Source organism: Argiope bruennichi, chromosome 10 (genome assembly GCF_947563725.1).
Source record: "Argiope bruennichi chromosome 10, qqArgBrue1.1, whole genome shotgun sequence".
Classification (NCBI taxonomy): Eukaryota; Metazoa; Arthropoda; class Arachnida; order Araneae; family Araneidae; genus Argiope; species Argiope bruennichi.
In genome coordinates, this window is record NC_079160.1 from 29,938,801 (window position 1) to 30,082,979 (window position 144,179).

At 30.7% G+C, this 144,179-nt stretch overlaps 1 protein-coding gene and 4 non-coding genes across 6 annotated transcripts; 1 reads left to right on the forward strand and 4 right to left on the reverse strand.

The window, feature by feature from the left end:
• Window positions 1-17,009: 17,009 nt before the first annotated feature.
• Trnaa-agc (transfer RNA alanine (anticodon AGC)) lies at window positions 17,010-17,082 on the reverse strand. The gene has a single exon. It is a non-coding gene; the product is annotated as a tRNA-Ala (tRNA).
• A 1,281-nt stretch (window positions 17,083-18,363) lies between these two features.
• On the reverse strand, window positions 18,364-18,436 carry Trnaa-agc (transfer RNA alanine (anticodon AGC)). Its single transcript has one exon. It is a non-coding gene; the product is annotated as a tRNA-Ala (tRNA).
• A 5,158-nt stretch (window positions 18,437-23,594) lies between these two features.
• Window positions 23,595-23,667, reverse strand: Trnaa-agc (transfer RNA alanine (anticodon AGC)). Its single transcript has one exon. It is a non-coding gene; the product is annotated as a tRNA-Ala (tRNA).
• Window positions 23,668-23,921: 254 nt separating this feature from the next.
• On the reverse strand, window positions 23,922-23,994 carry Trnaa-agc (transfer RNA alanine (anticodon AGC)). Its single transcript has one exon. It is a non-coding gene; the product is annotated as a tRNA-Ala (tRNA).
• Window positions 23,995-59,984: 35,990 nt separating this feature from the next.
• Window positions 59,985-90,636, forward strand: LOC129987914 (transmembrane protein 163-like). 2 transcript variants are annotated; one of them, XM_056095913.1, is made up of 8 exons: window positions 59,985-60,247; window positions 74,081-74,212; window positions 78,067-78,110; window positions 78,816-78,907; window positions 79,831-79,927; window positions 82,167-82,278; window positions 82,399-82,540; window positions 90,153-90,636. In XM_056095913.1, exons 1-8 carry the CDS (start codon window positions 60,139-60,141, stop codon window positions 90,214-90,216), a joined length of 792 nt encoding a protein of 263 aa, XP_055951888.1. In that variant the 5' UTR covers window positions 59,985-60,138; the 3' UTR covers window positions 90,217-90,636. The 2 variants fall into 2 exon arrangements, with proteins under 2 accessions (XP_055951888.1, XP_055951889.1); XM_056095914.1 differs by lacking the exon at window positions 59,985-60,247 and adding an exon at window positions 60,276-60,419.
• Window positions 90,637-144,179: the final 53,543 nt, after the last annotated feature.

A 144,179-nucleotide genomic window follows, 5' to 3' on the forward strand; every position in this document is an offset into this window, starting at 1 on the left:
TTAAAAAGTATTGAATTCCTACTTTTCATGTATTTATATTAATCAGGGATATATATTTATTTTCTAATTGCCTTTTATATCAGTATTAAATTTTCACTAAGGTATTACTTGTTAAAAAATCTTATTAATTGGAAACTTTTGTCATATTTATTTTATTGGAATTTCTGGGAAATAAGTTTTCTGCTGTCTGACTTCATGAAGTCACAGTGGTATGTGATATCTGTATGTGAATTGCAAATTGTTAAAGAGGACTTTATGCTTTGAACTGTAGTTATCCTTATAAAACTGTGTTGACTTAAATTTTGTAATTTCTGACAAATTTGTACATTAAAGTTGTTTGTACCTCTAATAAAATTGTTTTTCTGTATCGTATTTTTTGTGACTCATGGTTTTTGATTAAATTTTTTATTATTTAAAAATATTTTTAAAGTTTTTCTTCAATTTTTTTGGCTTAAACCTATACTTTAAAAAAGAGATGTGTGTGTGTGTGTATGCATTTGCCTGCTGTATCTGCTTTTTAGTCTGAGGACAGTAAGAGATGTGTATGTGTGTGCATTTGCTTGCTGTATCTGTTTCAACCTGAGAACAAAAAGATGTCCAAAATACATACTCGGTTTTCTTTACTATACCACGAGGCACAAATTTCTTTTGTGCAGGTATCTAAAAATAAAAATCCTGCTTCTCTGGAGGTTTGCAATTTTTTTCTAAAATTCACAGTCTTAGAAAAGGAGGAGGAGGGGGGGAGTAAACTTTTATTCGAGAGTATGTGAGAAAGTTCAAGTAGATCACTTCGGCTTTTTTTTTTAAATATTTAAATGAAAATGAATGTAACTTTAGTTGTTTTTTTATTGACTCTCACTTTAACACATTCCTATAGTTGTACTGTATTCAAAATGATTTTCCTTAATTAGAAATTTTCAGCATTCATATTTCTTGAATGTGGACCAAAATAAATTTTATTTTGGCTTGAAAAGAATTGAATAACATTAAATTAAAAATTGTTTGAGGAATTAAGATTTGAAATTACTTGATCATCAATATGGAAGCAATATTTATTTCTATATGATGAACAATATAAAATTAAATTTGTTGCTTACATTCCTAAGAAAGATATTGTGCTTATCAATTTGCTTTATATCTATTGCTACATTTTAACCTTGGAGACAATGGATTACATCGAAGTGCAAGCATATATCACGTCATATGCGTTTTGATAAACTATCTTCCCTATTTGTTTTTTGTTTTACTAACGTTTCGCTTTAAAGAAAAATTAAAGCTATCTTGGGAATTTTGTAATTTTAAACCGCGTTTAGATGACGAGGACGATACTTGGGCTGATAACCTTTTCTAAACCTCTATATCGTGGAAGAGAAAGTACATTTGACCCTGTGGAATTTAAATGCACCGAAGTGTTTACACAGTGGTTTTTCGGTGGAACCAGGTCTCGCATCTGGAACCTTCTGGCAGTAAAGCCAAGACCTTACCACCTGGTCGCTGTGGCCCCTCTCCCACTCATATGTAAAGAGAAAAAGGTGAGTCTGTTGTCCTCTCCATCTGATCATGGCCAAAATAATTAGGTTCCTCTCAAAATTGTCACAGTAAAGCCGAATCTCCATTTAATCGCTTTAAATGGGATTCCAGTTGAATCAGTAACTCTCCTACTTTGCAGTAATAGATTTACTGATCATCATTTACAACAGATGTTTCAATGAATTTACATAAGAAAATTTTTTAAATTATATTTTTCTAAGTGTAGAACTAAATTACGGATTTTTTTTCTCCCTGAATAGTTTTCTATATTTACTCTCGAAGTGCTCTTATTCTTAGTCTAACACGATATATTCTTACTTTTTTTTTCTCACACTGACTACAAAGTGATGCTATAGGAATCAAAATTTAATTTAACTAATGACTATGTTATGTTCAGGATGGATTTTTACTTTCTTGTATACTTTGAATAGAGAAAGGATAGTAACCCCCAAAAAAATTTGAATTCGAGATTTTGATGAAATCTCCACTGTGTAATTTCTGTAGGCGTTTCAAGGACACTCGTTTTTCCTACTCTTCACTCTTTCTCCTTCTCCGTTGCCATGGTTTCGACAAAGCTTGTTTTTTTCCCACGCCAGTACGTTTCGAGAATACCTTACCTTCGGAATACCTTAACAACTGTACAAAAAAAAAAAAAAAAAAAAAGTTACACTGTTATTTGCCTCAGCGTTGCGAGGCAGACAGCCAGTAACGAGGTAGAAAATGTGACCTTGAACCGCCTATAGAAAATGCACAGACTATAATTAGAGTTCGAAAAACCCATTTTTAGAAAATGTCCGTGCTTCTGTCTGTGACAAAGAAAACTCAAAAATGATTGGAGCTTGACTGTATTGTATTTGGTGTACGGTCTTTACATTAAATTTACATTATTTCTATCAAATTTTGAGTAAAATCTGTTCAGAGGAAATCGGTTGTTCGAATATAAGCTAAAACAATATTTATAAAACAAAGATAACTAGGTATATAAAATACGATAGCAGATTTAATTAATATCCATAGTGCAGACAACTATAAAACTTAGAGCCAAATCTAACTACGAGTTGATTGTTTGTCAGTTTGTACTTTCAGAAACATGTAATTGCGACAATTCAAAAACAAAATGACTTAAATATATCAATCTTGGTATGGAATTTCGTCACTACAAATGCAGTTTTGCGCCAAATTTTTATTTCAATTTTGGGAAAAATGCATCGAAAACACACATTTGATTTTCAGATACTATTAACTGCATGCATGCCAGGGATTAATCGCCAAATAATTCGCCAAGGATGACACGTTAGATTTAGTAAAATGCTAAATTCACGATAAAAGTTAATATTTCTTTAGTACTGTATGTCAATGTCACGTAAGGCGTTCTCTGGCATGTCACCTTTATTAGAGAACATGTGAGAAAGTTTGGGGAGATATATTTTTTTCATAATATAGATTGAAAAAAAAATCAATTATAAACAAAAATGTATTAGTTAAATATCATATTTCATTCGATGAATGAAAAATATGTTATTTGTCTTCACTAAAATGTGATACAAAGAAAAACTTCTAATTAAGAAGTTTATCAAATGATTTGTACAGAATTTGGCTGATTGCTTAGGATATACATTATCTTATTCCGGAATTAAGAAATAAACCGTGTTTTTATCCATTAAATATGGAGGTTCTACTTATAAAAAAAATAAAATGTTCATTTTTTTCCAACATTGGCAACGGTAAAAATCTTTTTTAAGTGGAGATTGATCATTCTGTAATTCATGTCCCGTAAAAATAATTGAGTAATTATTTTACCAATTTTTAATTAAAAAAATATGCATTAGTTTTTGATTTATGATATTTTTTTTGAGATGATTTTACCAAAATTTAGAATTTGAGAATAGCTGCTAAAGTAAAGTAGCATTGAAACAGAAATTATTTAAACATAAAAATAAATGTAAATTTTTTCAAGAATGAATGTAGGGAGGAATTTCATTTAGTTGTTCAAAAAAAATTCTTGATTTAAAAATATTGATATTTTTATTAAGAAAAATCTTTTCAATGCTTTCAGCTACCTGAACTTATTATTACCTTCTGAAAAATATTAAATTAGAGAATATTGTCATCGAGAATACACAAGTTCACACAGTTTCATCTCTCGCATATCAGAAGGTAAGCGAAGATTAGTTAAAAAATTCTGCCTTTACAGAAAAGGAAGCAAATTAAATTCTTGCAAATCTGGTTTTTAAAAGTGTTTAAAAACAAGAATTGCAATTTATCGAATGTTTTATAAGGAAATACAGAAATGGTGAAGATATGAAATACCACTGTCTTCCATCAAACTATTTTAACAATTTTATATGATTTTATTAATGATACACTGTGCCGAAAACTGACTGACAATTTATTTTCCAAGATTTTTATTTTTCAAGATAAATGATACACTGTATCATTAATTTTGGAAAATCAGCAAAACAACATTATGAGACGCACCTTACTAATGATTCTGTTTTTTCATTCTTTCGCAAACCAGTTTTCAAATCATTCTAAACAGTCACTACAAGATTTTAAAAGCACTTAAAAAAATGAGCAAAAAAAAAAAATTGTTTATATTTGGTACCAAGGATTTTGAAAATACTTTTTCTTACTTTTCTGCGTACGAAATGTGCCGAGCCGTATTGTTTTAGTATGACTTTTTAATTTTAATTATTTCAATGTTATTATAAGTATTTTATAATTCTGATTTTAATTTTAATTTCGGAGTTCGTTTCTTATTTACTTTTTGTTTCGTTTCTTGTTTATTCGAAACTTACATACTTGTTTACTTTTTTTTTTTTTTTGCATGCGAAATAGAGAAGTATTATAACCGTCATAAAATTTGAACTCGACATTTTGACGCATTTGCAAGTTTCAAACCTTTTTGAGACTGAAAAACATGCTTATGGAACAATGTCCGTTTGTTTGTAAACACGATGACGGGAAAACACTTCGAATTAAACGGATAAAATTTGGTATCTGATCTTTATACCAAATTTGCAGATTTCCATCTAATTTTGAACGAAATTCATTCACAGGAAGTCTGTCTGTTCTAATGATTCTGTTTTTCATTTGATCAGAGTAAAAATGAATGCGGCAGCTAAAAATTTTAAAAGCTAGATAAGTAAATACAGAAATTTAGTATCTAAGCTATAGATTCGTTTCCAATTCGACATCAAATCCATCAAAGAGTTGACCGTCTTTGGTTCTATGATTTAGAATGCAAAATTTGATAACACAAAAACGCAATGATTTAGATAAATGAAATTTGCTATGTAATTTTGTAATTAAAACTGTAGTTCTATGTCAAATTTTGCTTTCAACTGGTTGGGAAAACAAACAAACAACAAAAAAAAAAAAAAAAAAAAAAAACCAGCGGAATTAGTTTCCTCAGAACTTTCTCGCACACTTTCTGATGAAGTTGTTATCTCAGCAGAGAACGCCTTGTTGACATTGGCGTATGATAGTTCCGAAATATTAACCATTGGCCTGAATTTAGAATTCTAACTGAATCCATCATTCTAACCTTGCCTAGTTTTTGGACGATTATTCTATGGCATGGCGATAAAACTATCCGAAAGTCGAATTTGTGTTTTGGACCTGTTTTTTCCCAACCGATTGAAACTAAAATATGGCGCGGAGCTACATTTGTAATTCCAAAATTCCACACCAAATTTTATATAATTAAATCAATATCTTTTCGAGTTATCGCGTTTATATGTTTATGAAAATAAAGAGCGACAGACAGTCCACCCGTAGTTGATTTTGACCCAAAATTTGACAGGTGTCTATACTAGAGACATATGTTTATGGAATTTCCTCTGTCTAGATTTCTTCGTTTTGTAGTTATTGTGCTAATTTATATTCAAACAGATAGACTTCCACAAAGCGGATTTTGCTCAAAATTTGATAGAAATCTCCAAATTTGATGTAAAGACCGTATACCAAATTTCATTCGTCTCGTTCAAAGCGCTTCAGGGTTATCTTTGTCACAGACGGATAGTCATTTTCTAGAAATGTGTTTTTAGAACACAAGTTAAAACGTGGAGATTCGTCAAAATCTCGAATTCGAATTTTTTGACGACTACTATACTTTCTCTATAATAATATGACGTTCGAAATGCATTTTCTGTTTTCTTTGCTATATTACGAAGCGTAAAATTAGGTAAGAAACTAGGAAAAGAAATATTAGAGCACTTGTAGTGTCCAGGGCCTTGCCCAGAGCACACAGTTTTATGCCGAGGGGGAGGGGTAGGTGGGGAGGGATAATATCTTTGTTGGAGATGATAGATTAGTTATGAATTGGATGCAGAAAATAATTCCCGCTGATTAATTCTTACTTTTTTCCTTTCTTAATTTCAATGATTTTTTATTAATTATTTCATTTTTAATTTTATTCTGCATTTAATTTTATATTTCTATAATTTTGGAGAGCTCTCTTACGTTATAATTTTCCTTTTATTTTGTAATATAGATTTTTTACCCCCCTTTTTTTTGCTTTTACAAAACTTTATTATTATTTTTCATCATATATTTTAATTGATTTTTTTTTTGTAGCTCCTTATTTTCTTTCACTTTTTTTTATTATAATTAATTATTCTACATTCATTTTTCTCATGAGTTTGATTATGATGAAAAATCCTAAGTGTCATTTTCTATGAAGATGTGCAGTTTTTATTTTTTATTTATTTATTTAGTATATCTAAATGGCTAATGTTTATTTGAATTAAAGTAATTTTTGCATGTTCTCTAAGTACATAATTTGTGAGTACTTGACAAAATAAAACTACATTTTGCATTTAACTTTGTTCTATATTAAAGACAATCGAGAATGCATTTTAGAACTCTTTCCAAAGTATGAATGGGTCTATAATTTGTGACAGACTAACAATGGGATATCGGGCCACATCCCGAATATTTTGTTTATTGTGATTTTTGAATTATTGATTAGTACATACAAGGCTTCCACTCTTATCGTGGGCCTAGTGTCTAATTTCTTAAATCATTAGAGATAGACATATAGTTGCAGCTGAAATAATGTTTCATATGCCGGGAAGAATAATATTTTATATTGTCCACGCCAGTAAATATATTTCTTAAAAAATATAATATCTAACTTTTTGTATCTAATTTTTCAAAAGCCACATACCAAATTACATCTGTCTAATTTAAAATGCTTTAGAATTAGTATAGACAAACAGACAGACATAATTCCAAACGTGTCTCTTTTTGTCCACTGAGAAAGGCTGAAACGTGGAGATTCGTTGAAATTGTTCGAATTTTTTAATGATTACAATATTTTTTCTTCGTATATTTCTTATATGAGAAAGTTTAAAAGACTATGCATTAATAATTTTTTAGTTATTTTTAGAGAATATTAGATTGGTGATTAGTAGTGTAGAAAATGCTATTTATTATCCACGTTAGAAAAAATATATCTTTTTTTTTTTCAAAATAATTTTATGAAATCGTTTATTGAATCAACTAATATACCATATATTAGTTCATTTTAAAATTACTGGATATTTATGAATAACAGATATACTTATCATCAAAACCAGTTCTTCTAAAAAGTAAATGGTATAGTTTGTAAGTATAGAATATTTTAACATTAACAGTAAATCTGATAGCAACCTTGAAATTTGGCTAGAAAATTGTCCAACCCATATACCCCGAATAGCGACGAAGGGCGTTGAACAATTCTTTCAAATTTATGCAATTTCCTTTTCGACTTTCAGGCAACAACCTCCCACTGAGGAAGTATTTCATCAAATTTAAATGACATACAGTTTTAACAAAAAGTTTAAAAATGTTCTACCTGTCGGTCTGTCTACAGATATAATAATTCAAACACACAATGAAAAGAAATTTAAATTAGGTATTATATTTTGAAAACTAAAACTATAAATCTATATTAAATTTAGACCAATCGGTCAATGGAAAGAGGCTAAATATGTATACTGTGTTTTCTTCAATATACTTCGAAGTTGGCCCTTTTTCGCCAAACTTTATCTTCTTTGGCGAAGTATGTGAGAAGGTCGAGAAGGACTCTAATTGGCTTATTTCTGTAGCTTCCAAACTTTCATTTTTTGTGTACATATAATAGTTTTAATAGACTATACTTGTTTTTACATTATAAGCACTATTTTACACATTTATTATAATAATTGTGAATAAAATTGCATTTATATATAAACTGTTTTGCATTTTACCATAAGATTACACTTTTCTGTAGTAACATCATTTATCTTTTTATCTTTAGCAAGTTTTTTGTAAAACAGAAAATGATAAAAATGATGTTATTTTTCGGCAATTTTATTTAACTTGACTACAAAGAAAGATTTTGACTTTTTGCTGACCTAGGCATTGCACATTATGAGGTCTTCTTTCTACTAATAATAGTATGCGAGTCTCTGTGTTTAAGTTGTCACACTGCAGGACAATCATTTGACCTATAACTACCAAATTTGGCCCATATAATTTGGAGGGGGAAAATGCGCAAGCTCATATTAAAAAAAACTTTATGAGCCTTTTAATTAAGAAAAAAATTAAATTTTAATATTTTTCTATGAATTTCTCTCTCTCAAAAAATACTGCTATTCAAAACTTATTTTTTCACCCTTTTTAAATGAAATTTTTTTTTAATGATACCACTTTAATTATCATGCAAATTTTCCTAAAATTTTAGGAATTTTTTAAAATTATTTTTTGTTTAATTTTTAACAATACATTACTTTGCTACTTTGAAATTCGAACCGTTCTCATTATTTTATCAGATATTTAATAGCTTGATTTTCTTCTATTGTTGAAAGCTAAGGAAGACAGATTCTGTCTAATATTTGTACAGTTTATAACAAATAGGAAAATGAAGTTAACCGTATATCAAAAATTAGTAGATAGACAAACTGTTTATTATTGTTATTACATATTTATTTTATTATAATTATGTTAATATTATATTAGTATTATATGTTACATATTTTTATTATGTTTATTATAATTCTATTGGACAATTATGTTTTTAATAATGATATGATGACACAGAACTGGCCTCCATTAGGAATGTTCATAATAAAGAATAAATTAAGCGTAGGGCTTTAAGACTGGCATGGTTTTAAAATCTATCACAATCTGATTCATAACAATACTTTCTAGAGAGATTAATAAATATTAAGTTTTGTATAAGAAATTTAATTGAAATGAAACATAATCAATTTTACCTAGAAGCAGTTTCCACAAAAGGTGATAAGTCTTTTAATAAAATGATAAATTTAATTATGCATTTTAACCCAGCAATCATTTAATCAAATCAATTAATGGTATGTTTATATTTTTATAACTTTGGGAAACGTATGCACACACACACACACACACCCACACGCACACACACACACACATATATATATATGTGTGTGTGTGCATATAATGATATTTCTTATTCTAATTTAAATCCTAGTTAATTTCCTAATTTTTATCTTAAGTTAGCCCATGTTAACTTTATTCTAAAATATTCTCTTGTTTTTCTTGATCCTATTCCCACTTTTTTTTTCGTTTAATTAATTCTAAAACGTGCGCTTAATAAATCTGATGATCTCGTGGCTCCCACACCAGGAATAAAGGGATAAAATCCATAGCATTCACACGTATTTTTCAAAGATATCTAAGATTCCCTTGCCTAAATCGAAACGTGGCAAAAAAAAAAAAAAAAAATCCTATTAGAATTTTATAGTAAAATCACTGAAGGGAAAAATTAAGGTCACTTTTGCTCTTGTATAGCGATGTAAGCAGTCTACATTTTATCCTCTCTTCTCTTTTGTATAAGTTATGACTTCCGCGGTAATATATATATATATGTGTGTGTAAGCATTATTTTGTTTGAAGCAGAATGCTGTTTCGAAGACAGTGAAGAGACTTTCGATTTCTTGACGTCGTTTTATTTCATCTGGAAGAAACACGCATTATGTACAAGCAGGAGCGACGAGCACACACACACACACACACACACACACACACAAGAAATGAGGGACACAGAAGTAAATGAGGGAAAAGTTGATAAACCTTTTATCCCTGGTCTTATATACTGTGAAGTTTTAATTGTGATTTCCATCGCATGTCAATCAAAAAGCAAGGGAAACACAGAGATTTTTTAGAAAAATTTGTCAAGTGAGCGGTACTTTGTCATTTCACTTGGATTCTGGGAACGTTTAGGCTTTTAGACAATTCGGCAATTTTACAAAGCTTCTGTTGAATTAATTAAGTAGAGAAAGTGGAATTGGATCAGGAAATAAGAGAGTGAAATTACTATGGGCTAAATTAAGACAAAGTTTTGGAAATTAATTTGGATTAAATTAAGATTTTAAAATATTATTACATATATATATATATATATTACTTTTAATCATGTCTGTTTGGCCTTCTTGTTTGAAAATAATTTTTAAGAAGACGTTCAGCGACATTCAGCCCAAGTTTAGAAAGAGATGACTAATTATACTTGACAAAGTGCTTATACTTTTTAATATTTTACAACTCGTAGAAATGTATTTTTTAAAAAAAATGTTTGGCAATCAAGCTAATAACATTTTTTAATCAACCTCTCTACTGCCATTTGGTAATAACCTAGAATGCCCAAACTTGCTTCACACTCGTCAAAATAGAATTTTATGATTGGGTTTTCACAAATTTTCAGATATTCGAGAATTTTTTATAGTCTGTACACTAGTATCTTCTTAGAGACACCATTTTTTAAGAATTAAATTATCGATCAATAATTTAATTTAGTTAAATTTGGATTTTGTGTTAGTGGAGATATTTGATGGTGAATAAGAGAAACAAAATTGATTAGTAGATTGCATATTATTTGATTTAAGTAATAATAAATTAAAGATTTAAAATTTGAAAACAATGAAAAGAAAAATTTTCTATTACTTAATAAAGTAATAAAAGTACATTTTAAAGATTGTTTTCTTCGTGATATTTTTTTTATTTGTAAATCTCCTGTACATATTCTTTTCGTTAAATGGTTCCGGATCTTTTAATGACAGCAATTAGGAAAAATTAAAGTAATGATAAAATTTAAAAATATGTCTAACAAATATGAAATTAAGAAAAAATGGCATATTGCTTGCGAGAACAATATCTTGCAGAATCTATAATTTCTGAAAATAGATAGAATTTATCGGTACTTATTTGATGAAGCACAATTCTTATTGGCATCGAAATTGATCTGATCATAGCTCTTTATTGAATTGTTTGAATATGTTTGATCATAGCTCTTTATTGAATTGTTTGAAAATAATTTTATTTAAGAAGACGTTCAGCGACATTCAGCCCAAGTTTACAAATACTGAAAATCTATTATTTTCTGTGTTCTATTCTATTCGATTTTCTAATTTTTTTATGTGTGTGAATTTTCAAAACGATTAACTGCATTAAACTCCTTTTTTAGATTGTTTTTCTACTTTATTAATAAAAAAAAATATAAATTAATATGCCAAAACTATTGGTAAAAATATTGGTATTCTGTAAATATTTTTATGAATTATTTTATAAAAATATGCTCAAAATAAGCCTCTCGAATTGGCAACAAAGTCTATTTGAGACTGATATTATATTAAATAAATAAAAAGGATTTTAAAACCGAATAATGAATTTAGTTTATGTTTTTAAGCATATAAATTAGTACAGAGAAGTTTAACATTATTGGCAATAGTTTAATATCGATCAATCTTTTGAACAAAGCATTAGAAGACAGAGTTTTCCAGAAATTTCTTTAAAAATAAAAAGTCGTATGCTGTTTATGTTTTTCTCATCTATGCATAAATGCATAAACATTTCAAAAGATACCAATCATATTTGCATTCAGGGACGGAAGCTTTAGGGCATAACGATTCCTGCGTTTGTTTTCAATAATCCCTTTATTGACAACATACTGACTGGCGTCAGCTGTTTTCAACTTCCGACGTTTATTCCAAAAGTTGTGGAGAATTTTAGACAGCCGACGCCACCTGTTGACTTTTTCGTTCCACCCAAGAAAAGAAGAATAAGAGATGTTAATGAAGTGGTTGAATGACTGTGTAATTAAGGCGGAATAGTGACGTTGTTTATCTGATGACGTCGATTTTCCCCGCTATTTGAGCCTTGAACTTGTTCCCTATTTCTGCGCTTTCGGTTTGTGAACCTGTTCTGAGTTTCGTAGCAAAATGTAATTTTAGGGGTTGACTATTAAATGAAAAAAAGGATAGTTGTGGAAATATTAAAAGTTAAAACAACATCCAATTTGTCGATTTCATCACGATCAAGCACGGTATTTCCTTAGGATAGCGAACTACAATTACTGTTGATCTGTCTATTTGCTGATTTATTATATTAATTTCAAAATAATCGTATTTGTTTCATAGTAAAATTTTTTTTAACACCCCTTACAATGAAAGTAACTGAAATTTATGTTTGAATGGCAAAGTAAGCCAAGACAAATTATTCTACTACTACTTTGCCGGGAATTTTGGCTGCGTTTACTTTCAATTAAATCTCTTATGCTTACCTTGCTTACAATTAAATCTCTTATGCTTACAGGCCTCGGTGGCCTGGTGGTAAGGTCTTGGCTTCGAAACCCGATTTCACCGAAGAACCGTCGTGTAAGCTTGTCTGGTGTATGTTAAACCATCCTTGTCAAGCGTCCACTCGCTGGTATGCTGTGGTGTGGATGAGGGGAGGGGTACCAGGTCAGGTGTCGTCCTCGTCATCTGACCGAGGTTCAAATTTTCGAGGTCCATCCCAAAATAGCCCTAGTGTTGCTTTAAAAAACGGGACGTTAATATAAATAAACTAAACTAAACTTATGCATGACTTCATATTCATGAGTTCCCCAAGAAAATATTTTTAAACATTCAATTGTGACAACCATATTAATTTAATAGTTGTACTCATTGTGCTTTCCTTAATAGCTTCAAGTATCAAAGACATCATAGAGCTATTAAAAATGTAATTTTCCAATTCATTTTTCTAACTTACGCTATACTGTGATTTCACTTTTTTTCATTTGTCATGTAAATTACACGAATATTAAACGGAAGGCTGTTTTTTTAGCTTTTAACAATGAAAAAAAAATCACACAATTAAATATTAGATGAAAAATTGAATGCGGTTTAAATTTCATTGCAATCAATGATGAAAGTTTTGTTGAAAATTATATTAAAAAATTCTTTATTAAGAATTGTTGAAATTTAGGGAAACACAATTAATTGCACACAAACAGCACAACTAACACGTATCACTAAAAAGACAATTTTTTATCAATTTAAAAGTGCTGTATATCACATTAAAAATTATTATTTTCAAGGCTATTAAAATTTTTAATTTTTTTTTATTACTGATTAATTTAATAAAATCATTTATGACTTATTTATTAATAACATATAACTCCTTGAAACGGTTACATTTTAAAAACAAATCCTTATTGACATTTTTAACTTAAAATTTGTCGTTTTCGTTTGATGCACTCGTTTTAATACTCAGGCACGTTCTACTGTATAACTATTCAGAAACACCTTTCGAATACAAAAAAAAAAAAAAAAAAAAAAAAAAAAATTACTATCAAGCATTAATTTATCAGAATCTTCAAGTATCATGAATATTTACTTAACTATCTCAAATAACCGAGAGGCCGCGGTGGCCTGGTAGTAAGGTCTCGGCTCCGGAACTGGATGGTTTCAGATTCGAGACCCGATTCCACCGAAGAACCGCCGTGTAAGGGGGTCTGTTGCACGTTAAACCCGTCCTGACCAAACGTCCTCCCGTTGGTGTGGTGTGGAGAGGGGGGTGCCAGTTCAGGTGTCGTTCTCGTCATCTGACCGCGGTTCAAAATTACCAGGTCCGTTTCATAATAGCCCTGGTGGTGCTTTAAAACGGGACTTTAATATAACTAAACCAAACCAAACTCAAATAACCGAGTTGTTTTATCAGTATTAAACAGTGTTTTTACAGAGATCAATGACTTTTCAATTAATCTGCTTCTGGATAATTTTAATGAAATTAAAGTTCCTAATTTTCTTCGTAATAAAAGTATTATAATCAGTATTTAGAATATATTCATGTTTTAAAGGTCATGAGATGATTATACAAGGATCCTAATCAGAACTATTTGATTGAATGCGATGGTGTAATCCATAATTTTCGGCATTCCTTCAGATGGAATTGCTGTTGACTACTTTTATTAAAAGTATCAATTTTCTCGCATTTCCTAAGATGTAAATATATTAGCTATTGTTGGACTTATAAATTACATTTAATTATTGAATCCAAAATGAATAGCATTTTTGTCTTAAAAAACAAAGAAAAAATATTTACCAGAAAAATTGAAATCTATAGTTAATATAGATCTTTGGAAATCTATCTTATCTTTCCTTCTTAACAAAATATTGTGAGCAAAACATTACGGATCAACAGTGACTTATCTATTTCGCGGTATTTTTATTCTTTTATCTCCTATATCGAGTTCAATAATTCGGCTATCAAAGAAAGACACTGCAATTTAATATATTATCCGATAACACAGATTTAGACATGTGTGTTGGCGTATGATATTTATAGGAAGTATTTGCACTGAACATTGTAGAGATATTCCACGCCAAACGGAATTTGGCGTGGAATATCTCTACAATGTTCTAAGTGAAATTGAGTCAAATTCACTTAAAAAAATTTGACTTCTAAAAATAAAGTAAATTCTTTTTTGTAAGTCATTTTTATGAAAGCTTTCTGTTTGAACTAATGAGAGAAGGGTAGGTTTTATTTTTAGGTGCCCCTATTGATTGTCTAGGTACATGTGAACTCGTTCAGTCAATTAAAATTATTAACTCTCTTTCATTTTAGACTAGCCGCCTTTGGCGACCAGCCGGTTCGCCAGTATTACCGCTCGCTATAATTTTTAATTAAATATTTTAAGTAACTTGTCTCTTAATAGCTTCTCAAACAAAACATTCTTAATCTTCAAATTTTGATAGTCATACCAAGCTTATACTGTTGTTTAGATCGTTTCGTTCAATTTACTATATATATTTTGCTAATGTGTTGTCATTTCCGGTAAAACTTCAACTTTAATTTAAAGTAGAAATGATGAAATTGCAATTAATATAAAGATATTTTTTAATAAAACCAAGCGCTTTATTTTATTTATCATCTTTATTGTTATCTATTGATTATTATTATTATTGAATATGAGTATTGCAAACAGAATCGCTCGGTATTTAAGTCTTATGTGAACTACAAAATATTTTTCATAATTTATGTAATATCTCAAACAATAATTCAACAAAAATTTCTCAGATTCAGCATAAAATTCAGAATTAAATGCAGTTGCATTCAAAATTTATTGAATGTAGTTATATTAGAATTTAATTTTATAATAGCAAGATTGATGGGGAAACATTTTTACAAATATTTGAATTTTCTTCACATTATTCTTTCAGGTTCAGCTGTATTTTCTACAGCTAGTGTGCTCTAAATGTAATGTTAAAATTAGTTCGACCTCAAATCATATCATAAAAATTAAGTATTATTGATCAGCTGGTTCGTCGAGAAAAGTGATTGCGTTTAATTTAATCAAATCTGCTAGGAATAACCTGAAGCTCATTATACCGCAATATAATATTTTTAAGTATCAAATTGTGAAATGATTTCATAGTTCTACACCTGTTTTGTTTATCGCGTACATGAAGCTTTCTAAAGCAATCGAATCCAGAGACATTATAGTGTCATTAAAAACTTAGCGTCCTGGCTTTTCAATACGCACGTAGTCTTTTCGTTGATAAGATTTCACTTTCAGATTATTTATGTAAGCTAAGAAAATAATAGTCTCAGTCTATCTCCCTTAGTGTTAAACAATGGAACAAAAACACATGATAAAATACATGATGAAGCAATGAAAGTGTTTGAATTTCCTTTCTACAAATCTATTGTCGAAAATTAGGTAAAAAGAAAAATGCATGCTTGGATAAAATCTCCAAAATTTAGAGGAAATTTCATTTTAATTAAATAAATGCCAGGGAAAAGACATTTTTTTAAATGTTATAAAAACTAGTCTTGTACAAAAAAATTTTAGGAAATTGTCGAAAAAAAAAAGCCAAATTTCTTTCTTAATTTTTAATGAATTAAAACCACAATTAAAATTTCAAAAAAAAATCATTTCGAGGTGCACATTTCCACATTTTCAAGAATGCACATTTCTTTAAAGCTAATTTCAATAGTCTTTAAGTCTGTAATTAGTCAATAGTCTGTAAGCATTGGAAAAAATTAAAAATATTCACATTTTTACTTTCTTACATTCTAAATATAATAACAGAAAATATTGTAAGCATAAAAAAAATCAATTTTAATTTTTCCCATTGTAATTGACCGGTATAGGCTGGTTGGTAGGGCGTTGGATTTGCATCCATTGGGGTGTGAGTTTGAACCTCGAAAGTCGAAGACTCTCCCTGTACGTTGTGGCTTGTGCACGTATAAATCTGTCGTAACCACAAAATCCTTCAATGCGAGACAGTACCACTGGGAATAATGTATCAGAGGTAATTGTTCTCTGATTCAGGTCTTAATTACTATCTGGGGATGAGTGAATGAAATGCGTGAATGAAGTCCGCCATGTGAAAAAGGCGGGGTCGCATGAGTAGCTAACACGTATGCTTGGTCCTAGATGATTATACTAAAAAAGAGACACTAAAACTCGGTTTAAAATCACTGACTTCGTCAATGGGCTTGTCTATGACGAATGTCATAAGCAACAGCAACCGATTGTAATCCTTAAAAAAAAAAAAAAAATCGATTTTAGTTTTTGCTGAATCTCCACGTTTCAGATCTCCTTGAATAAATAAATAAATAAACATTTTTCGGATTATCTCTGTTTGGTATCTGTAAGTATGATAGTTCAAAAGCACTGTAAGCTGAAAGGATAAACTTGTAAAAATGGTCTTTACAATAAAGTTGTAGATTTCTAGCTAACTTAGAAGAAAAAGGCACAAATTCAGAGGTTTGAATATCTGTCTGACTGAATTAAAATGAAACATAAAACTACAAAAAGCTTTGGAATTACTTTTGTACATTAGAATTATTTAAATAACAAATGCATTTTTTAATTCTAAAAATCCATAGGATTCAGGAATTGATCCTGATACCTACCGAATGCAGGAGAAGCTCCACATACTACTAGTTACATTCGAAGACAAATACGCTCTCGTTTATATCACCAGCAAAACCTTCCAAAAGTGGTGCTACATATAAGATCAACTCAAAGACTCGAATCCGAAGGGGCTGGGAATTGATCCCGGGCCTTACCGCATACTAAACGAGCTCTCCACCATCTGCGCTACGGCCCTTTCGGCGTCTGAATTCAACTTCACCTTAACTATCAAAATTTCACTATTCTAGTTTTACAAATAACACTAAAAAAAAGCAATTAACAATTTGGAACCTGGAGGCGCCGGGTATCGATCCCGGTACCTCTCGCATGCTAAGCGAGCGCTCTACCATCTGAGCTACGCCCCCGCCGGTATTATTGTTCGCCTTTACCTTTACTATCAAAATTTCAGCATTGTAGTTTTACAAATAAAATTAAAAAAATGCAACTAATTATTTGGAACCTGGAAGCGCCGGGTATCGACCCCGGTATTTCTCGTAAGCTAAGCGAGCGCTGTACCATCTGAGCTACGGACCCGTCGGCATTATTATTCGCATTTACCTTAACTATCAAAAATTCAGCATTGTAGTTTTAAAAATAAGATTTAAAAAAATGCAATTAAGAATTCGGAACCTTGAAGAGCCGGGTATCGATCCCGGTAATTCTCGCGTGCTAAGCGAGTGCTCTACCATCTGAGCTACGCCCCCTTCGGCATTATTGTTCGCCTTTATCTTAACTATCAAAATTTTAGCATTGTAGGTTTACAAGTAAGACTAAAAGAATGCAACTAAGAATTTGGAACCTATAAGAGCCGGGTATTGATCAATCTACATCTCGCCTGCTAAGCGAGCGCTCTATTATCTGAGCTACGCCCCTTTCGGCATTGTTGTTCCCCTTTATCTTAAGTATGAAAAATTCAGCATTGTAGTTTTACAAATAAGATTAAAAAAGTGCAACTAATTATTTGGAACCTGGAAGCGCCGGGTATCGACACCGGCACCTCTCGCATGCTAAGCGAGCGCTCTAGCATCTGAGCTACGCCCCGTTCGGCATTATTGATTGCCTTTATCCTAACTATCAAAATTTCACTATTGTAATTTTATAAATAAGATTAAAAGAGATGCAAATAACCATTTGGAACCTGGAGGCTCCGGGTATCGATCCCGGTGCCTATCGCATGCTAAGCGAGCGCTCTACCATCTGAGCTACGCCCCCTTCGGCATTATTGTTCGGCTTTATCTTAACTATCAAAATTTCTGTATTGTAGTTTTACAAATAAGATTAAAAAAATGCAACTAAGAATTTGGAACCTGGAAGCGCCTGGTATCGATCCCGGTACCTCTCGCATGCTAAGCGAGCGCTCTACCATCTGAGCAACGCCCCCGTCGGTCTTTCTGTCCGCCTTTATCTTAACTATCAAAAATTCAGCATTGTAGTTTTACAAATAAGATTAAAAAAATGCAACTGATTATTTGGAACATGGAAATGCCGGGTATCGATCCCGGTACCTCTCGTATGATAAGCGAGCGCCCTACCATCTGAGCTACGCCCAAGTCGGCCATTTCATTCGCCTTTATCTTAACTATCAAAAATTCAGCATTGTAGTTTTACAAATAAGAATAAAAAAATGCAACTGATTATTTTGCACCTGGAAGCGCCGGGTATCGATCCCGGTACCTCTCGCATGCTAAGCGAGCGCTCTACCATCTGAGCTACGCCCCCGTCGGCCTTTATATTCGCCTTTATCTTAACTATCAAAAATTCAGCATTGTAGTTTTACAAATAAGATTAAAAAAATGCATCTAATTATTCGGAACCTGGAGGCGCCGGGTATCGATCCCGGTACCTCTCGCATACTAAGCGAGCGCTCTACCATCTGAGCTACGACCCCGTCGGCATTATTGTTCGCATTTGCCTTAACTATCAAAAATTCAGCATTGTAGTTTTACAAATAAGATTAAAAAAATGCAACTAAGAATTTGTAACCTGGAAGCGCCGGGTATCGATCCCGGTACCTCTCGCATGCTATGCGAACGCTCTGCCATCTGATCTACGCCCAAGTCGTAATTGCACTTCGCATTTATCTTAACTATCAAAATTTCTGTATTAAAGTTTTAGAAATAAGATTAAAAAAAATGCAACTAAGAATTCGGAACCTTGAAGAGCCGGGTATCGATCCCGATAATTCTCGCATGCTAAGCGAGCTCTCTACCATCTGAGCTACGCCCCCGTCGGCATTAATGTTCGCCTTTATCTTAACTATCAAAATTTTAGCATTGTAGTTCTACAAATAAGATTAAAAAAACGCAACTAAGAATTCAGAACCTGAAAGAGCCGTGTATCGATCCCAGTACCTCTCGCATGCTAAGCGAGCGCTCTACCATCTGAGCTACGACCAGTTAGGAACTCTAACTATCATCTGACCTGTAAGAGCCGGTAATGATACCGCTACCTCTCGCATGCTAAGCGAACGCTCTACCATCTGAGCTACGAACCTGTCGGTATTAATGTTCGCCTTTTCCTTAAATATCAAAAATTCAGCATTGTTGTTCTACAAATAAGATTAAAAAAATGCAACTAAGCATTTCGAACCTGGATGCGCCGGGTATCGACCCCGGTACCTCTCGCATGCTAAGCGAGCGCTCTACCATCTGAGCTACGACCCGTTTGGAACTCTAACTATCATCTGACCTGTAAGAGCCGGGTAATGATCCCGCTACCTCTCGCATGCTAAGCGAGCGCTCTACCATCTGAGCTACGAACCTGTCGGTATTATTGTTCGCCTTTTCCTTAAATATCAAAAATTCAGCATTGTAGTTCTACGAACAAGATTAAAAAAATGCAACTAAGAATTTGGAACCTGGAGGCGCCGGGTATCGATCCCGGTACCTCACGCATGCTAAGCCCTCTCTCTACCATCTGAGCTACGCCCCCTTCGGTATTATTGTTCGGCTTTATCGTAACTATCAAAAATTCAGCATCGTAGTTTTACAAATAAGATTAAAAAAATGCAACTAATTATTTGGAACCTGGAAGCGCCGGGTATCGATCTCGGTACCTCTCGCAAGCTAAGCCAGCTCTCTACCATCGCAGCTACGCCCCCGTCAGTCTTTTTGTCCGCCTTTATCTTAACTATCAAAAATTCAGCATTGTAGTTTTACAAATAAGATTGAAAAATGCAACTGATTATTTGGAACATAGAAGCGCTGGGTATCGATTCCGGTACCTCTCGCATGCTAAGCGAGCGCTCTACCATCTGAGCTACGCCCCCTTCGGCATCATTGCTCGCCTTTGCATTAACTATCAAAAATTCAGCATTGTAATTTTACAAATAAAATTAAGAAAAATGCAACAAACAATTTGGAACCTGGAGACGCCGGGTATCGATCCCGGTACCTCCCGCATGCTAAGCGAGCGCTCTACCATCTGAGCTACGCACCCGTCGGCCTTTTTCTTCGCGTTTATCTTAACTATCAAAAATTCAGCATTGCAGTTTTACAAATAAGATTAAAAAAATGCAACTGATTATTTGGAACCAGGAAGCGCCGGGTATCGATTCCGGTACCTCTCGAATGCTAAGCGAGCGCTCTACCATTTGAGCTACGCCCCTTTCGGCATTACTGTTCGCCTTTATCTTAACTATCAAAATTTCTGTATTGTAATTTTACAAATAAGATTAAAAAAATGCAACTAAGAATTTGGAACCTAAATGCGCCGGGTATCGATCCCGTTATTTCTCGCATGCTAAGCGAGCGGTCTACCATCTGAGCTACGCCCCCTTCGGCATTATTGTTCGCCTTTATCTTAACTATCAAAAATGCAGCATGGTATTTTTACAAATAAGATTAAAAAAATGCAACTAATTATTTGGAAAATGGAAGCGCCGGGTATCGATCCCGGTACCTCTCGCATGCTAAGCGAGCGCTCTACCATCTCAGCTACGCCCCCGTCGGTCTTTTTGTCCGCCTTTATCTTAACTATCAAAAATTCAGCATTGTAGTTTTACAAATGAGATTAAAAAAATGCAACTGATTATTTGGAGCATGGAAGCGCCGGGTATCGATTCCGGTACCTCTCGCATGCTAAGCGAGCGCTCTACCATCTGAGCTACGCCCCTTTCGGCATTATTGTTCGCCTTTATCTTAACTATCAAAATTTTAGCATTGTAGGTTTACAAGTAAGACTAATAGAATGAAACTAGGAATTTGGAACCTATAAGAGCCGGGTATTGATCCCGTTATTTCTCGCATGCTAAGCGAGAGCTCTACAATCTGAGCTACGCCCCGTTTGGAACCTTAACTATCATCTGACCTGTAAGACCAGGGTATTGATCCCGCTACCTCTCGCATGCTAAGCGAGCGCTCTACTTTCTGAGCTACGCCCCATTTGGCATTACTGTTGGCCTTTATCTTAACTATCAAAATTTCTGTATTGTAGTTTTACAAATAAGATTAATAAAACACAACTAAGAATTTGGAACCTGGATGCGTCGGGTATCGATCCCGTTATTTCTCGCATGCTAAGCGAGCGCTCTACCATCTGAGCTACGCCCCCTTCGGCATTATTGTTCGCCTTTGCATTAACTATCAAAAATTCAGCATTGTAATTTTACAAATAAGATTAAGAAAAATGTAACAAACAATTTGGAACCTAGTGGCGACGGGTATCGATCCCGGTACCTCTCGTATGCTAAGCGAGCGCTCTACCATCTGAGCTACGGCCCCTTCGGCTATATTGTTCGAATTTATCTTAACTATCAAAAATTCAGCATTGTAGTTTTATAAATAAGATTAAAGAAATGCAACTAATTATTTGGAACCTGGAAGCGCCGGGTATCGATCCCGGTACCTCTCGCATGCTAAGCGAGCGCTCTACCGTCTGAGCTACGACCCGTTTGGAACTCAAACTATCATCTGACCTGTAAGAGCCGGGTAATGATCCCGCTACCTCTCGCATGCTAAGCGAGCGCTCTACCATCTGAGCTACGAACCTGTCGGTATTATTGTTCGCCTTTTCCTTAAATATCAAAAATTCAGCATTGTAGTTCTACAAACAAGATTTAAAAAATGCAACTAAGAATTTGGAACCTGGAGGCGCCGGTTATCGATAGCGGTACCTAACGCATGCTAAGCGTGTGCTCTACCATCTGAGTTAAGCCCCGTTCGGCATTATTGATTGCCTTTATCTTAACTATCAAAATTTCACTGTTGTAGTTTTAGAAATATGATTAAAATAAATGCAACTATCCATTTGGAACCTGGAGGCGTCGGGTATCGATCCCGGTACCTATCGCATGCTAAGCTAGCGCTCTACCATCTGAGCTACGCCTCGTTTGGAACCTTAACTATCATCTGACCTGTAAGATCCGGGTATTGATCCCGCTACCTCTCGCATGCTAAGCGAGCGCTCTACCATCTGAGCTACGCCCCCTTCGGCATTATTGTTCGGCTTTATCGTAACTATCAAAAATTCAGCATCGTAGTTTTACAAATAAGATTAAAAAAATGCAACTAATTATTTGGAACCTGGAAGCGCCGGGTATCGATCCCGGTACCTCTCGCAAGCTAAGCCAGCTCTCTACCATCGCAGCTACGCCCCCGTCAGTCTTTTTGTCCGCCTTTATCTTAACTATCAAAAATTCAGCATTGTAGTTTTACAAATAAGATTGAAAAATGCAACTGATTATTTGGAACATAGAAGCGCCGGGTATCGATTCCGGTACCTCTCGCATGCTAAGCGAGCGCTCTACCATCTGAGCTACGCCCCCTTCGGCATCATTGCTCGCCTTTGCATTAACTATCAAAAATTCAGCATTGTAATTTTACAAATAAAATTAAGAAAAATGCAACAAACAATTTGGAACCTGGAGGCGCCGGGTATCGATCCCGGTACCTCCCGCATGCTAAGCGAGCGCTCTACCATCTGAGCTACGCACCCGTCGGCCTTTTTCTTCGCGTTTATCTTAACTATCAAAAATTCAGCATTGTAATTTTACAAACAAGACTAAGAAAAATGCAACAAACAATTTGGAACCTGGATGCGAAGGGTATCGATCCCGTTATTTCTCGCATGCTAAGCGAGCGCTCTACTTTCTGAGCTACGCCCCATTTGGCATTACTGTTCGCCTTTATCTTAACTATCAAAATTTCTGTATTGTAGTTTTACAAATAAGATTAATAAGACACAACTAAGAATTTGGAACCTGGATGCGTCGGGTATCGATCCCGTTATTTCTCGCATGCTAAGCGAGCTCTCTACCATCTGAGCTACGCCCCCTTCGGCATTATTGTTCGCCTTTTCATTAACTATCAAAAATTCAGCATTGTAATTTTACAAATAAGATTAAGAAAAATGCAAAAAACAATTTGGACCCTGAGGTGACGGGTATCGATCCCGGTACCTCTCGTATGCTAAGCGAGCGGTCTACCATCTGAGCTACGGCCCCTTCGGCTATATTGTTCGAATTTATCTTAACTATCATAAATTCACCATTGTAGTTTTACAAATAAGAATAAAAAAATGCAACTAAGAATTTGAAACCTGGAAGAGCCGGGTATCGACCCCGGTACCTCTCGCATGCTGAGCGAGCGCTCTACCATCTGAGCTACGCCTCCTTCGGCATTATTGTTCGCCTTTATCTTAACTATAAAAATTTTAGCATTGTAGTTTTACAAATAAGATTAAAAGAATGCAACTAAGAATTTGTTACCTGTAAGAGCAGGGTATCGTTCTCGGTACATCCTGCATGCAAAGCTAGCGTTTTAATATCTCAGCTACGCACCCGTAGGCATTTTTGTTCGCATTTGCCTTAACTATCAAAAACTCAGCATTATAGTTTTAGAAATAAGATTATGAAAAATACAACAAACAATTTGGAACCTGGAGGCGCCGGGTATCGATCCCGGTACCTCCCGCATGCTGAGCGAGCGCTCTACCATCTGAGCTACGCCCCCTTCGACATTATTGTTCGCCTTTGCATTAACTATAACAAATTCAGCATTGTAATTTTACAAATAAGATTAAGAAAATTGCACCAAACTAATTGGAACCTGGAGGCGCCGGTATCTCTCGCATGCTAAGCGAGCGCTCTACCATCCTAGCTACGCCCCCTTCGGCATTATTGTTCGCCTTTGCATTAAGTATCAAAAATTCCGCATTGTTATTTTACTAACAAGATTAAGCAAAATACAACAAACAATTTGTTACCTGGAAGCGCCGGGTATCGATCCCGGTACCTCTCGCATGCTAAGCGAGCGCTCTACCATCTGAGCTACGCTCCCGTCGGCCGTTTTGTTCGCCTTTATCTTAACTATCAAAATTTCTGTATTGCAGTACAAATGAGATTAAAAAATTACGACTAAGAATTCGGAACCTCGAATCGCCGGGTATTGGTAACGGTACCTCTCGCATGCTGAGCGAACGCTCTACCATCTGAGCTACGCCCTCTTCGGCATTATTGTCCGCCTTTGCCTTAAATATCAAAAATTCAGCATTGTAGTTTTACAAGTAAGGTTAAGAAAAATGCAACAAACAATTTGGAAGCTGGAGGCGCCGGGTATCGATCCCGGTACCTCTCGCATGCTAAGCGACCGTTCTACCATCTGAGCTACGCTTCTTTTCGAACCTTAACTATTATCTGACCTATAAGAGCCGGGTATTGATCCCGCTACCTCTCGCATGCTAAGCGAGCGCTCTACCATCTGAGCTACGCCCCCGTCGCCATGGCAGTTAATCTTTATCTTAACTATCAAAATTTCTGTATTGTAGTTTTACAAATAAGAGTAAAGAAATACAACTAAGAATGTGTAACCTGGAGGCGCCGGGCATCGATTCCGGTACCTCTCGCATGCTAAGCGAGCGCTCTTCCATGTGCGCCAACCAGTTTTCGGTAAAGCTTTCTGTCTTTGACTTTATTAAGAAAGCGTATTATTGAACTCGTTTTGAAACATTTTAAGAACTCTGAGTTTTTTTTTTCTTGGTTTAGTTTTTTCGTCTTTAAATATTATCCGCTTGCATGTAATTTCATCAGCGTCGTCTGTTGGTAAATAGCGAAATATCTATATTAACGAACATGCTTTTGGGTTTTGCCAATTTATTGTTATGATTTTGTATTATGGCGTTTTCCATTTAATACTATTGAGTTATTTAGTGTATAAAGATCCCAATCATGGAACACTCTAAATTGTCTTTTCGACATTCATTGTTTTTTATTTTTTGTTTTATTTGAAGAAATCTGCAGCCAAAGTCCATTAGATACTTTTAGAAGCTTATGGTGATGCTGCTCCTTCACATCCCAATTGTCGTGTTTTGTTTCAACGATTTAAGAGTGGCGATTTCAATGTCAATGACAAAGAAAGGTCTGGAGGACCGAAAAAATTCGTAGACAATCAATTGCAATAATCAATGGACGAAAATGGAAAAAGTTGTAGAAAATGTTGGAAAATAATGTGATTGTGATATATTGCATCAATTTTTCTCCCTAAATGCCTTTTTAATGCGAAAAAATGATCAAAATTTATGCAGGCACGTAATAAAAAGTCATTATCGGTCATCACTTCAATACAATGTTTGTGAAAAGGATTATGCCAAAGAGATTTCTTCGATTAATATTAATTTCATAATTTTTTTCCTTATTCATTTTTGAATTCTTTGATCAGATGTAGTTTTGATCATATAGCTTCTCGTATAGTTTTCCGCAAATTTCAATTTTCACCTTTAAAACTCATTCATATTCAATAATTTTGTTTTTATCTCTGCGAAACAATCTTTCGGTATCATTAGGAACTTGCTTTTATTGCATCTCAAACTAGCTCAAAACATGTCAAACATATAATTTTAATACCTATTTCCTTTCCTATTAACAACAGCCAATTCATATGAATGTGAATTAGAGTCCTATTTTTAATACCATATAAAGAATTGAATAGCCATGTCAGGAAGCTTCTTTCAAATTCCATCTATTCAAATACAAAGAAACGTCAGAACTGACATTTCCTGATAAGTCATTTCAACCTAATTTTGAGAGCGTTTCTCCTAATCGCATAATCCTTAACGAGTTCCTCTTAATCTAGAGAGTTTTGTCTAGAATAATCTAGAAAAATCAATGACGAAATGCCTTCATAAGGCTATTTTTTTTTATCCAAAAAATGTTCAGATCGATTTTTGAGGATTAACTTTTCTGTATTTAAAGATCTGGAACATAATTGAAAAGAAAGAAATAAAAGAAAAACATCTGCCGTATTATAAGAGAAATAATCATTATTTATATTGGACATTGATAACTTTGTTATTTTTTTAGGAAAATTGAAATTGAAATGGTTATATATTTGAGAAACTATTTACTTAGGATTTGGAAGATAGTTAATCGCAGAAAACAGGTTCAAAGGATAAAAATTGTTAAAAAATTTTTTAAGTATCTTAAAATCTTACTCAAGACAACCACTTTCAAATGATTTTTTTTGAAAAAAATTAAAAACATCAAAAATATATTTAGAAAACTCCTGTTTGGAAACATTTCTTGTCTTCCAATTTTAAAATGAAAAAGATCAAAGTTTTAGCAGATAACTTGCAATCTTTATTTTTTTTCAAAATAAATGTTTTAACTGTAACCAGCTTTCCTGACTGATTCTTTGAAGCTGAAATCACAATAACATAACAGTAAAATATAGTGGATGTTAATTCAGCTTTTAAGAGTCATATGAATAAAATTCAAATCAGAACTATTTTTAATCAGCAACCTATCAGAATCCACATTCTCTTTTATTTTCAGGGTTTTATTTTCAAACAAACATAGAAATTACAGAATTATACTCTGACCTTTTTTCTTGTCAATCAAAGAGAAAGTTAAGTAAATAAATTTAGTATTAATAATCTTAGTGTTCTTTTCATCAATTATGTAATTTGATAATGGAAGAATCTTCAATGTCAAGAATCTTCAACAAAGTGCTTTGTTACAATCAAATTTTACTTCGCAAAAAACTTTGTTGCAGTCAAACTTTACTTTGCAAAGTGCTTTGTTATATTTGAAAAAAAAAAATTGTTTATCTGAATATTATTTTTTTCTGCAATTTAAAGATACGTGGCAAGTTCAAATATGGCTATTTTATTTTATTTTGTCTTCTGTAATAGATACATATCTATATTGCGTATATTTAGATATCTGTCGATAAACTCAGAGAGTTGCGGAAAAGGGTAAAAGTGGCAAAGAAGGCATTGAAATGATGAAACATTGGTGAAAATCATGAAGAGATGTATGCGCATTTTAATAATACGAGGCGACAACAAAACGTACAATTAATACCGAAAAAATGTTAATAGTATATGTGCTACACAGGGTGTAGGATGTTGGGGAAAGATTATTATGAAGTTGGAAAAAGATTAATGTGAATTATGTGATTGAAATTATTTCAAAAACAGTTACACAAATTTTAATGACTAATTTTTTTAAAAATTTAAATTATATTAAAACTGTATTTTTGACATAAAAATTATCATATTAACTTTTTATAATAGACAGGAATATATTCGGACACTTGAGTTCTGTTTCTTGGCAACTCTCTAAAATGTTCTATGCAACATTCCCCTAACAAACACAGGGTATACAAGGTGAATTCAAATATTCTTGAAAGTCTATCACCTAAATTTTCTGATAGTAATCGAAGTAGAAATTGTCTATCAGAAAATGATAAGGGTGATTCGATTTCAGGAATATGTGGTTTGTTTTTCGGGATACTATTCTTAAATCTAACATTTGAGTTTATACTTGTTATCAATAATAGGCTGGCTGCCGTCTTGGCCTAGGGGTAGCGCGTTTTCCTCGTGACCTAGGCGTTCCGGGTTCGAGTCCTGGTGCGGGCATGGTTATTCTCTTCCTTGTGTTCTCTCTGTGAGGTGCATGAATGAGGCCCCCTGTAAAAAGGGGTCGTGCAAGCGAGTGTGCGTGTGTTATCTTCATTTGAGCTTGAAGTCAGACTTCTACTTCCGGGTGCTCAGGGGTCTTTACCCTCAGAAGCTACTGCGTTAAAATTTGGCTTAAAATAGTCACACGAAAAAAAATAATCGGCTGGCATTTTGAAAACTCTATTTATTTTCTATTTTGTTTCGATTTATATTCTTTTTATCAAGAAATGCTTCGTATAGCAAAGCATCTTGGTTGGGTGAAGTCAAAAAGGCTTAATTCCACCAAATTTTCTTTCCATGGACTTAATATAAAAATTTTTATCCGGTCTGACAGCTCACTAAATGCATCAAATATAGTTTTTCTCATTTTATGGCAGTGGGAAAGGTCTAATAATTTTAACTATATAAAAATCATTTAGTAAAGGTCACGTAAAAGGACCAAAGGGGAATGCAAGGCAAAAAGCATATTGCTGAAAGTCTATCACTTCAATTTTCTGATAGTAAACGAAGAAGAGATTGTCTATTAGAAAACGAAAAGGGTAACTTGATTTCAGGGATATGTTATGTGATTGTCAGGATAATATTTTTAAATATTGCATTTGAGAATTATCTATGCAATCCCTATATTAGCATCGAAAGAGATTTTCATACTAACTCTCTCTAAAAGAGACTTAATCACCTCGTTTTTTCCTGTTAAAAAAATACTTACTTTGCTATTAAAGTTTTAATGAAAATCACATTTAAATATCAAGAATTTTTCTTTTGTGTTAAATATTTTTAAATTTTTTATAGAATTTTTGCCCCCTTATGTAACAGCAGCTTTTTGACGCAATAACTAGTAGACTCAGCTAGACTGCACGCGCGCACTTCCATACAAAGTAAGGACTACGATACTTACGTAAATGGTTTCCATGTTCTCTTTTCATTAAAAGAAACCGCCAAGGATTTATTTACTTTTGTCTTGTTTCATCCGGATTATCTTTTGAATTTTAACCGAAAAAAGGGTTCCTTAATTCATACGACTGATAAGAACGTGAGTTTTGTTAGAGGTTATTTGTTTGTTAGATCGTTTTACTGATAGGAATGTGTAAAATGTGCTTGCTACACGAGGGAAGACATGTGTCATTTATTATCTAAAATATTTTGTATAATGAGACAGATAATGAAGAATTTCTTGCAATCTATGCTGTTTACATAAAAGTGATAAAACAGGAGGAGAGTTCTCTTGTCTTTTTCTAGACGAGAATGGTGACCATGGAAAACGTGACTGTGTCGACCTAGCTTTTTCGAGTTCTGAGGTTGAAAGAAGGGCCGGAGCTATGAAATTTGCTGTGATGCGATCGGAGAGAACATTCACACATGATTTCACCGGGTGACCCGTGAAAGCGGTCACATCTGTGTCACCTCTTCTGATGGTTGGTTTGTTCTTGAACACAACGTCTGTTTCTATACTTTAAAGGAAAACCAGCATAGTAAGCTCAACTAATAATAAAAATGAATGTGTGCATGTTGGTGCTCTATAGGCTAGACTATTCGACTTACAGCTACCAAATTTGGCTTATAAACCTTGTGGGTGTGAAAGATGGAAATATGTACATACGAGCAATTTTTTGAAATATTAATTAACTAAAAATTAGGCAATATTTTGAGAGTTTTCTGTAATAACTTCACAAACTTTTATCTCAAAAAATAAATTTCACACATTTTCAAAATTTAAAAAGATTGTCGTTCTAATGATGATGTCGTGTCCGCGTTACCACGGGAAGGGGGTGCAGTAGCTTCTGAGGGTAAAGACCCCTGAGCACCTGCGGGCAGAAGACTGACTCTTAGCTCATATGAAGACGAAACTCACACATTCGCTTGCGCAATCCTTTTTTACAGAGGGACACATTCACACACTTCACAGATAAAACACATATAAGAACAACCATGCTCAAACCGGGATTCGAAGCCGGGACGCCCAGATCATGGAGAAGATGCGCTAACCCTATGCCAGGACGCCGGCATTGTTTGTGTAATGATACCAATTTAATAGTGGCACAAATTTTTGCTGAATATTATGAAATCTTCTGAAAATAATTTTGTAGTCTAGTAATTTCCAACAGTAGATTACATTTTTTCTTTAAGGTTCGAACTGTTTATATTGTTTCAATAAATATTTAATTTCCTGATTTTCTTTACTTTTTTGGGAGTCAAGGAAGAAGGATTCTGTTTAATATCTGCTTAGTTTACAAGACAAGTAAAAAAGTAAGTTACTACATCGCAAAATTTAGAAGATAAATGAACAGGATATTTAGGTTTTTAATAGTGCTATGATGTTATGGAATTGTCTCCATTAAGAAAGTTCATGTACACGATAAACTAAACTTAAAACAACACGGCTTTAACATCAGACAAATTGTCGGAAGCATGGAAATGGAGTTACAAAAACACTAATTAAGGGAAATCAAATATAAAGAATACTCCTGGCTAACCTGTTATCGCCTGAGGCAAGTAGATTATAAAACGGTGAAGGGAATCAAACCAACTTTCGGACCATTTTCAGTTGACCAATCTGATCTAATTTCTCTTATCTTGTTTGTATGCTTTGTCGTTTTTATGTTCATAACCAAACACAAAGATAGCAGACTTTGACGGATTTCGTCTGAAATTGGATTCAACTTAAGTGTAAAAATTGTATATAAAAATGCAATCGTTTAGCAAATTGAGTTTTTGAAACATAGACGATAGAATTTTGCAACATAGAAGATTTCACAAAAAGATAGAATTGCTACATAGCAAATCCATATATTCATTTAATTCAAAATTTGATTTAGATAAACAATTTTAGGTGTGATGTTTGGCTGCTGTTGACTACTTCCTGCATCTTCTAACTGCAAAGTTGCATTTTCTAAAACAATGTTTAGGCAAGTGTCGACTTCCTGAGGAGGAGGTGATTTGACTGGCTTGCTTAATTCGCTTGTTACTTTGAAAGAGTTTCTATTGGGTAGATTCTTATAGAAAGAATATCTTTTGCAATGGTTCTTATGTCAGGACTTCGGGAAAGTTTCTTCAGTTCTTTACCGATCATGATCCTTAGAATCCAAAACCACACCCTTCGTCCAAAAGTTTATATATATATATATATATATATTCATGTTTTGGGAGCCCTGAATTTAATAGTTTTTACTTTAAGAACACATTAAAGGAACCATAACTAAAAATAAATGTTCTTTTTAAAGACTCAAATCTTCAAAAATTTGCTTTTTTTGTTGAAACTAATACAAAATGACATTATTTCTGATCTGAAAAATCAAATTTTAGTGCCAAAATCTGCAGTTATCAATTGAGCAATTATAAGTCGATGACCTATTTAATCTATACTGACGTCATATATCGTCAGGATTTCCTCCCTCCCAGCCCAAGATGATTTTCTTTTGAGATTCAAACGTATGCGCGTAATATTAAAACTGTACCTTCAAAGTTCAAAAATCAAGTATTATCATGATTCATCTTATCAATTTCAAATATATCCGATATCTATTTGGGAACCACCTGAAGCCGACATATTTATCCGTTAAGGAAAATTATCGCTTTGAAGGGAATATTTTTAGCTTGCATCACATTCCGGATATGAATCATTCGAAGGTCGAGATTAATTTAATTTAGCTTCTTATCTATTATAATTAGTATTATATCATTTTTTGTTTAATTTATGAATGAATGGATTTTTTTATCGCATTACTTGATTATTTACCGTAATCACACGTTGATAAAATGATCGGCCGATGAAAGTTGCTGTTGTTAAGAGAGTTGGAGTTAATGAATTAGATCCGATATAATACATCTTATAACTTATAACAATTCTTGTATATTTGCTACTATCAATGTAAATAATCGGTTATTATTAATACTAACCGATCATTATTAATAATAATCAAATAAGCCGGTAAAAGTGAATAATTTATGAGAATTTATCATATTATTCGGTTATTATTAATAATAACTAATGAACTTTGGTCAATGTCGGTTTTTCTTCTTTTCTCTTTTCTTTTCTTCTTCTTTCTTTTTTTCTTTTCTTCATATTTTCCCCCCTTTCAACAAATAGATATTGGAATTGTTCAATGATTTATCTTGTTGAGATTGTTCAATGATTATTAAAATATTCATATTTAATCAATACATGATTAATATCTAAATATTTTCTGGTAAAAAAAACACGATTTAAAAAATATCAACCTCCCCAAAATAAAATTGCCGAGCGAAGCTTGGTATCCCAGAATTTACGATTCAATGTAGGGAAACCAGGGACTAGTTGTAACAAGCTAAACATTAGGCAATGGTTTTAAAAACTTAAAATCAGAATTTGAATTAAACATGCTTTTTATAATGGGCCCATTACACCAGCACAATCAATGAGCAGCCGAAAGGAATAGTAGGAAGTTGTGAATAATTGCTCTGTTTTAGCTAGTAAATGGAGGAAACAAATATTGCATAAAAATTTATTTAAGATAAGTTAATAGATTTTTTTAAAAAAATTCTTCCACTTTTCTCTTATTTATCTATGTATTAATCTACTAAAAGGCTGCTCTATTTTTTTTTTTTTATCAAACGCAATATTTTTTTAAAGAATTAACAAAAGTGAGAAACTTTGCGACGGAATTAGTTGTAACAAAATCTCGGGGCGAGTTGTAATAGATTACAACTTCAAAGATTTCTCTTCATGTTTATGAAGCAATCTTATTGGGCAATGCAAAGATCAGATATTTTTATAAGGATTCACCTTTTGAAAGATATTTCTGAAAGCTCAGACCGACAGACGGTAAACCCATTGTTGGATATGTCACAAAATTTGACAAGTATCTACACTATAGAGGATAAATCTGTGTACATAATTTTATATACATAGCCCTCTTCTTTTTGTAACTATCGCGTTAACTTATATTCGAACAGCCAGACAGACGATATTCCTCTGAAGAGATTTTACTCAAAATTTTATAAAAATCTGCAAATTTGGTTTAAAGACCGCATACCAAATTTTAACTGTATAGCTCAAAGCATTTTTGAGTTATTTTTGTTGCAGACCCGAGGATAGATTTTCCCATAAATGTATTTTTCGAACTCAAGCAGTTCTAAAATGTGGAGATTTGTCAAAATCTCGAGTTAGAATTTTTTTTATGATTCCTTTATTTTCTCTTTACTACGTGTATTGGAAAGTAAAAATAAAACGCTTATTAAAATTTTTAAAGTAGGAATCAGAATTATAGCTATAAACAAAAGTATAAAACAGAAAAAAAATATTTCAGAACAGCAACAGAATTATTTGAAGTTAAAAGCTGCAAACACGATATTCCTAATAGATTCCAAATTTGAACTGGCATAGATCTTGCTTTAGGTTTTGCAAATTTGGCAGCCTGGGTCTCTCATCCGGGCAGAAGAGTTTTACTTTTCTCTCACCACTGGAAATGGATCATGAATTCACTCCTTTTTATTTTCGGTGTTCTTTTTGTGACTGCCTACTTTTTGTATTCCTTTCTTTCTTCCCTTTACTTTTAATAATACTTCAAAGGACATGAAACGCAAATTGATGAGTTCGAGTCTTTCCCATGTCTTTCGAGTCTATATTTGGTCTATGAGTACCTGAGTTTATGGTACGAGCCTATATTTGGTGATGGTCTTCCGAGTCGAGAATATATCCGATATCTATGGGCCAAACATTCGTGCTACATAAAAATAATTCTGCAAGAGTGGCAGTTTGGATAAATGTTCATTTTCAAAGAAAAAAAAAGAGGATTAAATAGGGAAGTGACTTAAATATTGAAATTTTTCGTGATCGTGATTGAATTCCATGTATTCTGCTTATTGTAGAAGTGATTATCCCAATCTCTATGACTAATAAAGAAAAATAGATGTGTTTGTATATGTCGCTGCACAAGATAGACCATTAGGTTTAGTGCTATCAAACTTTGAAGGTTAGGAATGTGAAGTTTGGAGTGATTTTTTTTTTTTTTTTTGAAATTTTCATTCTGAATTTTTATTATTTAAAATTAAGCAAGATTTTGACATTTTTTGTGATAATGACCAAAAAAAAATTATCAACTAAAAATTATTCTTACGACGCTTTAAATTTAAAATTATTAGCTTTTCAATATAGCCAATTTATTTGCTGTAAAATTCTTTATTGTAAATTTGATTAACTTTTAAATGCATTTTAAGTATATTTAACAACAGTGTTTTCATTGTTGTGAACGGAAACCAGATAAGTTTTTATTGTTTTGTCAAATATTTAATTTCTTGATATTTTTTTTCTGTTGTTCAAAGCAAACAAGGAAGGCTTCTGGTTAATACCTGTGTAATTTATGAGAAGAATCAGAAATGTAGTTACAACGTTGCAAAAATAAGATGATAAATGAAGTAGATAGTTAAATTTTTTTAATAGTATTTCGGTGTCAAGGACCTTGACTCTAATATGCTAATTCATATGCACAATGCATTGAACAGATGTATGGTTATCAAATTAATTTTGTTTTCTGTCAAATGTCATGTTTAAAACTATTTTTTTGAGGAAATTTTGAACATAAAGTTATGCATAAAAGATTTATTTGAAAGTAAATGCAATCAATATTGCTAACCAACTGTTGCCAAAAGTGGTTAGTGTCATTATAAAAAAAGAAAAACTTTTGAAATAAAAAGTGAGTTAGAATTTAATTGGTTAAAAATTAAGCGAAATACTGATGCTTCTCCAACAAACCTTTCAAAAACATTACAGTACAAAAGTATTTTTTAAAGAATCTCAAAATTCAAAGAATTATCTTTCAAATGATACCAATGATTTTGCTGTATAATTTTTTCGGTTTTTAACAAATTAAAAAAAAAATATTTTAAACATGTTTTATAATAAAATATTTCATTATTTAAGTTAAACTCAAATTGTTTTCATTGCTGCTACTAATTCGTCCTGTTTTTTTTTTTTTTTTTTTTTTTTTTTGGCTATTGTGATGATTAATACATGGATATCTGGTTTATTCTTTCATGTTTAAATTTCAGTTCAAGATAAGTTTTCGTTAAAATTTTTGAAATTTTGTTGTGTTTATAGTGAAAATTTCTCTTGAGAATGAAGCAATGCTGAAAATTTTTTTTAATATGAACCTATTTTTAATCACTGCTGCTTTTTTGTGTGATATACCATAAGAATATATAAAAATGAAATTATGGAAATATATAATACATTGAACAGAACGTGATTTCTAAAATAGTAAAATTCATATATCTATCAAATTTGGAATTAAAATGTTTTTTGTTGAAGGAGCCATTAAGACCAAATAGAGTGAAATAATATTTCATTCGAATACTTAGTAACTATTATTTCTAGGAAACCAACTAGTCGGCAAAGGCAGCTAGATATTCTTAGTGTCAAGGAACTCTGTATGAAATGATACTTTCTTTTGAATTTAAGCTGAAAAGGAATAGATTAACGCAATAAGTCTGAAAAAAGCTTTTTTTTTTTACATCGATAAACATTGCTTTAAATATCATAATTATATATTTAACATATAAATTAAGATCGATTAAATTATTAATGCCAATTATGATACCATTTTCTCTATTTATATTCCAAAACTAATTTTTCATTTTGAGATATATAAGATCAAAATGCATTTATTTCCTATAAGAAAATTTATTAATTTTTTCTATTTATTATTGTTTTTTGCAGGATTTATATTTTCTATTTTAATATTTTAGCTACACTATCTTGTTATTTATTTAATTCTTTTGTTACATAATCATATTTGCAACCGCTTCAAAAGATACATAGTTGAAATTCAAAATGCATATTTTTAGTTGCTCTGAGATTATAATGCACAATTTCTCAAAACAATTTATTTGCAGTTTGAGCATTCTGCTAAGCAACGAATTACAGCTGGTTCAATTTTGGGCAGCAGACGATTGAAAGATATGTAGAGTTTGCACTCGTAAACAAGAAATTCAATAAACAGTGGTTCATTCCTGATTGGTAAATAATGCATATTTATTGGTAAATCTACCATTATATTGCATAATTTCTCAAAACTGTCCAGTTGCAGTTTGAACATTCTATTGAACAACGAATCGCAGCTGGTTTAATTTTGGGCAGTAAGCAACACAAAGATAGGTAGAGTTTGTACTAGTAAACAGAAATTCGATAAACAGCGGTTTATTTTTGATTGGTAAATTGTGTCCAATTATGGTCAAGTCTAAAAACTTACATTTTAATCCTTGAATTCTTCATGTTCTTAAAAGTTGTATTTATCCATTTACCCCAAGGTTCGCACTAAGCCACAGTACGCTTGAACTGAAATATAGTGCACTTCTCTACTCAAGTTTTGTAAGAAATACCACTTAAGCAGAGATAAGTACTGATTAGATTACTTTAATTACAAAACTGATTTGTCTTGGCTTAAAGCGCGGAGTGATTTTCGCCACTTTTAGTTAAAACCCAAGAACAAGGCATTCAAAATATTCTTAAAGTTTCACGATTCATCTAGAAATGTTTGTTGAAGGAGAATAAAATGATTGCAATGATTTTTCAACTATTCATGTAATAGTGGTCATGTGTCATTTATGACTTTTATGCATGTAATCTCTTTCATAAGGTACACCCATTCTAAGATCTTAGAATTCATTTGAACTTTGGCGATAAAAACACGTTCTTGCATGACTGAAAACACGCACTATGTGTAAGTGACAAAAACAAAGTCATTGAAGTACGCATTTTTATGACATTTTTCCAAGTAAGACATGTGTTCTTGTGAAAAACAATGAAATTAGAAGCATCTAAGCATATTGTGCTTACTTTTTCAACAAATTTATAAACTTATGGGATTTTTTTTCTCGACAATAATATAATACTGTAAATAATATATAATGTAAGAGTAATGATTTTTTTTGTAATATGATTCTTATATGAATAAAAAAAAATATGATGCAATTTTTTCATGGATAAATCTAAATTTTAACACTTTTCTCTCTGTCTCTTTTGTTTAAATATTTTTTAAAAAATAACAGAAAAATTTGAAATGCAGATTAAATTAGAAAATACACGCGATAAAAAAAACACCGCTGGAAATTTTTCTACATATGCTGCAATGAAAAAAATCATTATAAATTTTGAATATTCGAATAGCAATAACTCCCACTAATGACAAATGATCCTAAACCATATTGTCCAATCAAATAAAGCCACAAAATGTTTTTCGATTATTATAAAACTTCTTTTAAAACATAAAGACACATCAATCAGATATTTTATTTAAGGAAAAAAATCAATTAATTTAAATTAAAATATACAAATGAAATCTCCCTTGCATCCACATAGAAGCACGTTAATTTAAAATAATATATACATTTTTATATTAAATGCATCTGTTTTTAAGCAAGTACAAATTTTATTATTTCGTTTTCAATATCCCGAAACATTATTTTTCAATATTTTGAATACTGTGAATGGCAATGACGCCTTCTAACTACAGATGATCCTACGCCATATTGCTCAGTCAAATATGGCAACAAAAAGTTTTACCTTTATAATAAGACAATTTTCAAAAGAATTAAAAGATGTAAATGAAAATATTACATTTTATTGATTAAATGAGTTATTTATACACCAGATAAATTCATAGAAAAAAACACCCTGATTATTTCTTTTTAATAAGTCATTTGTCTTTTAAAACATGAAGATATACCAATCAGAGGTATTATATAAGGTAAAAAAGCTAATTAATTGGAATTGAAATATATAAATACAATTTCCTTTACATCGATATTGAAGCACGTTATTTTAAAACAATACATAAAACAATACATGTTTCTAAGTAACTTTGAAATAACAAACAGCATTAACCTAATTTTTTTTCTCTATTCAGTATTATTTGTTTTTGCATTACAATGGTTATCTTAAAACATTCGCTAATCTAAAAATTTATGCCGAAAAATTTCTTGATAAGAGAAGTTACATCTGTAACTGATCTAGGCGAAGGGAAAATTCAAATCCATTAATTTCTTATCGTGCATTCTGTTTATATTATCTGATAAGAGGTTAAACTGCAGTTGAAATTGCAATGAAATACACATTGCAAAATGACTTCAAAGTATAAATTTCTTATATTATCTTTGAATTAGGTTGCTAATTACACAAAACATGCATAGCAACCAAAATAACAAACTCAACTATCAAGGTGTAACAGAGTTTAGAAAATCAGATTTTCAAAAATATTACAGGATTCTAAGAATTTTTTTTCTCAGATAATCTGAAAATAATTTTTTTTCGATAATTAGATAAGATATATCCCCTTAATATTATTTTTAATAAGTGACTCATAAATATTCTTTACAATTTATTTTATTTTTCTTTTATTTTTATAGTATGCATCTTAAGTTTTAAGATAAAATTTAAAAGAAAAGGAAGCAAATATTCATATCATGATTTCTATTGGACATTTATATAAACTTCGAAAATTTCAGTAACGCAATTTTGTTAATTTATTAAATGGTAGATATCAATTATTTTCAGTTTTTTATTTTTTAAATCAAAATTTAATTAATTAATCTATTAATGATAATTAAGTTTAAAAAATATTACAGTACTATAATATACATGAGAATACACAAATATACAAAATTTTGAAACTTTTGCAGATAGGAAAGTTAAAAGAAAATCGGTTACAAAGTATAAACATGAAATAAGTTAATTAAAATTATACATATAAAAAAAACAAATTTTCTCAATAGCTCATGGATTTCACAAAATCTTACCATCTTATGAATTTTGTTAAAAAAATTTATATGCTTCAAAAAATATGATCCTGAAAAATTTATGTTTCATTTTCTGAGAATATTCCTGAATGTTTAAAAAAATCAGTTTTCAGAAAAAAAAATTCCCTAGAATGAAATTGTAATAAATATTGATGATAAGAAGTCCATGGTGCAAAAGGAATATTTTCTTTGCATTCATTTTTGTTTAATTTTGATGTTTATAATATACAATTTCCTTTCCATAAAAATTGAAAAATTATCAGGAATAAAAATATCTACATGAATGAACAGAAACAAACAAAAAAAAAATTCATTATTTAAGTCAAGCAAGTTACTAATGTGAGTTGATATACCAATGTGAATTTTGATGTCTATAATATACAATTTCCTTTCCATAAAAATTGAAAATTTATCAAGAATAAAATTATCTATGTGACTGAATAGAAACAAAAAAAATATTCATTATTTAAATCAAGTAAGCTACTAATGTGAGTTGATATACCAATGTGAATTTTGATGTCTATTATACACAATTTCCTTTCCATAAAAATTGAAAATTTATCAGGAATAAAAATATCTACACAAATGAACAGAAACAAAAGATATTACATTATTAAGTCAAGTAAACTACTAATGTGAGTTGATATACCAATGTGAATTTTGATGTCTATTATACACAATTTCCTTTCCATAAAAATTGAAAATTTATCAGGAATAAAAATATCTACACGAATGAACAGAAACAAAAAATATTAGATTATTTAAATCAACTTAACTACTAATGTGAGTTGATATACCAATGAGAATTTTGGTGTTTATAATACACAATTTCCATTCCATAAAAATTGAAAAATTAGCAAGAATAAAAGTACCTACATGAATGAATAAAAATAATTATATTATTTAAGCCAAGAAAACTCTAATGTGAATTTTTGAATATTAATTTAATAAATCTTGGATTCATCTACTCCGAGAATCAATCATCAAACAATGGCTTCTATTTTCATAGTTGAAAGTAGTCTAGGTGCTCGGAAAGAACAGACAAAAGAAGATTATTTTTTACACTTGCTTTCTGAATAGATTGTGGAACAGTCAATTCTGACTGCAGCAATTTTATTTTATCATTATTATTTTAAACAATTTTATTTGATTATTAAATTTACATCGCTTGCTAAAAAAGTACTAGTATAAATAAGAGCTATGCAAAAGCTGAATTTTCAGATATGGAAATTGAATTAACAATCCAAGTATCTTGATTCAAACGTCAAAATTTTCGATAATTCTTATGAATTTTTCAACCGCACTAAAGCAATCATTCAAGTGTGTGAAGTATGCTTGCAGAAAATCTGTTATTTGAAATAAGACAAAAATCAAATAAAATTAATTAAAAAATGAAAATTATTTTCAGTATTTGAAGAATAAATTTAATACAATCTGAATTTTTCTTATAAATATTAACCATGAAAATAATCGTTATTATTTGATTTTCTTTTAAAGTAAGATTTGACAAAACTCTTCAGAATATTGGAATGATATTGTTCTACGACATTATTTTGAATATGTTTTATTAAATTGTTACGGTTTCAATTCATTTCATTCAATGAAATAAGATGGAAGAATATTTAAGTTTAATTTTCATAAAATTTGAAATTCCTATTTAACATCTTGTAATAATAATTCTAAATAAGAACTTTTTTTACTTATACAAGTATACAAATAAATCGGAAGTATACAAATAAATAATCTATTGGGAGTTTACTTTAACTTCTGATGATTTCTTGAACCAGTGGGAGTGGTCTCCAAAAAACTTTCTCGCATTTTCTTAAATAAAGATTTTATCCCATGCATGGCAATGGCTTTTAATATCATAAAAATATTAATTTTTAGCTTGAATTTAGGCATTTTTACTGAACTGTTGGCGCATATTTTGGCGATTAATCTCTGGCATGCTATCAAAAGTAACAAAAAAAAGTCGAATTTGTGTTTTAAACACGTTTTTCCAAGATGATTTTAAAAAATCAACACATAACTACACTTATAGCCATAAAAATCACATATCAATTTTAACATTTTTAAGTCATTTCGTTTTTGACTTCTCTGCTAAACTAAACTCCTTGGCGCAACAGCCCATGTGGGCCAAGGCCTACAGTGGCCATATCTACTTTCGTGACCGATGGCCCTGGGGTGAAGACATATGTCCCGATTAGGTGGTCAGCCCAACGTGGAACCCCCAGTGTTTAGGTACCAAGCATGCTTGGTCCTCAGTTTATCGACACACTGCAGGGATGAAAGGCTGAGTCGTCCTTGCCCAGCTAGAGGATCAAACCTCGGACTTGTGACTTATCGAGTTTACGTATTTCTGAAAATATAGATGGACAAACAGTCATACCTTCGTTGGATTTGGCTCAAAATTTGACAGGGCGGTTAATCCTGTCAAATTTTGAGACTATACACTACAGATGTTAAATCTGTATACCGATTTTTATTTATCTATCTCATTTCGTTTTGTAGTTATAGAGCTAACTTATATTCGAACAATAGGGCACACAGACTTCCGCTGAAAGGATTTTGCTCAAAATTTGATAAAAAATATATAGTTTTTTTAGTTTTAAACCTGTATATCAAATTTCATCTGTCTAGCTCAAGACATTTTCGAGTTATCTTTGTCACAGACAAACAGACGGGCATTTTCCAAAAGTTTGTTATTCGAACTCAGGCAGGTATAAACTTGCAGATTCGTCAAAATCTCGAGTTCGAATTTTTTGAGGATTACTATAGTTATACTTCACATACGAGAAAGTAAAAAGATATTGAAATAATTCGAAAACACGCATGACTATGAAAATTTCATTACAGTTGAATTTTTAGAAGTATAAGAAACAACAACTTTTTAGAGGATGAAGTTATACATAAGAGACCCAGCAAGGAGATTAGAGAACATTGTAATACTTTCATGCAAATTATCAATAAAAAATAATCTGTTATCTGGCATTTAATGGAGAGATAACAAGAACAAAGAGATTTGATAAATAGGGAGCATTAATACTTGAAGATCTATAGATATTCTAATGACAATATTGATGGATTTTAGCAAGAATTGATGTCAAGGAAAAGCGAAGATATGTATCGCATTAAAACAAGAAATTGGACGATTATCAATTCAGCTGCCATTTTAAGACATCATTCACGTGAAAGCTTAATCAATTACTTTGATGAAAATTATTCATAATTTTATTTTACAAGTTAAAGAGTTTGAATTCAAGATTATGATTTCAGTTTCTACCATGCTCGTACAAGATTTACAAATAAACGAAGGAAATGATTGGGAATTAAAATACCTTTTATGAGATTTTCAACTATTAATTTTAATATTTAATATCTTAGATAAAAAATGCTCTGTTAATTATAACACCTAAAACGAATAATTTCACCAGCGGGAGTGTTTTCCCCAGAACTTTCTAGAAAACTCTCTAACAGAGGGTGTTATCCCAGAAAATACCTTGCATGGCATTAGCCTATAATAGTTATGATACATTAGCCTTTTACAAAAGTTAATATATTGAATTAAGTACGTGGGAATTTAGAGTATTTACTGAATGTATTATAGAATCCTTGGCGAGTTATTTGGCGATTAATCCTTGGCATGCGGTTAATAGCATCCAAAACTAGAATTTGGATTTTATGCGCATTCTTCCCAACTGGTTGAAATAAAAATTTGACACAAAACTACACTTATAGTCAAAAAATCCTTCACAAAATTTCACATATTTGTTTATATGTTTTTGAAAGTACAGGCTGACAGCCGGTCAACCCCTTATTGATTTCGGCTCAAAATTTGACAGTGTTTATACTATAGATGTTAAATCTGCATAGCGAATTTTATCTATATAACTCTCTGGTTTGAAATTATCTCATTAATTTATATTCAATCAGTTGGACAGACGAATTCCGTTGAAAGGAATTTGCTAGAAATTTGATAAATATCTGCAAATTTGGTGTAAAGACTGTATACCAAATTTCATCCGTCTTACTCAAAGTGATTTTACCTTTGTCACAAACTAAGAGAAATTTTCAAAAATGCTTTTAAGAAAAAAAATCAGGCAAGTATAAAACGTGGAGATTCGTCAAAATCTCGAGTTCTAATTTTTTGACGATTACTATACTTTTTCTAAGCTTCGTATACAAGAAATTAAAAAGAAAGATGGTATTTGTCACAGTTTGACATCGAATCAGATAATATTCTTATTCAGATACTTTCATTAAAGACTCTGCTTTCGATTTCTTGGATGAAAGAGCATTTGTTTATGGCGTAAATATAAAACTCAAAGCCATTCTCAAAAGTAAACACAACCTCTTTTAATGAATTCCAAACTATATATACATCTTTTTTAACACCGTTGCCAATCGGAACAAAACAAAAGCTGAAACATAGACAATATTAATAGATATAGGGAATCAACGCGACAGTATTCAAGATAATAAAAGAATACAGTTAACTTCGACCAGACTTGCAAAACACATAAAATACAACCTAGATTCTTAATTACTTTAAAAATAGTATTTTAAAATTATAAATACTATATACTGTTTATGCAAATTATAAATACTGTTCTAAGTGAATGTTCGCTCTGAAAAAACATCTGCTCAATATCCGATGTCATATCAGATTCTCCAACATGTACTGTGTTATATTGGATGTCTATTATTATTATCATTTTGAGTACATCAGTCTAGTTGGAAATTATCTTTTCTACCTCTCGCAAAGAAAAATAAGTGAAATTATTCTAATGGAGAACAGCGTGCTAGCAAGATGCACAAATATATTCCATCTTTAAAGGAATTTTATTTAATGAATAATAGTGCGAATTCTCCTAGAGATGCTAACGGATGATACTAGTGCCTAGTAATATCACTTAACAAACTATTAACTTTTCGGAATTTCCTCTTAGTATCATTTAGTAAACGAACTTCTGAAATGTTTGTTGAGTACAATAGAAGGGGAGATGACTTTTTAAAAAAGTCACTATTAGTAGTGATTTACAATGGAATAATATTTAAATAATTGCCTTGTATATTTAACAGTAAATGCATGAGATTAAAAAGTATAAAACTAATGAAAAAATAATTTTTTCATTAGTGAAAAAAAGTGTTTTTCTTTTTATATTTAATTATAACAAAGAAATTTCTCCAATATATTTTTGAAGTCATAAAAAATTCTATCTTTAAATGCACAACAATCATAGTTAATTAAAAAATAATTCAATTTTTCTTTTAATTTTATTTTGATCAGATGAAAAAGAAAGCAAGGACATTTTGAAAACTATTAAAACACGTATAAAGATTTAAGCAACTATTAAAAAATATTTCAGTTATTAAAAATAAACAAAAGTTGTTCTGAATCGCTTTTTACGCATAAATTAGTTTTCTCATCTTAGTTTTATTGCTGACTTCCTTGTAATGATATTAATTTAATTTATATTATTACTTAATTTTTTAATAATAAATGTCACACAATAATGATACATAAGCATAATAATAATTGTTCTTAAAATTCAAAATTTGTATGATTAAAAGAATAGATTTATAAAATTCCAAAACTATTTCATTATTTTAAAATTCTGTATGCATTGGCAATCGGTGGTGAAGTCTTGGCTTTGGGGCAGAAGAGTTCTAGGTTTGAAACAAAATTCCATTCAAGAACATGGCAATGAGAATCGCGGGAATTTGTGAAAGAGTGCTTCAGTTCGTATGTCACAATTGCTATCTGATTAAAGTTTAAATTTAGAAGGTCCTTCTCAAATTAATTTTAGTGTTACTTCAGAAAGAGGCATAAGGAGTGACAGGTTTCTGATTAAGCAGCTGCTTAGGCTACAAGGCTGAAAGAGGGCCGCAAGCAGATTGAAACGCTTTATCTTTTTAGTTCCCAATACAAATTCTATGAATCATAAAACGTTTAGAAAGTTTCAGCACTTTGACAACTATAATTGACCAGGCTCCTATATGTCTCCTATATGTTCCTTTAAATATTCGGTTATTTAAAAATATATAATCTGTGCTTTAATAATATTGTGTACAAACGTGGATGCCAAGCAATCTAGAGTAATAATAGATAAATTAAAATATATATTCACAAAGTTAATAAAAAAATTAGCTTTCATTATAGATCATCGCCATGTTACAAAGATGCTGAAATGCAAAAATAATTGACTTTGTTTATTAAAAAGAAAGGTCTAATAATATGCAGTACCCAAGGTCACAAAGTATTTAAATCTGCCCCTGGATATAAATATAAATAAAATATACTTAAACAATTGCAAGTGGGATTTTTTCATCATTTTTGTTTAAAGTAAAATTTAAAAAAAATGAATATTACTTTTTGTTTTGAAAAGTTTATTGTTTTCTCAAGAATTGTCCACGACGAATTTATATCACTTAAGACAGATAAAATTTGCTTATTTAAATAATATTTTGTATTGTATAAGGATTTCAGATATAAGCAGATGCGTTTCTTCTTATCCAATTTCTAGTTTACTCAAACTATAAGGTGAGTTCTTATGCTCTTGTGAAGAAAATCCAATATGCAATTTCTACCTATTCCTTATTAGATACGAAATATGGTATGGATATAGATCTACATTTGAGGTGCTAAAACCAGATGCTACATATCATTTACCTTGATCAATTCGAGTCATAGCGCACACTCAAAGATTGATAAATAGACTGCAAACTTATTTACTGATGATTTGTATCAAAAATTAGATGCTGATATACAATTTTGGTATAAATTTCATTTATTATTATCTGATTATTAGGTTTTTAAATTATAGCATTAACAAAGAGGCAAAACAACATACAAGCAATCCTCAGTAGGATGTGATGCAAACTTGATGCAAATCTGCAATGCCATCAATAAAGCCATATGTCATATGCCTCATTTTCCGGCTTTTTTATGTGTTTCCTCTAAAGTGTTAGAAATCATTAATCTGCAGATTAGCTAGCTAGTCTGCATTTTAACTAGGGCGATCCGTTAAAGTGCGGAAAATTGTTTCCTTTCTCAAATTACCAATTATCTGCAGATTGCCTATTAGACACTCTTTAATCTGGACATTACCTATCAGGCACTCACTAAAGTGAAAATAAGATCTTTGCTGGGACAACTACAATGTTTCTGTTGGCTTAAATTAAATGTTTTTTTATTTATTTTTTTAATATATAAAGAATTAAGTTAATGCAATTGAACAATCAACACATTAGTTGATAGAATCAATCATCAATCAATTCAAAGAATCAAATGATTTGAAATATTATTGAAATGAAGGAAAATGCAATTGAACAATCAACACATTAGTTGATAGAATCAATCATCAATCAATTCAAAGAATCAAATGATTTGAAATATTATTGAAATGAAGGAAAATGCAATTGAACAATCAACACATTAGTTGATAGAATCAATCATCAATCAATTCAAAGAACCAAATGATTTGAAATATTATTGAAATGAAGGAAAATGCAATTAAAAATCATAATGCTAGTAGGCAGAAACGAATTTGAAGTTGAAGCAGCCGAGGCAAAAAATTAGAAATAAAAGCAACCGACAACTACCAGATGCTGGTGAAACCAAACTTAAAGTGCAGGAAGAGGGTAGGGGGAGGGAGTAGGGAAAGGAAATAAGAGAAACTAATATTTGAGCTTTAATAATACGATAGCCTCTAATGTACACATTATTCAATTAAAATACGGAATGACAGAAGACAAATTTTCTCTAAAACATGACAAAAATATACTATTTTGGTGTAAAGACCATGCATTAAATTCATTTGTCTTGTTAATATAAATTTCAAAGAACGTTTTCAGCGAGCAAATCTTATAGTATACTATAAATTTAAAAATAAAATTGAAAGCTAGTTTAATGATGGCGCCAGTTTATTTTCTGTTGATTACTTCTCAATGGAAATGAAAAAAAAAAGTTTCAGAAGACTTTACAATAGAAGAAAGAACAACTTCCGTCTTTTAATTAAAGTAAGAAAATATATATTAAAGTAACTCTTGCTGGAATACAAAAGTTTTGACCATGACAAAGATTAGGCCAAGTTAATAAAAAACGATGCATGAAAGTAAATAACCAAACTCTTTAAAAGCAAGATTGAAGTTGGCTGAGAACAGTAAAAGATTTCCTTTTTCTGCTTTTAAAAAAAAAGCTTTATAAAATAAATATTTTCTGGGGAAAGAAACCTTCAACTTTCTATAACAAGTATTTTTTTTTCTCTGGAGGGCAAGGCCATTTAAACTCGATGTCTCATTCATCATGCAGTGCAAGTTATTTAAGTGGTTCTTTTGTAAATATTTTATTCATTTAAACAAGAGATTTGGGAATACTCGTTGGCAACATCGAAAATCAAACAAATGCGTTCATTATGTCAAAACAAAACGAAAGATGTTACAAAGTTTGAAAGTTTTTGTTGATGAAAATGCATTTATTATTGAAAATTAATTGTTGATTTATTTAAATTTCTTTCTTTTAAAGAATAAGGATTTCTATTTTAAAGATTCTGTTAGTTATGAAAAATTGTTAGAGGAGGTTGAAGGCTAGATGATAGATTTCTGTAATCTTTCAATATTGCGGAAATCTTTCTAATTCTGGTTCGTTGGCGCCTGGAATACTTTTTATATATTTCTGAAATCAATACAATCGTGCATTGCTTTATGAACAAGTATGCCTATTATCCATTTGGAACACAAACAGAATACTTAATTACAAAATAATTGTTTTCGAATTTAAAAATACACTTAAAATTAAAGGAAATTAAATAAAATTTATATTTTACATTTAAATTATATTTTAATTTTACATTTGGCAATCAGGGAAGTTCAAAGCATGTCACAATTATTTATTTTATGTATTTTTTTAAGAATTTATGAATAAATTAAAATATAATTTAAAATTTTTTTTAAATAATTATACATTTTTAAAATAAATATGATAAATGAAACAAAATTTATAAATTATAATAAGAAACAAAATTTATAAATTATAATAAGAAACAAAATTTATAAATTATAATAAGAAACAAACTGTAAGATAATAAATATTCCAAAAATGTAGATACAAATATGATAGATAAATTCCTAAATGAATCGATTTTTTGTTAATTTAATTTAAACAACAAGAATACTAGAAATATTTAAAGTATGATCCACAAACTCAATAAAATTAATAATTTAAGCTATCGTTAAAACTTAGTACCGTGATGTATTTTTTGAAATTTACTACTTTTATTTATAATTGAAATTCATTCCTAAAAATTGATTTTTCTTTTTCTATCATTTATTTCCTATCAAATTTTTACTAGACAATTTAGATATAAACTCTCTGTGGCAAAATGTGAATATTAAGACTCAATTGATTTTTTCAGGATCGTTTATGTAATTTTTTTAGAGGCAGGACTTAGTAAATATAATACTTATTATTTAAAGGTTGGATTGACACAAAATACAAGAATAAATAAATAAAACAACGAATAAAGGCCACTTGATCTAAGAAAATGCGACTGAGCATGTGTGACCAATCATAGCATTATTTTGCAGAAAACAGTCTTTGATCATGATAGAAATTTTTAAATTTTGTGGAGTACTTTTTTTAAAGAATGAAATATACATTTCTAATAAATAAATTTCATAACAGCATGTTGATTTTGCCGTCTGTCCTGCATTGATGAAAGATCTTTCATGATTTATGTGTAACAGTTAACGGAGAAGTTGTGCGGATATGAATATAGACCTTATAATATCGACCAATACGTTGTTTAGATTTCTACCAGTTATCAGTGGCGATTCATCAATTAACCCATAACTAGAGACGGGAGTCAAAATAACTTCGCGATGTTCATTAACTCTTATTGTCACATGGTATTTTGTCCTTTGATACAATCATCTCCTCAGTACCTTCAAGTTGTTCTTTCAGTAGTGTATTGGCAAAAGTCTAAGTATGAACACATGCGTATAACAGAGTTATTCTTTTTCAAAATTGTGTTGTTATTTATGGAGTCATTGACTCCATGTCTCTGAAACTGCTTTTAATTTGAGTAATGCAAAAATAATAAAGAAATATTTATGAAATAATGTTTTAAAATATTATATTCTACATTTTTGTTTGTGAAATTCTAACAGTTATTAGCAATAGTGTAATTCCGTAATATCTAAATAAAGTAAAAACTGAATAAAAAATTGTTTAGGTTTTTCTTATGACATCTTTCTAACATTTAATATTATAACATTTAACATTTTTAATATTATTATTTTTAGCAACTACTTGATTTCCAGAATGTATTGTTTTTCCAAAATAAATTTAAATGCTCTTTACAAAAGACAAAAAAGAAAAATAACAATGGAGTCATTTTGACTCCATGTCGCTGGTCGCATGAGAAAGTTCATGTCCCCAGTTAATAGGTTAATAAACGAACAGTCCTGCAAAAACTATTATATAGAGAATGCAATTAAAATACCATTTTTTTTAAAAAATAGTCTTAACTCTAAATAGTCCTATATTATTAATTGCAATGATCTAAATTACATTGTAGAAAATTATTAACTTAAAATTATTAATTAATTGTCTTTTTTCGATGAATATCTTTTAATAAAAGAAAATTAATATGTATTAAAGCAGCCGTATATGAGTAAAAAATGGCATTATATATTTGGTACACATAAAAGCATTACATATCGTCATATCTGATTTAGCTCAAAGCAGCCCAGCTACCGCTAAACTCAATGAAAAAAATTTGAAGTCTCGATATTTAGCTATTGCGTATCCGTTGCGTAAACAGAGAATTTTGATTTATTCTGAAACTGGTTCCCATAAGTCTGCATACCTCCTATTTATTGACACATTTCTAATTTTCTTTCTTTGTTATTATTATTAATTTTTATTTATTTTTTCTGTGTTTTAATCATTTTCTATTGTACATAGAACTTTCCATGTGGGGAAATAACCGCAAGATATTAAATGCTAAGAATTTAAAAACGCTAACGCTTTTAAACAAAATTTAAAAAAAAAATTAGCGGGGTTCCCGCCTAATGGAACAAGACATAATTGCCTGTACCTGCTACTAAAGCTAAACATTTTAACTGTATACAAACAATACTGTAGCGGTTTTATTGTTATTATTTTAGAGAATTTTAAAGTAATCAACTTATTGATTGTTTACTACATGTATGTTGTTCAGTGCTCATGTATGTTAAATAATTGCAAACATTTTGTTCACCTTAAAATTCTGTATTTATCACTCCTCTTACACTTTTATAATTTTCATAACTAGTTTAACTTGCTTACTGAATGTCTTTTTTTATATAAAAAAAAAGACCATTTTCAGAATTAACAACTTTTATTTCGTATCGAATATGATAACAGCAACAAATCAAATCAATTTAGGAATTTGTTTAATACATAAAATAACCTAATTATGATAATTATGCAAAGAAATCGCATCATATATTCTTTAATAAATTTAAATAAGTCGTTAATATTAATTTTTAATAAAATAAAATGCTATAAGATTACCTTTATGTTTTTCGAAACACTTTCCCCCCTCATTTATACTTTCGTAATTGCCTTTGTAGGTTTCATTTGGATGCTGAATTTGAGTTTTTGATACATGCAAAACCAAGAAAACCAGCAGGAATGGTTTCCCAAAAATTTCAGCACTTCTCTAATAAAGGTGTCATCCCTCAGAACGCCTTGCATGGTATTGGGGTACAATAGATATGAAATATTAAATGCTGATGTGAATTTAGCATATTTACTGAATCTATTCTGTGATCATTTACGATTTTTTTTTGGCGATTTTTACTTGTTATACAGTTAATGATATCTGAAAATCGAATTTTTATTTTCACAAAGGATTTCTACACTTGTAGTCACAAAACTACACTTGTGACTACAAGTGTACAAAAACTACACTTGTAGTCACAAAACTACACTTGTGACTACAAGTGTACAAAAACTGCACTTGTAGTCACAAAACTACACTTTTAGTCACAAAACTACACTTGTGACTACAAGTGTGCAAAAACTATACTTGTGACTACAAGTGTACAAAAACTGCACTTGTAGTCACAAAACTACACTTATGACAACAAGTGTACAAAAACTGCACTTGTAATCACAAAACTACACTTGTGATTACAAGTGGACAAAAACTGCACTTGTAGTCACAAAACTACACTTATGACAACAAGTGTACAAAAACTGCACTTGTAATCACAAAACTACACTTGTGATTACAAGTGGACAAAAACTGCACTTGTAGTCACAAAACTACACTTATGACAACAAGTGTACAAAAACTGCACTTGTAATCACAAAACTATACTTGTGACTACAAGTGTACAAAAACTGCACTTGTAGTCACAAAACTACACTTATGACAACAAGTGTACAAAAACTGCACTTGTAATCACAAAACTACACTTGTGATTACAAGTGGACAAAAACTGCACTTGTAGTCACAAAACTACACTTATGACAACAAGTGTACAAAAACTGCACTTGTAATCACAAAACTACACTTGTGATTACAAGTGGACAAAAACTGCACTTGTAGTCACAAAACTACACTTATGACAACAAGTGTACAAAAACTGCACTTGTAATCACAAAACTACACTTGTGATTACAAGTGGACAAAAACTGCACTTGTAGTCACAAAATTTCTTACCAAATTTAATATATTAAGTCATTGCGGTTTTGAGTTATTGCGTTTCCAGGTTTCTGAAAATACAAATCAAGCAATCTTAACCTCTGATTGGATTTGATTCAAAATCTGATAGGTGTCAACACCACAGATGTTAAATATATATTCCGAATTTATCTATCTAGCTCTCTATGTTTTGTAGTTATCGTGTTAATTTACATTTGAGCACCCGGACAGACAGACTTCTTCTGAATGAATTTTGTTCAAAATTCATAGAAATCTACAAATTTGATGTTAAGACCGTATACCAATTTTGATTTATTTATCTCAAAGTGTTTTTGAGTTATTTTTGTCACAGACAGATGAACTTTTTTTTCTTCAAAAGTGTGCTTTTTGAACTCCGAGAGGTCTAAAACGTGGAGATTCTTCAAAATGTCGAGTTCGAATTTTTTTTAAAGATTAATATACTTTCTCTATATTACGTATACGAGAAAGTAAAAAACGCTTTTTTTGGCCATCAAATTCTAATATGGGGTTTTAAGTTAAAATATCCGAAGTAAATCAATGAAACATCAATTTATTTTTTACAATGATTTTTACAATACATCTTTAATTCAGTTGGTAATTTTTCAAACTCTATGTATTAAATATAATTATAGGAAAAGATTAAGAATCACAATTATCATCAGCAGAATTTTGCTGCTGGTAAGTTGGTTGAAATATTAAAGAAATAAAAAAAAAAGAATTTTCCTCGTGATAACAAATTTATGAATACATATTTTTTTTGTACTGGGGCTTGCAAATGATATTTCATAGGAAATTTTATGAAATAAATAAATGCATCAAATAGATATGAAATTATTCAATGAATTAAAATTGTTCTTGCTTAGTTTTTATATTTCTAAAATTTCCAAATGCTTCAATGTGGACTAATTTTAATGCAAAATGATTGTACTTGGATGCACAGTATTATAATTATAAAGAGTGAAACGAGCAGAATTTGCAAAGCAAACCTAATAGATTGCTATTTAATTCACCTTAGGGGTTTGACAAACATCAACAAGTAGGGAATAAAGACACTAATTAGTATTTTAATGTAGAGTGAACATCACCTAATAATATTTATCGATTATTATTTTTGTTCTTATGCTCTCTTACTATTATTTTTTTTAATGCCGGTATTCTAGTTAAACATTTATTAAAAGGTTTCATGATTGTTTGGTAGTAACATCATTTACGTGCTGACCAGAATAAGCGAAAATTTGAAGGACAAACATAAACTAGTAATTTCTGGTTAATTCTCATAATATCCAGACCCTCTGTTGATAAAGATATTGCAAATAGTTTACTGATATAAAACAAGAAATGGGCTAATCTACTGTGATAGAGATGTAACTAACAGAATAAATATTGACCAAAGCAAAACAAAACTGCAGGCTTAGATGAAATTGGAGAATTACTTAGAAATTGTTGCATTCAAAACATCTTAATCATTGACCACATTTTCCGAAGCTCAAAAATTCTACTTCCATGATAAATTAATCGAAAACAAATAAATGCTTTATATAGCAATAAATGCTATTCCTATAGTATAAAGAATTATTTAATTTCATAACAATAGCCATTGTAATTTTACTATTATTGTTCTCTATATTACGTATACGAGAAATTCTCAGAAAGAAATTCGAACTCAAGATTTTGACGATTCTCCAAGTTTTTTAGACCTCCGTGAGTTCGAAAAACACATTTTTGGAAAATGCTCGTCTATCTGTTTGTCTTTTCGTGACAAAGATAATTAAAAAAAAGCTTTGATTTAAACGGATGGAATTTGGTATACGGTCTTTATACCATATCTGTAAATTTGTACCAAATTTTGTGCAAAATCTATTTAAAGGAAGTCTGTTTGTTCGGCTTTTCGAATATAATCTGACATGAAAACTATAAAAAGAAGACAGCTAGAGATATAGAATTCGGTACACAAAATTAAAATCTATAGTCTATAAACCTATCAAATTTTGTGCCTAATCCATCAAGGGATTGACCGTCTGTCGGTCTGTACTTTCAGAAACATGTAAACGCGATAGCTTAAAGTTGCACTTACTTAAAAATATCAAATATGACGTGTCATTTTATAACTACAAGTGTAGTTCTGTGTTAAATTTTTATTTCAATCGTTTGGGAAAAACGCTTTTAAAAAAAAGGAAATTCGACTATCAGGTACTATTAAAGCATGCCAGGGATTAATCGCCAAATAACTTGCCAAGTATGACACGATATATTCAGTAAAAATGCTAAATTCAAGCCAAAGGCTAATATTTTATAACTATTGTACACCAATGCTACGCAAGGTGTTTTCTAATATAACACATTGATTGGGGAGTAGGCGAGAAAGTTTTAGAGAGACCACTTCCACTCTTTACTATAAAGGTTATAAATATATATAAATAGTCAGGTTACTGGTTATAAATAGTCAGTGAATACGTAAATAATAATAATTCACGAATTCTTGGAAAAATCAGAAAAAATAATCATCTTACTAACCACATGTATATTCAATCAATATTACTCCAAGCGTGATTTTATTCAAAGTTGAAATTCATTCTCGTTAAATAATAAACTAAGTATCAATATAATATAGATTATGATCCAAACATTTATATAATATAATGTAAAAGTATACAACACAAAAAGCAGTTTTTATTTTACTGCATTGACTTATGCCATAATGTAGCAAATATTTAAAATTTGAAATCCCCCCCCCCCTCCAAAATGTATCAAATAATAGATTTAAAAATTCCTCACAATTTAATAATAATATAAAGAAATTAGCTATAAAAATAAATAAATATAATAATGAAATAATTTATAATATTAATTTTGAGAATTTATTTCCTTAAAACTGTTCAAACGAAAAGAAACGGGTGATATTTTTTTTTTTGGCATAAATAAATTTTGGAAATATTTATTTGAATACAAATTTAATTTTTCTTTGATGTAATATTTTTGAAGATGCAATATTAGTACAACGATTGCAGCTAACAAAAAAAAAAGTATGTTAATAGATACATTTTATCAAATAAATCAAAAATTCTGTTCTTTTTTTTTACTTTCAACATTTTTTAAAACATTTTTAATGAAAGATAAATATCAATCATTCACAAAAAACAATCAGCGGGCACGCGATTAATACAGCAGAAGAATTTTAAATCCTAACAATCAAATCGCATCGAAAGATAAGAGAAACAAACGTGAACAACGGAAAAGCGCTTATCTCTAAGCAGCCATTACTTAAAACAATATCATTTGCGTTGGTGTTACTTAGCGATGATATTATTTCAAAGAAGGATAAATGATCCACTTCAGTGGGATAAAGAAACGCTCAATATCATCTTTTGTCTTACGTTAATCGCATTTTCGGGGAGCGTCGACATAGTTCATTTTTGAAAAATCTGATCTAACCGCATACTCGTAAACATTGCCAACATGTTACATTTAAAAATTTCCTTTCTATTTTACTGTATCTACAATAATCTTATTTCTTGTAATCGTTGAAGAAAATGCTCAGAATCATCTTTTGTTTTACTCTAATCGCATTTTAGGGGAACATAGACATAGTGTATTTTTGAAAAATCTGTTCTAACTACATATTTGAAAATTTTGCTTTTCACTGGTGTTATTATTAAAAATTTCCTTTATTCCAACTTCATGTAATCCATTAAAATTAGGATTAGATATATAAACATGATATAATTTAGAATCGATTGTTTCGCTGTAAATAATAGGTATGGAACACAATTTGCTTTATATAATTTGCAAAATAACGTAAACTTCCCGTAATCGTTATTACGTTTTATGCTTTGACTCATAAGAAATCTCGAAATCTTAATTTACTATTTATGAAATTAAGAAAAAGAAAACGTATTTGGTGTTCTTATCTTTAAAATTTCAATTTTATTTTTTTATCTTTAAAATTTTAATTTTATTTTCTTATCTTTAAAAGGTCTAATTCTATTTATATATGTTTTCACATTACTTGTTCTTGTTTAAAGTCTACATAAATTTATTTCAGATGATAGAGATACAAAATCTGAGAATTCAAAAGAACGCAATTCCTTTTTAAATTAAAAATAGTCTCAAAGAAAAGTAAAAAAATCCAAATTATTTGTTCTAAATGCCTTGATAATACAAGCACAAGAAATTTTCCTTTCATTTCCAGTGCTTTTGTGTAAACATTTATTTCAAAATAACTTACTGTATAGAAATCGACTATGAATATTTTTTATTAAATAAGATACGAATAAAAGGAATTAAATAAAATAAAGAATAAGAATAAAAGGATGAAAGAAATGGATTAAATTTAATGATATAAAAATATGACTTTTTATGAAATGTTTACATAATAAAAAAAGCTGTGGTTAGTAACTAATATCATAAATGATTTCATTATGAAACATTTTCTTTTCTTGATAGAAATGGGCTCTTTTAATAAATGAGTATTAAGAAATTAACACTGTTTATTTTTAAATAGCATGAGATTAGAATTATCATTTGGAGAATTTACTCATAAAGCTATAAAGTTTCGTATTTTTTTTAATAAAAATTGGTAGATTTTGAGATTTTTCCCTTAAGTAATTATACGATATTTTACGTATTTTTGATAAAGATTGCTAAAGTGGGTAAGGTGTTTCCGCAGTCAACAGCTTACAAGCATTAGAAACACGTTTCTTAATTTCCTCCCAAAATTAGAGCTTGCAGTAATATTTGTTCGCTATGAAATCTCTATCCACTGAAAAAACAAAAGATAACTTCAGATAACACAAAAAGACGAAAACACTCAAGGCGTCGATTTCCTGAAACTATGTCAAAAGTGGATGAGGTTGAAAAGGTGTTTTCTTAGCAAATAACTGAGTAAAATGTTCACACACAAAAAAAGGAATGATTGAAATAAATCTGTATATTTTTAGTTAGGAATATCCAGATGCGTATGATAATTGGTTATGAGTGTTTCTTAGATATGAATGCTACTGTATGTGATACCTAATTATATAAATGAATTTCTGGAAATATAAAAGAAACAAAAACTGGGGGAGGGGAAATGTATATCTTATACAATGTTTAGCTGGTGGTAGCTGCTACTTGGGTATTATATTATTATACAAGGTTGTCTAGATGAGGTAAAGGAATTTTAGAAAATATCAAAAGAAAGAAACATTGAAATGTGTCGCAGATAATGTATAAATTGAAATATGTATTACAAAAAAATGCTTTGTGGGTGGATAATAGAGAAAAAAAAACTTAAACTCTGAATTTATTTATTGACTGTCGATTGATCACTGACTGCGTCTGCGGATCCATTTCAAGTATTTAACATTACCAAATCAGTTGCTTGACTTACTTATTAGCTATATCTTAATCTGCACGACTTTTTTTTCTTCTTTATAGCCACCCATAGTCATCATTTATGAGACAGGCGGGATCATACTGGATAATCTTCCTGTGGTAATTGTCTTCGATTGCGCAGTTAGTTATCCAAGGATTTTTAAAAAGTTCCGGGAATTATTTTTGTGATCCTGTAAATTATAAAGATGGTTATTGCGGGCATTGTAGATTGAAAATTATGATTGGTCACCCTCAAATCATCTTTTCTAATAATTTCATTTACATCATTGCATTATGCATTATAAAATGTTATTAAATAAATCCTTTTTTTTTTTTTTGGTTGTTATTGAATATTTTGTCTTCCATAGAATATTTAAAAATCTTTGCTATTGCAAAATTGTTGCTATTTTCGCCACTGAAACACGATTTGCGGTACCCAAGGTCCAGATTAAGTAATCTAAGGGCCCTCTGCAAATTTCGGGGGGGGGGGAAGAGGGGGCATTTCTCATAACCGCACCAATTTGTTATTCATTTTAATTTTTTGTAAGCCATTTTTATGCAGCGTACTCTGACACATTAACAAAAAATTTGATTATTTGTTCTTTTCGGGGGATTTGGTATCAATATTTCGCATATAAAATAACTGATACTGAAATTTAAGAACAGCTATACAAATTGAAAAATATTTGAATATAGTCTAATTATTATTTAATTACAGAAGTGGACATTTTTTTTAAAATTATAAGTCAATATATTTTTTTAGAATTCCTAAACAACATTACATAAAACTTATAAAAAACTAGATGGTATCCGGCGCGTTGCTGCCGTAGAAGAAATAATTTTGGAAATATTGTTTGAAATTTAAAGCAGTTATCTTGTTTAATTAGGAATAACAGGAAGAATAATATTTATTTTCTTATTGACAATGAATATATTCATTAAAATTGAATGCTATATAAAGGTGAAGTATAAATAGTAGATATTATTATTCAAGTATACTTTAGGGTAGGCAATATTTTTTGTTTTTCCGTCTTCAGCAAAAACAAATAAATTTCTTGGTTGTCCGACACGTGACAATCCAACATACATTCGGCCCTGTGAAAAACATGTATTTTCTAAGTTCAAAGCAACAAATTGGTAAAGTTTTATCGACATCGGATGAACAGTATGGCAGCCCATAAAATACGAACAAACAAAAATTCATTTTTATATATTAGATAATTAGAAATATTAAAATAATATTTTGATATTAAATCGATACCTGATTTTTATCTTTTTTCAGTTTGAATTCATGACCTTTTAAATTAAATTATAAAATTAATATACTCAGAAAATACCCCCCTCCCCGAAAGAATATATCAAAATGTTTCAGAGTCTCTATTTAGTTGCCCACTCCGATTATTTGATAATCAGGACCAAATGGTACCTGTCCTATTTTAATTTCCGTTTTTCATGATGTCTAAAAACATATCTGAGTTTGTTGCCACATGTGAATCAATCAATCTATCAACGGTGTTTTAAGTAATCATCAATTAGCCAAAAATTTCTTATCGAAATATTTTTAAGAAAGAAATAAACATCCTATCTAGCAAAACAAATATGCTTTCAAGCGTTATGAAATTTTAATCATAGGAACAATAACTAAACGATATGCTGTGAGATTTTTCTCTATTTTTATTTATATAAATTTATAATTTTTGTAAAATATATTTTAAGATTTGTAGCATTAACGATAAGCTTTAAAGTTATTTGAAGCTTATTTTAGAACATATCTTTTAACTTGAACTGTAGTAATAACGATAATTGCGATTCGTACTGTTTTCTACAATGCAACATTTCAGTCATAGCAAAATTTTATGACTTTTAATGCTCGATAGATATAAAGTGCACAAAGCCCACAGGCAGAAGAAGAATTAACAACAGGAATTGAATCGTTAACTAGTGATTTACAATATCTCAGACTAGGACTTTGTCACTAAGCAAGTGGAATCCTTGTTAGATATAGAATGCAGACTGATGTGGAAAACTGTTTCATTTATCATAAAATATTAATGCAATAAGGAACACACCTTTATTTTGATACTTTCGCATAAATTGTAAGTATATTTGTTTTCCTTTTTAAAGAAAAAAAGAAGGTTTTTTTATGAAAAGCACAGTTTAGTTATGAGAATTTAACACCTGTTAATCGTGAATGACGAACACAAAAATGAATAGAACATCTGCTACTGCCACGTGGTAAAAAATAATCACTCGAAACTCTCCAACAGCAACAGTGGAGGAATGATGGAAAACAAAAATTAGAAACTTAGTCAATAATTTTTGTTCATAATGTGTGACATGTGCTTTAAAATCTGTGATTTAAAAATGTTTCAGATTTGAGGCATCTGTAAATTGAGGTCAAGATGTAAAAGAATTTTTTTTTAACGGACCATATAAACATTTTTTAATTGATAATCGTACATCGACCTTTCCCTTTTGAGAATGAATTATTTTGAAATATCCTAGATCGCAATTTCAAACTCTTTTATTTTCCTTTTCATAATATTTTGCAGAGAGATAGATCTCCATTTTCGATAACCTATGAAACGTTTTTTCCCCCCTCCAGTTTATTAACTCTGTGTTCATTTTGATCACGAGAAATCGAATCAAATGCTTCAGTTTTATTTTTCTTTAATTATCCATCTCCTTGACAACAGATGGCAAATAGGTGCGAAGATAAAAAAAAAAAAAACTTGAATATATTTTTATTAAATTGATGTAAATTTTTTTTCTTCTAAAGTATAAACAATTATTTGGTTATTAGAATTCAATCATACTTTTTATAAATAATTATTTTAACTAAATTACTAAATATTACAGTTTTAAGGGTTTTTTTTAAAAATAATTATTGGGAAATTTTAGAATATTAAAATTTATATAAATGAAAATAATTAAAATTTTTTATTAAAACGAATACATAAATTTGTTTAAATATTTATTTTTAGATTCGGAAATACATTGCAAAAATACAAATTTCATATACAATGTAAAAATTATTTTAGAAGCTTATTATTATTTTAAACGTTTAAAATTTAAAGAAAAATTAATCTCCTTCTGAATAAAATAAATTATTTAAATTAATTAATTCAAAATTTTCTTCATTTTAAATATTCTTAACAACGAATATCCTATTTAAATTTACCCTGTACAGAAACATAACGAGATAAAAAGAAATTTCCAGGAAACTTGAGAATCTACTTAAGGAGATAAGAAACCTATCGATAAGCAATTTCAATTAGTGTATGTCCCCTCTTTATCAAATACAATTATCGATTCATTTTTTCAATTGGACTTCAGACTATGACTTCAATCATTGAGGAGAGGGAAAAGCATTTGTTGCTACACGTGAGTTCTTAAGGTGGTGACGATCTAGAAGGTTCATATGCGCAATCAAGTTGCGCATGTCAAAGGTTGACGACAAAACAAAATGAAAACGAAAACATGCCTGAAAATGATCGACATATAAAAGCAGACACCTGCCCTTGATAAGAATCATTCGCACATTTATTTACAGAGGGGAACGTTCGAATAATTTTTTAAAATTCTGGAATCCGATTCACCATTTTAAGATTTAAATTTTTTAAAAAGTATTTAATATTAATTTTATTTTTGTGAAGAAGAATATCGTCTGCATAACTATTTTAAATGTTGTGCTTTCATTTTTTCAAATCTGCCAAAAAAATGGCAACGGAGGTGAAAGGGAAGAAACAAACTATATGTTATAAATACAATGTTGCACAGTCTACTATTTCAGGTTTGTGTTACTTCTTTTTTAGAAAAAAACTTTTTAAATAAATAAGTTCTCTGGTTTTAAATCAAAATTTTAAATTCAAAAAAGATTTTTAAAAAATGGCTGATTAATTTTTAAAGATTTTTTTTATTTTAATGAACGAATTTGATTTGTTTTAATAAGTGTTCTATTATGCGTAAGTATTTCCTAGTTTATGCAAAAGTTTTAAATTTTCACTTTATTTTATAATTTTTCTATTGTATTTTGGTAATATTTTCAGTTGATAATAAATTTTGTGTATTCTTGCGAAAAAATCGTGCATTTCCAGTTAATATTGGGGAAAAAAAGTGAATATTTTATAATGCATCTCAAATATTCTGATTAAGAAGTAACCCATTTCATAAGATAATAAATGATTTCAGTAAAAGTATAACTTTATAGAGGACTTATCCTTATAACGCAGAGGATTTTTAATGCTTTACGGCGCCTTAAATGAAATTTCAAAGTTGTTTAACTTCAGTAAAATCTATACGTTTTGGAAGAAGTTTAATATTAGTTCTATTATAATAATGTATAGATATTATAGCTCTTATCCATTTATTTTAAAGTTCAAAAACAATAATTTATCCAAAAATTATATTTGGAATTGTAGTGAATACTTTCATACATCAAATAGTAATGATTTTGCTATGCTTTATTTAATGCTCAAGCGAAGATAAATTCATAATATTTTGCAAATATAATTACATTTTATTTAAATGTTATTTCATATTCTCCGTGTATTTTAAAATTTGGACATATTTGTAGCAATTTGAAAAACGAGCAGTATTTCATTTCCGATTCTAGATAAACTGGATTCGAAAGTGTCTTACGAGTTTGTGAGAGGTTAGGCGGTGAAATCAAATATTTGTAACGCTTCCAATTAAGAAGCGTGTTTATTTGAAGTTTCCCGCTCTCGTATTACGCAAGTGTTTAGCTATCGGGTGGAAGCGAAAAATTGCGAAATTTGTAAACATACAAATATGTTTAGATTTTATTGGATGGAATTTTTTTTGGACAGTAATTTTTTATGTTCCGGTAATCTTGAAGTACGACTTATTGGGTTAAAATTGAAATTCCTTCCTTCTTTGATTTCACTTCTTTGAGCTCACTTTCATCTCGCAGAGTTTACACTGTGATGTAGCAATAGTTTGGCTTTTGTAATAATATTACTTTTTACGCTTTCCATGTTATAGTTGTAGTTATAAATTTGGATCAATTTGCTGTTTGAACTTCGGCAACAATCTGCAATTCAGCAATGCAGTGAAGGAGATGGAAATTATATATAAAATAATCGCTATTAGAAATTAATAGTTCATTAAAAAAGCAAGGTAAAAAAATGAATTTATAATAAAACATTGTTTGCAAGATACTATAAATTTTGATTACTGACCAATTAAAATTTGAATTTGGTTTTTAGTTAACTCTCTAAAGCTTTTGTATTACGATTTATAACTTTTCTTCTAAAAGAAATTTTGGTTACCATTTTGCCGAAGAAATTTAAAGATTTCTACGATTTTTTTTTATAATACTGTTGAAATAATTCTGAATTATGTCATCTGCAATTTTAATCCATTATTGAGATATATTTTCAATATAATGAGAATTAATGAATTTGAAATGAGAAAAATCTTATAACATGAGATTAAAAAGTAAACTCCTGCATTCGGAATCGGCATAAAAATTCTAGTGAATTAGAAAATTCCAATTTTTTTTCCTACTAGTGAATTGGAAAATTCTAATTTTTTTTCTACTGTTGGCTTGCACTTGAGAATGTCATTAAAAATATGAAAAATACTAAAATGAGAATTTTTTCTGCTATAATGCACATTAGAATTAGTTTGATTTAAATAAGATTTAAAATTTACTGAATCAAAGATTTGTATGCGAAAAATCGTGTTTGGATTTAATCGGGCCTGAAAAAAGCATCCAAAATTCATAATCGGCTTGTGTAATCGGTACTAACCGCCAAATATCGCACTCTTATAGGCTGTTTCATCTCCAATAACAGGTGGTTATTAATAGACAAATATATTTAAGAAAAATATGAGAATGTTTGAGGAAGAATTGCTGGATTTATATTTCTGAAATATCTCAAACAATAACATATATTTAGGAACTGGCTTGAAAATTCAAGTGTTTGAAAAAGGATTTTTTAAAATTCTTTTCGCAAAAGTTAAAAATTGACCTTTTAAAGGGACCTGTTGTAAGGAAAACGCTGACAGGTATATTTATAGTAACAGAAAAGGGGAAAAATATTCTTAAATATTTTAAATGTCTTTTTATATATTAGATAAAATTTTGAAAATTCTTGAAAGTTGTGCTTAAGTTTATACGAAATTTCTTCCCTTGCTTTAATGAATTTAATAGAGAATTTATACAATTCAAGAAACTTAAAAAAATGATCAAATAATCGATAAATTAACACCTCCTCTCCGCATTATTTCGGAAAAGGATAGCATTATTTATTCTTTAATGATTTATTTCATATCATTACTCTATGAAGGATGAAGTCAAGGAGTGTTCTTCGATAGTTGTAGCTAAATTTTAAATTTGTATATTGAACGTCGGATTAATGTTTAAAATCATGAACTTAACTAAAAAATGCATCTCCTTTAGAAACATGAAATATATCTTAAACATATTAGTAAACTGCTAAATGTTTACATTTCATTTTAAACCTAGCTAACTAAAGCAGAAGCGAATTTTAAGATTTGGACTTATTTATGCCCAAGTTCAAAGACAGAAATGAAAGGGATCTAAACTGCCCAGTTGGGTCTTTTTTAAAGATATTCAAAAGTTAAACCAATTTACATATTAAAATGAATAAGATTTTTGTGGCATTTATTGTGGCTCAATTGGAAACTTTGACATCGCTCTTAAATGATAGAACTCCAATTCTTTCTAGACTTTTAATCTATTTGTCAAACTTTATTTCATACATTCTCTATTCCAAATAGGACCCTTAAAATTTAAAGAAAACCGATGAGCAACGCTAAATATTGGTTGTAGAGTCGTGAAACTTAGTGAATCGAGCTACTTGTTATATCCAACGAAAAGCTTTATCGGTATCCTATATAAGGTGACATTACATTTCGTATAGCATTGGTCAGAATCGCATTGTTCAGAAATTGTAAACTTTCTAATAATTAGAAATTTAGAAAGTTTTTAAGATCTCTCAAATTTTCAATCTACTCCAGAGCCGGAAAATGTTAGAAGTCTGTCTTGCACCATATCAGTACAAAATTGCACAAGAAATCCGATAAGAGTTTTACAAGTTTTCCTCACCTGAAGAAAGTCGAAGAATAAATTGAACCGCTCAAGAGAATGACCAATGTCTTTCCTGTTCTACCTATTGGTGATAAAAAAAATTGTTCCGCAATGCTTTAGTTATCTCAAGAAAGATAAAGAGTTTCAAATTTGTCTAATGCATCCGAGTCAATTTACTCTACACTCTCGATTTCTAAAATCTTAACGAGTTATCATTTATCTGAAGATCGACTGTTGTGCGGAACTCTTTGCTTGTAGAAGGATTAAATCAAGCCATATCTGTTGAAATTAGGTCACACTTGAGACATTTTTTAAGTTGATAAATACCATTTGATGCCTTGGCAACTGTTAAATAAATAATAAATCAATGCGATAAGTTGTCAAAGTAATCTACATAGGATGGCTTTTTTTCTTTAAATTGTTATAAATGAAGGCCAAAGAAATTTAATCAACTTCTTGACCGTTAATTTCACGTATAATTATTGCAATAATATTTTTCAGACTTCAGTTTACCAAGGTTTTCAGTAGCATCAGTTTTTTGATTATCCAAAACCTTAAAACAATGCTGAGCTACTTAACTGTTAATTGAAATTAATAACTTCTGTCTCAATTATAAAATGAAATGCCTTTTTACACCAGAATGATGGTATTATTGCACTAGATGAAATAGTTTATCGTAATTCACAAAGTAATTGCAGACCCTTTCTTGAAGTACTCATTCATGAAGCAATGCCCTCTCATTTACGAATTAATTCAACATAGTTTAACTAAATGCGTATACGAGGTTGATTTCCTTGTCGTGTAAGATCTGCACTTGATTAATTCATTAAGAAATGGAAAAATTTTGTTTTGTATTAATTTAATGAAACTGTTTAATGCTTAACAAGTCATCGTTTAACTTGAAAATTACTTTAAATTTCTCGTATTACTATTTATTGCCTGGACTTGCTTTGTAAATTCAAAATTTTAAAATTAATATAAAGCTATGCTCATTTGCAAATAAATCAGCAGGAGATTTTAGCTTAGTCTTTTATGGGATAGTCTAAAAGCATAATCGGATATTTTCACAGCAAGTAAATTTTATAAATTCTTTTCAATATTGATTAATTTTCTGTTGCTATATTTTTATGTTTAGAGCAGTTATGATGATAGGAATGGAAGTAACAGACTTGACATAAATTTTCACCCTGTTTATCAGACAATAAAATGGATATTTTTACTTAAATAAAAAATCTTATGTCATTCAAAATCGCTTTAAAATCCCTTCTGAAAATAGTACAATAACAGATGATTCTTGCAAAAATATGAAACAGAGGTTAAATGTTAAGTATCAAAATACAATGTACATTAACAACCGTTTGAACTTTCTTTTTCTTTCCAAAATTTCTTCGTTTAGCAATTAGACTGCAATTTCTTTTTGCCTCTTTTTATAAAGTGGTTGAAAAATTGAGTATTGAGAACAGAAGAAACTTGAAAGAGCTCCATCTTCTTTCACTTCTGATTTAAAATAAGCCTTCTCGTTCTTTATTCCATGAAATGTTTTTATAATAGATTTCCAGGAATAAGAACAAAATGAATTGATAGGGCATAATAGTATTGCACCGTATTTCCTAATATTGAAGTTTGCCATTCTAATTATTTTAAGTACAATCTTTCAAAATGCCATACTCATGGAATTATTAAAATGCTTTTTTCTGAGTCTTTCCCTAATGAAACGCTACTTTTGTGAATAAAGGAATTGTTTTTGCACTCGAACGGTGACGCGCATTAACTATTCAAGACAGTGCATCATTTTGACGGATTTTTTTTTTTCAATTTTGATTGTTAAACACCCCTGTAAAATGGTAAAAAGATGTAGATTACTTTATCAGGGAAATGCAACTTAAGATTAATAAACAAATCATTGTATTAGGTGAATTATACATAGAATTTTCCGATTGCAAAGGGTTAATGAAAATCTCAAATCATTTTATCTATCCACTTTTTCTGACACTATCCATGCTTCATATCCAATCATATCAAAAAGTATCTAAAACTACTTAAGCAAGCTAGAATATTGGAGAAATATTTAGTAAATATCGATTTTAAACGGACATAACTTATTAATATTGTGAATAAATGGGGAATGGATGCATTTTAAAGTAATGCTTGTTAAAAGGCCTCAATGCAGAAAATTTTAATAACTTTTCTGTCGAAGAAGTGAACGGTAACCGCCATTGTCCGAGGATATGCCTATAATATTCTGCATTAGGAGATGATGCAAGTTATCGTTGGGGGACAATTTATCCTATAAATAGAATGCATTTTCATATTGAATACAATGATTTATATAAGAGACTCGTGAGATTTGGATAGACAAAGCTGAAATTGAAAAATGGTATTTAACTTCTGTTAAAGTGACAAGTGTTTTAAAACTATTGGTTCTGTCTGTCAGTAATTTCATGAAATTTCTTATTTGTGAGTATTTTCTGAGAAATTTTATTACTAAAAATTTCAAATTAATGTATTTTAGCTAGTGCTGGATGTTTTATCATAAATCGATTAATATTAAAAAAATTTTACTTTTAGGACTAAGGAAGCTATGGCTTTTCTTCCTAAATTATATCGGGAAAAAAGGTTTGGATGCAAAATCCCATTTTTAATAGCTATAACCTGAAATTAATAAATTATTAGTATTTTTTTTAATCTTTTGATTTCTGCTGGGAGTTTGTAAACCATTTTAAAAAACGCCTAGGGAATATTTAGCCGATTTATATGCGAATTATAAAAGTGACAATCCCCCTAACTCTTCAAAATTTAATTAGGTGTTTAATGGAAACGTCTTCAAGCAAGATTAATCTAATACAATCATACAAGTTAACAAATAGAACTGAAAGCAGTCAGATGATTTCTTTGGATTTAAGAGAACGAAGTCGACTCCAAGATCATAATCAGTCCAAATATTCTGGATTAATTATGATTGTATTGAATAAATTGATTGGAATGATTAAAAACGTCGACTTTTAAGAAAACAAACGAGTGAAGACTAATTCATCAGGTGAATTTTTCACAATTAGAAATTAAAGTTCAGAGTAGTCTTTTGGTTTGAGTGAAATATATAAAATTTCAAAGTCCATTTAATCTAAGTATTTTCTATGAACTTTTCTTCCATTAGGCAATATAACAATGCGCCATTTTAACATTGTTCACTGGTATTTGATCCAGAAGTTATTGCCGACAAAACCAAGTATGAAAGTTATAAACATTCCTTTTGAATGCACAAAATATATGCATATGGTGTTTATTTGTACATTATGTATTTCAAATAAGGTTTATTTTCTAGTTTTCACTGAGAAATAGTTTATGTAATATTTTAAATTATTTTACATTAAAAAAAATACTGAAGTATAAGTTTTAGTTAATATTTCGCACAAAATCCTTAGGTTAAAGAATTTTTCTGAGTGATTCGTGTTAAACAGAAGGGAAAAACAACGGGAATGGTCCCCCCTAAACTTTCTCGCATACTCTCTAATAAACTTGTTTAGCCAGAGAACGCCTTGCAATGACATTGGCATACAATGGTTACGAAATATTTTTAGCGAGAATCGTGCATTTTTACTGAATTTGTAATCTTTGGAGCGTTATTTGGCGATTAATCCCTTGTATGCGCCAAAAGTATCCAAAAATCGAATTTCTGTTTTTCCCAATCAACTGAAACAAAGAAAATTTGACATAATGCTACAATTGTAATCGTAAAATCCCACAATAAATTTAATATATTAAACCAATTGTGTTTTTGAGTTATCTTGCTTATGTTTTTGAAGGCGCAAGCGACAATCAGTCCCTCTTTGGATTCGGCTCAAAATTAAAAAAAATGTCAAGATTTTAGATGTTAATTCTACGTATCAAATTTTATCTAGCTCTTTTCGTTTTAAAGTTATCGATTTAAATTATATTCGAACAGATAGACATCCTCCGAGAGGATTTTGTTCCAAATTTGATAGCAATATCAAATTTGGGGTAAAGACCCTATACCAAATTTCAACCGTCTAGCTGAAAGCATTAATTTGCCTTTGTCGCAGACCGATGGACATTTTTCTGAAATTGGTTTTCGAACTCGGGAGATCTGAAACGTGTGGATTCGTTAAAATTTTGAATTAATACGTTAAAATTTTGACGGTTAATACCAAATGATGGTGTTTTTAATAACAAGTATCAAGTTACTTATAAACTTTAAATATTTAAATTAATAAAAAATAAATATTAATGTTAATTTCTGAACTCGTTAGATTTTAGTTTCCGTTTTGATGCGACTAAGCTTGCACACAGATCGAACGTTATTTAAATGTAAAAGAATAGTAGATTAGTACTTTCTGAAGTGTCATTAACATTCAGTTACCTGACATTGCTCCAAGCTGTGCAAACCTTCATTTATTCAACGGCAAGAAATGAATTTGCGCGTATTTGACTTAATGATTCAACCATACGTGATAGTTTGTTTTATGATAAATACATGCAACGGACAAAATAAGATCCATTCGAAATGCATTCTTTTCTCTTCATGTCACTATCAATTTGTGAAGAAAACTATTAAAACTTATCTATTGTTGTTGTTAATCCTTGATAAATATGAAGTATCTTTTCACGTGTTTTCTTAACACCAGGCAAATATGTCGCAATTTAATTGAATTTCAATCTTTGCAATAGACGAAGATGCATTGTTTTATACAGCGCATGTTTGTCTAAAGAATGAGATCTGAAACAATAGATGGCAACTAGGGTTTTTTAAGTGTTTTCTTTATATAAAATAACAAGGATCTTGCAACGCTCCTTTAGATAGGTTTTTGAATCAAAAACATTCCTCAGCGGGCTTTTTATCGCATCTTGAGACAAAATGGATATCATTTTGATTTCTTAACTTGTATTCTTTAGTGTAGCCACCTTGGGCGATCGGCTTGTATGCCAGGAGTTAATGGTATCTAAAACTTACAATTAAATATTTCGTGTAACTTGGTATTTATGGCATCTACAACAAAATATTTTTAAACTTCAAAATTCGATAATCGTATACCATTTTAGAAGCCTTACACCCCTCTGTAAGTACCATTTTTTTTCTATGAATTACCTTACTTTTTTTCATGCAAGCATAACGTGCTTATGCTAGTTAAATTTTATAATTTTGTATATATTTTAAAAACTAAAACTTGGAAAATAAAGTTATACCTCAGAATAATAGATATCATTGAAAAGAATTTTTGAATTTTAAAATGAGTTATTTTTGTACTGTAACAATTTCAAAAGTTATCGCGAGAAAATGACAACTTTATTTACTTTTCAATTAAAATTAAAAAAATAATAGTTGCACATTCTCACTCTTCAAGATATATATGTGCTAAATTTGGTAGCTCTAGATCAAATGGTCTGACCTGCAAAGTGCCAACACTCGCGCTTTTATTATAAATAAACATTTAATTTTAAATCTTGTACTCTAAAATGAGTATTCACCGCAGTTGGGTAAGAGGGACTTTCCATTAAATGTTTGGAATAAAAAATGGACTACCAGAAAGATTTTGGACCGATTTTTAAATATTTAAAACATTTTTTAATCCAAAGAAACGATGTTTAATTCTATTTATTCAACTTATCACTTCGAAATAGTACTTAAAAAAGCTAATCTAAATTGAAAATTTTCCAAAAATTCTTAAGCGAAATGATAATTTAAAAATGCACGTAACATTTCACTTAAATTCATTGTGAATAATTACCGAGATCTATATTTTAAGATTTTAATCATTTTACGAGCCGCGGCGGCCTGGTGGAAAGGTCCCGGCTGCAGAGCCGGAGGGTTTCAGGTTCGTGACCCGATTCCACAGAACCGTCGTGTATGCGGGTCTGGCGCACGTTAAATTCGTCCGGGCCAAACGTCCTCCCGCTGGTGTGGCGTGGTGTGGAGAGGGGGTGCCAGCTCGGGTGTTATCCTCGTCATCTAACCGCGGTTCAAAATGACGAGCTTCATCCCTAAATAGCCCTAGTGTTGCTTTAAAACGGGATGTTAATATAACTAAACTATAATCGTTTTACAAAATCTAAAGAATAGTTTTTTGAAATAACTATATATTTTAAGCTATTTCTTAAATAACTTAATTCTACAAATTCTCCATTTGAAGTTTAAAAGGAGTAGATGCAAACATGCTGTTGGGAAGTTTCGTTGCACATAGCAATTGCATAAGAGACTGAGGCCTAAAAATATACATATATATACTAAAAATATACAATTTAATTTTTTGGGACATCTAAGAATGAGATTTTAAACCCCCTTTTTACTTTTTGGAATTTAAATACGATTCAATACTAACACAATATGCTTTTCTAATATTAGATTAAAATTAATTTTATAGCTTCATAATTTTTAAAATCTTCTCGTGCATTATTAAATAGCTTTTTCTAATTAACTGAGCGCCTTACTAAATTCAAATAAGTCCAGAAAATAAAACAATGACGATTCTTTAATATATAAATGACCATTTTTATATTAAAGTTAATGAGGTACTAATGTTTAACAAACTGCTTAAAAGATGCTATGTTGATGGTTCTAGATTTTAAACTGGATATTAAATCTTCATTGTGTAGTTTATGCCTTCATTTTATTTCTCAATTTTTCTACTCCTTCAAAAGAAATGTATGCATGGATGTATTATTTTGAAATGTAAAATTCAAATGGATAAATTTACTTCAAACTTAAATATAAATTTTTATTTAAAATTTTACCGGCTTTACATATTAAAAATAAGCACAAACCTAGATTTATAACTTTTTTGATATGTATTTATTTGTTGATATTCAAATCATGTTCATGGAATGTTTAATAAAGTATGGTAGCATCTTTATATCGGATATATTCCTCGCTTTCAACCATTTTCATAAAATATCTGCACATCTTAAAGGAAAAATTCTAAGGAAATTTCCATGTGGAATTTTAGTACTACTTCATACCTATTTCACAATCGATTTAATGGATGTTATTGCATCAACTTGTAGGTTAGTCAACAAGCTTGAGTGCTGGTAAAAAATGCTCCTCATGGAATTGAAGCACTTTAGAATTTGAGTTGAACTTAAAAATATTTTCAGAATAAACTTTTCGAACAAATATTTTTTTTATATTCACTTTTTAAGAACCTTGCTTCCAGGTATTGGGAGCATTGTCATGGATTTGGAATATAATGTTGAGTACCTACTTCAAATTGTTCTCGAAAATCGATTTATCTTTGAAGGTACATCCTTGATAGATTCGACAACTTATCGCTTCATTTATTGTTTACCTGCATCGGAAGAGCGAATTTTGTTTTTTTAAAAAATACTATTATGTAATCAATAATTTGAACTCTAGATGCAAGAACTTCAAATTTTAATTTCTTTTTTGTGATTAGATAAAGCTAGTATTAACAAAATGGAAAAAAAAACTTTGAATTTATGCTTATTTAAGAGTATCGTTTGAATGATTCGGTGTTATTGATAAATAGCTTGAAATACAGTTTTTAATATCGGTTAAAAATGTATTTCGAAGTAGACAAAGTGCGAAGTACGTTTGTATTGATAAGTAAAACAGCTTTTTACATTTGAGATAAATTGCAGATAGATCGTATTAAATGTATAGAAGTAAATTGCGCTTTCTGTTCTTTATTGAATTGGAGTCGTTTTCTTTACTTATTTATTAACTAGCCATCGTTGGCAATTAACCAACTAACTATACCGTGAATACAGGATGGGTTTAGTTGCAATTAACATGACTTCCGTCCCCCACTAAAAAAACCAAGCGATAGTAGTCTCCTAAAAACTTTCTCGCGTAAATGTGTCATTTCTGAGAACGTCTTGCATGGCACTGGTGTACAATAGTTACGAAACAATTTATTGCGTGAATTTAGAAAAATGCTAAAATCAAGGATGATTCGAAAGATTCAGTCGAAAGACTGAATTTTTTCGAATCATCCTTGGCGAGTTTTTTGGTGATTAATCCCTTGTGTGCTGTTAATAGTATCGAAAAACCGAATTTGTGTTTAAAAAACTTTTTTCTCAACATATTAAAACCAAAATTTGACAACTGTACGTGTAACTGCAAATCCCGTGTCAGGCTTGATATATTTAAGTAATTGAGGTTTTTGAGTAATCACATATACATGTTTTCTGAAATTACGGATAGACAGTCAATTCCTTGAATTTGATATCTACATTATAGATCTCTATCTGCTTACCGTATTTTTTCTACATAGCTATCTTGCTTTTGTAATTGTGTTAACTTGTATTCAAATAGCCGGCCAGACGGCCTTCCTGCAACAGTTTACTCAAATTTGGTATAAAGATCATAAACTGGATTTGAAGCAGTCTAACTCAAAGCGTTTTTAAGTTATCTTTGTCACAGACAGACATATTCCAAGTATGCGTTTTTCAAACTCGGGTAGTTCCAAAACGTGGAGATTTGTCAATCTCCAGTCCGAATTTTTTGGTGATTACTGTACTTTTTCAATATTACGTATAAGAGAAAGTAATAAGTTTTTAACTGTGGTAGACAATAAAGTCGCATTATTAAAGTCTTGCATATGCTCGATTCATTGTATTTATGAACTATGCCAGTGACGTCAAGTCACGTGACATCATGCCATATCTACAACTCCATTTTCTTATTCTTTATGCATAAATAACGGATATTAAACATTAATCTTTGGCTTTCAACAATGCAAAAAAATATACGCGATTAAATATTTGAAGTAACGATAAAAATGGTTCGAATTTCGATTCTAACATTGAAACCACTGAATTTGGGCAAAATTTGTAGGCACCATGAAAAACAGTATTTTGAAATTTTAAAACGACGCAAAAGATAATTTTGTGCAACGTTTTAGGGAATTAGGGTGGGAAAAATACCAAATTTCCGCTGAAGTTTTTATTGAAGCTCTTTTTAAGATTTTAAATAAATCACTTCGAGGAGCATATCTCCATATTCAAAGTGTAATTATGCTAAATTTGGAGGCTCTGGCGGACTATCCTGAACACACACACACACACACACACACACACACACACACACACACACACACACACACACACACACACACACACACACAATGAATTATTAACTGTAATGCGCATCAACATTAATGACTAATTATAAATTATTCTGTTTATGCAATATTAACTTTGAAATGGCCATTTTTTTTTCTCATCATTTATTCAGATTTGAATTAAAACGCAACTAAAATCTGTCGTATTTTTTTTAAGAAAAAAAAAATTATTTTGCGGATATTTTAACATGCGATCTAATTTAATGTTCAACAGTGGGAAGATTCATTAAATAGATAAAATATTGCAACACGTGATTTAAAGGTACTATTTTTCTTTTAATGTAGATAATCACACTGTTAATCTTATATTCACAATAATTTCCAACTGAAAATGTTTGAAATTTATCTTGCGACTATAAAGTCTGCATGTTCACTTACTTTATGGCTGTAATACTTATTATGGCCATAAAGAACTAACGAGAATCTAAATGAGTATTCTGCAAGGAAAATTCAAATTCTAATGAGATAAAAAAAAATTTAGTAAATAGATATGCGTATTTATTGGATATTTTGGCTACAACTTTTAATTTAGCAGTGCCGGTTTCTTAGGTACTGACTTCATAAAAATTTCCCAATCCCGGAATTAAAGCTTTTGTTTTATTAACTTCGTTTCCCAAATTATAATAAAATATCAATAACCAGATTTCTACAAGATTTTAATCGTTTCAATCTAAAAAAAATTTTGTTATATCCTAAATTTTAACTTCAGATTCTTTCCTTCAAAAAAATGTGATATAATTTTTGACTTATAAAATATGAGAATAAATTGAATCTGCAATTACTGAAAACGTTATCAAATCTAATTATATATTCATTGTATGGAAAAATGTTTTTCACTTGTTATAGTATGCTCATTTTGTTTTGTTTGTAAGATCTAGATTACTTTATTTTATTTTGAAATGTGGAACTAAAATTGCTATTTAACTCAAAATTTCAGAAGGCATTTTAATCAATATTTATTACTGCTCATAATTTCTTTATTTAAGCCCTGTGCTGTCAGTTAGTAAAAAGTTAGTAGTCCTTAGTCGTAATTCATAATTAAAATTAGCCAAAGATGTTTTTGTGCCATAAAACACAAATTCAAACTTATAATTAAACCAATTTAACATTTTCTCCTTGATATATTCAAGAAATGAAATTCAAACAATTAAAATAAACGCCCGTTTTTTTAAAAAGTGTATATTTCAACATTCTAATGTAATAACTCCAGCTGACACATTCGCATCTTGCAATCAAAATATTTCCTCTATATATTCATGACTAAATTCCTCGAAGTGGCTTCTCCGCTGAAAGTGAATCACTCGAATCAGCTGAGCACACATAACGCGAACATTGCATATGAATCGAGCTTTTCTTTCGGTTGCGCGAATCTTCGCACCTGCATAAGATCATTGGAGTGTTTATGGATAGGTTGTCATCAATATGCCGTCTGAACTGGAGCTTTCTTTTGCAGAAGGAGTGTCGGTGACTCTGAAAGAGATGTCCATGCAAATGGCAGACGAGGATGAGCGTCACAGAATGTATGCTCTCCTCACTTGTATCATCACAGTGGTGTTCGACATCTTCCTTGGAATAGCAGCTTTTGGTAAGTCTATCTTGGATAACTCGAATATTTTGTTTTATTTATGAAATGTAGATGCTTTTAGAGACCAACTCATCTGCTAGGAATATTGGTTATGATTAATTTCGGTGGAGTTTCTTGTACATAATTTCTGATTTGCGATTTCTTCACTATAATAATTTTTAGCATAACATTTGGATAGATATGTTAGTAGCTCTACATTTATATTATCTAATTGAGCTCTCCAATGGATTAACCATTTCGCCGTCCTCTCCTGGCCGTGAAATTTTTTTTCCCTTTCTTTTGTCGCATTAGAACAAAAATTAATACAAGTAAATATTTACAAAGCGTTTTAAAGGTTTAAAATGTAGAACGCTTGAAGCGCGTTACGGCCACCCTGCAGAAGCTTCACTTGAACGCGCTAGACACGTTACGAACGGCAAAGAAGTTAAATAGGACGGCTTCATAGTGCCATTTTATGTATAATGCACTTTAGGTAATTCTTCTAATTGCGCGATGTCTTTCGCTGTGTGATTACTTCACTTTCTTATTCCTCGTGTATACCTTTTATCAGAAATCTCACTCTGATTTTGGCGGAGTTGCTTTCCAAAACTCCGCATGTTAACCTTTCTTAACTAAAAAAATATTCGTTATAATCAATCGTATATAAACATTAGCCATACATTTTAGTACATTATGGTTGCATTTTTTGATCTTTTTACTCTTATCTCTTCTACACATTTTGGATTTTGTGGAAATTCCATGTTTCGATTTTATTATAAATTGATAGTATTTGAATTCCAAGGGTGTAGCACAGTTTAGCCAAAGATGGCTTTTGTGCCATAAAACGCACATAGTGCCATTTTATATGCATTGCGCTTTTGATAATGCGTTTTCTAATTGCACGACGTCTTTCGCGATAATGTTACTTCACTTTCTATTTCCTCGTGTATGCCTGCAGATAATAAATCGAATCTTTAATTTCTAACAGAAAAAAATCACGCTATTAAATACTTAATGAAAACTGTTTGAAATTCATGTCAACAAATGAAATATGTTGGAAATTATATAAAATGTTTTAAATTCTCAGAATTCAGAAAATTGCGCGACGTTTTAATATCTATATGTATTTGAAAATTTAATCGTTTTAAAAATCGTATGTATGCTATATTTTTGAAAGCTACCAAAGAAAAATGCCAAAGTCATTAACTTTTAATTAAAATTCAAACAGTCGTCCTGAGACCTCTATTGCCCATCTCAAGTATATTTGTACCAAATTTAATGTTTCTAGATTAGATGGGTTTGGCCTGCGGTGAATAAATTATCTGCTATATTATTAGTAGATATGTATATTGATTGAACAATTGTAATTTAAATGCAAAAGCATAATGAAAAATAATTGTAAATTACCATTGCTTAATTATTTTTCTTTCTAATTTCATGTAAAATTTTTTAATACTTAAATTAGGTTAACAGATTACATTAAATGACGTCTAATTATTTATAAACTCGTTCCTTTTGGATATATCTCAGTTTTGGTTCAGAAATTTGACTTGTTCAACTTATCCAAACTATTATTCATGTTAATAGGCCACAGAGAATATTAATTTTTATAATTTACAAGTTATTTGTAGGAAGCACTTTTACTGGAACTTACCAGTGCTTCCTACAAGTTATTTGTAGGAAGCACTGGCATCTAATTTGTATATCGCAGAGAATGTGTTAATGATTGTAGAAACATTTATAATTTGATAGATGAAAAATCCTTTATTGACATTACATTGAGCAGTGAAGCAGTTAATTATTCAAATTCTAAACTGTATAGAGTATTGAAACTTGGATTCTCGAATCTAATTATGATCATCATGCTCCAAAGATCTTGAATAGACTTTTGCGATAGTTTGCGACAAAACTATCTTCATTAAACTTAAAAGAATTCCCATTAAACTAGATGCGAACTATTTCGAGCTCCCAGGTAATAAAAAATAGGAAAATGCTTATAAAGATTATGTTCCCAGAAATTTCAAATTATTCGTTTCTGTGTTTTCATTAATTTTTAGTGCGCAAGTTTATTACAATGTGTTTAAAAGCTGTACTTCATTTAAATGGGTTAATGACCCAGGCTTGTTTAAGAGTATAATTCTCTTGAACACTTCACTGATTTAATATAAATTCGTCCTCGAATTAGGAAAATTTCAAGAATGTGGTAACAATAGTTTGGGAGAAATTACAAATATTAATATAACAAATGAAAAGTGAATGTATTCCAATTGTTTACTCAAATTGCCGAATTCACAATTATCTTTAACTCGCAACAATATTAGCAAATATATATTAGAATTGGAAGTTTCTGAAGGTTTAATCTTAATAATGAAGGAAGCTGGGGTTGGATCACAGCATTCTCTGCTATACAAAATGGAAATCCTACTCTAAGAGCCTGAATTGGACAATAGCTGACTGCATTTACAATACTGCGTGCGAGGCTGAATAATTTTAAATATAATAGCAGCAATGTTGTTAGATGCCACTGCAAAATATTATAGGTTGTTTACAAGTAGACTTGCTGTATGGCATGCCTATTATGTAATGTAGGTCCATTTTCGTTCCATACTAGATCCAAAATTTCGATGGCATTGATATATTTTGTATAAAGTTATACTAGCCCCCCCTGTTTCATTAGTCCTATGCAAAGTTAAATAATACTGGCTATTATAGCACTTCCAATTAGCAAGCTTCATATTAGAAATACACTATCGGTAATCTTTCCAAATAGAAAGTTATTGTAAATATGGGAGTTACAGCACCTGATCTCTTAATCCCCCCCCCCCCCCAAATCGTATACTTTTGGGACCACTATTCTATCTTGCCTCTATACAATTGTGCTTTTCTACTAGTAATTATAAATGTATCAAGTCAACTTATACCTCTACCGGGAATTTGATTGCATGCATTTGTTAGCCTTAAACTGACCTTCACTGAAATTTACAATAACTAAATTTGTTTGCTAGTCGAAGTAATTACGTCATCTTTTTTAACCATTTGCACTCAAAAAAGTAATTTGATTCATAATTATTCACTTAATACAAAGACTTGTGTATTGATCTGAAAATATAATTGTTTTATTCCCCCGTTTAATTTGGTACTTTTAACAATCGAAATTAAATAAATGAATGAATGTTAAAATGATGCACCATCTTGAATGGTGAGTCGTCATCCGAGTTCAAAGGGTTAAATTTAACCAACGAACGCCAACAAAGCATTTAAACGTCTAATTAGTTTTTTTGGATATCAGAATTGAGTATTAATTACTAAATTTCGATTATTTGAAATAGCATGAGCTTCGAATATTAATTTTTCAACAATTTCTAAACTAAATCTTAATTTTTAAATTTAAAAATCTTTCGTAGTAGATGTATAATGCATGTAATAGGAGATTGAAAAATAAAATGTGTATTTTAAGATGTTTTTAAAATTGCGATATTTCACTTTATTACTTTACTTGAAAATATTTCATTATTTCAGGTTGACGCTTCCTATTAAAAATCCTGCATGTTTTCATTTTCTCCAACGATTTTTAATAACTGAAATTGGACGGCTTACTAATTTTTGTTCAAATTGCATAGTTTTAGTAAATAAAGAATAAAATCGTTCTTATATTGTGTCGATTTAAACTTATAAACAATCCAAAATTACGAATCATTGCCAAACAACAACTAACAAATTCGGCCCGATTTCGAGTTCAATAAATGTTTAATGTAGATAGGAAATAAACGCTTTTCATTCTTTCGTTTGTGTTTAAGAAATCTTTAACAGCATTTGTAAATTTGTCTTTCCATTTTATTGTACGTTATTAATTCTGTTTTTTTTTTCTATTTTAGTTTGTGCTGCAGTTACAGACAGTTCAGCTGGATATGCTTTTGCTGTAAGTGCAATTCCTGTACATATATTAAAATTTTAACTATACAAATTATGTTCTATTGATAGTGATTGTTTTTACGAAATCAGACAAATCGGTACAGTATTCCCTTAGGCTCTCCAGGTAACCAGCCCTATTTTGTTAGACAAGGTGTGGACACAAGCTGACATTAAAATAACACATGGGGGTTTTCTTGGGCTGACACCACAATGGTACAAATGGGTTTTGTTTTGCATTTGAGTATCGTATTTTGGTTTTAAAATTGGTTGTGTTCAAAATGTTTTGGACTTTCTAAAAGATGCATTGTCGTGTGCTTTCTTCTAGTCACTTTCTCGTGTTTCGTAAAACTTAACCACAATTCAGTGAACCTCCAACAGGTTTTCTGAAGACATCCAAAGAGTTGCTGTTCCAAATTATTCTGAAGAATGGATGTCCTCTGAGCCAGACAAAGCAGCGGAGGCAACTTGTCTCTACTCTAGAGGGTAACATTAAACACCGTTAAGTGGTACGTAATAAACAAAGCGAAGGTAATAAAAATTTAGTCGTTTGTGGTTCTATTTTGTGGTAGGCAATCATTGGGCACGGCCTTTAGTGATAATTATGTAAGTGTATTTATTGGGTGCGTTAGGTTATATTTCTGACTTGCATTTTTTAATACTAGTGTAAAATTCCAGTGAACTAAAGAGGACTTCCTTTTATAATTTTTATTAGCTGGATTGTCTGCTGGATGTGCTTGCAGCAACTTTGGTTGTTTGGAGATTCTATGGATCGACGTCAACTCACTCGGATTTCAAAGAAAATGTGTAAGTATCGATATATTTTTGTCGCTTATTTAATATTTTTTAAAATCCTGTAGTGCACAAATATTTAGTTTTTCTTAACGTTTTGATTGCTGAAAATCTCGTAACTCGGCGATTCTAAAATACTAAAGCTTCCGAAGTCTCCTTCAAAGATTAGAAATTCCCTATCCATCTCTAAAGATTAAAACAGCTCATATTCTCAATGGAATGTGCAAAAAGCTAAGCTTGGCTATTATGAGATTTTTGTTCTCTACTCTCCCGTCTTTGAGGGCGAAAGAAAAATGACAGAAAAAATCCATGTCAGTCATATTTAACGGAAGGATATTCAAGCGGTGGCCGTAACTTACTTGAATGGCCGTTTCGCGCGCTACGGTATTACAGTTGTAAAGGAAACGAAATTTGCTTGTATTAATTTTAAAATTGTCTATGGTAAACGAGAATCCCATTATGCTCACATGGTGCACTCGAATTTGTGCATCGATTTCATCTTGCAACTAGCATGCATATTAGTTTTGAAATTAGAACAAGCAACAATAAAAGTCCTACTGGTGGATATACAGAATCAAGTAGCATACGACTGTGACATCGCATAAATTGAGTTTATTATTCCATCTTCCAAAATATTTTAATACTAAAGATCCAAGTTCTACAAGAGAAATAAAGCGCAGTCGCTTAATGGCCTTATCTTTAAAAAATTGTATGTATTAAATTACAAGTCAGATTATATTCTGAAATTACTTCATTCATAAACTGCTAAATTTTGGTTGAAATTCTTCGACGCTTCATTTTCGAAAATTAAATCTATACCTATAGAAATGACTAGTAGAAATTTTATCTTAAATGTTGCGGATTCTTTGTAGTTACTTTACATATTGTATTTTATGATCAAGATTTAATGGCGCTCTCTAATGCATAATTTCTTCCAGGGCCTGCATTTGCTTAGGGATATTATTTTGTTTGTCATCTGTTGGAATCATAGCGAAGTCTGCGCATGACTTGGCTATTCATCACATTCCGCAACAAGTAAGTTTTCTGGAACGAAATTTTAATTCTTTTTTTTTTAAATCAATTCGAAATGAATTTTTATTTCACTGATATAAAATTACCAAAATTTTCGAAGTAAAATTTTTTTGAGCCATATTAAATTGCTTCAAGAAACTTTGCATTTCTAGAATTTTACAAAAAGTGGGACTGCCTCGAGGCCTACTTTTTTCATGTTTGCTACATGTGGTCTCATTTCGAAACTGCAGTTCCAAAATAATTGCTTAAAAAGACATGCGACTAATCTTTCAAGACACCCGTTTATATATTTTTCCTTTGATCAACACTTTTCTTTGTTAATGTTTTTTATGAATTTTCAGTTCATCTTTTGAAATTATCCCCTTGATTTACGAATTTCTAAATTACACGACATTAGTAGCATAATTTCTCAAGACATCCAAAAATCTTAAATGACAAAACTAGTTTGAACATATTTTTAAATGGTTCTTTCGACTTAAAAATTCAAATTTGTATTTCAATGCCTGAATGCTAATCGTCATTGTAAGCAAAAGGTACAAGACAGCATTGTTTGACGTAATATTGGTAACAGATTGTTTTGGAAATTTTTCTCATTCAGTTTCGGGTCAGAATTGGTATGGATTTGGGTACTTTTCCGTTAGCCGGGCGCAAGCGAAAAATCGCCAAATTTGCATTTGGTTCACAATTTGCGACACTTGCGCCCGGCTAACCGAAAAATATCTGAATTTTGTACAAGATCAAATGGAATGGAACTAACTGAGCAAGAACACTTATTCATGCTCTATTGGAGCTGAATTTTGAATCGGGCATTTTTCCATTTAATTTTAAACTAAATTATTTTGATTTAAGCGACCTGCGTCATTTTCAACCTTTTTATATTAAATAAAAACCCACTATACAATAATGACGTCGAGTCTGAATACCATTAATTATTTAACATGCTCAAAAACAACCCACATTACAAAATCGCGGACATTATAAATGAAACCCATTATAAATAAGAGCCTGAAATATGGGAAAGGCGTTAATCATTTACAGAAAACTTCCTGAATCTGTCCGATTACATTTAGAGAACCTAATTTCTGCCTTAAGAAAATATTGATTAGTAGAGTTAAAATATTAATAAAATAGAGCCCATAAATTTAAAACATTCATTTATCACTTGGTTCAGCTGATGCAATATATTTACTGAAATGAAGTTCTGAAAAAATGGATTTTTTTTTTGTTCAAACAATTTTCATAATTTGATTTTTAATTTTGATACCACTACTGCTTAAACTTCCATAGTAATATATTATACAGTTGACTCTTTCGTAATTTTTTTGCATAAATTTTCCACGTTGTTTATTACACTCCTTAAATTTTTAACTTTGAGACTTTGTTATATCGTATAATAAGTATAAAAAAGTTTATTTTTTTAATTTCATTATTCTTTGCAATTTATGACAGGCCGTGATAGGAATAGCAAAAAATCGTATAATTTTTGTGTGAACATATATAAATCAGTTTATCAAATAGTTAACTATCATTCATCTGTTTAATTTATAACTCATTCCAATATTAATTGGGTATATTACCACCATAAAAAAACAGTAAAAGTATCAACTTTATTGACTTATTCATTGTTTTTATTTTTCATTTATTATGCAAAAATTTCAAAATTATTCCTATATTTTAACATTCGTATTTTATTTATATTAAGGAAAATACATAAGCAAATAAAAATGAAGAGATTATTCTCAAGGTTTTTTAATCCGTATTTTTTAAAATACTAAACTTGGGCCCAGTTTAAGACTTCTATTTAATTAAAATTATCATTATATTGAGATAATATAAATGCTGTAAGCATTCAATTTATTACTATACTTTATATACAAAATGATATACAACTAAATTTTCCCGATTTTTGCATAACAATTAAAAGGCTTTACTAATTTTAAATTAGATGCATCTTCAAATCCATTCTCAGTTCATTAATATAATTTGGGGAAATATTAATTTTTTAAATAGAAGTAATTTGAAGATTATAATTGAAATTTAAATATTTTTAATCTACATTATTTAAAAAAAAATATTCAAGATTTTGATATTGAAATACAGTACTATCGAAATACTTTAGAGAATACTTCAATTAAAAAAAAATGCTGCATATAACATCATACTTTGTGCCGATATAATAATAAGTTAAATGATAAGTAGTAATGATAATGATAAGTTAAAAAATAATCCCACTCTCTTTTAGCTGATGTATGTCTTCATCCTCGCTGGCGTGGGTGGAGTTATGAATTCAGTGCTGGGTTGTGCCAAATACATGCTGGGCAAAAAGATGAAAAGTCAATCGCTAATACTTGAAGGTAAGTAGCTTGCTATGAATTCTAAAAAATAAAACGCATTTAATAGGAATATTTTTACTTCCTAAAGGATCTTCATTTTTCTACCTTACTCGCGACTGAAATGCTGTCACCTTTTTGCAGCGATCAACACTTCTCTGAGTGCAGTCCTAGCAATGATGCTGGCTGTGAGCGATATTTTGTATTTCTATCACCCATCAGCATGGACGATCGATCCCATCACCAGCATTGTCGTGGCAGTCATCCTCTTCGTTGGTGGCCTCAAGTAAGAAAAGCTAGATAATTTTTTCTGAATTCGAAAAGTTTTGATTTTAACTTTGCTATAAAGCTATCTGTAAATTACATTGTAACTCTCTCATAAACTGAATTAGCTGAAGTCTTTAAGTTTTCCTTAGAAGCTTTTATATGTCGCATTTGGAAAAAAACTAACGCGTCACCTCTCACGTGACTCGCCTTAATATCCATCTAATCAGTTCACATCTAATTACTTCTTAATTAGATTATTTCTTTTTTGCGATGTCGTAACTAGAGTAATCCAATTAAATAAATGATCTGAATTAAGTATAAATTCTGATAGCGAACAAGCTGAAAGAATTGGCAAAACAAAAGAACCAATCTCGTTCTAGCCATTAGTCCGATCTCGCCAATTTGTATTCCAAATGAAAGTCGAGACTTCCAGTTAAATGAGCAGTAATCCCATACATATGGCATATTTAGGAATTTTTAGGTAGTTTAGTTTAGGGATATCCTATATCAGCTTAAAATATAACAAAATAAAACCCTAAAATTGATTTGCATAAATTTTTTTGAGTGAAAAGGTTCGCAACTATTAAGTGGAAACGTAGTATTGCCACTTCCAAAAGAAACTTCTATGCTATTAAGTAAAAAAATTCGTAAAGTATTTGTGAATTTAAAATTCAAATTTATATTAAGTATTACAGGGGCATCAAAGCGACAACTTTATTAAATTCTTTTTTTTTGCATTCAATTCTTTTTTTTTTCTGCGAAGGAATAACAATTTCTATTTGCAATGTTTGTGCGGTACTTTTTTTTACTTTGTTTTGCGATTTGTTTTGATGAAATTTATTTAAATAGGCTTTTAACGTAATTTTCTAATTACCATAATAAAGGTAAAAACAGTTCTGGAATTTTTCAACAAAAATACTTTAATTTTTAGTAATATGGATAATTTTAAATATGGTCGTATACCTTCAATGAAAAATTGATAAGTGTTTTTATAAAATCGAAATATCTTGACTAAATACGATTTTTTCGATATGCTCAATATCGCACTTTTTTGCACGCCATTTTTATCTATTGAATACTCAAACGAGTGACAAAAAATGATCCAATTGCTAAACATATCACCTTAATTATTTCAAATTGATACTTATAGAAGCCTCGCGACATTAACTAATGGCATAAATATCATTTGATGATAAAACAGCGCGAGGTCTATTTACAGATACGATAAAATGTATCCATTTCCTATAAGCTGTAACATCATAAGATGTCTTGCTGCGACACCCGAGTTTTTGCGTGTCTTTGAAGGCCATTAACTTCTACCTTTCATCGCTTATTGGCCATCGGTCATTATTACTCGGCTCCCATTAGCTAATGAAGATCCCCTGGGTCCATCTTGATAAAGATGTGACCATATTGTTTTGACCATTAGTGGTCACTTGGCTGTAATCCTAACGTTTTTTCCAGTCAGTATTACAAATAAGCCTTGATATGACCTTTAAAAATACATAAATCGGCGCTTTTGTCACCGACTGAAATATGTAGGAAACGCTGCTATCTTTATCATTCAGTAATTCTAGGTTTTTCATGTTGTGGAAGAAATTTAATGCAGTTGTGAGTGTTCAAATTTGAAATTCACATTTTAAAATCTAGCCGTTTCCGAAAATTAAAGAATTGTAGCATTATGATCGTTGGATCAACAGTTGTAGTTACGATTTTAACCTTTTACACTCGAACTTTAACACTTTCATCGCGAGGGACGAGATAATTCGTCTTCAAAGAATATTAGCTATGCGCGAGGGACGAGAACTCGGCCTACACAAGGTTTTTCTATGTTATTGCAGCGGATATTACATGTATAATAAGCATATATCTTAGCGCAGAGGGTGGGACGAAGGCGCACCGTTGCCGCGTTAAAAGCGTTAAGAGCCGCGGTCGCCTGCTGGTAAGGTCTCGGTTTCGGAACTGGAGGGTTTGTTTCAAGACCCCGATTCCACCGAGGAACCGTCGTGTAAACTGATCTGGTACAAGCCAACTCCGTCAGGATGTCACCTCATGTTTCATCCTCGTTATCTGACCTCGGTTCATAATTACGTGAACCGTCCCCAAATGGTGTTGCTTTAAAACGGGACTTTAACTAAACTCGGGTTTCCTTATTTGAGTTGCTACGGTAATGGAAGAATTGGCCGAGAATCTCCTTGAAATGAGTGCAAAAGTTAAACATCTTATAAACATTTGTTACGAAATCAAATAGTCCAGCTAATTTAAACTATTTCAATTAATATTAGTTTATCGATATAATTTTCTGTTCAATGTTAGAGCTGGATTAAGCTCTGCAAGGATTTCGATGCCACTATTCATTTTCTGTAAGCAGAATCTTTCGATGTCTTTAAGATATCAATGTAAATTTTAATACAGCATGTTACAACCTAAAATTTAAAAAAAAATATTTTCATAAGTTTCAGTATCACATGTAAAAAGATCTTGAAATTTTTAAATTTGAAAGTAATTCTAAACAACATGGTAAAATTATTTTTTAATGAATTCAAAATATTAAAACATTTTTTCCTTCAACTGATGATTTATAAGGCGTTAAGAAATTGCAAGGAAGAAACTATTGATTTTGCAATAAATTTGAATATATGTGGGAAAAATTCCTAAAAGTTTTAGTTGCCTTCTTTCCCTATTTGATAACCCAGTCCTATTCAAAGATATTACTGTTTTTTTTTTTTTGATAAATTATTGTTATTGTTTATCAATCGAGTTCCAATATTTAAAAAAATGGATAATCGATAGATAATAAATGGATAGAAACACAGCTCAGAAACTAGATAATATATTTCCTAAGCTATCTAAAAGTTTAAGCTCAGTTTAGGTGTCTCAGTTTATTCAGTTTAGGTGTTAATCAAGCGAATCGTTTGATTAACACCTAAACCAGAATTTTTGGTTTATACCGCTTTTCAGCCAAAAAAGCCCTCCCCCACCCTAATTTTTTCAATTTTGGTTTCATAGGTGTTTTTTTTCCCATTCTATCCTTTTCATGCAAACATACAAAGAATCGAGTCTTGGGAGAGAAGAAAAAAAATCTAGTCGTATACCTTAAAAGTGTGACTTAAATATTAGAAAAGCAGTTTTTCGACATCAAATTACATTTTAGTAGTCATTCTTAAACCAAGTATTCTTTACTTGACAAATGAATAAGTTTTAAATCTATTCGAAACCTGCGTTCCTTTCTTTATATTAAAGGAAAACCTATTGTCTATTTAACGATTCACCCCGAATAATTAATTACTACCTTCGCACATAAACACTGACGGCTCTTTCAAAGTCCCTCGTTACCACAAGGGGTAGCGGTGGCCTAAGGAAGGCTTCCCAGTTTCCACTCCATTCTCTGGGGATGAAACTTGTTTCACAGGAAGATGTACTTGGAATTTTATAAATGACATCGAAAGCTGGCGAGCCTTCATGTAAAGCTGGGTAGTGAAGATATCTTTTGAAATATTCAGTTCGGTAGCTGGCTGTGATGCTCTTTTATGCAAGTGTATGAATTACACAACTCGACATGGCAGAAGATGTATTTTATCATTTGAATAGAAACGATCGTGAGGGCTGAATGTTGGAAATTGTATTTCAGTGGAAAGGAGTTGCGAACTTTATTAAGAACTAAAATTTTCTTGTATAGGTATTATATATAAAAACTTTCAAAATATCGGTCAGATTTATTTTTAAGAATCTTCGTCTGTTAGTTCCGTGTTTTAAAATATTTTGAAATTTAGTTTATCACTGTCGGTGAACACGAACTCAAAATTGTATCTAACAAAATAGATGGAATTTGAAATGTGATTTTATTACAAATTTTAGATATGCGTCCAGTTATAAAGTAAATATGAAAAGTGACTAACTGTTCGTTTGATTATCCATATATAAGTGAACATGAACATATTCTTCCTTACTAAAAAAATAAACAATAAACGCTTTTATTAGACAAGAAAATTTCTTTTCCTCAGTATAAAAAATTTGAGTCATGGCAAGGATCCTTAAATAAACGGGCCATATTTTGCAAGTAAAAAATATTAAGGGGAAAATGTTTTCCTTGTATATTTTTATTTCATCTTGTTCAAGGTATAAAAAGAAAATATAATTGCCAAACAATTCAATCTGGAGATTTTGGCTTAGTATTTTTTTTTTTTTCGAAATACATAATTTTTTTGCAATTGATCACTATAATTCTTTCCCTCGTTAAATTGTAAACTTTATGACTAGAATTGTTCAATTGTTTAGTTATGAAAGAAGTCAACCAACCAACTTTTTTTGCCACAATCTGGTAGGGAAAAAAGCATATTGGAAAGCATTAAGAAATTACATAGTTTTAAGAGGAGTGTTCCGCATGTAGCCGAGTTAGAAGTTACTTTACAAATATGAATTCTTTGGGCAGTTTTAAACTACAGAAATTGGATTCGTAAAAGCGTGAGAAACCCAGAACCTCATTCAACTCGGAAGGTTGATTTCAAGCAGTTAAAGAAGAATTTTAAGAATGCGGATTAATTGAATATGTATATACAAGAAAAGATTGAAGTTCCAGCTGTAGAATTTTCAAATAGTGTTTGTAAATGAATCCAAATATTTCTGAACAGAAGCTAATTACCATTTTCATGCTAGGTTATTATACGAGATAAATGTGTGCAATTTGGAGCGAAATTAGAATAAGGGTTAAACTTAACTTGAAATTAAGTCTGCATGCCAAATGACTAATAAAAAAGAATACTGGGATAAAACATAATTATAATAGATAAGGGAATAGACAATATGAAATTGAAATCTGATTTTCATTTTGGTTTTGCTGCATTGCATTGTTCTATAAAAGTAAAACTTCTCCGAAACATTCAATTGTTAATTCTTCGAACAAAATCGTCAGATTTATACCGAGTTTTCTATCGAAATTTTTAAAAATATGCTTTTTACCCTCAAGGAGCTTCTTTCAAATGCAATATTTGATTAAATCGTGAATAAATAAAAATGAATCCGATAGAGTAGATGAAACCGATGTTTATAATGAATCAATCGACTGCATATCTTAAATTATTCACTTTGTTTATTAAAAATGTTATTTCTAAAAAAAAATAGGCATATATAGGGATATTTTTTTCCAGCGATTGAATTATCAAATACTTTTTCTTGTAACAAATTTTACTTCTCTTCAAAGAAGTAGCGAGTTTGGCGAAATATTCACCTTTTGGAATCCATCGCTATTTATATAAATTAAAACCAAGAAATTTTTTGGAATATGTTTTGGTAAATAAAAACTTCAGTTGAGCTTGGCAAATGAAATACAGGAAAAAGATTTTCATGATATTGAAAGGGATACTACCTGCTAGAGTTTACTGAATTTCTTCCTCTGTAAAATAATAAACGATAGGAACTACCTTGGATATCAACCATAAGAAATTTTGTATTAAGATAATGCTATTGCCAGGAAATTAAATCTTCGGACCATCAGTCTAGACTGCATCCAATTAAGCATGAATGGTTATCCGTCGTATTATAGTTAATTAAATGAGGTACGGAACCCCAGGACATCAACAAAGTCGCGTTTATATTAGTACTGTAATTATACAGGATTAAAGTGGAGTTTCGTTGCAACGTATGCACTTGCTTCGTAGATTATAAATCGGATATGAAATCTTTTAAACCCGGTTTAAGCGATTTGATGCTCATTTTAATTATTTGACAGGATATTTTTAATTGTACTGTTTAAAGCATTAAAGAGGTGCTGTATGTGAACTTTCGGGATACAGAAAAACCATTGATGGCTTTATTCAATTCTTAGCCAATTTTCAATTATACTCTGTTTCACCCTAACTTGGCAGTATTGTAAAAGGTAGAAAATGTGACGCTCCGCGTTGGGAAAGAGTTCCCCATCAATTCCGACTTTAAAATAGTTAAAATGCGCAGAAATTTATCAAATAATATCATAAATTACAGAAATCCTTTTTCTATCAATATGTATTTAAAATTATTCTCAAGTTAGAAGTGCTTATATGTTAAGTATTTTGTAAATAAAGCGAACGAATAAAACTAAAAGATTGACATAATGAATTCTACTTTGGCTAGAACCGGTCTTCAAGGTCAAATATTTGGCGCGCTTTTCTTTTACGTCTCCGCCAACTCAACTTCATTCAGTTCGCAACCATTATTATCTTTCGTACTTTTTTATTCTCGCTTTTTTAGCAGCTGATATTTTTGATACTATTAATCGCATTAGTAGTTATTAGTTTTGTTTGGTGAATATTTATTCGATTCGTCATTTCTATTAACTTCTAAAATGTTTGAAAAAGAGAAAGTGTTATCATCGACTACGCTGTGCACACCTTCAAGACGAGTGAAACCAACAAAAAGTGTAGCACGCAGAAACATATTAAATGTTTATTCTCGACTCCGAGAAAACCCTTAAGATTCTATCAATCAAATCGTCGATAAAGTTTCGCACCTTACAGTTGTTTCGCAATGAACAGTTTTCTTTTTGAAAAAAAAAAAATAATAAAAATAAAGGGATCCAGTCCTTTAAGTACCCATGGAAAGAAGTGACCTGGCTCAGTAGGTAAACATTCAGGTCTTGTAAAATATGATGATTTTACATTATCCTATATTTGACGAAAAATCTATGCATATTTTCGTAGAAATGAGATCCCAACATTAGATAAAGTTTTAAAAGATGTGAACAATGATACAGATATCTTTTCGAAAAACATTAGCCGAACTACGCTTTACAGAATATTGAAAGATATATTGTTTTCTTTTGAGAAACGGTGAAACGAAAGGAAATAACTTTAATGATTTATTAAAATAATGTGTCAATAATATTGAAAAAATAATGAAAATAAGGAAACAACTAATTCTCCGATAAAGTGATAATATGATAAAGTAAATATTTACTATTTGGCGAAAAATTTGCGAGATAAAGTTTCGCCAGCGATCTGCATTTCTAGTAACTTTGTACTTTAAAGTAACCCTGTTCCCCTGACGACGACTGCGATTCGGCTAGCCTAGAATATACACTACTGCCAAGTTAGGGTGAAACAGAGTATAATCGATATTTCAAGTAAGTCTCTAAAGTAAAAGAATGATTTTTAAGTTTATCCTTAATTTTTGTTTTCTGATTTCCTTTTTTATGTGTTATTATGGGTACTTGAGGATGTTGCGTGGGAAAATGATGCAAAGTAAACTTTCAGTCTAATACTGAATTTCTCTGTCGTAGAGTTCGTCAACGGATTCTGAGACAACCATATTTCGAAGACTCAATCTCATTAAGGGGTAAGATGCGGAACGATATCCTTTGACCTTGCCGGTATCCTTTGACCTTGGATTTCCCCATTAGATACTAGTAAATGTAAACATCTCCTCCTTTCATCTTTCCCTTCACCCCTATTTTGACAAATTAAACCCATCCTAACGCATGCACAAAAGTGCGGAAGGTTTTACAATCCGTTGTTGAACTAGAACAAAATTATTGATTTTTGTTCTCCTAATATGGTCTTTAATTTTTCAACGTCATTCTGAAATATCCTGTTGGATAATATACAATCAATGTTTTTTAATACCCTATGTCACGAATTTCATAAATCTTCTCTTTTCAGGGTGCTGTGCAGGCGAAAACACAATCCAGAAACCACGCCCCTCCTTGTGGGGGTTGCAGTGTGAGCGGCACGCCCCCTTACTCTACAACAAGCTCACACTCTACAACACGTCAAATGTAGATGCCATGCATCAACGTCTTGACCAATCCGGCACATGTGCCAAATATTCTTCAGTGCTGGAGACGAAGCATTACATTGCAAGTCAACTGTCCGCAGGTCGGTCGAAGCTGACCATTTCAATGACCGCACGCCAGGGCGCACTTCCTGACCGCAGGACAGAGGCTCCAAGTCCAGTAGTTCTTGTACAGCTTTCATTGTTTCCGGTTCAGAATTTTAACTTGTTCTTTGTTTCTACTATTTTAAATGCATATCACGAGGTCTTTCTGTAACATACGCGCACATTGCGATACGTTGCTTTTATATTTAATATGTGTAAACTAAACTCTGATTTTATTGTTGAAATTAAAGTGATCTCGTTGTGCAATTTGAGTATTTTTCTATTAAAATCCTACAGCACGAACAAGGCATAATATCAAACATGCTTATTAGTAATGTTTATTTCTTGAAGAAAAATAGATTTTTTTTTGGACAAACTAGTCAACATCTAAAGAACAAGAACGTTAATTAACTTTAGAGAGAACCAAGAAAATTGATTAAGTCTAGATCAGAATTTGATTATTTTTAAGCGATGAGCAAGTGAAATAAAATTATGTAACGATTTTATCCAACATTAGTTTTTTGTCTAACATTTATTTTAAGCTTACATCATTATTTTATAGTCTAAGTCGTCAATAAAGGCTCTGTGAAACTTTGCAGTACAGTGAAATACCGTAAAGATTGCAGCGAAATGCAGTCCCTTTAATATTGAAAGAATTGAATCTAATATAAATTTAATGAAATCTACATTCATTGTTAATTTTGAATCTAATGCATTTAAGAGATTATTAAAAAACATTCCTTATCTGTCCTCTTTGCAACAGGATTCAGAAAGTGACGTCTTAATAGTGCAAAAGTCAAATGTGTAATTAAAAGCTGGATACCTAGACAGATCTGTATACTGGTTAAAATAACGACTTTAAAGTCTTTCAATCTGCTATTCAATCTCAATTCAACAAGCTAATTTGTTGAGTGATTCATGGCATCAAATTTTGCAAAACAGATTTGATGTAAATTAAATATAATCAATCTCATCGAATTAGCTGGTCACTGAAGGCTGCTAGTTTTTTAAAAAAAATTGAAAATGCATTTCAATGGCTTCTAATGTTTAATCCTTTAGTAAGTTTTGCATATTATATTTTTGAACTCGCTTGATTTGGCTCCGATAATCATCCATAAACCATATAAAAAATTTTCTTGTACAAAATTGGTCTTGATTCCTGGATCAGAAAATTCGGTACTTATTTTTACAGTTCAGTTTCTTAGACGATTTTCAGATTATGCCAAAATCTCCATTATATTTAAAATACCAAAATTCGCCAATATGCTTGTATTCTCAAGTTTATTTGGCGATATTCAGATTACTTCAAGCTAAGGCAATGAGCTTATTTGGCGACTTTCAGATCGTGGCAAGATTGCTATTCTTCATTATACTTAAGGTGGCAAGAGTTCGCCAAGATGGTTGGCAACAATTGTCCTATTTGGCGATCATACTTTGGAGGTCATAAAACTATTAACAAATAATCAAACATAGAAATTTACAACTTGGTGAGATTAATTTTTAGTTTTTTTTAAATGGGTATAGCTACCAAATGTTTCAAACAGTTATGGACATTATTTACGATCTGAAATTAAATTACTTCACTTCAGTTGAGAAACATACTACCATAAATTCGACATAAAAAGAACAAATTATAGAGCATACAATGTAAACTTCTGTTAATTAAGAGAACAATATTAATGATATTAATTAAAACGAGTTCTAAAGAATCTGTCGTAAAATTTTAAATTTATTCGATTTTATCATCTCACGGGATCTGGGTTTGCCTAGACAATAGGAAATGTTTTGGTAATATTGTAGTTTGTATATATCATGGATTGTAGTATTTTAAAAATAGGAAATTACTTTCTTGGAAAATAAAGCTTTAAATTTTCGTAATGTTGCATCAGATTTGATAAGAAAGATGAAATTTTACAGAGTTTCCCCCAAGGGAATAATTTCATTTTAGTCTTACTCTCAACAATCTTATTTTGACGAAACAATAGTGCTAAGATGATAACGTTATCTTAGATCTTAAATGTTTCAGCTTCTCAGCTTTTATATTCGTGGAAACAACTCGCGGAATTCTGTATAATATATGTAAATTAAAAGTTTCATTTAAAATTCTGAACGTTTTATTGACTAGATTACTTCTAGAGAATTGCTCAAGATTTATAATTCACTTTAAAACTGACTTTCGTCCTTATTCTTTCATGTTGTCTGATCCGTCGGTCAGCAACCAAATCCGTAGTTTCTTGTTTCCGCATTTTGAATTGTCTGAAAGAAGTCTAGCAATCATCGAGTGTTCCTTTTTTAACCCATCAGCAATAAAAGTAAATCTTTATATGGGGGCATGTATTTCCATGACCCAGGTACAATTCTTCTTTATGTACTTTTAGGCCTGAAAAACACTTCATGGGGTTTCTTGTTATTTTTTGACCTAAATTTTTTTTTCTTTACTAAGAACTTTATTTAATAATCGCGAATGGCATTAAATATTAATTAGAATAGTTTAAAAATATATAACAATAACACAAAAAAATCTGCCTATTCAATAAAATAACGCTATTCGTAAGATAATTGCTTACGTATTTACCACTGATGAAAAATCAAACGTTATTTTATTTTAAACTTAAAGTTAATAAAATTAAAAATGAATTAATGAATGAAATGAATTTTTTTAGTGGGTCCGAACTAGGGCTATTTGTATTAAACGCGAAAGGTGGTTCAATTGAGAAAATTTCAACTGAAGAAGATGAAAGTAAAGCTAAAATTAAATAGCTTGTGCATTTATTTAAGACAGTTGAAGTTTAAATACAGACATTACATCCTGAGAGTTGTGGAATTCCTAAATCAAAAGCTGAAATTAAGTGCACACACACACACACACACACACACACACACACACACACACACACACACACACACACACACACACACACACACACACACACACACACACACACCACTGTTCCGCTTAAAGGGAGATCTTACAATTAAAGGGAAAGATTCCACTTAAAGGGAGAGTTATACGGTACAACTGAAGATAATTCTTATCAGTATGCGCATATCCTTAAACACCTATGAATAGAGAAAATAGGGGCTGCTTGCAACATCTCGACCGTGGGGCCACGGGGTTTCAGGCTAATAACCCGATTGCACTGTTGCTACATAAATCACTATTAATTGCATTCCATTTTTGTTGATGTACGAATACAACAGCACCAACTATCTGAGAATAAACAAATTTGATGTCGTAAACCAAACGTTCTCTAATGAGGAGTACTGCCATCTCAGTTGTCGTCATCGTCATTTAACCGGGTTCAAATTATGAGGTACGACCAGAATATCTTAGTATCACTTTTAAATGGGATTTTAAGATAATTAAACTATCGGATGAAATAAATGGCTAGAAGTGTTATTTTCTTACTGTGACAAAGGCGATTATTTATTTTGTGTTGAAGCTGCCTCATCATCAACATCTGTGTTTTAAAATTTGGAAATAAGGATGTTTCTTTACAAACGCCATTATATAATTTTTTTTATTTGGCGTAATTATGTAATTATGGAGTAATATTTTTGGGATTAGAAATAAGATTTTTAAAAGATGATATATATTTAAGTTTAGATGTGGATCATATATTTTTAAATATATATTCGCGATATTAATGATAAAATGCTTCATTCTTCACAAATTATTGCGTTTTTTTTTGTTTCGCGAAATGGCGTGAGTTTCTCCGTTAAGCGTTTATATCGTAGAAATTGTAAGTGTATCTTCTAAATGTTTGCTTTCAACAAATGTGACAAACATCACCAATCTTTCTTTGAAATTGATGACATTCCTTTGTTCGAAGCAGAGATGAAATTTTTACATTGGAAATGGCGTTATCTTTTAGGTTTTGAATGAAGTTTCTTTTCATGAGGATTTTCTCACAGAATTTCGGGAAAAAAATAGTTTTGAAATATTTCCTTTGCTTAGAAAATACTAATAATTTAGAAATCGAATTACAAGATAAATTGTACATTTGAATACCAAGTAAATCGAAATAATAAATTACACATTGTACTTAGAAAGAAAAACATAATAATTCTAACAATTTTACATGAAACAAAGCTATGTATTTTAAAAATTAAACAATTTTTAATCAATTATAATTAAGCAAATTATTATATTCATCAATCTGAGAATGATCGTATTCCAAAGTATAGATTATAATAATTAAAGTTCACATATTCAGGTTGCTCTGTAGCTCATTCTATGGATAAAAGCGATATTTTCGCTGGTTGTAGTAGGGCAAGACATCTTTTTCTATGTAAAGCAAAATATAAAAAATAGTTAAAAGTTACGACAATAGATGGCGCTGTATCAATATCTAATGTGACTTTTGCAGATATTTAGTTAATTAATCTATTTATGTCATTGTCATAGAAATTAAAATTGGATAAAATGTAATCTACAGTAGTTAAGTATTAAAAAATAATATTACATACACAACAATAAACACCATGATATATTACATAATTATAAGCTATTTTATGTTCATTTATTGAAATTGAAAGATTGATTTTTTTTATATTGATTTCAAAAAAGAATTTAAGATCGGAATGGAAATTTTATTAATATTATTAGTTTAACTAGAGAAAAAAAACTCATTTAAGCTATTTAATTTTCCTTTTTTTCAAAATAAATAAAATAAAAAAGGAAATTCAAATCTTTAAAAAGAAAGACTAATAATATTTTATATTTGATTCGTCTATCTCTATTTTATTTTTAAAATTTCCATCTAATTATATGACAATAATGTTGGATACACACACATAACATATTTAATATCATCACAATACTTGTGAATATAATCAAGTAACTAATTCAATAAAACAGTAATATAAAATAAAATATTTAAAAAAAATTATTCGAATTAAAAACAACTGTGCAAATAAAAAAAGTATCACTGAAAACTGTTTTTTTTAAATTTTAACTTTTTTGCTTTTCCGAGGATAAAAAGTTTTAAAGTTCTTGAAGAAAAGCAATAAATTTTGATTAATTTTAATAAAAAAATAGAATTAAAATTTTATAAAAATTTATTGATTATCTACTTTTAAAAAGTAACTTCATGCCGAATTCGGTATCTTAAAGTCCAATAGTTCATTCTATAAATAATTTTAAATAATTATTTAATTACACAGTTTATGAAAAGTGCTCTAGTCTAAAATCGCTATTATGTTAAAATCATTAACTGTTTTCAGAGAGTGGAACAGCGCCATCTGTTGATTAAAATATTAACTAATTCAGTTTTCCAGTTTTCGCTAAGTGCATCTAAATGAAATGTTTTGTTTTGTTTGAAATGACAGAATTGAATTCAGAGCCTTCTGAAATGGGCAAATTTAATTGTAACAATTCTGCTTAGTTCAAAAAGATGAAAACAACAAAAAATTTATTCTGCTTTTGCTTCATTTAGTTTGCAACCATCTTAAAAAAAATTTGAATATAAACGTTTGAATGAAACTTAGAATTTGAATAGATATAAATATTCACTTTCTGCTGTGAGCACACATTCTTACATTTTCTCTAATCGCATTAGTGTTTTTGTGAAATTTTCAATCTGTTCCCAAAGTCTAGACGTATGATTAAATCAAATTATCTCAAGACGAATTCTCTACATTAGAAATATTAAGTAATAATCGATGTAAACGGTTAAGGAAGATTTCACTTCTAGTAGCAATAAAAGTGTTGCATGATTTCAAATGGCTAAGGAAAAGAATTTCACCATGTCAATTGCAGCGTGCATCGCTTGTGCTTCAGATCTGTTTTCTAATTAGACGACATTTCTCTACTCCAATTAAGAAACAGCAAGAAAAAAATTATCTAATTAGATTGATAGCCCGAATCGCTGATTTGAGATATGGCAGCATATGTGCTAATTTCACTACTAGAACTAATTTCACTAATAAGACGTGGTGATTTCTCTAGTTTTGCTCTACCATTTGCAAGATTTATTAAGAAGGTGTCACAAATATGAAGAGCAATTCCCGGATAAATAAATGCTACGTCTTGCTTCTCCTAGGAGGCATAGCAATAGTAATAGTGATATGCTTATGTTGGCCCCATTTTTAAATAAATGTGCCGGGATATTGATGGCTATCATGGATTGTCGCAGTTTCCCTGTTTCTGCAATGGCATTAGAGTCATTCAGTGTCCTGGATTGGAGAGGGGGGGGGTAATTCTTTAAATTATATTTAAACACAGATACTACGCAAGCACTTGTGAATACCAAGAAAAGTAGAAAAGATATTTTTGAAATTTCCGTAGAGCAAATGGGAAAATTTTCAAAGATTGATGAGAGTTTCTTCAATAATTATCCATCGTTTTTTTGGAAGCAAATCAAATAATTATAAGTAAATGTTTAATGAAATATTATGTTAGTAAAAAAATTATTATTTTTTTAATGAGAAATCGATAGGAACCTTGCTGCAAAGAATAAAGGTATAAATAATAATAATTTTTTAAGGAATTGGAGCGTTTAAACTTAAATGCATTTTTAAATATAGGATTGATTCTCGAATGGTACTCGACTTTGTAATAAATACAAATTATTCAATGTTATCTGATTTCATCTTAGTGCACTTTATACGAATATACAGTTCTGGTGAAGATGAAAGAAAATTGTGAAATTTTGTGCTTCTAGTTATTTGCGTTTTTAGATTATCATTTTCGCATTCCATATTCGCAGAAATTTTCTTACTAGCCCTTTGCACTCGGATGTTGCCTCTCATTCACCGTTCAAGATGGTGCATCATTTTGAGATTTTATTTATTTGTTTTTAAATTTTAATTGTTAAAAATACCTACAGAGTGATAAAAAATATGGATTTATTTTTTTCAGAGAAATTAAATTTAAAACAAGTGTGTGTATTTATTTTTGTTGTAATAAACAAATCTATGTATTAAGTGAATAATTATACATCGAACTAATTTTTCGAGTGAAAAGGGTAAAAAGTTTTCGTCCCAAATTTGATTAAAATCTATAAATTGAATGTAATAAAGAACTACATTACATACTGAACTTTACAGAATTTCTACCTTCTTAGAATCCTAACCGTCTACCGACTTCAGTTTGGGATTTTCAAACTTTTAAACATGTAATCATTTTTTTAGAAACAGAATCGACTGTCACACATTTCATCCTCGTCGTATGAATTTCCTTGAATGTCGTTTCTTTGAATTTTTTCCATTGAGAAACAACAAAAGGTCATTCCGGAAGAGATTTTATAGAAAAAAAAATAGAACTTTCGTAAAAGAAAAGAAAACATTTATTGTTAGATATAATTTTGTTAGAAATATTTTTAATGAGTGGTTTGATGACGATTACTAGCCCAAATCACATTTGGGAAAAGTACAGAATGTATACTTTCAAGGACTTGTATGCGTTATTTTGTATTATTCAAAGCAGTATTTGTGTTACTAAATAACGCTTAAAGTATACGTCAAGCTTAGCAACAAAATTTAAATTTAATATTTAGTAGTACATATGAAGTGTAATGTTAATATATAATAACTTCATTCTGCTAGAACTAGCCCGAAGAAAGAGAGAAATTCGTTACCAAAGTGCATTTGCAATAACGCTGTTTAAGATTTCCAGCGTATAGAACCCATACATTTATTTCTCTAAGTTCTTTATCCATATCATACTTCTTAAGAAACGGTGGACTGTTTCAAAAAATGTTATAAACGTTTCTATGATTTTACGAAACCAATTAGGCTCCCTTCTAAGAATAAATTTATCTTTGTCTTATTCAGTCGTTTTCTAATATATTTAATTAAGTTTTATTGTGAAAATCAATTTTGCAACAACATTCAACAAAAATGTGTTTTATCATTTCTTATCCAGTATCTTTCCGTGAGTATATTAAATGTGTGCTAATAGAAAAAAAAATCTTCAAATCTTTTTGAGTCAGAAATAATCTTCAAAACGATTTGCAATTTAAGTCTTTTTGAATCAGATGTGCAGCAGAACTATATTAAATCCGAATTTATCTAGGTTTAATCAGATTTGGATACATGGAAATTCAGATAATTACATAAAGTAAAAAAAAATTTAAAAATCGAACATAAACAAAATCTATTTCTTATTTATGAAATTAAGTTAACAAAAATAGGATACAGAAAATGATGAATGTTATAAGATTTCCATAAAGAATCAAATTACAAATTATTTATAAAATTTCATTATATGCGTACATACGTATTAAAATTACATATGAATAAATTTGAAAACAATATACGTTACAATACACTGCAGTAGGTTTGCACTCTATTTTAAATGCAAAATATACTCTTCTGTAGTTGGAAAAGAAATTGTAAACATCTAATACCGAACTCCTACTCTTAATTTCCCATATATGACAATTTACATTATATTTTTCTATCAAAATCAGTTAGTTAATTGTTCTGATTGATGGAAATATTTAAATTAAGATAAATTTAATAGAAATAATCTATATTGATTGTATGAATACTTAAAGTTTTATTATATATTATCATTTCATGTTAGGTCATTTTCTAAAAATCAAAAGGGAACAGTATCTCAAATCTACATAACAGACAAATCCAAACAGGTCTTTCGTCATTTTTTTCCCTCACGAGACAAAAGAAAATATTCAAAAAAAAAGGATATCTTACAAAAACTTTCATCAAGGTTATTGTAGTGGGGTTTGATTAAGAATAGTTCGCTACTGAGTCAATAGAAAACCGTTAGAAACGTAATTTGGATACACGAGACAGAATAAAAGCAATAAAACAAAAGACAATTGTTTTTTAATTTGGAAGGAAGGATCAATTTGGAGAGTTGTTGAAATGAAACTAGATTTTGAATAAATTTAATAATCCTATAAATAAGTGACCTACATTTGATGGAAATTAATTGCTGTTGATTGGAAATAATGAAATATGTAAAAAAATGAAATATATATATATTTTGAACCTCTAAATAAAATATTCTAAAAAATACCACAATTTAGTGATTCTAAACGTAGGAAATGACATTTTCTTTTATTCAGAGAAAGTGTATTAAATGACTATTTGATTTACAAAAAAACAAATATTAAAATTAATTAATGATTAATTCCTTTTCACCAATTAAAATGAAACTAAATTTAAATCTGAAATATTCCAATGCTCTTAAAATAAACTCTAATTAAACTTCGAGAATCAAAATGAAATTAATTTTCATTGTAATTATATTGTTCAAGTTTATTTGATACTTACAGCAATAAGAGTTTGAAAAAGACGTGCCATTTTATCAATATTTCTCTAGAAGAAATTGATGCGTTTAGAAAAAAAGTTATTTTTGATAAACCTATTTTGTTTGAACCCTTCAAACCCTTTTTGTTTTTAAATAATTAAAAACTGAATTAGGAAGCTAAGTCTTTGCTTACATTTTGGAGCTCTTTTCTATTTATATGAATCGCTAACACGTGGAATCGAAATTATTCTTATTTCTTTTTGTTGAACTCAAAATAATCATAGCAAGCATTAATTTTTGTAGATTAAAACAAAAATATTTCATTTGATTTTCTGATTAAAAAAAAGCAATAAGTTTTAATGAATGTGTGTAACGATTTAAAAAAGCATTCCATAAATTCAAGAAATATTTAAATATATTTCAGGCGAAATAAATTTATTTAGAATATATATTTGACAAGTAATTTTTTAGATAATTTTGCTATAACATCAGAAACCAGATATTTGAACTAATACAAAAACCAGTCATACGATATAATGGAATATAAACTTGCTTTTGGATCTTCTTTAAACGAATATTTAAATAAAATTACTTATATTTAGGATCATAGCTCATTCCAATTCATTTCAAAATGGATAGATACCAAAATCAGACTTTTAAGGAAAAACAATATGTTAGCTTTTCAACGAATAAATTAACATCCCACAAAATTATTTTTTAGAAGCAAAACTGTAAGGATTGAATAAATATTATGCATCATTTTTTTTTCACGTTATTTATAAGCAAACAATTTTTGAATATTTATAAATCGTCTGCCTTTTTTTTTCTTCGTGAAGATAATTGATTCGTTCGCTGAGCCACGTGACCCAATTTCTACGATTTTATTTGGTGAAGTGCAAACTTTCAGCTGTCATTCGGCTGAACGGTTTGGTACGAACAAAGAATTAAAGAAAAGAAAGAAAGCAAAATCGAAAAGTTATTCAACTTTTTTTTGGAATTGTATTGAACATATGGAGAAGATGCTGTAAAGCGTGATGAGAGAGAGATAAAGAAAACGATTTTAAAGGAGTAAGTTTTTTTAAAAGTAATTATCTAATCGCAAAGGAAACAGTACGCTTTTTAAAAAAATATTAATGCAATTTATCTTTAACTATTAACTTAAAAACATTATTTTCTCCTTATTTTTTTTGTTACAGGCAAATAAGACATTAGAGTTTTTTAATCTCTTACCAGTGTTAATTTCTCTAATGTCTAATTAGATGAAACATTTCTATTTTGGAAATGTGTTGTTGTTTAAATTCAATTAAGAATACGTAGAATACTTGAGATGTTTATGGAATGTATAAGCCATTTTCGTATCGAATTTGTAAGTCTGTTAATGATTTAATTCAGATAAGTTTAAAATTACGATAATTCGGCGGACGAACTATTCGTGGCTTTTATTTAAAGAGATAAATTTTATCATAGTTTTGAATATATTTATAAACTAATTTTATGTATTACTTACTTATTTAATCAGACCTATTAGTTAATAGGAAAAAGAATAAAATTCTTAATTTTAGATTATTTGCTCTTTAAGAAAAAGTACTTTCTGTCTAATTTTTATTATAACAAAATCAAGTGCCTTTTGAATTTTTCCTTCAATTAAATTGTTTATCTGTAGAATTTCTTCATTAATTTTCAATTTAGATCTATTCGTGATTTAATTACTCTACATTTGCATTAATTCCATATTTTGATACTTTAAATTTAATCACCTTTCAGTTACCTGTATCGCTTAATTTGTTTTATTTTTTTCTCGTTTTAATTTCAGAAAAATTATTTTAGAATGGTCTTTTTCTTTGTTTTTTATTTGACTGTAGAACTAAAACAGCTTACACCATTTCCTTCTGAGAACAAAAACATGGAATTCTTCTTGTTTTGCTGTACATTTTTTTAGTTTAGTTCATTAAAACTCCGATAATCGCTTATTTTTTTCCCAAGGAATGTGGTCGCGCTGTATCCATCAGATCTAACTGCATATATTATAAAAATTAGTAAATAATACAGAATAGTAATAGTAATAATATAGATATATAAATACGATTTAAAGTAGGCACAGAAGAAGTGCAATAATTTATTTTTCGAAACGAACTAGGAAAATAGCAAACGAGATTCTTCTCACAGACATGACATCATCTAGTTATTGAAAAAAGAAGCAATCGTGAGGTGCGACTAACGGAATGTTAAAATTTCACTACAAAAAAGTTTATTTTTGCAATAATGTATTTATAAAATTTTTTCAATAATTTGGTTGGTAAGATTTAATATTTCGTAAATATATTAAAACAAATTAGATTGCATTTAGAAAACTTGAATATTTTATCGGCAGTAAATAAATTTAAAACTTTGTGACTGAAATGCTTACATTCAACTATAAGAAAGATTTTATGCTGCTTTTATGATATATGTTTGAACTTGATATCAGGAAATGATTAGATTATTAGAAATTAAATTACAATACTAAATAATCTTAAGAATAGAAAAAGACGGATAGGTTTATTAACTTCCATTAATTGTGTTATTACTTGTATAACAGTAATGGGATAAGGTAAATATTCAAATGATATACGCACTTTGAAATATTCGTTATCGCTACTACTTGTCAGTTGCAGTGTTTTCAAATACATAAATAAATCACTATTGCCACTTTAAATGAACTATAAAATCGGCTAGACTGCTACCTATTCTAATCAAATTGATTTTAAACTGGGTTAAAGGTTTTAGCAATCAAATACTTTCCACTTCACAGGTGAAAATTTTAAAAGTTGCTCAAAGTTTGAACAATTACGTTTACGAAAAATAAAGTTTTAAGTTATTTCTGCGAGGATACATTTAACATCAAATGAAAGCTTATTGAGATATTTTTAATTCTGATGTAATTTCATGTAACAGATTTATTACCTTTTTTCAATTCTTTGTGTTGTGTTTAGATTTTGTGCCTATCAACGGGTGCTTATGAATGCTTGCGAGGTATCAGAATCAAAGGAAAACTCATCTAATTTGGATTAGCTTTTGGGAATCTTCTCAGATAAATCAGGAAAATTTCATTAATGTCCACTCAGATCTAATCTAATATAACAGAACAACTGACGAAAGCAAAGATAATCAGTTTATTCGATTTGTTTCGAAACGGTAACTTAAATAGAGACCTTCGAAAACCAATTAATTTCTTAGATTTGGCATCATTCCCATCGATATGACGTCAGAGTGTCGATTCTAAACTTAGCTTTACTTTTTATGTTGGGTTTGACTTTATATTCCATGGTTTCAGTCAGCAAATGCATTATGGTGAATTTAATATGTTCCAATATGCATTGTGGGTAATTTTACTTGCTGCAGAAACATGATTAGGACCAGAATACAGTAAAATTTGTAATATCGATATTGCTGGGAGCTGGATAAAATTTTATTATAAGCGAATAATCGTTATACATAGTTTGAATATATAAATTTTACATATACTTATACTTTTAATATATACTTTATAACATATATTATATTTTTGTAATTTTCTTCAACGTTTTATAAGGACTTAAAAATAAAAATTTTACTAACAATAAGTAAACAATATATAAAAGAGAGATATAAGTTTATTTCATTGGAACATTTAAGAAAAATAATTTATTTAGAAAAAAACCCGTTGATTTAATTTTGTCACTGTTTGATGCGAATGCCATTTACATGCACGTACATTCAATTGCTTAATTGTTATGTATTCTTGAAGATGATGTCGTGACCGCGTTACCACGGAAAGGGGGCGCAATGGCTTCTGGGGGATCAAAGATCCTTGAGCACCTGAGAGCAGAATTCTGACTTCTAGCTTATATGACGATGACACTCACCCGCTTTTTAGATGGGGTTCTTTCATAAACTTCACCGATAGAACACAGGGTGAAGAACAACCATGCCCAAACCAGGACTCGAATCTTGGACGCCTAAATCACGGGGAAGACACGCTACCCCTAGGCCATAGGGCTCCGGCGTTTAAATAGCAACGATTAATGGAGTTCCCGCCTGGTATGGGCTACCTCCAACATAGCAATGTGGATAGAAGCCTGGCTGGAGCTAGAATGACCTGGACTGGAATATCTCCGAGGTATATATAGGATTTAGCGTTGACCAATCAGGGACGTCTGGTAAGCGGCGTGTGGGGGTGGGTGATTTATTCCGGCAAATCCGAAGCTCTCCTTTCAGATGTTCTGGATCGAGAAACTCTTTACGGTTCCAACTTTCTCCTCAGGATGTTGAGAGGGGTAGGGGTGTAGGGTGGTTAACTGCTCATCTTTCCCATTGGCTGCTTGCGTGGGTGAGATTTTTTATACCAAGGTTAAGATTTAGTTTGATCATACTATTAATGTGATTTAATGGGTATTGTGATAACAGGTATACAAGAAACACAGAGATAAGTCAGAGGGGTGGAGGTATTTGGTTATACGTGTATTTTTGTTTTGGGCTCCGACGTTCTGTCTTCTTGACACTTATATATAGATCGGAGATAACTCCACACTGTTACCGATAGAGGGCGTGACATTTATAAAAAGCGAATGCAGGACAAGTGAAATATCTTTTGCGATGTGTGAAAAATTGGCAAAAAAAGTTTAAAAAAACATTATTTAATTGAGAAGATGATTTTTAAACGCTCAAAATGTCGGACCCAGTATAAGCAAAAAGTCTGCACCTGTGAAGTGTTTAAGAGCAGCAATTATTAATGTTTACAGAGAAGGGACTACCATGCAGAAAACCAGGTCTTAATGTTAGGCTTTTCGTAGTTACAAATTACTGAATGTTCGATCTGGAAGGAAATTTGCCATAGTTGTCCTATCCAATGGGAGAACTAAATGGAAGATTGCGGGGAATATTAATCAAAAAGCAACAGCAAAGATCCCTGAATGAATTGTTTACCGTATATTACTCCGTATAGGATATGGAATCCGACAACCAGTTTGAAAGCTCTTACTCTCTGTCCAGAATAAAAGAAGTCCAGTTTGCAAATGACTACAATGGTTACACGTAAATGACTGGGAAAAAATCACGTGATACGATGAATCGCCTTTTCAAACTCACCATGCAGATGACCTGATGCAAATATGGAGAAAACAGTATGGAAGCATAGACCACAATTGCATTACCAAGATACTTCAAGCTGGTGGTAGCAGTATTATAATTTGGGGAGGGATGTTTTGTTGTCTTTGTACGGTCCTGCGATTATAATGGAAAAACGTCTGTATTCCCAAGGGTATTAAAGTATAATCGCAGATCAAGTATATCCAGTTATGTTAAAAATTTTTCCTTCCGGGAATGGATACTTTCAGCAGGATAATGTTTTCTGTCCTACTGGCATTGTCCACAGATGGTTCGAAGAGCATGACAAATATTTTACATTTTCAAAAAATGTATTTTTCTATCTCAGGGATGTTTAAAACGTGGAGATTCGTCAGAATCTCGAATTCGAATTTTTTGACGATTACTATACTGTCTCTAAACGAACGGTAGTTACGAATACATGAAAGTAAAAATATAATCGTATGAAAGGATCACGTTTTTGTAAAGTAATAGATATTTAAAAACCTGTGATCTTATTTATCATCATAAAAACATTACTCGAAATTCGACCATGAATAAATGTAGCAAGAAAATTGTTTTAGTAGTGAACCAAATGTGGGTGTGTGTGCTTGTTATTGTTCTTTCATGAAAGTGAGATCAGTCCAAAGTCCTACCATTAAGCAAACATTATACCATTTTCTAATTTTAGAAAAGAGAAGCCAGTTTTTATTCTCGTCGGAGGAAATAAATTGCTGTAACTAACATTTGGGCGCGTTGTGTGATGTGAAGTAATTAGAGGTGCTCCTTCCTTAGTTGCAAACACCGTATTTCATTTAAACAAACACAATGCATCGTCTTCATTTAGCCAAATTAAATGCAGTCGTATCCAGAGCGATTTATTTTAATTTGAAATTTTCATTATTTTCTGTAAGTTAAACAAGGTTTGGAAAAATTTAACCAAAATGGATTTTTTTAATTTGATAAAATCTAATAATTGTACATATTTGTCTTTAATTGGATTGAAAGTGGATGAGACTTATGTGAGCTTTTCAAAAGCGTTTTAAAATTATAAAAGTTTCTTCTCAAAGTATACGATGAAATACTGGGTGAAATTAGCGAGTATAGTCTCTTCTAAAGTTTCTCACCTATTCCTTTATAAAGATATTACACCCCTTTCTATCTTATAAAACTATAGAGTTGGTGAATGGCAGTGAACACCGCAAGTGCTTATACTTTTATTTTCTGAATGTCACGAGAGATGCGTAATAAAGTAAACTTAATATGCAGTTTTGGCACCTTTTTTCCGGGCAATCTAAATCTTTAATTCTTACCACGATTTCAGGCTCAGGATCATATACAAAATTGATTTAGCTAATTCATTGCTTTTTATAATTATGGTGCTTGTATGCATGCGGTAACCAAAACCGGAAAACGGTCATTCACCCCTTTGATAAATTTGAAAGAAATTTAACAAAGTTTACAGTTTCGAAGAGAAATATGTACACGAAATTTTATCTATATAGCTGTTTGCGTTTAGTAGTTAATGAGTTCATTTGTACTCGGACAGCCGGACATACCGATTTTCTCGGATTGGATGTCGTTCGCCATTAGAAAACGTACTACAAATTTGGTGTCAAGATCACATAAAAAATTTCATCTGTCTACCTTAGAACACTTCTTTGTTGTCATGTTCTAAGACAGATAGACATAATCTCTGTAATCTTCGTAACAAAAAGATTCGTCAGATTCCTTTGATTTTTTTTGACGAATACAGTACTTTCTTTTTTTATACTTTGTATGCAAGAATGTAACAAAAGAAATCCTTTATCGGAAGAGGAGGAGGAGAAAGGAGATCCTTTTAAGTCACATGGAAGTACAAACTCGTATTTAACTGAAAACCTGTCAAAAATCTGGTGGCCAGGGCGCTCTTAGGCAATCGCCTACTTTATTCATTTGATTATCCGGCTCTAAATACACGCATAAAAATAATTACATGTCTCACATATCACCCTTTCTCAAATAATTGCTTATTATTTACAATAATTCTTCATTTCATAAAAATAAAAAAAACTTTTTAAAAAATATAAAAATATTGTTGTGTTTGACGTAGAGTTTAGAAACGCATTTATTCATTTGATATATGACTAGATTCCTAATAAAAATAACGAAATATTATATTCTGCTCAAATCTACATAGAAATTAAATCGTTTTTCTTCTATTCCACCGGGAAAGAAAATCGTTTGACCTATGATATTTCAAAAACTAATTTCTATTTTTGAAAACCACATTAGATCTATTGAATAATTAAAATAAAGCTTTCAGTTATTCTGTGTTAAGAGAAAACAATTCCACAAAGAATTATGAGTTCGCTTCTTTTCAATTTCATTCTCCTATCTAAAGTTCTTTATAGTAGAATTCTGAATCAGTGGACGGAGTTTTAATTAAAATGGCAACAAGCGGTTTTAATTATTTTTCTTTTACTTTCTTTTAGATATCAATTATGCAAAAGAAACAGATTTTTAAATGTCAAGAGCTAAAATTAAGTCGTTTTTCGAATTACAATGATTTTTTTTTTGCATTAAATCTGTTTTTTAATTTTTTTGTATTTTTTTAGTTTTGTAGATGAAGGATCGTTTTAAAAGAAATATAATTTGAATGGAAAGATACAGGTTTGGAATAATCTTTAGCACTTCAGTTAAAATGCATTTTTATGTTCTAAATTATTCTCTAACTATCAAAAACAGAAATATTGTTAAAGATATCATTAATAAATTTGCTAGATTATTATAATACTGAAATCAGAATTCGGATTGTAAGATGAATTAAAGGTGAGAACAAATGAAATATTAGTTTTGATTATGATATATTTAATTTTATTTATCTGTATTTGTATCTGTTATAATTGTTGAAATTTTATTTATCGCATTTTTATATTTCTTAACGTACAGACCGACAGAAAATCAACTCCGTTTAGATTAGGCTTAAAATTCGATAAGCGTCCAGAACTAAAGATGTGAATTCTGCGTACCGAATTTTGTCTATCTAAATTTCTTTGTTTCGTTACAGATAGATGGACGGACATTTTCTAAAAATGTGTTTTTCGAATTCAGGGTGGTCTGAAACGTGGAGAATAGTCAAAACCTTAAGTTCGATTTTTTTTTGATGATTACTATTCTTTTTCTATGTATACCAGAAAAAATGGTAAGACTATTATGCACATAAACAGAATGTATTTTATGATTGTTAATGTTCTGGATATTTCTCTAGTTTTCTATCGAGTGAAACGAAAATGTCCTCAAGTATCCTTGAATGTCCCCCAGGATGGCAAATTGTTTTCATACATTTAACTACTAACTTATTTTCACATATATATGGCTGTTATATCAAATTTTTAGCTTAGGTGCGACTTAGTTGCTCTGAGGTCGCTTTTATCAATAGAAATTTCCAATTTCTCTATTAATATGAATCATTGACTTGGATTTGAATAGAAATGTTAGAGGCAAATAGAGATAAAGCTTCTATCAACATCAAACTGAAAATAAAAATCAACTTTTCTCTATTATGAGTTCTAGACTCATGGACGGATTTAGATATGCTACACCAAGAAGAATCAAACGAAATCACGACCATCAAATTGAAAACAACAACTCACTTTCCTTTATTTTATGTCCTTGATTCATGAATTAGGCTAGATATACTAAATAAAATCGAGTTAGAGCTACCGTGATTATAAAACTCAGAAACGAAAAACAGCGTTTAGTTTTCAAAGTATTTAATTTTCTCTGTTCGCTTGCATGGTATGAAATCACAATCTTCCACCGAAGCTTTCGTCTTAGCTTTCTCGGAAAATGTTTTGCTTCTCTCCAGACGAATGAACCCTCTTAAAATAACTCTGTCTCTTTCCAATCAATTCCTTATTTTCAAAGATTTCTCAGGGGAATTCGAAAATTTTTCCAATTCTTTTGATACGGTATTATGTAATTTTTAACTTATAGAAATTCAGTGATTTAGAATTCAGTGATATCTTCAAAGAATTAAATTTTCCGTCTTATGATTCTTCAATAGTTTTTTCATAGACATTTTTTTTTCCTTTCTGATATTGGTAATGCAAGAATTTTGATTGTCTTTTTGTGATTTTTATCTTAAGGTAGGTTACTTCGTTGAAATGTCGATATTTAAATGGATTATGAACTTAAAAAAAAATTAATATTCTTAATATTGAACATTAGAATTTTTTTCAAAGTCTGTCTTTTGAGGAAAATACATTGATATTTTTATATTGGCACTTACATACGTTTTAATGCTCTTTTGCATTTTTAGATGGTATTTTCTCAAATTTTAATCTTTGATCTTTAGCTTTTATCAATAGAAAATGTCTATTTTATCTATTAATATGTGTCATTGACTAGGATTTGAATAGATATGTTAGAGCAAATAGAGATAAAGCTTCTATCAACATCAAACTGAAAAATAAAAACCCACTTTTCTTTATTATAAGTCCTAAACTCATGGACGGAATGAGGTATATTGCACCAAGAAGAATCAAACGAAATCACAACCATCAAATTGAAAACAACAATCCACTTCCCTTTTTTCTAAGTACTTGATTCATAAATTTGGTTAGATATACTGAATAAAATCGGGTAAGAGCTACCAAGATTATAAAACTCAAAAACAAAACAAAAAAAGCGTTTAATCTTCAAATTATTCAATTTTCTCTATTCGTTTACATGGTATGAAACCACAATCTTCCACCAAAGCGTTCATCGTTGCTTTCTCGGGAAATGTTTCAATTATCTTCAGCCGAATGAACCCTTTTAAAATAACTCTGGGTCTTTCCAATCAATTCCTAATTTTCAAAGATTTCTCAGGGGAATTCGAAAATTTTCCCAGTTCTTTTGATACGGCATTGTGTAATATTTAACTTATAGAAATTCAGTGATTTAGAGTTCAGTGATATCTTCAGGGAATTAAATCTTCCGTGTTATGATTCTTCAATAGTTTTTTCATAGACATTTTTTTTTTCCTTTCTCATATTGGTAATACAAGAATTTTGATTGCTTTTTGTGATTTTTATCTTAAGTTAGGCTACTAGGCTGAAATGTCGATTTTTAAAGAGGTTATGAATTTTTTAAATTTAATATTCTTAAAGTTTGAACATTAGAATTTTATTTCAAAGTCTGTTTTTTGAGAAAATTACATTTATATATTTATATTTTCTTTACATACGTTTAAAGCTATTTTCCATTTTTAGATGGTATTTTCTCAAATTTTAATCTTTGATTGAATTTCTTAAGAAAAACCTCTTAAATTAAAATCGAATTCATACTTTTTGTTAATAATTTTTCAATATGTTTTGCAGTTCCTGAACTAGAGAATAAATAAGCTATTTATTTAAAAATATTTGATAGTTGTTTTAGTACTTTACAATGTAAAAAAAAAAATCATGTTATTTATCATTTGAATTCCAATATTTAAAGAGTAGAAATACAGCCTATTTTTCCTTTCAGGAACTAGATAATATATTTCCTTAGCCATTTGAAAAAGTTTAAGCAATTCATTTTATAAACAACCGAAGTAGAAAAGTTTTACTTTATACTTGCTTTTATACTAAAGAAAAAAAAACTTTTTTGTCCAATTATAAAAAAACGAACTCTTGCCAATTAACCGGTATATTTTGGTTTCTATGATGTTTTTTTGTAAACATTTGTATGCATATATTTAAAAATATAGCTATTTTGAAACGTTTTTCAAAAAATTCAACCCGAATGTTCATCCTATAATATTCAGGATAATGGAATTCCTCATTTTTGGTATTTAAAGAGTTGTTGGGTAAAGATTCAAGGACCTTAGTGTGTTTAGAAATGTGAAATTACTGTGATAAGAATATATTGATAAGGTTAAAAGAATTGATCATCAAAAGTTATAAATTAAAAAAAACTATTTTAACTACAGAATTAATGCTATTTACAAACATACTGGCACAAAGATGAATACAATATACTTTAATGAAATACATAAAATTATGCAATTTTTACCTATAAATAAAAACATTCCACAATTTTTTGTGAAACATGCCGTTCTTCAAAATACTTTATAAGAGAATTTTAAATAGTTAACGGTGGTTTTCAGCCACGAGATTATAATTTGAAATCCCTTCTGTATTTGTAACTACAGATGCTCCAAAGCTTTTGGTAACAAGTTTAATCATTGCTAATCACCGCTAAATTTACCTTTCGTTTAGCAGGACACGAAATAATGTAAATTTATTTTCCTTCATAGGCTTAGACTTTCTAAATTAAACATAATGGGTTAACTAAATAATATGTGTCCTGAGCTTAATTTAATTAAATAATTTCTCTGAATAAAAACAAAGATGGCTTTTCTGTAATGGTATTGTAACAACGCAAAGGTAGCGAACTGTTCAATACAGGAGAAATACGGTAGAATATTCTATTAGCATTATTTATTTACATAGATAAAATGTAATATGCTTAAAATTAAAATTAGTTTCTTCGTGGATTCTTAAGTAATAAATCTTTGCTACTAATAAGACTGTTTGATCTACAGGATCAGATTTGGCACATATATATTTTAGAGGTTGAAATATACACCTTGGAGTTTTTTGAATTTTAATAAAAATTTTTGATTTTCAAAATTAAGTTAAACTGAACGTTTTTTTTTATCATAATTTCATGATTACTATTGCACAAAAATAATTTTCATTTATTCTGAAAATACAAAAAAAAGTTTTTTTAATAACGCAGCACTTAATCGCAATTATTAAATTAGATTAGTATATTATTAAATTATACAGAATTTAGTTGCAGTATAATTTTTAAAATCTGTTTTTATTTAATTTTTAAAAATATATATATATTTTTAATTTTAGACTTTAATGATGTTTCTATTAATATTTCATGATTGCCTTGTACCAACCAATATTTACGATCAATATATGAAAATCGGATTAATTTTTCCATATAGAGTATGTCTTGGAGAAAGACATATTTTAAAAATAATTTTTGAAAATTTATTACATTTACAGTTCAGGTTTAATATGAAACTGGGAAATGATAATTGTTATTTTAAAGGCGTGTCAATTTTGTTTCAATATTGTTACTTTTTTGTGACATATTTGGATGCGTAAAGATTTTCCCAAGAAATTAGAAAAACGTATAATATTATGAAAAGAATAGTGTAAGGTTTCTAAAATAATATGAGTTATCTATCTCTCAAAATTAAAACAAATATTTAAAAGGATTAAAGGATCTTGCTGAGGAGGACTTGTTTTTACATGTTCAGTAATATTTAATGCAAGACAAATTTTTTATTAAAATTTAAGTTGAAAATTTTTAACAATTATAAGATATCATTGTTTTATAATTTTTTTTTATATTTAGTGCCAAAAATAGAATTTAAGAAGGTTTTATTCATGAGACGTTGAATACTTGAAATTATAGAATTAAATATTTTACTAACATAGCTGCCACCTTAGTCATTCTAAATATTTTATTTTAGTTACTCTGTTTAAAGTCATCTTTCTTCTCACGCAAAAACAGTTGCATATTTTTTATACCTAATAAACCTCTTGCTATTTTTCCATTGACTCTACGGCGAAAAAATGTTCATATAATACCCGTGTTACACTTGATGGAAGATTCTCTAAATGAAAACTTCTCCCTCAAGACCTTAAAGTGCCACCTCTTCTTCTCTTCGTTAATTTTATTCCTAGGGAAAGGAAACTTAACCAGCAGACAGTCCAGACTTGATTTTCCATGGAGACGAGAATTTTATTTTCGCCATAAAGTACTGCAAGTGGATCACGAATTCATTCGTATCTTCTACAAGTTGACATGGCACCAGCTTTGATCATTGTAAATATTTCTTTTATTTAGAAGATTACTGACCATAGAGGTTGCTATTATGTATGAATATAGTAAGCAAAAAAATATTTAAATTTTTCAGTTTTGAAAAATGAACACTTATCAACTATAAGGTGCCAATGCCATAAAGAAGGGTAGCGTTGTGGAAATCTGTTAGCGAAATGCACCAGGTAAATTTTAATCAAATTTAATATACCGCTTTTTCTAATATGAGCGATAATATTAGGACACTTTGTCATTTTTATGAATGGTTGAGTCATTTTTATAAATTAGAACAAACATTGGATCCAATTTATTCGTCATTTTATAGCTAATTTCAAAATCCTTAAATGCTCCCATTGGAAAAATACTACAATGATGAAACGAATTGTATTTTATATTGTTTGAGTTACTAAATGGATCTCTGAAAAAAGCTTTTATATTGTCCTTAAATCCGTAATCCTTATTTAAAAATTCATTAAATTCAATTAAATCCTTATTTCTTAAGATAGAACCTTAACATCTGGATTGCAATTCCCAGGATTTTTTTTCTTTTTAGTAAACATAGTGGTGTGTCAAAAATATTTTACTTAATTTCACAAATAGAATCTTGAAACTATAAAATATTGATATTCTCAATTTTTCTTTAATATATTTATTAACTCTAACGACATAAAATACAAATCTTTACACCCTTTAGTGCATTCTTTCGCTCTTGAAATGCTATACCACTTGAAAACATATAGTGTTACGCAACAATTAGAAATATAATCAGAAAACTTAAATGAGACTAGAAAATTTAGAGAATTAATAGAATTTCTTTTCTTTATAGTGGATTTAGAAATAAATGCATACTATCAGTTCATTTCAAATATTTCTACAAATCGTTTGAATTTCAATGAACAACAACATTTTATTAACCTCTGAAAAGCACACACTTTACTGTCCATGACAAGAAACAGAATTATTCGGCATTCAGCAATTATTTTCAAAATTTTGTCCTTGTTATTTATTTATTGATATACTTTTTCTTGTGTACACCCGACCACACCACTGACTCTGAACAAAGACGTATCGATAGAATTTGTTGCGGCCGACTACAATTTATTAACATACTATTGGCAAAATGAATAGAAAATTACTTTCTTTTTAATTTGAATGGCTTTAATGCTGTCAGAAATAATTAGAGACAATATAGATCTATGATCTATAAAATACGCCATTGAGGAAGTCAGCATATTTTGACACATCATCATTAGTGAAATTAAGTGATTTTACTTATAGAGTAAGTGATAATTAAGTAATAATACTATAAAAATTTGATCCTCTTATTTTTTCTTCAATATATCAATAACTCAAAATACAAAATAAAATACTTTTATCCTTTCTTTGCAATTTTAACAACGCCATTCGAGTATTTTTACGACATTTAGTGTTTTTTTAGAGCGTTACAGTTTAGTCCATGTGATTTATTTATTAACGTGATTAACCTCTTTGTCTACATCCAATCACCCTGCCACCACTGAATGAAGCAGTATCGAGGGTATTTGTTGTGGCTGAATGCAATTCATTGATATACTATTGATAAAATGAATAGAAAATTGCTTTCGTTCGAATTTGAACTCTATATTGTTGTCAGAAGCAATGAGAGACATTGGAGATACATAAAATAAGCCATTCAGAGAAACTATAAATTTTGGCACTGTAATGTTACATTATAAATTGGTTGCAATTGAATTCCTGGGCATTAACATTTTATTGGAACTTTACATTTTTGACTTATTTCTTGATTTAATTTCACATTATAATCCGAATTCAAATTAATTGGACTCATTTTACTCAAGTAATATAAAAAAATAATTAGCTTCCTTTACATATTTAAATCTATTGCTGAATCAAACATGTAAAAAAGCAAACATTTCAATTAACAAATGCGGCTAGATTTTCGTTCAAATAAACTAATTTTTATGCATAATATTCAGGAGTCTTGTGTTCCTAATTAAATAGCATGCCAAATCAATAAGTAAATAATATTATTTTAAGCGAGATTTCTCTGCTTCAGCGAAAAAAAGAAGTCCCATTTAGATTTATCTAAATGGCAGTTAATTGAAAAATAATCAATAAATGTATTAATTAGAGACGAAAATACTGGCAAATATATGACGGTTAATCAATTACGAAGTATTGAATAAAAACAATTTCTAAATTATATCTCAAACTTCGAGCTTCGAGTAGCATTCAAACATCATTAGGACTGACTATCTGTGAGCCAAATGTATAGCTGTATCTGTCATAGATTTGTCTGGTCACCGCAAACACATACGCACACACACCTCCTTTTATAAGTATAAATTACGGTATTGTACTCACATAATTTGAATCATGTATTACAAGATGGGATATTAAAATCAGTATTCTAGTCACTTTCTAATGTCCTAGCGTTTTTATGTATTCGAATTGGAAAAAAAAAATCTAAATATATTCAGAACTCCATTGTTAGTTAATCGAAGTTATTTTGATTCTATGAGCGTGACGCCGTCTAGTAATAGATTTCATAAAACTTTTCTGGCCCAAAATTGAAAATTAATGATTTCTATTTTAGAAAATAGGCTTTTATTAGTGTATTGAAATGTTGAACATGATTCTTTTATTAAAAATCAGGCGAACAATGCGAAATTTCATGAAAGCATGTAACACTGAGAACGGAGGGATAGACAAAAATTGAGAGTTCACAATCAGTCATTAAACATTAAAGTATGTAATGAACGTCTTGAAAATCCCAAATTATTTACAGCATTTATCGCAGTATATTCCTGTGCTTCATTTTTAATAATTTGTTTTACAAAACCTCTCTATATTTAGAAATTTATTCAATAGTCTATTGATTTTCATTATTTATCGATTAATAAGTATTAATCTTTATTCTAAAATATCAGTAGCCCGTCAGACGCTGTTAAAATTGAAATAACAGCGTTGCCCGAGGAACACCACGTGGAGGTCGGCTACCAGAGTTCCTCCAGGACTGTCCCCATACATTCCGATTACAACATTTCTGGATAGCCCCGGGAGGTCAATATGACCACCCTCCCTCATTCCAAAGAAATACATTCCATCTGCTGATCGTGAATTAGGATTATCTGTAAATATGGCTGTAGTTTATACACAGAGATTATTTGATTTGACAGTTTTATTAAAGGATTCTTTTTTTAAAGTATTTTTTGAAGAGAAATAGAATATGGGTTTTTTAAATAAGGAATGCAGTTGCTTTATTGTTCCTTTGAAGAATAATTAGGATGTTCACCTCCATTTTCTGAAGGCAATTAGATATTTAGGCTGAATTACTAAGCTTGGTCGAAGGAGACGATGAGATTTCGAAATGGATTGATCTTCAAATCCTATTATTATGATTTCTAAAAATAAGTATTTGATTTGATTTGATTTCACTTCCAACTAAATTTGTCTTCATTGAGGTTAATTGAATGCCAGATTACGAATTCGTTTCATCAATGGAATATTCATCTAATAGAGAAAAATTGAATAATTGCAAATCATATACGTGAAAAATAGTATTTAATATCTGAATATGTGTATATATATTCGAAATTTTGCGAGTCATTTTCACGCACATGCGCAGAATTAATTATTATTCTTAGCATTGTGCTTTAAGACCAGATTGACACCGTATTTAAAATTTTACTGGACAGTCATAATGAGTCTCTTTGACCCTTCAGATGCTCTCAGGTTACGAGGCTTTGTGGCTGGATCGGTAGAGTGTAACGCTTAGTTTTGCAGGTCTTCAGTTCGGGGCTCGAAGCCAACAAATTTTTTGTATATTTTTCTTTCTTTTTTTAAAAATTTATTTTAGCCATATTTCTCCATCACTCCTAGAGATAAATTGTATAATTCCAAATCATATACGTCAAAAATAGTGTTTAATATCTAAATATGTCTATATTTTTTCGAAATTTTGCGAGTCAATTTCACGCACATGCGCAGAATTCATTATTATTCTTAGCATTGTGCTTTTAGACTAGATTGACACCGTATTTAAAATTTTACTGGACAAACGTAAAGAGTCTCTTCGACCCTTCAGATGCTCTCAGGTTACGAGGCCTGGTGGCTGGATCGGTAGAATGTAGCGCTTAGTTTTGCACGTCTTCAGTTCGAGGCTCAAACCCGACAAATATTTTTGTATATTTTTCTTTTTAAAAAAAAAATTATTTTAGCCAGTATTCTCCATTACTTCTAGAGAAAAATTGAATAATTCTAAATCATATACGTCAAAAATAGTATTTAATATCTAAATATGTGTATATTTATTCGAAATTTTGCGAGTCAACTTCACGCACATGCGCAGAATTCATTATTATTCTTATCATTGTGCTTTTAGACCAAATTGACTCCGTATTTAAAATTTTACTTGACAGTCGTAATGAGTCTCTTAGACCATTCAGATGCTCTCAGGTTACGAGGCTTGGTGGCTGGATCGGTAGAGTGTCGCGCTTAGTTTCGCAGGTCTTCAGTTCGATGCTCAAAGCCGACAAATATTTTTGTATATTTTTCTTTTTAAAAAAAAAAATTATTTTAGCCAGTATTCTCCATCACTTCTAGAGAAAAATTGAATAATTCCAAATCATATACGTCAAAAATAGTATTTAATATCTAAATATGTCTATATTTATTCGAAATTTTGCCACTCAATTTCACGCACATGCGCAGAATTCATTATTATTCTTAGCATTGTGCTTTTAGACCAGATTGACACCGTATTCAAAATTTTACTGGACAGTCGTAATGAGTCTCTTAGACCCTTCAGATGCTCTCAGGTTATGAGGCTTGGAGGCTGGATCGGTAGAGTGTAGCACTTAGTTTTGCAGGTCTTAAGTTCGAGGCTCGAAGCCTACAAATACTTTTGTATATATACATATATATATATTTTTATATTTTTTAGCCAGTTTTCAACATCACTCCTAAAGAAAAATTGAATAATTCCAAATCATATACGTGAAAAATAGTATTTAATATCAAAATATGTGTATATTTATTCGAAATTTTGCGAGTCAACTTCACGCACATGCGCAGAATTCATTATTATTCTTAGCATTGGGCTTTTAGACCAGATTGACACCGTATATAAATTTTACTGTACAGTCGTAATGATTCTCTTTGACCCTTCAGATGCTCTCAGGTTACAAGACTTGGTGGCTGGATCGGTAGAGTGTAGCGCTCAGTTTTGCAGGTCTTCATTTCGAGGCTCGAAGCCGACGAATATTTTTGTATATTTTCTTTTTTTTAAAAAAAATTTATTTTAGCCACTTTTCTCCATCACTCCTAGAGATAAATTGAATAATTCCAAATCATATACGCCAAAAATAGTATTTAATATCTAAATATGTGTATATTTATTCGAAATTTTGCGAGTCATCTTCACGCACATGCGCAGAAGTCATTATTATTCTTAGCATTGTGCTTTTAGACCAGATTGACACCGTATTCAAAATTTTACTGGACAGTCGTAATGAGTCTCTTAGACCCTTCAGATGCTCTCAGGTTATGAGGCTTGGTAGCTGGATCGGTAGAGTGTAGCACTTAGTTTTGCAGGTCTTCAGTTCGAGGCTCGAAGCATACAAATAGTTTTGTATATTTTTCTTTTTTTTTTAAATTTATTTTATTTAGTTTTTTTAATCACTCCTGGAGATTAATTGAATAATTCCAAATCATATACGTCAAAAATAGTATTTAATACATAAATATGTCTATATTTATTCGAAATTTTACGAGTCAATTTCACGCACATGCGCAGAATTCATTATTATTCTTAGGATTGTGCTTTTAGACCAGATTGACAAAGTATTCAAAATTTTACTGGACAGTCGTAATGAGTCTCTTAGACCCTTCAGATGCTCTCAGGTTATGAGGCTTGGTGGCTGGATTGGTAGAGTGTAGCGCTTAGTTTTGCAGGTCTTCAGTTCGAAGCTAGAAGCCGACAAATATTTTTATATATTTTCCTTTTTTTTTTAAATTTATTTTCGCCAGTTTTCTCCATCACTCCTAAAGAAAAATTGAATAATCCCAAATCATATACGTCAAAAATAGTATTTAATATCTAAATATGTGTATATTTATTCGAAATTTTGCGAGTCATCTTCACGCACATGCGCAGAATTCATTATTATTCTTAGCATTGTTCTTTTAGAGCAGATTGACACCGTATTTAAAATTTTCCTGGACAGTCGTATTAAGTCTCTTAGATCCTTCAGATGCTCTGTGATTATGAGGCTTGGTGGCTGGATTGGTAGAGTGTAGCGCTTAGTTTAGCAGGTCTTCAGTTCGAGGCTCGAAGCCGACGAATATTTTTGAATATTTTTCTATTTTTTTAAAAAAAATTTATTTTAGAAAGTTTTCTCCATCACTCCTAGAGATAAATTGAATAATTCCAAATCATATACTTGATAAATAGTATTTAATATCTAAATATGTTTATATTTATTCGAAATTTTGCGAGTCAATTTCACGCACATGCGCAGAATTCATTATTATTCTTAGCATTGTGCTTTTAGACCAGATTGACACCGTATTTAAAATTTTACTGGACAGTCGTAATGAGTCTCTTTGACCCTTCAGATGCTCTCAGGTTAAGAGAATTGGTGGCTGGATCGGTAGAGTGTAGCGCTTAGTTTTGCAGGTCTTCAGTTCGAGGCTCGAAGCCTACGAATATTTTTGTATATATATATATATATATTTATATTTTTTAGCCAGTTTTCAACATCACTCCTAAAGAAAAATTGAATAATTCCAAATCATATACGTGAAAAATAGTATTTAATATCAAAATATGTGTATATTTATTCGAAATTTTGCGAGTCAACTTCACGCACATGCGCAGAATTCATTATTATTCTTATCATTGTGCTTTTAGACCAAATTGACTCCGTATTCAAAATTTTACTGGACAGTCGTAATGAGTCTCTTAGACCCTTCAGGTTCTCTCAGGTTATGAGGCTTGGTGGCTGGATTGGTAGAGTGTAGCGCTTAGTTTTGCACGTCTTCAGTTCGAGGCTAGAAGCCGACAAATATTTTTATATATTTTCTTTTTTTTTTTTAAATTTATTTTCGCCAGTTTTCTCCATCCCTACTAGAGATAAATTGAATATTTCCAAATCACATACGTCAAAAATAGTATTTAATATCTAAATATGTCTATATTTATTCGAAACTTTGCGAGTAAATTTCACGCACATGCGCAGAATTCATTATTATTCTTAGCATTCTGCTTTAAGACCAGATTGACACCGTATTTAAAATTTTACTGGACAGTCGTAATGAGTCTCTTAGACCCTTCAAATGCACTCAGGTTATGAGGCTCTGTGGCTGGATTGGTAGAGTGTAGCGCTTAGTTTTGCAGGTCTTCAAATCGAGGCTCGAGGCCTACAAATACTTTTGTATATATATATAATTTATTTTAGCCAGTTTTCTCCATCACTCCTAAAGAAAAATTGAATAATTCCAAATCATATACGTCAAAAATAGTATTTAATATCTAAATATGTGTATATTTATTCGAAATTTTGCGAGTCATCTTCACGCACATGCGCAGAATTCATTATCATTATTAGCATTGTTCTTTTAGAGCAGATTGACACCGTATTTAAAATTTTCCTGGACAGTCGTATTAAGTCTCTTAGATCCTTCAGATGCTCTGTGCTTATGAGGCTTGGTGGCTGGATTGGTAGAGTGTAGCGCTTAGTTTTGCAGGTCTTCAGTTCGAGGCTCGAAGCCGACGAATATTTTTGAATATTTTTCTATTTTTTTTAAAAAAAATTATTTTAGAAAGTTTTCTCCATCACTCCTAGAGATAAATTGAATAATTCCAAATCATATACTTGATAAATAGTATTTAATATCTAAATATGTCTATATTTATTCGAAATTTTGCGAGTCAATTTCACGCACATGCGCAGAATTCATTATTATTCTTATCATTGTGCTTTTAGACCAGATTGACACCGTATTTAAAATTTTACTGTATAGTCGTAATGATTCTGTTTGACCCTTCAGATGCTCTCAGGTTCCGAGACTTGGTGGCTGGATCGGTAGAGAGTAGCACTTAGTTTTGCAGGTCTTCAAATCGAGGCTCGAGGCCTACTAATACTTTTGTATATATATATAATTTATTTTAGCCAGTTTTCTCCATCACTCCTGGAGATAAATTGATTAATTCCAAATCATATACGTCAAAAATAGTATTTAATACATAAATATGTCTATATTTATTCGAAATTTTACGAGTCAATTTCACGCACATGCGCAGAATTCATTATTATTCTTAGGATTGTGCTTTTAGACCAGATTGACAACGTATTCAAAATTTTACTGGACAGTCGTAATGAGTCTCTTAGACCCTTCAAATGCTCTCAGGTTATGAGGCTCTGTGGCTGGATTGGTAGAGTGTAGCGCTTAGTTTTGCAGGTCTTCAAATCGAGGCTCGAGGCCTACTAATACTTTTGTATATATATATAATTTATTTTAGCCAGTTTTCTCCATCACTCCTGGAGATAAATTGATTAATTCCAAATCATATACGTCAAAAATAGTATTTAATATAGAAATATGTCTATATTTATTCGAAACTTTGCGAGTCAATTTCACGCACATGCGCAGAATTCATTATTATTCTTAGCATTGTGCTTTTAGACCAGATTGACACCGTATTGAAAATTTTACTGGACAGTCGTAATGAGTCTCTTTGACCCTTCAGATGCTCGCAGGTCACGAGGCTTTTTGGCTGGATCGGTAGAGTGTAGCGCTTAATTTTGCAGGTCTTCAGTTCGAAGCTCGAAGCCGGCAAATATTTTTATATATTTTTCTTTTTTTTTAATTTATTTTAGATAGTTTTCTCCATCACTCCTGGAGATAAATTGAATAATTCCAAATCATATACGTCAAAAATAGTATTTAATATCTAAATATGTGTATATTTATTCGAAATTTTGCGAGTCAATTTCACGCATATGCGCAGAATTCATTATTATTCTTAGCATTGTGCTTTTAGACCAGAGTGACACCGTATTTAAAATTTTACTTTACAGTCGTAATGATTCTGTTTGACCCTTCAGATGCTCACAGGTTCCGAGATTTGGTGGCTGGATCGGTAGAGAGTAGCACTTAGTTTTGCAGGTCTTCAGTTCGAGGCTCGAAGCATACAAATATTTTTGTATATTTTTCTTTTTTTTTTAAATTTATTTTATTTAGTTTTTTTAATCACTCCTGGAGATTAATTGAATAATTCCAAATCATATACGTCAAAAATAGTATTTAATACATAAATATGTCTATAATTATTCGAAATTTTGCGAGTCAATTTCACGCACATGCGCAGAATTCATTATTATTCTTAGGATTGTGCTTTTAGACCAGATTGACAAAGTATTCAAAATTTTACTGGACAGTCGTAATGAGTCTCTTAGACCCTTCAGTTTCTCTCAGGTTATGAGGCTTGGTGGCTGGATTGGTAGAGTGTAGCGCTTAGTTTTGCAGGTCTTCAGTTCGAGGCTCGAAGCTGACAAATATTTTTGAATATTTTTCTTTTTAAATTTATTTTAGGCAATTTTCTCCATCACTCCTAAAGAAAAATTGTTTAATTCCAAATCATATACGTCAAAAATAGTATTTAATATATAAATATGTGTATATTTATTCGAAATTTTGCGAGTCAATTTCACGCACCTGCGCAGAATTCATTATTATTCTTAGCATTGTGCTTTTAGATCAGATTGACACCGTATTTAAAATTTTACTGGACAGTCGTAATGAGTCTCTTAGACACTTCAGATGCTCTCAGGTTACGAGGCTTGGTGGCTGGATCGGTAGAGTGTAGCTCTTAGTTTTGCAGGTCTTCAGTTCGAGGCTCGAAGCCGACAAATATTTTTATATATTTTTCTTTTTTTTAAAATTTATTTTAGATAGTTTTCTCCATCACTCCTTTAGATAAATTGAATAATTCCAAATCAAATACGTCAAAAATAGTATTTAATATATAAATATGTCTATATTTATTCGAAATTTTGCGAGTCACTTTCACGCACATGCGAAGAATTCATTATTATTCTTAGCATTGTGCTTTTAGTCGAGATACACACCGTATTTAAAATTTTACTGGATAGTCATAAAGAGTCTCTCTTACCCTTCAGATGCTCTCAGTATACGAGGCTTGGTGGCTGGATCGGAAGACTGTAACGCTTAGTTTTGCGGGTTTTCAATTCGAGGCTCGAAGCCGACAAATATTTTTATATATTTTTCTTTTTCTTTTTTAAAAATTTATTTTAGACAGTTTTCTCCATCACTCCTGGATATAAATTGAGTAATTCCAAATCATATACGTGAAAAATAGTATTTAATATCTAAATATGTCTATATTTATTCGAAATTTTGCGAGTCAATTTCAAGCACATGCGCAGAATTCATTATTATTCTTAGCATTGTGCTTTTAGGCCAGATTGACACCGTATTTAGAATTTTACTGGACAATCGTAATGAGTCTCTTAGACCCTTCAGATAGTCTCTGGTTACGAGGCTTTGTGGCTTGGTCGGTAGAGTGTAGCGCTTAGTTTTGCAGGTCTTCAGTTGGAGGCTCGAGCCGACGAATATTTTTGTATATTTTTCTTTTTTTTTATTTATTTTAGCCAGTTTTCTCCATCACCCCTAAAGAAAAATTGAATAATTCCAAATCATATACGTCAAAAATAGTATTTAATATCTAAATATGTCTATATTTATTCGAAATTCTGCGAGTCAATTTCAAGCACATGCGCAGAATTCATTATTATTCTTAGCATTGTGCTTTTAGACAAGATTGACACCGTATTTAAAATTTTACTGGACAGTCGTAATAAGTCTCTTAGACAATTCAGATGGTCTCAGGTTACGAGGATTGGTGGCTGGATCGGTAGAGTGTAGCGCTTAGTTTTGCAGGTCTTCAGTTCGAGGCTCGAAGCCGAAAAATATTTTTGTATATATATATTTTTTAAATTTATTTTAGCCAGTTTTCTCCATCACTCCTAGAGATAAATTGAATAATTCCAAAACATATATTGAATATCCAAAAATAGTATTTAATATCTAAATATGTCTATATTTATTCGAAATTTTGCGAGACAATTTCACGCACATGCGCAGAATACATTATTATTCTTAACATTGTGCATTTAGACCTATATTGACACCGTATTTAAAATTTTACTGGACAGTCGTAATAAGTCTCTTAGACCCTTCAGATGCTCTCAGGCTATGAGGCTTGGTGGCTGGATCGTTAGAGGGTAGCGCTTAGTTTTGCAGGTCTTCAGTTCGAGGCTCAAAGCCGAAAAATATTTTTGTATATTTTTCTTTTTTAAAAAAAATTTATTTTAGCCAGTTTTCTCCATCACTCATATAGAGAAATTGAATAATTCCAAATCATATAGGTCAAAAATAGTATTTAATATCTAAATATGCCTATATTTATTCGATATTTTGCGAGTCAATTTCACGCACATGCGCAGAATTCATTATTATTCTTAGCATTGGGCTTTTAGACCAGATTGACACCGTATTGAAAATTTTACTGGACAGTCGTAATGAGTCTCTTTGACCCTTCAGATGCTCGCAGGTCACGAGGCTTTTTGGCTGGATCGGTAGAGTGTAGCGCTTAATTTTGCAGGTCTTCAGTTCGAAGCTCGAAGCCGGCAAATATTTTTATATATTTTTCTTTTTTTTTAATTTATTTTAGATAGTTTTCTCCATCACTCCTGGAGATAAATTGAATAATTCCAAATCATATACGTCAAAAATAGTATTTAATATCTAAATATGTGTATATTTATTCGAAATTTTGCGAGTCAATTTCACGCATATGCGCAGAATTCATTATTATTCTTAGCATTGTGCTTTTAGACCAGAGTGACACCGTATTTAAAATTTTACTTTACAGTCGTAATGATTCTGTTTGACCCTTCAGATGCTCACAGGTTCCGAGATTTGGTGGCTGGATCGGTAGAGAGTAGCACTTAGTTTTGCAGGTCTTCAGTTCGAGGCTCGAAGCATACAAATATTTTTGTATATTTTTCTTTTTTTTTTAAATTTATTTTATTTAGTTTTTTTAATCACTCCTGGAGATTAATTGAATAATTCCAAATCATATACTTGATAAATAGTATTTAATATCTAAATATGTCTATATTTATTCGAAATTTTGCGAGTCAATTTCACGCACATGCGCAGAATTCATTATTATTCTTAGCATTGTGCTTTTAGACCAGATTGACACCGTATTTAAAATTTTACTGGACAGTCGTAATGAGTCTCTTTGACCCTTCAGATGCTCTCAGGTTAAGAGAATTGGTGGCTGGATCGGTAGAGTGTAGCGCTTAGTTTTGCAGGTCTTCAGTTCGAGGCTCGAAGCCTACGAATATTTTTGTATATATATATATATATATATATATATATATATATATATATTTTAGCCAGTTTTCAACATCACTCCTAAAGAAAAATTGAATAATTCCAAATCATATACGTGAAAAATAGTATTTAATATCAAAATATGTGTATATTTATTCGAAATTTTGCGAGTCAACTTCACGCACATGCGCAGAATTCATTATTATTCTTATCATTGTGCTTTTAGACCAAATTGACTCCGTATTTAAAATTTTACTGGACAGTCATAATGAGTCTCTTTGACCCTTCAGATGCTCTCAGGTTACGAGGCTTTGTGGCTGGATCGGTAGAGTGTAACGCTTAGTTTTGCAGGTCTTCAGTTCGGGGCTCGAAGCCAACAAATTTTTTGTATATTTTTCTTTCTTTTTTTAAAAATTTATTTTAGCCATATTTCTCCATCACTCCTAGAGATAAATTGTATAATTCCAAATCATATACGTCAAAAATAGTGTTTAATATCTAAATATGTCTATATTTTTTCGAAATTTTGCGAGTCAATTTCACGCACATGCGCAGAATTCATTATTATTCTTAGCATTGTGCTTTTAGACTAGATTGACACCGTATTTAAAATTTTACTGGACAAACGTAAAGAGTCTCTTCGACCCTTCAGATGCTCTCAGGTTACGAGGCCTGGTGGCTGGATCGGTAGAATGTAGCGCTTAGTTTTGCACGTCTTCAGTTCGAGGCTCAAACCCGACAAATATTTTTGTATATTTTTCTTTTTAAAAAAAAAATTATTTTAGCCAGTATTCTCCATTACTTCTAGAGAAAAATTGAATAATTCTAAATCATATACGTCAAAAATAGTATTTAATATCTAAATATGTGTATATTTATTCGAAATTTTGCGAGTCAACTTCACGCACATGCGCAGAATTCATTATTATTCTTATCATTGTGCTTTTAGACCAAATTGACTCCGTATTTAAAATTTTACTTGACAGTCGTAATGAGTCTCTTAGACCATTCAGATGCTCTCAGGTTACGAGGCTTGGTGGCTGGATCGGTAGAGTGTCGCGCTTAGTTTCGCAGGTCTTCAGTTCGATGCTCAAAGCCGACAAATATTTTTGTATATTTTTCTTTTTAAAAAAAAAATTATTTTAGCCAGTATTCTCCATCACTTCTAGAGAAAAATTGAATAATTCCAAATCATATACGTCAAAAATAGTATTTAATATCTAAATATGTCTATATTTATTCGAAATTTTGCCACTCAATTTCACGCACATGCGCAGAATTCATTATTATTCTTAGCATTGTGCTTTTAGACCAGATTGACACCGTATTCAAAATTTTACTGGACAGTCGTAATGAGTCTCTTAGACCCTTCAGATGCTCTCAGGTTATGAGGCTTGGAGGCTGGATCGGTAGAGTGTAGCACTTAGTTTTGCAGGTCTTAAGTTCGAGGCTCGAAGCCTACAAATACTTTTGTATATATACATATATATATATTTTTATATTTTTTAGCCAGTTTTCAACATCACTCCTAAAGAAAAATTGAATAATTCCAAATCATATACGTGAAAAATAGTATTTAATATATAAATATGTGTATATTTATTCGAAATTTTGCGAGTCAATTTCACGCACCTGCGCAGAATTCATTATTATTCTTAGCATTGTGCTTTTAGATCAGATTGACACCGTATTTAAAATTTTACTGGACAGTCGTAATGAGTCTCTTAGACACTTCAGATGCTCTCAGGTTACGAGGCTTGGTGGCTGGATCGGTAGAGTGTAGCTCTTAGTTTTGCAGGTCTTCAGTTCGAGGCTCGAAGCCGACAAATATTTTTATATATTTTTCTTTTTTTTAAAATTTATTTTAGATAGTTTTCTCCATCACTCCTTTAGATAAATTGAATAATTCCAAATCAAATACGTCAAAAATAGTATTTAATATATAAATATGTCTATATTTATTCGAAATTTTGCGAGTCACTTTCACGCACATGCGAAGAATTCATTATTATTCTTAGCATTGTGCTTTTAGTCGAGATACACACCGTATTTAAAATTTTACTGGATAGTCATAAAGAGTCTCTCTTACCCTTCAGATGCTCTCAGTATACGAGGCTTGGTGGCTGGATCGGAAGACTGTAACGCTTAGTTTTGCGGGTTTTCAATTCGAGGCTCGAAGCCGACAAATATTTTTATATATTTTTCTTTTTCTTTTTTTAAAAATTTATTTTAGACAGTTTTCTCCATCACTCCTGGATATAAATTGAGTAATTCCAAATCATATACGTGAAAAATAGTATTTAATATCTAAATATGTCTATATTTATTCGAAATTTTGCGAGTCAATTTCAAGCACATGCGCAGAATTCATTATTATTCTTAGCATTGTGCTTTTAGGCCAGATTGACACCGTATTTAGAATTTTACTGGACAATCGTAATGAGTCTCTTAGACCCTTCAGATAGTCTCTGGTTACGAGGCTTTGTGGCTTGGTCGGTAGAGTGTAGCGCTTAGTTTTGCAGGTCTTCAGTTGGAGGCTCGAGCCGACGAATATTTTTGTATATTTTTCTTTTTTTTTATTTATTTTAGCCAGTTTTCTCCATCACCCCTAAAGAAAAATTGAATAATTCCAAATCATATACGTCAAAAATAGTATTTAATATCTAAATATGTCTATATTTATTCGAAATTCTGCGAGTCAATTTCAAGCACATGCGCAGAATTCATTATTATTCTTAGCATTGTGCTTTTAGACAAGATTGACACCGTATTTAAAATTTTACTGGACAGTCGTAATAAGTCTCTTAGACAATTCAGATGGTCTCAGGTTACGAGGATTGGTGGCTGGATCGGTAGAGTGTAGCGCTTAGTTTTGCAGGTCTTCAGTTCGAGGCTCGAAGCCGAAAAATATTTTTGTATATATATATTTTTTAAATTTATTTTAGCCAGTTTTCTCCATCACTCCTAGAGATAAATTGAATAATTCCAAAACATATATTGAATATCCAAAAATAGTATTTAATATCTAAATATGTCTATATTTATTCGAAATTTTGCGAGACAATTTCACGCACATGCGCAGAATACATTATTATTCTTAACATTGTGCATTTAGACCTATATTGACACCGTATTTAAAATTTTACTGGACAGTCGTAATAAGTCTCTTAGACCCTTCAGATGCTCTCAGGCTATGAGGCTTGGTGGCTGGATCGTTAGAGGGTAGCGCTTAGTTTTGCAGGTCTTCAGTTCGAGGCTCAAAGCCGAAAAATATTTTTGTATATTTTTCTTTTTTAAAAAAAATTTATTTTAGCCAGTTTTCTCCATCACTCATATAGAGAAATTGAATAATTCCAAATCATATAGGTCAAAAATAGTATTTAATATCTAAATATGCCTATATTTATTCGATATTTTGCGAGTCAATTTCACGCACATGCGCAGAATTCATTATTATTCTTAGCATTGGGCTTTTAGACCAGATTGACACCGTATTGAAAATTTTACTGGACAGTCGTAATGAGTCTCTTTGACCCTTCAGATGCTCGCAGGTCACGAGGCTTTTTGGCTGGATCGGTAGAGTGTAGCGCTTAATTTTGCAGGTCTTCAGTTCGAAGCTCGAAGCCGGCAAATATTTTTATATATTTTTCTTTTTTTTTAATTTATTTTAGATAGTTTTCTCCATCACTCCTGGAGATAAATTGAATAATTCCAAATCATATACGTCAAAAATAGTATTTAATATCTAAATATGTGTATATTTATTCGAAATTTTGCGAGTCAATTTCACGCATATGCGCAGAATTCATTATTATTCTTAGCATTGTGCTTTTAGACCAGAGTGACACCGTATTTAAAATTTTACTTTACAGTCGTAATGATTCTGTTTGACCCTTCAGATGCTCACAGGTTCCGAGATTTGGTGGCTGGATCGGTAGAGAGTAGCACTTAGTTTTGCAGGTCTTCAGTTCGAGGCTCGAAGCATACAAATATTTTTGTATATTTTTCTTTTTTTTTTAAATTTATTTTATTTAGTTTTTTTAATCACTCCTGGAGATTAATTGAATAATTCCAAATCATATACTTGATAAATAGTATTTAATATCTAAATATGTCTATATTTATTCGAAATTTTGCGAGTCAATTTCACGCACATGCGCAGAATTCATTATTATTCTTAGCATTGTGCTTTTAGACCAGATTGACACCGTATTTAAAATTTTACTGGACAGTCGTAATGAGTCTCTTTGACCCTTCAGATGCTCTCAGGTTAAGAGAATTGGTGGCTGGATCGGTAGAGTGTAGCGCTTAGTTTTGCAGGTCTTCAGTTCGAGGCTCGAAGCCTACGAATATTTTTGTATATATATATATATATATATATATATATATATATATATATATATATATTTTAGCCAGTTTTCAACATCACTCCTAAAGAAAAATTGAATAATTCCAAATCATATACGTGAAAAATAGTATTTAATATCAAAATATGTGTATATTTATTCGAAATTTTGCGAGTCAACTTCACGCACATGCGCAGAATTCATTATTATTCTTATCATTGTGCTTTTAGACCAAATTGACTCCGTATTTAAAATTTTACTGGACAGTCATAATGAGTCTCTTTGACCCTTCAGATGCTCTCAGGTTACGAGGCTTTGTGGCTGGATCGGTAGAGTGTAACGCTTAGTTTTGCAGGTCTTCAGTTCGGGGCTCGAAGCCAACAAATTTTTTGTATATTTTTCTTTCTTTTTTTAAAAATTTATTTTAGCCATATTTCTCCATCACTCCTAGAGATAAATTGTATAATTCCAAATCATATACGTCAAAAATAGTGTTTAATATCTAAATATGTCTATATTTTTTCGAAATTTTGCGAGTCAATTTCACGCACATGCGCAGAATTCATTATTATTCTTAGCATTGTGCTTTTAGACTAGATTGACACCGTATTTAAAATTTTACTGGACAAACGTAAAGAGTCTCTTCGACCCTTCAGATGCTCTCAGGTTACGAGGCCTGGTGGCTGGATCGGTAGAATGTAGCGCTTAGTTTTGCACGTCTTCAGTTCGAGGCTCAAACCCGACAAATATTTTTGTATATTTTTCTTTTTAAAAAAAAAATTATTTTAGCCAGTATTCTCCATTACTTCTAGAGAAAAATTGAATAATTCTAAATCATATACGTCAAAAATAGTATTTAATATCTAAATATGTGTATATTTATTCGAAATTTTGCGAGTCAACTTCACGCACATGCGCAGAATTCATTATTATTCTTATCATTGTGCTTTTAGACCAAATTGACTCCGTATTTAAAATTTTACTTGACAGTCGTAATGAGTCTCTTAGACCATTCAGATGCTCTCAGGTTACGAGGCTTGGTGGCTGGATCGGTAGAGTGTCGCGCTTAGTTTCGCAGGTCTTCAGTTCGATGCTCAAAGCCGACAAATATTTTTGTATATTTTTCTTTTTAAAAAAAAAATTATTTTAGCCAGTATTCTCCATCACTTCTAGAGAAAAATTGAATAATTCCAAATCATATACGTCAAAAATAGTATTTAATATCTAAATATGTCTATATTTATTCGAAATTTTGCCACTCAATTTCACGCACATGCGCAGAATTCATTATTATTCTTAGCATTGTGCTTTTAGACCAGATTGACACCGTATTCAAAATTTTACTGGACAGTCGTAATGAGTCTCTTAGACCCTTCAGATGCTCTCAGGTTATGAGGCTTGGAGGCTGGATCGGTAGAGTGTAGCACTTAGTTTTGCAGGTCTTAAGTTCGAGGCTCGAAGCCTACAAATACTTTTGTATATATACATATATATATATTTTTATATTTTTTAGCCAGTTTTCAACATCACTCCTAAAGAAAAATTGAATAATTCCAAATCATATACGTGAAAAATAGTATTTAATATCAAAATATGTGTATATTTATTCGAAATTTTGCGAGTCAACTTCACGCACATGCGCAGAATTCATTATTATTCTTAGCATTGGGCTTTTAGACCAGATTGACACCGTATATAAATTTTACTGTACAGTCGTAATGATTCTCTTTGACCCTTCAGATGCTCTCAGGTTACAAGACTTGGTGGCTGGATCGGTAGAGTGTAGCGCTCAGTTTTGCAGGTCTTCATTTCGAGGCTCGAAGCCGACGAATATTTTTGTATATTTTCTTTTTTTTAAAAAAAATTTATTTTAGCCACTTTTCTCCATCACTCCTAGAGATAAATTGAATAATTCCAAATCATATACGCCAAAAATAGTATTTAATATCTAAATATGTGTATATTTATTCGAAATTTTGCGAGTCATCTTCACGCACATGCGCAGAAGTCATTATTATTCTTAGCATTGTGCTTTTAGACCAGATTGACACCGTATTCAAAATTTTACTGGACAGTCGTAATGAGTCTCTTAGACCCTTCAGATGCTCTCAGGTTATGAGGCTTGGTAGCTGGATCGGTAGAGTGTAGCACTTAGTTTTGCAGGTTTTCAGTTCGAGGCTCGAAGCATACAAATAGTTTTGTATATTTTTCTTTTTTTTTAAATTTATTTTATTTAGTTTTTTTAATCACTTATGGAGATTAATTGAATAATTCCAAATCATATACGTCAAAAATAGTATTTAATACATAAATATGTCTATATTTATTCGAAATTTTACGAGTCAATTTCACGCACATGCGCAGAATTCATTATTATTCTTAGGATTGTGCTTTTAGACCAGATTGACAAAGTATTCAAAATTTTACTGGACAGTCGTAATGAGTCTCTTAGACCCTTCAGATGCTCTCAGGTTATGAGGCTTGGTGGCTGGCTTGGTAGAGTGTAGCGCTTAGTTTTGCAGGTCTTCAGTTCGAAGCTAGAAGCCGACAAATATTTTTATATATTTTCCTTTTTTTTTTAAATTTATTTTCGCCAGTTTTCTCCATCACTCCTAAAGAAAAATTGAATAATCCCAAATCATATACGTCAAAAATAGTATTTAATATCTAAATATGTGTATATTTATTCGAAATTTTGCGAGTCATCTTCACGCACATGCGCAGAATTCATTATTATTCTTAGCATTGTTCTTTTAGAGCAGATTGACACCGTATTTAAAATTTTCCTGGACAGTCGTATTAAGTCTCTTAGATCCTTCAGATGCTCTGTGCTTATGAGGCTTATTGGCTGGATTGGTAGAGTGTAGCGCTTAGTTTAGCAGGTCTTCAGTTCGAGGCTCGAAGCCGACGAATATTTTTGAATATTTTTCTATTTTTTTAAAAAAAATTTATTTTAGAAAGTTTTCTCCATCACTCCTAGAGATAAATTGAATAATTCCAAATCATTTACTTGATAAATAGTATTTAATATCTAAATATGTCTATATTTATTCGAAATTTTGCGAGTCAATTTCACGCACATGCGCAGAATTCATTATTATTCTTAGCATTGTGCTTTTAGACCAGATTGACACCGTATTTAAAATTTTACTGGACAGTCGTAATGAGTCTCTTTGACCCTTCAGATGCTCTCAGGTTAAGAGAATTGGTGGCTGGATCGGTAGAGTGTAGCGCTTAGTTTTGCAGGTCTTCAGTTCGAGGCTCGAAGCCTACGAATATTTTTGTATATATACATATATATATATTTTTATATTTTTTAGCCAGTTTTCAACATCACTCCTAAAGAAAAATTGAATAATTCCAAATCATATACGTGAAAAATAGTATTTAATATCAAAATATGTGTATATTTATTCGAAATTTTGCGAGTCAACTTCACGCACATGCGCAGAATTCATTATTATTCTTAGCATTGGGCTTTTAGACCAGATTGACACCGTATATAAATTTTACTGTACAGTCGTAATGATTCTCTTTGACCCTTCAGATGCTCTCAGGTTACAAGACTTGGTGGCTGGATCGGTAGAGTGTAGCGCTCAGTTTTGCAGGTCTTCATTTCGAGGCTCGAAGCCGACGAATATTTTTGTATATTTTCTTTTTTTTAAAAAAAATTTATTTTAGCCTATTTTCTCCATCACTCCTAGAGATAAATTGAATAATTCCAAATCATATACGCCAAAAATAGTATTTAATATCTAAATATGTGTATATTTATTCGAAATTTTGCGAGTCATCTTCACGCACATGCGCAGAAGTCATTATTATTCTTAGCATTGTGCTTTTAGACCAGATTGACACCGTATTCAAAATTTTACTGGACAGTCGTAATGAGTCTCTTAGACCCTTCAGATGCTCTCAGGTTATGAGGCTTGGTAGCTGGATCGGTAGAGTGTAGCACTTAGTTTTGCAGGTCTTCAGTTCGAGGCTCGAAGCATACAAATAGTTTTGTATATTTTTCTTTTTTTTTTAAATTTATTTTATTTAGTTTTTTTAATCACTCCTGGAGATTAATTGAATAATTCCAAATCATATACGTCAAAAATAGTATTTAATACATAAATATGTCTATATTTATTCGAAATTTTACGAGTCAATTTCACGCACATGCGCAGAATTCATTATTATTCTTAGGATTGTGCTTTTAGACCAGATTGACAAAGTATTCAAAATTTTACTGGACAGTCGTAATGAGTCTCTTAGACCCTTCAGATGCTCTCAGGTTATGAGGCTTGGTGGCTGGATTGGTAGAGTGTAGCGCTTAGTTTTGCAGGTCTTCAGTTCGAAGCTAGAAGCCGACAAATATTTTTATATATTTTCCTTTTTTTTTTAAATTTATTTTCGCCAGTTTTCTCCATCACTCCTAAAGAAAAATTGAATAATCCCAAATCATATACGTCAAAAATAGTATTTAATATCTAAATATGTGTATATTTATTCGAAATTTTGCGAGTCATCTTCACGCACATGCGCAGAATTCATTATTATTCTTAGCATTGTTCTTTTAGAGCAGATTGACACCGTATTTAAAATTTTCCTGGACAGTCGTATTAAGTCTCTTAGATCCTTCAGATGCTCTGTGCTTATGAGGCTTGGTGGCTGGATTGGTAGAGTGTAGCGCTTAGTTTAGCAGGTCTTCAGTTCGAGGCTCGAAGCCGACGAATATTTTTGAATATTTTTCTATTTTTTAAAAAAAAATTTATTTTAGAAAGTTTTCTCCATCACTCCTAGAGATAAATTGAATAATTCCAAATCATATACTTGATAAATAGTATTTAATATCTAAATATGTTTATATTTATTCGAAATTTTGCGAGTCAATTTCACGCACATGCGCAGAATTCATTATTATTCTTAGCATTGTGCTTTTAGACCAGATTGACACCGTATTTAAAATTTTACTGGACAGTCGTAATGAGTCTCTTTGACCCTTCAGATGCTCTCAGGTTAAGAGAATTGGTGGCTGGATCGGTAGAGTGTAGCGCTTAGTTTTGCAGGTCTTCAGTTCGAGGCTCGAAGCCTACGAATATTTTTGTATATATATATATATATATATATATATTTATATTTTTTAGCCAGTTTTCAACATCACTCCTAAAGAAAAATTGAATAATTCCAAATCATATACGTGAAAAATAGTATTTAATATCAAAATATGTGTATATTTATTCGAAATTTTGCGAGTCAACTTCACGCACATGCGCAGAATTCATTATTATTCTTATCATTGTGCTTTTAGACCAAATTGACTCCGTATTCAAAATTTTACTGGACAGTCGTAATGAGTCTCTTAGACCCTTCAGGTTCTCTCAGGTTATGAGGCTTGGTGGCTGGATTGGTAGAGTGTAGCGCTTAGTTTTGCACGTCTTCAGTTCGAGGCTAGAAGCCGACAAATATTTTTATATATTTTCTTTTTTTTTTTTAAATTTATTTTCGCCAGTTTTCTCCATCCCTACTAGAGATAAATTGAATATTTCCAAATCACATACGTCAAAAATAGTATTTAATATCTAAATATGTCTATATTTATTCGAAACTTTGCGAGTAAATTTCACGCACATGCGCAGAATTCATTATTATTCTTAGCATTCTGCTTTAAGACCAGATTGACACCGTATTTAAAATTTTACTGGACAGTCGTAATGAGTCTCTTAGACCCTTCAAATGCACTCAGGTTATGAGGCTCTGTGGCTGGATTGGTAGAGTGTAGCGCTTAGTTTTGCAGGTCTTCAAATCGAGGCTCGAGGCCTACAAATACTTTTGTATATATATATAATTTATTTTAGCCAGTTTTCTCCATCACTCCTAAAGAAAAATTGAATAATTCCAAATCATATACGTCAAAAATAGTATTTAATATCTAAATATGTGTATATTTATTCGAAATTTTGCGAGTCATCTTCACGCACATGCGCAGAATTCATTATCATTATTAGCATTGTTCTTTTAGAGCAGATTGACACCGTATTTAAAATTTTCCTGGACAGTCGTATTAAGTCTCTTAGATCCTTCAGATGCTCTGTGCTTATGAGGCTTGGTGGCTGGATTGGTAGAGTGTAGCGCTTAGTTTTGCAGGTCTTCAGTTCGAGGCTCGAAGCCGACGAATATTTTTGAATATTTTTCTATTTTTTTTAAAAAAAATTATTTTAGAAAGTTTTCTCCATCACTCCTAGAGATAAATTGAATAATTCCAAATCATATACTTGATAAATAGTATTTAATATCTAAATATGTCTATATTTATTCGAAATTTTGCGAGTCAATTTCACGCACATGCGCAGAATTCATTATTATTCTTAGCATTGTGCTTTTAGACCAGATTGACACCGTATTTAAAATTTTACTGGACAGTCGTAATGAGTCTCTTTGACCCTTCAGATGCTCTCAGGTTAAGAGAATTGGTGGCTGGATCGGTAGAGTGTAGCGCTTAGTTTTGCAGGTCTTCAGTTCGAGGCTCGAAGCCTACGAATATTTTTGTATATATATATATATATATATATATATATATATATATATATATATATATTTATATTTTTTAGCCAGTTTTCAACATCACTCCTAAAGAAAAATTGAATAATTCCAAATCATATACGTGAAAAATAGTATTTAATATCAAAATATGTGTATATTTATTCGAAATTTTGCGAGTCAACTTCACGCACATGCGCAGAATTCATTATTATTCTTATCATTGTGCTTTTAGACCAGATTGACACCGTATTTAAAATTTTACTGTATAGTCGTAATGATTCTGTTTGACCCTTCAGATGCTCTCAGGTTCCGAGACTTGGTGGCTGGATCGGTAGAGAGTAGCACTTAGTTTTGCAGGTCTTCAAATCGAGGCTCGAGGCCTACTAATACTTTTGTATATATATATAATTTATTTTAGCCAGTTTTCTCCATCACTCCTGGAGATAAATTGATTAATTCCAAATCATATACGTCAAAAATAGTATTTAATACATAAATATGTCTATATTTATTCGAAATTTTACGAGTCAATTTCACGCACATGCGCAGAATTCATTATTATTCTTAGGATTGTGCTTTTAGACCAGATTGACAACGTATTCAAAATTTTACTGGACAGTCGTAATGAGTCTCTTAGACCCTTCAAATGCTCTCAGGTTATGAGGCTCTGTGGCTGGATTGGTAGAGTGTAGCGCTTAGTTTTGCAGGTCTTCAAATCGAGGCTCGAGGCCTACTAATACTTTTGTATATATATATAATTTATTTTAGCCAGTTTTCTCCATCACTCCTGGAGATAAATTGATTAATTCCAAATCATATACGTCAAAAATAGTATTTAATATAGAAATATGTCTATATTTATTCGAAATTTTGCGAGACAATTTCACGCACATGCGCAGAATTCATTATTATTCTTAGCATTGTGATTCTAGACCAGATTGACACCGTATTTAAAATTTTACTGGACAGTCGTAATCAGTCTCTTAGACCCTTCAGATGCTCTCAGGTTACGAGGCTCGGTGGCTGGATCAGTAGAGTGTAGCACTTTGTTTTGCAGGTCTTCAGTTCGAGGCTCGAAGCCAACAAATATTATTATATATTTTTCTTTTTTTTAAAAATTATTTTAGTCAGTATTCTCCATCCCTCCTAGAGATAAATTGAATAATTCCAAATCATATACGTCAAAAATAGTATTTAATATCTAAATATGTGTATATTTATTCGAAATTTAGCGAGTCAATTTCACGCACATGTGCAGAATTCATTATTATTATTAGCATTGTGCTTTTAGACCAGATTGACACCCTATTTAAAATTTTACTGGACAGTCGTAATAAGTCTCTTAGACCCTTCAGATCCTCTCAGGTTGCGATAGACTGCCGGGTGACTTGTCGGATGAGTGGCGTGGTGCATAGAATGACACGCTACTTGTGGTCGCTTTTTGGTCGTCTGAAGTTCGAGTCTGGATGCGAACACAACATTTCATTATTTTTATATTATATTTCTTTATTATTGTTTTACTTCATGAAAATTCTATAGTCACAACAAATTCGACCAATTTCCATACTTCTTTAAACAAAATTTGATTTCAAAATATCTATAAATTTGATTGAAATTTATAGTGTCGATGTCTTGCAAATGCGCAGAGATCAAATGTATTCTTCGCATTGTGCATTTAGAACTAGACTTTCATCACAATTGAAACTATGTTAATGTTAATTAAAAACCTTAGACTGCTGGGCGAATCGTCGGATGCGTGGCGTGGTGCATAGAATGACACGCTACATATTGTCCGTGTTTGGTCGTTTAAGTTCGAGTGCGGTTGGGCTGGGAACAGTTCATATTTTTAAAATTATTTTTTTTTATTATTATTTTTCTTTACGCAAATTCTATAGCCACAACGAATTCAACCAATATTAGTACTTCTTTAAACAAAATTTGATTTCACAATATCTATAAATTTAATTGAAATTTATGGAGTCGATGTCTTGCACATGCGCAGGGATCATATGTATTCTCAGCATTGTGCATTGAGAACTGGATTTCCATCACAATTGAAACTATGTTAATGGTTTTAAGAACCTTAGACTGCTGGGGAATCGCTGGATGAGCGGCGTGGTGCATAGAATGACAGGCTGTTTGTGATCACTTTTTGGTCGTCTTAAGTTCGAGTCTGGATGCGCACGAAACATTTCCTTTTTTTAAATTATTTTTTTATTAATTTTCTTCATGCATATTCTATAGTCACAATGAATTCGACCAATATTCCTACTTCTTAAAACAAAATTTGATTTCAAATTATCTATAAATTTAATTGAAATTTATTGTGTCGATGTTTTGCACATGCGTAGAGATCATATGTATTCTTAGCATTGTGCATTTAGAACTACATTTCCATCACAATTAAAACTATGTTAATGGTATTAAGAACCTTAGATTGATGGGCGTTTCCTCGGATGAGTGGCGTGGTGCATAGAATGACACGCTACATGTGGTCTTTTTTTTGGTCGCAGAATTCAAGTCTGGATGCGCACGAAACATATCAATTTTAAAAAACATTTTTTGATTATTCTTTTTCTTAATGCATATTCTTTAGTCACAACGAATTCGACCAATATTCATAATTCTTTAAACAAAATTTGATTTCACAATATCTATAAATTTAATTGAAATTTATAGTGTCGATGTCTTTCACATGCACAGAGATCATATTTATTCTTAGCATTGTGCATTTAGAACTAGATTTCTATCACAATCGAAACTATGTTAATGGCATTAAGAACCTTAGACTGCTGTTTGTTTCGAAGGATGAGTTGCGTGGTGCAGAGAACGACGTACTTCTTTTGATCCCTTTTCGTTTGTTTTAAGTTCGAGTCTGGAAGCGGACGAAAAATTTTACATTTTCTTTATTTTTTTATTATTATTTTTCTCCATACATATTCTATAGTTACTAAGAATTCGATTAAAATTCATACTTCTTAAAATAAAATTTGATGCGAAACTACTTATAAACGGAATTGAAAATTTAGGAGTCGATATTTTGCACATGCGCAGAGATCGTCCGTATGTTTAGCATTGTGCATTTAGAACCAGATTTCCATCACAATCGAAACTATGTTAATGGCATTAAGAACCTTAGACTGCTGTTTGTTTCGAAGGATGAGTTGCGTGGTGCAGAGAACGACGTACTTCTTTTGATCCCTTTTCGTTCGTTTTAAGTTCGAGTCTGGAAGCGGACGAAAAATTTTACATTTTCTTTATTTTTTTATTATTATTTTTCTCCATACATATTCTATAGTTACTAAGAATTCGATTAAAATTCATACTTCTTAAAATAAAATTTGATGCGAAACTACTTATAAACGGAATTGAAAATTTAGGAGTCGATATTTTGCACATGCGCAGAGATCGTCCGTATGTTTAGCATTGTGCATTTAGAACCAGATTTCCATCACAATCGAAACTATGTTAATGGCATTAAGAACCTTAGACTGCTGTTTGTTTCGAAGGAAGAGTTGCGTGGTGCAGAGAACGACGTACTTCTTTTGATCCCTTTTCGTTCGTTTTAAGTTCGAGTCTGGAAGCGGACGAAAAATTTTACATTTTCTTTATTTTTTTATTATTATTTTTCTCCATACATATTCTATAGTTACTAAGAATTCGATTAAAATTCATACTTCTTAAAATAAAATTTGATGCGAAACTACTTATAAACGGAATTGAAAATTTAGGAGTCGATATTTTGCACATGCGCAGAGATCGTCCGTATGTTTAGCATTGTGCATTTAGAACCAGATTTCCATCACAATCGAAACTATGTTAATGGCATTAAGAACCTTAGACTGCTGTTTGTTTCGAAGGATGAGTTGCGTGGTGCAGAGAACGACGTACTTCTTTTGATCCCTTTTCGTTCGTTTTAAGTTCGAGTCTGGAAGCGGACGAAAAATTTTACATTTTCTTTATTTTTTTATTATTATTTTTCTCCATACATATTCTATAGTTACTAAGAATTCGATTAAAATTCATACTTCTTAAAATAAAATTTGATGCGAAACTACTTATAAACGGAATTGAAAATTTAGGAGTCGATATTTTGCACATGCGCAGAGATCGTCCGTATGTTTAGCATTGTGCATTTAGAACCAGATTTCCATCACAATCGAAACTATGTTAATGGCATTAAGAACCTTAGACTGCTGTTTGTTTCGAAGGATGAGTTGCGTGGTGCAGAGAACGACGTACTTCTTTTGATCCCTTTTCGTTCGTTTTAAGTTCGAGTCTGGAAGCGGACGAAAAATTTTACATTTTCTTTATTTTTTTATTATTATTTTTCTCCATACATATTCTATAGTTACTAAGAATTCGATTAAAATTCATACTTCTTAAAATAAAATTTGATGCGAAACTACTTATAAACGGAATTGAAAATTTAGGAGTCGATATTTTGCACATGCGCAGAGATCGTCCGTATGTTTAGCATTGTGCATTTAGAACCAGATTTCCATCACAATCGAAACTATGTTAATGGCATTAAGAACCTTAGACTGCTGTTTGTTTCGAAGGATGAGTTGCGTGGTGCAGAGAACGACGTACTTCTTTTGATCCCTTTTCGTTCGTTTTAAGTTCGAGTCTGGAAGCGGACGAAAAATTTTACATTTTCTTTATTTTTTTATTATTATTTTTCTCCATACATATTCTATAGTTACTAAGAATTCGATTAAAATTCATACTTCTTAAAATAAAATTTGATGCGAAACTACTTATAAACGGAATTGAAAATTTAGGAGTCGATATTTTGCACATGCGCAGAGATCGTCCGTATGTTTAGCATTGTGCATTTAGAACCAGATTTCCATCACAATCGAAACTATGTTAATGGCATTAAGAACCTTAGACTGCTGTTTGTTTCGAAGGATGAGTTGCGTGGTGCAGAGAACGACGTACTTCTTTTGATCCCTTTTCGTTCGTTTTAAGTTCGAGTCTGGAAGCGGACGAAAAATTTTACATTTTCTTTATTTTTTTATTATTATTTTTCTCCATACATATTCTATAGTTACTAAGAATTCGATTAAAATTCATACTTCTTAAAATAAAATTTGATGCGAAACTACTTATAAACGGAATTGAAAATTTAAGAGTCGATGTTTTGCACATGCGCAGAGATCGTCCGTATGTTTAGCATTGTGCATTTAGAACCAGATTTCCATCACAATCGAAACTATGTTAATGGCATTAAGAACCTTAGACTGCTGTTTGTTTCGAAGGATGAGTTGCGTGGTGCAGAGAACGACGTACTTCTTTTGATCCCTTTTCGTTCGTTTTAAGTTCGAGTCTGGAAGCGGACGAAAAATTTTACATTTTCTTTATTTTTTTATTATTATTTTTCTCCATACATATTCTATAGTTACTAAGAATTCGATTAAAATTCATACTTCTTAAAATAAAATTTGATGCGAAACTACTTATAAACGGAATTGAAAATTTAGGAGTCGATATTTTGCACATGCGCAGAGATCGTCCGTATGTTTAGCATTGTGCATTTAGAACCAGATTTCCATCACAATCGAAACTATGTTAATGGCATTAAGAACCTTAGACTGCTGTTTGTTTCGAAGGATGAGTTGCGTGGTGCAGAGAACGACGTACTTCTTTTGATCCCTTTTCGTTCGTTTTAAGTTCGAGTCTGGAAGCGGACGAAAAATTTTACATTTTCTTTATTTTTTTATTATTATTTTTCTCCATACATATTCTATAGTTACTAAGAATTCGATTAAAATTCATACTTCTTAAAATAAAATTTGATGCGAAACTACTTATAAACGGAATTGAAAATTTAGGAGTCGATATTTTGCACATGCGCAGAGATCGTCCGTATGTTTAGCATTGTGCATTTAGAACCAGATTTCCATCACAATCGAAACTATGTTAATGGCATTAAGAACCTTAGACTGCTGTTTGTTTCGAAGGATGAGTTGCGTGGTGCAGAGAACGACGTACTTCTTTTGATCCCTTTTCGTTCGTTTTAAGTTCGAGTCTGGAAGCGGACGAAAAATTTTACATTTTCTTTATTTTTTTATTATTATTTTTCTCCATACATATTCTATAGTTACTAAGAATTCGATTAAAATTCATACTTCTTAAAATAAAATTTGATGCGAAACTACTTATAAACGGAATTGAAAATTTAAGAGTCGATGTTTTGCACATGCGCAGAGATCGTCCGTATGTTTAGCATTGTGCATTTAGAACCAGATTTCCATCACAATCGAAACTATGTTAATGGCATTAAGAACCTTAGACTGCTGTTTGTTTCGAAGGATGAGTTGCGTGGTGCAGAGAACGACGTACTTCTTTTGATCCCTTTTCGTTCGTTTTAAGTTCGAGTCTGGAAGCGGACGAAAAATTTTACATTTTCTTTATTTTTTTATTATTATTTTTCTCCATACATATTCTATAGTTACTAAGAATTCGATTAAAATTCATACTTCTTAAAATAAAATTTGATGCGAAACTACTTATAAACGGAATTGAAAATTTAAGAGTCGATGTTTTGCACATGCGCAGAGATCGTCCGTATGTTTAGCATTGTGCATTTAGAACCAGATTTCCATCACAATCGAAACTATGTTAATGGCATTAAGAACCTTAGACTGCTGTTTGTTTCGAAGGATGAGTTGCGTGGTGCAGAGAACGACGTACTTCTTTTGATCCCTTTTCGTTCGTTTTAAGTTCGAGTCTGGAAGCGGACGAAAAATTTTACATTTTCTTTATTTTTTTATTATTATTTTTCTCCATACATATTCTATAGTTACTAAGAATTCGATTAAAATTCATACTTCTTAAAATAAAATTTGATGCGAAACTACTTATAAACGGAATTGAAAATTTAGGAGTCGATATTTTGCACATGCGCAGAGATCGTCCGTATGTTTAGCATTGTGCATTTAGAACCAGATTTCCATCACAATCGAAACTATGTTAATGGCATTAAGAACCTTAGACTGCTGTTTGTTTCGAAGGATGAGTTGCGTGGTGCAGAGAACGACGTACTTCTTTTGATCCCTTTTCGTTCGTTTTAAGTTCGAGTCTGGAAGCGGACGAAAAATTTTACATTTTCTTTATTTTTTTATTATTATTTTTCTCCATACATATTCTATAGTTACTAAGAATTCGATTAAAATTCATACTTCTTAAAATAAAATTTGATGCGAAACTACTTATAAACGGAATTGAAAATTTAGGAGTCGATATTTTGCACATGCGCAGAGATCGTCCGTATGTTTAGCATTGTGCATTTAGAACCAGATTTCCATCACAATCGAAACTATGTTAATGGCATTAAGAACCTTAGACTGCTGTTTGTTTCGAAGGATGAGTTGCGTGGTGCAGAGAACGACGTACTTCTTTTGATCCCTTTTCGTTCGTTTTAAGTTCGAGTCTGGAAGCGGACGAAAAATTTTACATTTTCTTTATTTTTTTATTATTATTTTTCTCCATACATATTCTATAGTTACTAAGAATTCGATTAAAATTCATACTTCTTAAAATAAAATTTGATGCGAAACTACTTATAAACGGAATTGAAAATTTAAGAGTCGATGTTTTGCACATGCGCAGAGATCGTCCGTATGTTTAGCATTGTGCATTTAGAACCAGATTTCCATCACAATCGAAACTATGTTAATGGCATTAAGAACCTTAGACTGTTGATCGATTCGTAGGGTGAGTGGCGTGGTGCAGAGAATGACGTGCTTCTTGTGGTCTCTTTTTTTGTTGTCTTCAGTTCGATTCTAGATGGACACGAAACATTTCATTTTTTATTAATTTTTTTTTATTATGTTTTTTCTTCATGCATATTCTTTAGTCACAAAGAATTTGACCAATATTCATACTTCTTTAACCAAAATTTGATTTCAAAATATCCATAAATTTAATAAAAATTTATTGTGTCGATGTCTTGTACATGCGCAGTGATCATATGTATTCTTAGCATTGTGCATTTAGAACTAGATTTCCATCACAATTGAAATTTTGTTAATGATATTTAGAACCTTAGACTGCTGGCCGTTTCGAGGCCTGAGTGGCGTGGTGCATAGAATGACACGCTACTTGTGGTCCCTTTTTTTGGTCATCTTAAGTTAGAGTCTGGATGCGCACGAAACATTTCATTTTTTTTAAAATTATATATATTTTTTTATTATTTTTCTTCATGCATATTCTATAGTGACGACAAATTCTTCGAATATTCATACTTCTTTAAACAAAATTTAATTTCAAAACATCTATAAATTTAATTGAAATTTTTAGTGTAGATGTCTTGCACATGCGCA

What these genes read in the sequence shown, in the direction of transcription:
- LOC129987914 (XM_056095913.1), top strand. Translation starts at nt 60,139, where the DNA reads ATGTTGTGCTTTCATTTTTTCAAATCTGCCAAAAAAATGGCAACGGAG. An exon ending in CCTTGGAATAGCAGCTTTTG is followed by an intron (nt 74,213 to 78,066) that starts GTAAGTCTATCT and finishes TTTCTATTTTAG; the next exon opens with TTTGTGCTGCAGTTACAGAC. An exon ending in TTCATCACATTCCGCAACAA is followed by an intron (nt 79,928 to 82,166) that starts GTAAGTTTTCTG and finishes ACTCTCTTTTAG; the next exon opens with CTGATGTATGTCTTCATCCT.